At 36.7% G+C, this 144,179-nt stretch overlaps 2 protein-coding genes across 8 annotated transcripts; one reads left to right on the forward strand and one right to left on the reverse strand.

Moving 5' to 3' along the window:
- The first annotated feature begins 4,852 nt into the window (after window positions 1-4,852).
- On the forward strand, window positions 4,853-94,628 carry LOC116753517 (canalicular multispecific organic anion transporter 1-like). Of its 7 annotated transcripts, XM_032631353.1 has the most exons (28): window positions 4,853-5,072; window positions 10,161-10,222; window positions 19,255-19,402; window positions 20,134-20,276; window positions 25,551-25,728; window positions 31,395-31,649; window positions 32,909-32,974; window positions 36,192-36,329; window positions 37,935-38,081; window positions 39,842-39,926; window positions 40,021-40,087; window positions 40,477-40,603; window positions 46,194-46,370; window positions 49,737-49,904; window positions 51,061-51,223; window positions 63,769-63,844; window positions 70,736-70,796; window positions 71,249-71,468; window positions 77,315-77,469; window positions 79,337-79,492; window positions 82,652-82,851; window positions 83,818-83,944; window positions 85,605-85,706; window positions 87,962-88,105; window positions 90,655-90,813; window positions 92,107-92,273; window positions 93,258-93,452; window positions 93,794-94,628. In XM_032631353.1, the coding sequence occupies exons 1-28, from the start codon at window positions 5,001-5,003 to the stop codon at window positions 93,930-93,932; spliced, it is 3,897 nt and encodes a 1,298-aa protein (XP_032487244.1). In that variant the 5' UTR covers window positions 4,853-5,000; the 3' UTR covers window positions 93,933-94,628. The 7 variants fall into 7 exon arrangements, with proteins under 7 accessions (XP_032487244.1, XP_032487243.1, XP_032487245.1 ...); XM_032631352.1 differs by lacking the exon at window positions 93,794-94,628 and having other exon boundaries at window positions 93,258-93,776; XM_032631354.1 differs by lacking the exons at window positions 36,192-36,329; window positions 93,794-94,628 and having other exon boundaries at window positions 93,258-93,776.
- A 7,007-nt stretch (window positions 94,629-101,635) lies between these two features.
- On the reverse strand, window positions 101,636-112,207 carry HSPA13 (heat shock protein family A (Hsp70) member 13). Its single transcript, XM_032631258.1, has 5 exons — window positions 112,132-112,207; window positions 110,220-110,560; window positions 107,594-107,807; window positions 105,686-105,853; window positions 101,636-104,742 (listed from the first exon to the last, which is right to left on the reverse strand). The coding sequence occupies exons 1-5, from the start codon at window positions 112,154-112,156 to the stop codon at window positions 104,075-104,077; spliced, it is 1,416 nt and encodes a 471-aa protein (XP_032487149.1). The 5' UTR covers window positions 112,157-112,207; the 3' UTR covers window positions 101,636-104,074.
- Between the last annotated feature and the right edge of the window lie 31,972 nt (window positions 112,208-144,179).

Below are 144,179 nucleotides of genomic sequence, written 5' to 3' on the forward strand. Positions count from 1 at the left end.
CAGTACCTATCCCATAATAGATAATCAATGAATAACTGATGAATGACTCAATGACTATTCACCTAAACTATGGAAAATTCAGAAAAGTATTCCTAATTCACAGGCATCGCCCTGCCTTTGAAAGACAGGGTTTACACAGGGAGAAAATGTATTTCTCCTCGAACCCTCCTCTATGGTAACAACCCCACGCCTTTTGACACCATCCTCCCTAGCTGTGTTAATATGAATGTACGTATAAACCACCACAGCTCTTGAGTTTTGAGTGCACTGTTTCCCTTCCTTCTGACTACCTTGATGGTAAAACTGCTTCTGGTCAACTCTTGGCTTAACAGCCATATGACTCTTTACAAGTTATTTGTTTTCTCAAAAATGCATGGGTTTGGTTTTGTAGACTTCATTAGATATTGAATGTAAATATCTTAGTATATACTTGACATGTAATAAATTCACTATACATATTAGCTATTATTAAGTTTTTAAAGTACTCCCGGGCTCGGTTCTAGCATCCTACACGAGTTTGAGCAAAAATATTCAAATCTATTTGAAATGCGTTATGTACAGAATGTCCGGAAAGAATCCCATACAGATATGTGGGAGAAGGCTCAATAAATGTTCATTTAAGTACAGTAAATGTGGACTTTATCCCATATTTACCTCCTTACAAATCAAATAATGCTTCAGATGATGATGGGGAAGGAAGGTGGAGAAATAAAGAATACAGTCCTGCTGCAGGTATAGCAACACCTAGTCATGGGAAGATTATATTTTTCAAGTAATTTACATCTTAAAATGTATGAAAAAACAAACACAAAGAAGAATTCAGGCTTCCGTCCGTAGTATTCCTTTACCTGAAATAGTTTGCCTCCAGCTATTTTTATGGCTCCCTACAGTGTATTTATCATGTCATAACCTGTGAGCCTTCACCAAACTAGTCTGGAAGGAGGTGCCTGTCTTGGTTCATTATTCTCTGATATTGCATCCTGTTCATTTTCTTCATTGAACTGTACATTTTGTAGTTAGTTATTTATTTATTTTTGGTGTACTTGTTTCTTCTTGGTCTCTCCCACTAATGCATAATTTGATGAGGACAGGAATGATTCATTACATTTCTAGCACCTTCCAGAATGCCTAGCACACAGAGGTACTAAATTAATGCCTGTGAAATATATTAGTTAAGTAAAGAACAGCATTCAGCAAAATGAAGTGGAGATCCGAAGAAATTTTTTGGAAAATATTTGGAAATTCCTTTCTTTGCCAAGTCATGTGGATACAACTTTAGGATCGTAACAAAAATAATCACAAATAAACTGTGTTACTCTTTGTTAGTGTAAAAATGAGCAGACTTTGCATCTTCTCTCTTATGTTTGCAAATCAGTAGCTACTTGGGGCAAAATGAAAGGGTATCAGATGGGTAAAGTGGAAAAAAGAAACAAAAAGAATCCTGGATTCAAGGAAATCGGATGTTTTTCCTCAGTTTTCCTTATGACTGTAATGTTGGGAAAGTCATCAAACTTTCTCCTGACTTGGTCACCTCCTCTGTGATGTGGTGGATTTGGAATATATCCTGAGAACCCTGTTATCTTTGTTTTTAATTTTTAGCATTTATGAAAACATGTAATGGGTTTATTATCTTTAAATAATTAATAAAAAATTTTACACTTAAAATTTTAATTTCTAACATAGATATCAGTAGAGCTGCTCCACACACACAAAAGTTACTTGGGTAGTCAATAACTTTCAAGAATGTAAAGAAGTCCTGAGTCCAAAAATTGAGAACGCTTGATCTAAGAAAAATGTAATATCAGTCCTGAAGAGAGTCCTTACAGCACTAACCATGAGGGAAAACAGTTGGAGTTAGCCTACATATTGTTCACTAAGTGACTAGCTAAGTAATAATCATCATAATAATTTATGCAATATTTACCATGTGCCCTTGCTGTTCTAAATGCTTTACTTATTACATGAATAAATCACGCAGTGCTTACAACAAACCTATGAGGAAGGCAGTACTATTCCATTTTATAAATGGGAAAGTGAGCCCTGAGGTGTTAATGATTTGCTGGTAAATGGTGGTGCCAGACTTGCATCTGCAGTCTTACCTTGGAGCCTGTGTGCTCAATCACATTCTGAGTTCCTGGAAATTGCAGTATTTGCATAGAACAAAACATCACGCAGCAGTCGGGAACAATGTGTGAGTAGCCTCACATGGGTAGATGCTCTACAAATAACGTTAAGTGAAAAAATATGCGGGGAGGGAGGGAGGTGTATTGCAATAACTTTGTAGGAAAATACCATTTGTATATATATTTGAAACAGGTGAAACAGCACCATAGAATTTTTAAATATAAAGAAGTGTCTCAATAAATGTGTAGAAGTTGAATTGAAAAGATACTTATGTGTTACTCCAGATAAGTTGATTTATGGTGGGGAAAATGGATAGGAAGGTGGGGAAATATAAATAAAACAAAATAAAATAAAAATGGTCCTTAACAAAACGATGATAGTATGCCAAGAACCGAAGAGTTGTGAATTCAATTTTAATACCAAGGTTAACAAGGACAAAGAAAATAACGTCTATTCCATCCCTCACCTCCCATGAAGATACAACCTGCAATCACCTTGAAGAAAAGAATTGTCCCCTTTCTGCCACGGTGACAACCATATGCCCAGGTAACAATAGGGAACAGCCAGCTCTTTCTTTCAGCTTTACTTTTAATCAGTCTCAGGGATTCTGACCCTGATCTATGAGGCTCTCCTCAACAAGAAAGGGTGAGGTACAGTGCCTGCAGAACGTGTAAAGTAGAGCAGAATCCCTGGAAAGGTAAGAACCCTACTAAGGAATCTTTCCAGCGACCTAAAAAATTGAATATTGTGACATAAAATACGTTCCACTCCTTACCTGTCTATGATTTTTGTTTTTGTTTTTTTTTTTGCTGCAAAAGGAAATATTTATTTCACAATTCAGCTAGCATGAGAATTCAGTGAATCAGAATGCTAATTTTGTGATAAGGTTTGTTTATCCCAGGGTCATTTTATTTAATATCTTCTGTTCCTTAGACAAATCTGAATACTTCACTGAGTTTTCCTTAACTAAGCACTGAAGCAATAAAAACTGTAATTTCTTTCTTAAAAACAAACAAACACCCCAAAACTCATGCCCTCCTTTTCATTAGCATAGTCTTATCTTGTATCTCCTTTTGCGGAAGCTTGAGATTAAAATGTAATTTTGTGGGGCTGCCAGAGATGTTTCCCTCAATCCCTTTGGGTAGGGGCTCCAGCACTCCAGCTCCAACACATCTATAGGCCTTTCTAACTTCATCTATTCCATTACCTTAGGGATTCCTCTTTCCCCACCAATCAAGGAGCTGGGTCTCTTTAAAGAGCTGAGTATTCATGAAAATCTGTCTGTTTCCAGTTGCTAGAACCGCCCTTTCCTGAGGGGATTAATTCCAACCGGAGGAAGGTAGACATATGTTGAGTTTGGAGCCTGAGCTATTTCTAGGCCTTTTCTTCTTCCTGGCTTCCCCCTCAGATTCAGGTTCAAGTTCCTTCTTTCCTTATAGCTGAAAAAAGCAGGAACTATCTCTATAACACCTTGCCTTTTCCATGAAGAATCCACAGAGTGAATAGTTTAAAAGTGCAGATGGAGAAAGGGCCCCTCAGGCTGAGGCTGCTGAGTAAAAGATGTCCCCAAATTGGTATGTGATTTTGTGAAAAGTTCTGGAAGACATGAAACGAAATTTCTAAGTCCTGAACTTCGACCTCAATTCTTCACAGACACATTTATTTTAAAGTGAAATCTACAACTTCCTCTTTGCATGGGGCCAGACAAATACCCTCTGAAGGGAGGAAGAAAGCCAAATAAATGTTCTAAATATTCCCCAGGACTTTAATTCCATGAGGTATCCTTTGGTCTAATCCTCATGCAGACATTTTTGGTACCTCAGTTTGATCCATTCTGTGGGCACGCTAAAACTCCCGGTAAGTAACATCTTTTGAACGCCTTTCTCAAGGATGCTGGCCTTTTCTTTTCCTATATACTCAATTCTTTCCATTTACCTCTAACATTAATTTCAAGAAGCAGACAGAACGTTCCTTGGTCCTGAAACATAATACAAACACAGTACCCATCCTTGTAAAATTATCACATGGCCTTATCCTCATTATACAGAATTCTTAAAATTACTCCCTCTTCTGTTATTTCACCTTCTTACTGAACTGAAACAAACTATTTCATTAGACCATTAGACACATCTCATGGAAAGTGATTTGTTGCATACATCAATACTTATTTATACAAGGTTCATGTCCCATCAATATTTATTAAAAGTCAAAATGCTATTCTTCTTAATTTTCATATCCCCATTTATGTCATGTATTTCATTTAGTTCTTTGCTAATCCTATACTACAAAGTTTTCCCATTTATTACATAGCTTTATGATTAATTTGAAAAGTAAAATTTAGATTCCTTATACTGTTATTATTTTGTAATACTAAGGGAAGCATTTCATTAGTTTCTAATTTTAAAGCCCCTGCAGTTTAGTTCACTCTGTAAAATTCTACTGAAACCTGTTGTCCTTAACAATTTTCTGTAGGGGACAGCTGTTAACACTGTTTGCAAACACCTAAATGTCATCCCAAGGAAGAAAGAGCTTTCTGCTTCTATTATAAAGGGACACATTTTCTAACAGAGCAACCCTGGAAATTGAGAAGTGAGAATTACCGAGTCAAGTGCAAATTCCCCCAAAGGCAGAGATCTTTGGCCTCTGCAGAAGGTCCCACTTCTTCCCGCTCCGCCCCGCCCTTTCCTCCCTCCGTTCCCCGCCGCCGCCCAGGGCGCTCGCTGGAAGGGCTGGTGGAGGGTAGGGCGACAGCTGACTCCCGGGCCGAGTGCTCGCGTCCTCCCACCTTCCAAGCGCCGAATTGACCATCCCCAGCCAAGAGAGGTGACAGCCGCGGACCTCTATCCGCTTCCCGTCGCCGGGAGCCCGCGCGGACCATGTTTTCCAGCTTGGGGAGGTGGAGCGCCAGCGGCTCCTACCAGCGGCTCCCCCGAGGCCCCGAGGCGCAGGTAAAGATTCCCGGTGGAGGTTCGGGAGGCGGGACGGTTTTCTGGCCAATCTGGCGGCGAGGGGAAGCGGGGAGAGCTGATTGTCCAGACCCTGAAACGCGAACTGGTGTCTTAGATCCCTGTTTTTGTCGTAATCACACAGGGACAGCACAGACTAAGACGCGCACGCACACACACAGACACACACACAGTCGGGAGAGCTGAGATCAGACCCCAGGATGGTGTGAAACTTCAGCCAGCGCGATCTCAGTCAAGGTGGCTGCTGGAGGAGAGAAAGCAGCATCTTTGAAGGTCTAAGTGACTCCACTGTTTGCAAACAGAAGCAAACATTTGAGAAAGGAATGAATGGACCTGACTTCGGCTGAAGGAGTAGAGGTTGGGATGGGACTCTAAAACCAGTGATAGAGCCCGTTAAAACCACAGGAGAGATCTGGGATAAATAAATTCTGTGTGTCAACTGACATGGTGTTGGGACACTGAGGCCTGGGGCAAATCCAAAAACTGCAGACATTTGACTGTGCCTTGCTACCCCCCCCCCCCGGCCCCCATAACACTTGCTCCTTTCACAATAGAAGTCATGTGCTAAGGCGGTAGTACAGGGAAATGAAACCTGCAGTTGTGTATCAGGAGCAATTTCCCTAATAAAAATTCTCTTTGTTTTACTTCTCATCACCTCACAAGACCGGGTCTTAGAACTAGCCCTTAACACATGTAGTTCTGTAGTACTAAAAAGGAAAAAAAAAAGATTTCAGACTTCAGAGGACCTTGTTCTAATCCTGGCTTTTGTTATTGACTCCAAGTGTCAAATGAATATGATAGCTATTCTTCTGATTACATATGAAACTATAAATTTCTTTAAAAGTAAAGCAAATTATATTTAAATCTATAAAATATAGGCGTTGAATAAGTCCCTTAAAAATGTGCAAGCGCTCCACCAGGACAATATACCTATTTTATTTTAGACGTAGAAGGCTTAATCAGGCACACTGGTTTAACATCATTAGTCTAACCACAGAGGTGGCCAAAGGCAGTGAATTACAAATAGGTGGGGTGGGAAATTATAAAACTCAGACAATTCCCTCACCCCAAATTCTAGTGGATTCTTCCTCTAAGATTCCAACAATGTTTATTTCCTTGACTATTACTCAACCTCAATAGCTTTATGGACCAAGAATCCATTTGGGCAAGATTGAAAATACTCATTTTCTATTTGTTACTTCTATGATGCCAAGTTAAAAAAAAATTGATGGCTTCAAAGCATGTTGAAAACCTTGTATGATTACATTTCATTGCTGAGACTTTATATTTTTGACATAATAGATCTCAGGTAGAAATCCCAACCTGACCTGTAAGCCAAGAACTTGACCTTCTGATTGAATTTCTAGGGCTGACATAGTGACCCATGAATAGAAAACCTCTAAAAATTTTTATTGGCAGTGATTAACATTCATTCATTCATATATTCATTCATCTAGAACATGTTATGAGCTGGGCCCTGGAAATATAAATGTAGATCAAACATAGCTTCTGTCCTCCGGAGAAACTACGTCTAGCAGGAGAGAAGTACCTGTAGGCAAATGATTGGATAGTCAGGTAAGAGTGAGGGTAAATTCAGAGAGGGCAGATGTGAAGAGCCTTTAAACGATGTTAACACAGAGCAAGAATCTGAGCATTGGAGGTTGGGATGGAGGAGAGGAATCACCAAAGGCAATAAATCCTACCGAGGATTGGACCACAAGTAAGATGTAGCCAGGAGACGTGAAGTACAAGGAAGTGGACAAGAAGAAAGGTGTTTCTAAGCAGCAGCAAACAGCAACAGTGTGTAACAGGTAGAGCTGAGGGTATAGAATTATGACTGGAAAATAGAATGAATTTACTGGATCCAATCCAGTGTCTTATACTTCTCAGTTGGAGGACTTTGGGCAAGTATTTTTAAACTCTAGGCCTTAGTTTCCTCTTCTATAAAATGGGGATGACAAAAATAGTCCCACCACAAAGACATGTTATATTTAATAATATACTTAGTATAGAATCTGGCGCAGAATAAGTGATTAAGAAACATAAGTTCCTTTTGCTTTCTAGATGTTTTCCCTTCTTCGTGAGCCTGTACAGACACTTTCCCATAACTCCTTCACGATTCCCAGGACCCTCCTTTAATACCCACAAGGAAAGCACCGGAAGTTAGGGATTATGAGGTATTGTTAACTGTAGCAATCACACCACATCCTCAGGAGGCTGCATCTCAAGGTTGAACCCAAAGAAGATTGAGAGCAACACACTTCACTAAATCCTGGACCCAAGCTCTGCTGTGGGCTAAACTTTCTGCTCCTCCATCATAATTCAGAAATAACAGGACCACCATTCAAATGAAAATTGCCCATAAGTCATTAATATTAAGGTGTGTTTATGGGATGCCTACTATATGCCCAGTGGTAGATAAGTACAAAAGTAATAAAATAGCTTAGAAAACAAAGGCCTGTAGTGGGCCTGGGGAGATGAAAAAAATGAGAAATCATTTGGTGTCAGTTACATCTGCAGAGGAAGTGCTGTCAGAGAGAGAACAGGTGAGTTAGAAGGATTGCAAAATGGCCAATGGAGAAGATGGGAGTAAATTAGAACATTGGAAGATACTGTCAGAATTGTCATATCCTGGTTTTTAACATAGATGTTGCTTTGCAGCAATATATCAATAAGAAACTCAGTGAGACCCATGTTATGAATTCAGTAATCATTTATTGAGAAGTCATTTATACATTCTTGGTGCTTGGTAAGGCTTAATTACATTTACCAGATATTTTACCTGCCTGCCATTTCTTCTGGGACATAAATATGCTTGGAATTCACTGTAATAAATTCAGCATAAGATGCCTGACCCACATTTAAGGAGGCTATTTACCAGAGGACTCAAAGAGCCTCGTATAAGATGCTTTGACATGGAAAATGGACCTAGAGCAAATATTAAGTCAAATACACAGTTCTTGACCTGCTAAAGTAACCTTATCTAGTAGCTTTGCAAGACTTTGGCCCTGAAAATGACAACCTTTTTTATTTAGCTAATGATTCTCTGGACCAGCTAGATCATGTCCTTGTTTGGGTTACCTTGGCTGATCTCTGCTGAGCTCTCTCAGCATGTGCTATCGTCTGGAGAGTTGGCTGGTGGCTGGATAATGTAGGACCTATTTCCTCATATGTCTGGCAGTTTTCAAGCTGTTGGCCAGGATGACCAGATGAGAACCTTGGTTCTCCTCCATGTGGTCTCTCATCCTCCAGGAGGTTAGCTGGGTCTCAGTCATGCGGTTCACTCAGGGTTCCAAGCATAGCAAGCCTCTTGAAGCTTAGAGTTGGAGTTCCCTTAATGTCACTCCTGTTGCATTCTCATAATCAAAACAAGAAGCAATGCCAGCCCAGATTCAAGGAGTGGGAAATAGAGTCTGTCTCTTGATGGGAAAAGCTGCAAAGAATTTGTAGCCGTTTGTAGTCAGACACAGAAATGTATGTATTTTTGATGAGAATACAATCTTCACATTGGTGGCCAGTTATCAAATTGGCAACTCCCTGTAAAATAAAATGTGGCTTCCAGGTTAATCAGAGAGTTTTCAGAACATTTTCCCCACTGATATATGCATTGATACTTATTTTCCAAATAATATGTTTGGTAACAAGAGTTATGACAATTTTATAGTTCACGTTTGTGTGGTTATTTGGAGCCACCATGTGATAAATGTTTTACGTTTGTCACAGCATTTACTTCTTGAAACAATCATATAAGGATAGATACCAATTTGCTAAATTAGAGTTTACCCTTGAACAACACAGAGGTTAAGGGTGCCAAGCCTCATCAAATTTGAAAATTCACATGTAACTTATAGTCGGCTTTCCATATATGCTGTTCCTCCACATCCAAAGTTCCTCATCCACAGATTCAAACAACCCTTGATTGTGTAGTACTTACTATTGAAAGCAATCCAAATGTTCAAATCCATGCAGTTCAAACTCATGTTGTTCAAGGGTCAACTCTGTGTGTGTGTGTGTATACACACACACATATATATTTCTTCAAAGATTTAGAGTATAGCGTTTGCTATAACTAAGAGAACAGATTTGGAGTGAGTATTATGTTTTCTCCTCTATAGTCGGGACATCTTACTGTACAGGATGAAACACTGTTTCACTTATTACTTCTAGAATCAGAATTTTTTAAAATGTGGTAAACACTTTTTCAATATGAAATCAGAACTAGATTAGAGAGGATCAATGCAAAAATTGTTAAATATGGGACAATTTCTAAGAATGAAATTTAATATTGTGATTAGTTTAACTTTTTAAAAGACACAGATTGATGCTGACCTTAAAAATGTAAAATTATGACTTTTGAGAACTTCCCTTTTAAACCCCTCCTCTTTTGGTTGAACTCACCAGGTCAATGGGAAGAATTTTATGGAAATATTATAACCTCCCCAAATAATATGCAATAGTGATAAATATATAATTGTGTGTATGTTTATACATTTATACAAATTATGTAATTAAACACATACAGAAGTTAGTAAACCAAATGCCTGTTATAGTCTATTATTTTTCTATTTTTCAGAAGAAAGCCAAAACTGTTTTTAATTTAGCAATTAAAATGTTTTAAATTTAGCTTATACATATATGTAAGCTAAATTATGTGTGTATATATGTATTCATATACATAAGCATATGCATACATATATACACAGTCATATAAATTCAAGGAGCTATGTGTATATATATATGTGTGTGTGTGTATATATTTATAGAGAGAGAGAGGAAGTAATGGGAATTTTAGAAATAATTTTCCTTTTCTACATGGTTTCTTGCTATGTAAGCAGTTGTAATGTTGGGAGAAATCTTAAAATTTTTCTAGTGCAACCACTGTCCAAGAATATCTTAATTGTATTCCTTAAAGATTATGATATCAACGTAGCTGAAACATAAATGATTTCATGTCTACTCTTCCACTTGCTGACAAAGATATTTCAAATGTAAAATAAAGACATTTTCTTCATACAATAGCTGTTTTATATATATATTTTTTGTTTTGTTTTGTTTTGTTTTGTATTTTAGAAATACAGTCCAGAGAAAAGTGCTTCATTCTTCAGTAAGATGACCTATTCCTGGTTTAGCAGGTAGGAATTTTACTAATTTATCTGTAGTATACCACACTGAGGAAGATTCCGAGCGAAATGACACCTACATGTTATTCCTTTAATCTAAGCATGAATATTTTTACAAAATAACTTTGTAAAGCTTTTCTTCTCATATTATTTATTACAAAAAAAACCACATATAGTAACATACAAAATAGTTCCACAGATAAGACTACTAATACTCCTGTAATAAGGCTGCCCCTTTATAGGATTTGTATCCCTGTTAGCACTAGGGAAGGGCAAAAAAAAAAAGTGTATATATATATATATATATATATATATATATATATATATATATATATATATCTCCATCAAATATGTTACCCACTTTATACATTTTATTTCATTTAATTCTCCCCTATGTCCTATGGGATAGGCTTTAACAGATGAGAAAATCTGAGGCTCAGGAAGAGGAATTAACTTGTCCATTGATACCCATGTAGGAGCACACTGACCTGATGTTAGAAGTCAGTTTTTTTGAGTTCATGTTTCACACTTTTGTTTGTTCGTTTCATTATTCTACTCTTTACTGGAAATGCTCTCTTATATACTTATGTATACTACTATTAAAACACACAATCATTTTTGTAAGACATATAATGTGATTCTTCTCATAGAGTAATTCATCTATAATGTGTGATGAAGGCTTTAACACAAGAATTACATCATATTAAATGAGAAGAGTTGATTTTTTTCTAATTTTATAAATTCAGAAGCTTTCTTTAGAAATGTATTTATTTTCCCCACAGAAATTTTATGATAATATGAAACTAAGTTTATCATCTTAATGCTTCTTTTTTTTTTTTTTTTTTTTGCGGTACGCAGGCCTCTCACTGTTGCGGCCTCTCCTGCCTCAGAGCACAGGCTCCGGACGCGCAGGCCCAGCGGCCATGGCCCACGGGCCCAGCCACTCCGCGGCATGCGGGATCCTCCCGGACCGAGGCACGAACCCGCGTCCCCTGCATCGGCAGGCGGACTCCCAACCACTGTGCCACCAGGGAAGCCCCATCTTAATGCTTCTTGATCTTTAGTTGGTAGAAACAAAATTGCCCAATTTGATCTACAAATATGTTCTCAAGAGTAGCCGAATAGTGTAAAAGAAAAGTTTGGTTGTATACTAGATGCCCTACATTATGCTGACTTTTAAAAATGCAGACATAAATGACCTAGATCCTGTCTTCCAGGAATTCATAGTAGAATTAGAAAGATTAAGAAGTACAGTATCAATTACCCCAAAAAAGCAAAAGGTAGTATAAACATGATGGAGAAACAATTTTCAGGAGTGTCATCTAACCAAGTTTGCACAGTTTGGGAATGTTTCACAAGTGATTAATGGTTTAACCCAACATTTAAAAGGTGTAGGGGTGAGCCACGTGGCATTCCAAGTTGAGCAGATACCATATGCAAACCACAGAGGCAGAGGAGAACTGACCCTTCCACATTGCAGAGTGTTGGTGTGGCAAGCCATCAAGCTGGAAGGACAGATCAGAAAGAGTTCTCTAGGACATCCTGAAGATAGTGGGAAGCCAGGGAAGGATTTTAAATAGAGAGTGACATACTATTTGCACTTCAGAAAAATCACCTTTGCAATTCTGTGGATATGATATGTAGGAGATGAAAATGGAGACGGAGAGCGAGGTTAAAGGGCTCTTTGGGTATCCTGATAGATTTATGGTTACCATCTGAACTGCGGTAATGATAATGATGAAGAGGAAGGAACAGATTCAAGAGCTATTTAAGAGAGAGAGTTGGTTGGTTGAGGAAATTGAGGAACTGGGAAAAGTGTTGCATAAATCTCAATTTCTGGCTCAGCTAACTGAGAGGATTAGGTCTTGTAAAAAATTTTGTGAATTCGGTTTGGGGAAGTTTCGATTTCCGGTGCCTGACTCATTCCCATAAAAAATATCTACGGAAAAGTAGCTCTCAGACCTATGGATGTGAATTTGAGGGTCACTGACCCTAGATCAGTAGTTGAAGCCATGAGCATGATTGAGATCATCCAGAAGGAGAGCCTATTGATGAACAAACAGTACATTGGGAATTCTCAGTATTTAAACAGTGAGAGGAGGGGGAATCTACAAAGGAAGCTAAGTACTCAGAATATGAGAGACAAACCAAAGAAAGCATGTGATTGCAAGCTAGGGAAACTGTCAAAAAAAGGAGAAATACAAAGTGACCAATAGGGCTAAATACTGAAAAGGAGTAAATTGAAATAAGAGCTGAGTATATTCTCCATTGTAAAGATGATTGGTGATTTTTATGAAAGCTGTTGAAGTAGAGAACTGGTATACTTGATGAGCAAATAATTGGGCAGAAGAGGTTCAATTATGATAAGAATTCCAAGTTATACAAATCTAGGAATCACTTAGAGGATGGCAAAAATTTTACACCAATATGCTACGTTAAGTTATGCACTAGAAAAAAATAAAGATTAAATGTAAATATGGGCTATTTACAGTTAACGATTTTGATTTTTCAAATTTGTGTATGTGTAGATATGTCTTCCAAACCTGAGTTCTGTCTCATCCATGAGTTGAGAGAAAGAGTGATGTCTGCACTGGCTTTAAAAATTTCAGACTGTCATTTTTTTGGTGGGGGGAGCGCGGATTTTTCTTTCCATTTTATTTTCATGCTTTGCCTTTTAAAAAAAAAATCACTGAGGGGCTTCCCTGGTGGCGCAGTGGTTGACAGTCCGCCTGCCGATGCAGGGGACACGGGTTCGTGCCCCGGTCCGGGAAGACCCCACATGCCGCGGAATGGCTGGGCCCGTGAGCCATGGCCGCTGAGCCTGCGCATCCGGAGCCTGTGCTCTGCAAACGGGAGAGGCCACAACAGTGAGAGGCCCGCGTAACACACACACACACACACACACACACACAAATCCCTGACATTGCCCTTGTCAGATTGCATACACAATTTTGTATCCTGCTTTTCAAATATACCATTATAATAAGTTTTTTCTTTCTTTTTTAAATTAATTTTTATTAGAGTATAGTTGCTTTGCAATGTTGTGTTAGTTTCTAATGTATAGCAAAGTGAATCAGCTATACGTTTACATATATCCCCTCTTTTTTGGATTTCCTTCCCATTTAGGTCACCACAGAGCACTGAGTAGAGTTCCCTGTGCTATACAGTTGGTTCTCATTAGTTACCTGTTTTATACATAGTTATCAGAGTGTCATTTTTAAGTCACAGACTATCACAGAATGTGAAAGACGCAAATAATTTTAAGTAAATGTACTTTAAAACTTTTATATCAAGTTATAAAAACTATATGCATTTATATTAAACATTACAAACACCATTTTAGGAGGCCTAAAGGAAAAAGCTGAAATTAAATGTAATAAGCAAGATAAAACATAGCAAATTTTAAAATATGGCAACGCAATAGCTTGAAGTCCATATCTTAGATCAAATAGGCAATAATTTTTGAATATCGCATTTATTTTCTGTTTAAATTTAACATCTCAGCACTAGATAGGAGATATTTTCATGGCATGCCATTATCTGAAACTATCATTGGCGTTAATGTAATGTGGTTTCTTATCTGGTGATCAAACAATTGCAGCTGAAACATAGCTATTGTTCAAGAGAATGTCTCTTTGAAGACAGTGGTTAATTGTGTTCTCAGATTTGTTCTTTGAGTTACAGAATGAAGTCAGAAATTATTTCCTAGGCCAAATTCAAGCTCCCATAATTATATGAATAGTTCAATTAAAATGTACTCAGGGCTTCCCTGGTGGTGCAGTGGTTGAGAGTCCGTCTGCCAATGCAGAGGACACGGGTTCGTGCCCGGGTCTGGGAAGATCCCACATGCCGCGGAGCGGCTGGGCCCGTGAGCCATGGCCGCTGAGCCTGCGCGTCCGGAGCCTGTGCTCTGCAACGGGAGAGGCCACAACAGTGAGAGGCCCGCGTACCGCAAAAACAAAAACAAAAACAAAAACAAAACAAAAAAAAATGTACTCAGATGATACAAACAATTAGCAAATTATATGCTTATGAGCCTTAATCCCTAAGGCAGTAGCTGTCTAGATCATGTTGATGATCAAGTAATTATGAAGGCTTTATTAGCAAATATAATCTGTCATCAGTGTATAATAATCATGGTCATAGAATAATCCCCCTGACATACATGGAAAAATCTAGTTAAAGTTCTTATAGGTCACAGTTGAATAATAATTTTAACCAGGGATACACTATTCAATCTGTCCTACCTTTTGCTCACATATTAATAAAACTTGTACATTTCCTAACTTTGTCCTATCCTACGATTTTTGTACAGACTGTCTTGCCTTTTCCCATTACACAATCACCCCTTTCCAGAAATGTTTAGAAATGTAATTAGCGGGCTTCCCTGATGGCACAGTGGTTGAGAGTCCGCCTGCCGATGCAGGGGACAGGGGTTCGAGCCGCAAATTTGAATTAAACCTTTTAATTCAATGATTTATTTATTTCAAAATTTTAACTTCAAAATATATTAAGAAAATGATTATTATCATTTGGATATGCAGAAATATTTACCTTAGCTGATAGAATGAAAATCCTAAGAAGCATTAGGTTGAATTCTTTTAGGCTGAGAATATTTATTACTGAAAGCCCACTATATGCCAAGTAATGTGCAAGGCACTGGAATAATTTATTACTTTCAATTCTCAATAAAGAATATAAGAAAGTTATTACCGCTCGCCCTATTTTTACCAAGTATGATAAGATACCAAGAGGATCTTGGCCAATAAAATGTAGAATCCAGACCCACATGACTACAAAACTGATGATGATGTTCTTTTCAGTTCTCTAATAAGATGTCTCATTCCTAGAAGAGCCACTTAAAGAGTGCATAGTTCAAGAATGGGGGGGAGAAGAATTTTAAACCAATAACTGTGTAGACAAATGGAATTAAACCTTGGGGTAGGGTGCTTCTTCAAATATAGTATTAGTTTGAGCCATATGAAATAGTCATTTTTGTAGGTAAAAAGTTGAATAAGGGCAATTTCATATACTTTTAAATATAGCTTTGATATCAAAGTTAGTGTTAAGAAGATGTAATGCAGTATTTTAATACACGTGAAAATAATAAATAGTTCTAACTGGTCTAGAGGGCTTTTATTCTAGGAAAAAATATCAAGAAAATTAAAATAAGAAAATATTATAGTAGTTAAAAGAGTTCAGGATCTAGTGACAAAGTGCTTATGCTAAATCTCAACTCCACCACTTTCTAATTGTGTAAGCTTGGGCAAGTTAACTTATTTCTCTGGACTTATTTGGGTGTAAGAATTTTATCTACCTCCTAAGGGTTTTGGGGTTTTTTTTGAAAATTAAATGAGATAACACAACATTTAGGGCAGATAAAACTCTTTCTGGAATATAGAAAACATTCAGTAACATGTTAGCAATCACTTCAGTACTAACAGTCGTATCTCCTCTCCTTATAGTTGCAGTTTTGTGTTTACAAACAAAATCACATCATAGGACATAGTATTAAGTAAACAAAAAGGGCAAAACTGAGCCAATGTTTATGAAAGGCTATTCTATACACAGCAACAACTTGGGGATAATTGGAGATTAAAATAAGACACGGTCCTCAGTGGTGTGCAGTGTGATTGATCTCAGTGAGATTAAGCAAAGTTGAGAAGGCAGAAACAGGGCAGATCTCTTTCTAGTTCCTTCCAGTTCTCCTAGTTCCCACTTTTCTAGCTGTCATTTTCCAAGCAAGTAGACCATCTGTGGAATACAGAAAGCAGGACTTCTGGCTACATTACAAGCCACATTTCTCTAAATCTTTTAATGAAAATTAATAGTAGTTTGGTAGTTTGTATGGTGGCTGCTATTGGGTTAATGGGGCCAAGGTAACTGTTGTGAACGCAGTAAAGGCTGACTGGCTTCTCTTGATGAATGCTGACTAGGTAACCAGGTTATTTACAGATCAACCAGATTTTGCACGTGCTCAAGTTATCATAGCTGATCAAAGATAGCAACATTTTCTCTCTTGAGGGCAGCACAAAGAGAAAAATAAAACTGAATAGGGGGCTTCCCTGGTGGCGCAGTGGTTGAGAGGTCCGCCTGCCGATGTAGGGGACGCGGGTTCGTGCCCTGGTCTAGGAAGATCCCACGTGCGGTGGAGCGGCTGGGCCCGTGAGCCATGGCCGCTGAGCCTGCGCGTCCGGAGCCTGTGCTCCGCAAAGGGAGAGACCACAACAGTGAGAGGCCCGCGAACCCAAAAAAAAAAAAAAATGTAATTAGCAATAATGAAAATGATGATGCTACTGTATTATCTATACTTTCCAAGTATTCAATTATTACTCATCTACAAAATTTACTTTTCATCTCATCCTCCTACCCAACTGCCACTGGTTTACTACCTTTAACATCAGTTGGATGAGATACTTATGCACACTTGTTAATGTTAAATACGCTCAAAATTCTCTCTAATGTAACAAAATTGAATGCAGAGTAGAAATATTACACTTAATGACACTGTCTGCCTTTGGTTAAGTTAGCACTGGTGTATATCACATTTACAAACCTGTGGCCAGTCCCTAGAGTTCCTGCTGTTTAACCACCTGTAAAAATGGGAAATTAATATTGCTCTGCATGCTGTAGACAGTTGTGAGTATCAGAGTAGTTTAAGTGAATGTCCTTTGAAAAGAAATGTCAATCTAAAAAACACAAGGTGAATGTAAGTACCTTTATTATTGCTTTAGGACTAAAGTCCACAAGTTTGTGGGACCTCGTGCATGCTCCGTTTCACTCATTGGGAGGGTCGACTATTGGTCCTAGTTGCTTCCCCAAAGCTACTTCATCAATTGATTTAAAGAAACACCACTTCCTCTTTTCCTAGATGCTTATGTGTAAAAGTTAGACCAGAAGAGGGCAAAAGAGGTGGAAGAAGCACACACATAGCAAAAGGAAAGTCACAGCCGAACCCAAATACACCACAATCAATTCAGCTTAAGTGTCACTTTTAGATGCTGCATTATTTGGAGACACAGCATGAAAGCCAGGGGTCACTTATCCCCGTGAACCAAAACCGCTGAGTTTTGCATGGTTCTAACTCAAAATGCTGAAGCAGTAAATGTTATTAAAAATGCTTTTGTGAAAATCAATGCAATATTATTTTGAAAATGAATATTTTGTGGAACAGGATAGAAGGACTTAATATGACATAAAAGTAGTTTATTGCTTAATACGTTTTTAAAAGTGCACTGAAGGAAATTGTCCAGCATATTGAACCAACAGAGGCATGATTATGGAAGGTCCTTTCTTAGTACATTTAAGCCTTTTTGTTAATTATGAATTGTAATATGATATTACACAGTGTAATAAAAGTAAAATTGAATCCAGTGGAGACTGGTTGCCACAGGGTTTAAATCCATCCGACGGTCAGGCAATTCAGATTGTTCAGTAACAATGACAATGAAAGCAGTTCCAATTTGGAGTAGTGTAATACTTTGTTATGGTCTCTTGGACTAATATACTTTGTAATGGAAAAAACTGAAGCTATAGAGTCAGAAGGCCTGGGTTTAAATGGTAGTTTAATTTCTTATTGAATGAGTCATGTCATCAAGCTCAGAACTGAGTATATCTGAACTATATGACTTAGCAGTGTGTTTGGCTTCAGGTAACAGAATAGTCAAATAATAATAGCTTAAATAGATATGTATTTATTTTCTTACGTTATTGGGTAGTTCACCAGCAGGGAATAGGCTGGTGAACTACCTCAGAAATGTTATCAAGGACCCAGGCTTTTTCTATCTTTCCACCCTCCATTTCTAGTATTTGGCTTTTCACCCATGGCGGCAAAGATGGCTTCTCCATCTCAGACCATTATGTCTTCAGTACAGGGAGGAAGGAGGAAGGTGCAGGAAAAGGAAGGCAAGCATTTTCTCCTTTTGAAGTTTTGTGTCTTTTTTTTTTTGGGGGGGCCGTGCGGCCCAGCTTGCGGGACCTCAGTTCCCCCACCAGGGATTGAACCCCGGTCACGGCAGTGAGAGTGTGGACTCCTAACCACTAGGCCACCAGGGAACTCCCTGTTTTGTGTTTTCTTTTGAAAAAGAAAGTTCTCCTCAGTAGACTTTTGTTTAGATTTCCTTAGCCATAACTGAGTTATATTATTTAATGCTAAGCAAAAAAGTAATGAGATTACCAGGACTGATTTAGGCCAATCATAGATCGTAACTCTGTGGCTGGAATAAGGACTTACTCTGAGTTCAAGAGATTTTCAAATGAATAAATATCAAATTCCAGTTAGTAGGAAGAGATGAGGCAGAAGGGATGGGTGTAAGGTAAATATAAATCATTGTCTGCCACAATAACGTTCATGGTATAACTAGACCATGCACCTTTGTTTGCCTGGGGAAATCTCAGTTTAGACCCATTGTTTTTGCATAATGACTCACCATGTACTCTGGGGCAAGCTTTTTGAATGGAGGAATGTGGAAGTACTAAGAGGCTGGCAGTATCTTGCCGTACTTCTTAAGGCATCAGCTCCAAAATGGCTCTGTGACATTGACTCATATGCTGTGGATCAAAGTAAGTCATACGGCCAAGGCCTAAGTTTGTGGGGCAGATACAGCTACTCCACTTGGACATTCTGTAAAGTCAAGTGTCAAAGGGTATATATAGTCCCAGCAGAGGATGGATCCATTTCTCTTCTGATACAAGCCTAAAAATATGGGTTTTGGCGTGAATACCTTACTGTGAAAGTTAGCTATTTAAATTTCAGGAAGGGAGGTAGGGTAGGTGAGTGTCTCCAGTATGAGATGAGTAAATGAAGTTAGTGTTTCACTGAATAATTGGATATCTAAACAGCCCTATTAAAAGCTACAAAGGATTATTATACATTATTGAACTCCAGGATAGAGCTGTATGATTTTTCAAACACACTCTCTAGTCATTCCAACCTGCTCAATAAAATAATTTATAAATCAAGAAGTCAAACTAATGTGTGCAAAATTAGTTTTAACTTCATTATTGGTTTTGCTGAATTGTTTACCTTGCTCTTTCATTTTTAGAATAATTATTTTAGGCTATAAAAAACCTTTGGAAAGAGAGGATCTTTTCGAACTAAATGAAAGTGATTCCTCCTATATTGTGTGTCCCATCTTTGAAAAACAATGGAGGAAGGAAGTTCTAAAGAATCAAGAGAGGCAAAAAGTAAAGGTAATTAATTATTAAATTGTTAGTACTTAATGAAAAAACTAATAAAGCTTGTTCAAAATATGAGGTATCAATATAGAAAATACCTTAAATATGTGAAATAACAAGCCATTTCTATAAGTATAATTGGTTGTTATTGCAGCTAATTTCTGTCATCAAATTATTAAGCATCTCTTCCCTGCAAAGCTCAGGAGCAAATGTGTTGATATGTGTATAATTTTTGGCATCTCACCAATATCTTTCCTCACCTATCATGGCAAAGATGGTCTGCATATCTCAGAGAATCATGTCTGTTGGTCAAAGTAAATCATATAGTGGCCAAGGCCAAAGCTTGTGGGGCAGGGACAGGTTCTCCACATGTAGCATGATACACACACACACACACACACACACACACACACACATATGAATATATATATAGTCTTTAGACTTCTCAAAAAGAAAATATAATTTGAAGATAAAAACTGTATTATTTAAACAGTTTCAAAACTCACAAAAGTGATCAAATAAAATATTTTTCCACTTATGCCACGTGGTATAAATAATGCCATGTGGTTTGGAGACATACCATACCAATGATATGGGCCATATTTTCAAGTTTAGCGGAATTTATTTTTTTGTTGTTGCTTTACTGTCTTTGGAGTACAATACTAATTTTATGGTTAGTTTATACATATTTTATATATTAGTTCTGTTCCCTTTTCACATTGTTTTTATTTTCTTTAATTATGTAGTCATCTTTTCATAAAGAGGCACATACCAGGAAACCATCTCTGCTCCGTGCATTGTGGAACACCTTTAAGTTTGTCCTGATTCAAGTTGCTTTATTCAAAGTGTTTGCTGATGTTCTGTCCTTCACTAGCCCACTCATAATGAAGTAAGTTGAAGCCTTGTTTTTTCTTCTTCCCACAGGAAAATGATAAGCAAATCATTCACTAAAAAAGAGTGAGATAGGTCCCAATTACAAATTTTATTTAGAATACAGGCAGTCTATTACGTTTGCCTGTGATATGAATGTGAATTACGATACTATAGTGAGTAATTACTGAAACTTACCATGTACTAAGCACTGTTCTAAAAATCTTTATACTAATTATCTTATTTAATCTTTACAACAATCCTATGATGTAGGAAGTAGTATTGTACCCACTATCACAATGCAGAAACAAAGAATTTCTAGTACTTTGCCTAAGACCATACAGCTAGAAAATGCCAGAGTTACAATTCAAATCTAGGAAATCTGGCTTGAGTATATGTTTAGAAAATGAAAGGACACATACCTCTACTATTTTTCTTAGCTGTGGACTTTTGGGAATTGAAGTTTATCAGCCAAGGTAATAATATATAAATATATATGTATGTGTATATATTTATGTGTACACAGAGAGAGAAAAAAATTAAAGAATTTCTATAATATTTCTATAGTATCTATATGCAAGGATTCACGGGCAGACGTTAAAATTGAGTCCTTGACTATAGGCTACCTTTTTCAAGGGGACATTTCCTTATCTCTGCCTGTCATATGAAGGAAACACAAGGAAACATTTTTTTATGAACTAATAATTATATTTTTTGTTTTGAATAAGTTTTCAAGTTGGAGTTTTTAAGAACAATTTAATTCATGAAAATAGAATTAATCCTGAGTTGCCTGGATCCCAAATAATATTCAGGCACATATTTATCCAATATTTATTAAGCACCTACTACATGCCAAACTGTTCTAAGTAGACCATGAGGATAGAGCAAAAATCAAAAAGTCCCTGCTCCGATGACACTTAGAAGGGAGAGATAAATAATAAACAAATGAATAAATATAAATTGTATTAAGAAATAATCAGTGCTAAGGAAAGCAAAGTGCAGCAAGGCAATAGGGTAGGGAATACCAGTCTGGGGAACTGGAAGTTGTTTTTTTCTGTGAGGTGATTAGGGAGGACATTTGTTATAAGGTGAAATTTGAACAAAGTTCTGAAGGAAGTTAGGGAGGAAGCCGAGACCATATCTATTGCATGGCTAAAGCCATGAGGCAGCAGCATGCTTGGTGTCTTTGAGGACCCTTAGAAGGCAAGTGAGACTGGAGCAGGGAAGCTGAGAGCTCAGAAAAGGAAAGTGATAAGACTGAGGTCAGAAAGATTTGGGGGCTGGAAAAGATTTTGAAGGGCCTTATGGAACGTGATATATTAGAGGGGAAACCTTTGAAGGATTTTGAGCGTAGAATGATCTGATTAGACTTCAGTTTTACAGGAATCACTCTAGCTGCTGCACAGAGAATAAAGTAGAGCAAGAGTGGAAGAAGGAACAGCTAAGATAATCCAGGCAAAAGTCAATGATGGCTTCAACTAGGTTGTAGCAATGAAGGTGATAAGTGGTCAGCTTCTGGCTTTATTTTAAAGGTAGAGTCAACATAATGCACTGATAGATTGAACGTAGGTTGAGAGAGGAAGAAAGGAGTCAAGGATGGCTTCCGAGTTTCTGTTAAATCACAAGGTAAATGAGTTAGCATTTATGGAAGGTATGGAAGGCTCAGGAAAGAGTCAAGTAGGGAGTGGAATTTGCTAAATTTGAAATATGTATGAGCCATTCTGCAGAAAAGAATTAAAATAGCAGACCTGACTGCTGTCCTTTGGAAGGCCTGTTTATAGGGCTGGCCTTTGGCTGGCAGTTGGAACTTGAATTTCAGGAGGTCTCCCACCACCTTAACTGATAGGAGTGGTTCAGTATCTCCAGACTGTTTATACAGTCAACATGGTCCGTGCTGAATACCTGCTTTCCTTCCGAGAGTCTGGAATGTGGGCGTGTGTTAGGAAGAGGGTGCCCTGGATGCTGAGTCTTTAAAGGGCTTCCCTGGTGGACAACATTTCACATATTTGCCACAACTAGCTGCTGGGAGAATTAAGAGAGTTCTCTGTGACTCTACTGAGAGAGGACTTTTTGAAGCTTGTACCTGTTTTCCCCTAGACTTCACCCCATTCACCTTTTCTCTTTGTTAATTTTGTTTTGCATCCTTTCACCATAATAATTAATAGTCGTGGATGTGACTATATGTTGAGTCCTAAAAGTTGTTCTAATGAATCATTTAACGAGGGAGTGGTCTTGGGGATCCCTGACAGACATTTAGGTAAAAAGTTTGAATGAGCAATCGTCTACATAAGTTTGGAGTTAGGAAAGATACAGGCTAGAGTGATAAATGTGGGAACTGTTCCAAATTAGACTAGGTATATCAAGCTATTGTTCTGGATGAGCTCACCTTAGTTACAGTGAAGGGAAGTAAAGATGTCCACACAAAAAATCACAAGCTTTTTCAGTGTGTGGAGGTGGTGAAGACAGGGAAATCCATCAGGAGTGGCTGGAACAGAGAGAGGAGAACCGAAAGAGAATGGTGTTAAGGAATCCAAGGGCAGAAGCTGTTTTATTGCTGTCAGAAAACTGTTTCTGTTGTTTTTACCCCAGAGTCTCTATTTGGTTCCCTTGTCTATAGACATATAAGCCAAATGTCTCCTGGATTAACTGTCCCCTCCTCCCACAGACAAGATAACAGATGTCTCATTCCCCCTGCCTCTGCCCCTCACCTCTGAATATTCCAGTTATTTTTAAGTAGTTACCACTGAGTAATTACCATTCACCTATGACCAGAAGTCCGTCTATCAGAGATGCATTGGCCAGCATCTTCTCTCCTGCCCTGTTCTGGTGATCTATTGCTGCAAAATTAGCCACTTCAAAACTAAGTGGTATAAAACAACCATGATTTTATTACGTGCATGATTTTGTGGACCAGGGCTTCAGAGAGAGATTGTTTTTCTCTGCTCCACAATGACTGGGGAATTCACTGAGTAGCTTGAAGTGTTGAGATAGTTGTAGCAGCTCCAATAGAGACATACGTCTGGGAACTTGGACCTAGCTGTTGGCTGAGTGATACCTTGATTCTTTTCTGCATCTGCTGGTACCAGAATGTGAAGATGGCTTCTAAACTTATATGCCTGATGCCTGGGCTAGGATGGCTGGAAATGGTCATCTCTCTTTCCCTCCTTTTCTCTCTCTCCACAGCTTCTCTGAATGGTTAGCTTAAGCACTGAGGTCTCTGGTTAGTTGATCTTCTTACATAGCAGCTGGATGTTCCCAGAGTAAACATTCCAAGAAGTTTAGGCAAGTCGTTTTACGACCTAGACTTGGAAATCCCAGGATGTCACTTGGGCCATATTATTTTAGTCAAGCAATTCCTTAATTCAGCTCAGATCCAAAGGGAGGGGAATTAGGTTCAAATTCAAAATGAGAGGAGTAGCAAGTGATCCCCAGCCATTCTTAGCCATGTTCTGATTTCCATTTGCCAATGACTGACTACTGCTCAAGAAACTCATTAGAGAATCTCACTGTGGTCACTCTTTCCGGAAATAGTTATAGACGATAGCAGTTCAGTGTCTGTATTGTTCCCAAATGTGCCGTCTGTGGGGTACTAAAGAATTATTAAGTCCTTGGCTGTGGGGTAGAGAATTGTCTCCCTAATTTTGTCACACACTTTTTATAACATACTAGCTTGATCACACCTGCAAAACAGAAATTTCAACATTGCATTGAAATGAGTCAGTTGACATGTCTTTCTCCCTGAGTAGACTATACGTTCCTCCAGGAACTTATTCAATTTTTGTGTCCTTAGCTCCCAGCACAGAGCCTGGCACATAGAACGAAATACAATTCCTGAATGGATTACTGAGTAAATGGACTTATCCAAAGCTATGCTTTTCCAAGAAGCACTCATTCTAGAGTATCTGAATAAGCTTACAATTCCCACACTGGGGAAGAATTGAGTCATCAGAATTTTATGAATTTCTATGATCATGTCTCATGTATAATAAATATATCAAAATTATACTTTCATTAATTTACTAGTAGAAGAAATTTGTTTCTTGTTGATCATGGTGCTTACTCTTTTTTCCCATTTATTGGGATTTTATTCTAATGTCAGTCAAACCAAAAAATGAGTATTTATATCTGATATCATGAATATAGATTTACGGTCTTTACTATGCCTTGATCACATATTATTTACAGTATTTCCTGGAAATATTTTTAGTAGTTCCATCTTAATATAGTACCTGGTGATAGTCATTTAGTTGTTTGATTTTATGAAACAGGAAACAGTCTAATTGATAGATGTATCTACAGTAAGAAGAATAGTGCTTCTCGTTCAGGAAATTTAATTCTGAGACCAAGAAGTTATTTAGTAAGTTGCTTTTGTAAAAATAATTTGAGGTCCCAATGGATGGCATCTGATAGACATCAACTAAAAATACAGAACCTGCTGTTGTATAATGTTTATGTGGGTTGTGGTCACTTCAAATAGTGATTTTCAGTGACTAGAGGTTTATAGTAGGATTTTTAGAGGCACTGGTATTATATTTGATTCTAAGGTACAATTTTAATAAAGATAATTTCTGAAGTATTTGGTTTATAAAGCAATTCGGGCAACATGAATTGCATTTAAGTATATATCTATTAACGGTCCAAGCTGTTAATGAAGTAGATCGAAGCTTAGATAATTAGAACCATCCCCATTGTCTAGGTGTACCCAGCATTGACCTTAATCACGATGACCATGTTGTTACCAAACTTAAGAGGAAACAAGTAAAGGTAGAGGAGAGGGAAATTGGATATGCATAAAAGTAATAAAAGGTGAGCTATAATTCAGGTCTTTAGAGAAACAGTGTCTTTTTGCCATGCTAAGAGATTGTCTACTTAAGTTCTAATTGTCATGTTTCCCTATATTTAACAAAATGTATGATTTCAGCAAAAAAAAAAAAAAAAGAACTTTTAAATGTCTCTGTGTCTCAATTTTCATGATGAAGTTAGGCCAGAACATTTAATTATTTGATGAGATTGCCATATGAAAACTAGAAAATATCCTTCTACCCACAAGCCTGCGATAATAATTGTTGATTCTATTTATTATATATGCTTGAGTAAAAATAAAGGGGGAAAGGATGCCAAATTGGGCAAGTAAAAGAAGAACAGGCAAGAGTATGTGTGTGTGTGTGTGTGTGTGTGTGTGTGTGTGTGTGTGTGTGTGTAACATTTTGACAGCACTTAATTCACATAAGCATTTTATTACTTCAGATGTTTAACATTTCTTCCCTTTTCTCAATTTGCATATGACATTCAGGCAAATGATCATTTTCTGTGAACACCGCCCAGATTTTGGCTGGAGTGGCTATGGTTATGCTTTGGCACTTTTTGTCATAGTCTTCTTGCAAACCCTGATCCTTCAGCAGTACCAACGTTTTAACATGCTCACTTCAGCAAAAATTAAGACAGCTGTAATTGGACTGATCTACAAGAAGGTAAAAGATTAAAGAAATTCTCAATTTCTAAATGAACCGTATCCTTATGTGCTTTCAAATAAGGGATCTGGAAAAATAGAAGTGTATATTAAAAAGTTCTAGTGTGTCCTTTGAATATACATTTATTCTGCTATGAAAGAACTTTGACTCATCAATATTGGTTGCATTAATTTCTTTATAGGGTCCTCTTTCTATAGTCCCTGAAACTTCTAGTCAACTCTAATCCATGAAATTAAGTGATATTCTGTGTCCACTGTTACATCACTTAACTCCTCCTCAGAAAGTGAGTGGAATTGAATGTTTTATGGTTGTCTATATTTATGTATCAATAAAATTTCTTTCCATGATCATGTTCCATCTACAGAGTACCTTTTACTTCCTCTGCTCACTCTGTCTTTTCATGCAACAAAGCCATCCTTCTCTCTACAGTCGTTACCTATTTCTCTTTGAGTCTAAGCCCTCTCTCACCCACCCCAAAACCTAGCTGATCCTTATACCTAGCATGACCCTAAAGTTTAATTTGTCCTTTCTTGAAAATACAATTTTAAATACCACCTCTTTACCATTCAGAGCCTTTTATTTACATGATAGTTATAAACAAAGAGTTTCCTCCCTCTCATAGTTATCACTGAGTTATTAAATCAACAGGTGTATTTTGCCTTCTTAGTCTGTACTCCTCTATAAATTGTGGGCTCTTCAGATTTGGAATAGAAACTTTTTAACCTGTTGTACCTTTATCATATAAGAGAGTGGCTTTTACACATTTTTATAAAAGTTGGAAGACTGAGTAAGTGAATAAATGAGCCATTGCCTTCAAGAAATTGGGGAGAACTATTAACATACATAATAAATGTGTGGAACTTAATGCAGATATTATAAGAGATCAGATAAGCAGGAAATCTACAATGTGTGTAGGCAGTTGAGGAAGGTTTCACGTAGAAAGGAGACTTGAAATAGTCTTTCGGAAAGCTGTAGGGTTTGTGTAAGTGGAAGGAAATATAATTTGGGTTGACGTGGGCATGAAGTGTTCCAGACCATTTGGCCATATTAGGCCAAAATGGAGGCATAGAGTGATTTTAGAGACTCTGGAATGACCCAAGCTCAATTGAGCCAGGAAATACTGAACTTGAAGTAGAGCTAGCTCTGTATAACGTAGCCCAGATACAGGGTCAGGGAGGCTGCCCCAGTTGTAATTTTAATGGCTGTAAATTCTGCGAATTTACAGAATCCAAATATGGAGAAAAGATTGATCAAAGAGTCTAGGAATCAGTTTAAATGCTAACATTTGTTTTCGATATATGGTCTATATGGAACAGGACTTCATTCATTGATTAAAGCATTGAAGTTTAGGTATAGGATTTGGGTGCATTTACAAGCATAAAAGAGTAGATTGCGGTAGGAATTGGAGCAAACTGTCCGAAATTAAAAGGAAAATCAAGTGCTATGGGTGAGTCCATTATAAGAGCAAAAAGACCCTGGAGATAATGTAAGAGGGAACAGAGTCTACAGGAGTGAGACTGTATGGGTCCTTAGAGAATGTTTAATAACAAAGGGCACTCAAGGATCAAAGGAATACAGCAATCAAGCTGGTTCAGTGGATCCTGCAGTAGGGATTAAGATTTAATTCTAACTCCATCAGACAAAAGCGGAAGTTATTAGTAGTGACCTGTAGTGCTAGGATGCTCTGGGACAGCCCATGCAGGTGGCACAAATATAAGGCAGTCTTTCTTCTGAGTCTGTTATCCTATATCCGCTTTCCAGAGGGACTAACTGGGGTTGCTAAATTTCCCTTCTCCTATACAGATTTTAGGATTCTGATTTTTGTCATATTTAGATAACTTCAAGATCCTAAATGGCTCTCATAGTGGCACCAGATGACCCATGTTCATCTGACATTGGCCCTCCTTCATCAGGGATTTGTCGTTACACTGGGTTAAAGCTGGTCTCACACCTTTTTCTTGGTGAGGAAGGGAGGTGTTTGAAAGCTCTTGTTCTGTATCCATCCACATGACTGCTGCTACTTTGGAGTAAAGTTCAGGGAACATCATTTTTTAAGGTTTGTGGGGAAGAACACAGGCCTCCTTCCACTTGATCACTGCACGAGTCTTTGGGTCTTAAAACTCAGGTTTTGTTACCCCTTAGCTCTCCGTTGCAAGCTCCATGGGAATTCTTTCTTTTTTTTTTTTTTTTTTTTTTTTTGCGGTACGCGGGCCTCTCACTGTTGTGGCTTCTCCCGTTGCGGAGCACAGGCTCCGGACGCGCAGGCTCAGTGGTCATGGCTCACGGGCCCAGCCGCTCCGCGGCACGTGGGATCTTCCCGGACCGGGGCGCAAACCCGTGTCCCCTGCATCGGCAGGTGGACTCTCCACCACTGCGCCACCAGGGAAGCCCTCCATGGGAATTCTTGAGGACTAAGAAAAAAGACATGGTTCAAAAGCAGCATCAGTTAGTCCTGGGCTTAATGTGGGCAGTCTGAGGGCATTCTTCCATCAAATACCATCCAATAGGAGTTTCTGTGATTTTTAAAGTATTCTATATCCACATTGCCCAGTATCGTAGCCACTAGTCATATGGCTGTTAAACCCTTGAAACTGAAATGTGGCTAGTAAGGGTAAGGAAGTAGATTTTTAATTTCAATTAAATTTAAGTTTAATAACCGTGTCTAGACTGTCTACATTTGTGGCTTAAAGGTTTATTCTTTCCTTAATTGTGGGAAGTATATAATATAAAGAAAACTGATAAAATTCTGTTTCCATTCTTTAAAATAGATATGCTTAAGTGCGGTCAGAAGGAGGAGAGAGAAAGAAAATCCTGGCATACTTTTTTTGCATCCAAAGGAACTGAAGAAAAATGAATTCTCATAGATTTATGAGGATCCACCTTTACGAACACCATGACTCATTAGAAGTATGGCAACCGCTGTTTGAGAATCACTGGGATAGAAGTGTTTAGGGCCCAGCAAGTTCTAAATTATATGATGTCTATGACTTATAGCTAGGATGGTCAGGAAAAATAGTTCAGGAAATAAAGATATGAACCAGGGCCGTGGCAATGAGTCCAGAAAGGAACAAATACACGAGGGAGAATGTGAAATTGTAAAACAAGTTTCATCATCATAAGATGAAATGAACCATTAGTGAATTGAGCTCAGTGATAAAAAGATATTTCCAGTCCATGAAAAGGGTTTTTGAGGTTGGAAGCCATATCTGGTTTATCTGGGTCTTCTTAGAGCATAATTCAATCGATGAAATGAATGAAGTTTCAAAAAGTGATGAGTCACAGTTGTGTTACAGATCCTCCTGAGTGGGTCCCCAACAAGGGTCCTTCTGTCCAGTGTCCTTCGAGCCAACCAAGTTTGGGTTAGGAGCAAAGGAAAGCTTTATTCTTTGATCAGATAACGGAGAGATGGGAGCTCGCTCTAGAGCAGGGGTCCACAATCCGCCCCCACCCCGGACCCCCAGTCCGTGGAAGAATTTTCTTCCAGGAAACCAGTCCTTGGGGACCGCTGCTCTACAGCACAGGGCTCTCCCGGCAGGCTGGCGGGGAGGGGAGGGGGCGGGGTTCTTGCTGGGTGGTTGCAGCTGTGCTGCTCAGGTTCCCGATCAAGGTGCCAGGCCCAACATCTCTGCTCGCGGTCTGCTGCTGCCATCTTGGATCAAGTGTCATGCGTGGCTACTGCACCCCGACACCGAGCATCGGTGTAGGCTCAGCCGTTTCCGTTCTCAGGAGGAACTCTGGTCTGAAGGACTGGGTGCAAGGCCTCTGCACACTGTCCCCTGGGAGCAAGTGAGACTAGACTAAACACCCAGGGAAAGGGAAAAAAAAAAAGGTTAGACTTTATTGTATTACCCAGTCCCCTTAGAATTGTTTTGTTTTGTGTTTTTTAACATCTTTATTGGGGTATAATTGCTTTACAATGGTGTGTTAGTTTCTCCTTTATAACAAAGTGAATCAGTTATACATATACATATGTTCCCATGTCTCTTCCCTCTTGCGTCTCCCTCCCTCCCACTAGAATTGTTAATGGGTTTTTGCCGGTGACAGTTGTGCTTTGTGTGTTTTCCAAAGGGAGGGTATTTATTTGGTTCCTTGGATAATTTGATGATTTTGAATTACTCAGTCTTTTAGTATTTTCATAAATACTAAGTGTGGTTTATCTTTTCCTTCTAGAAAAGTGGGAGAAAAGAGTTTATATTTGTTTATAGTAGTAAGTTGGGGGTGGGTGCTATTAGAGATCAATGGATCTCTCTTAAAAAATGCTATAGTCTTAATGAAATGAGATTAACTGTTCTTGGATTTCCATTGTTTTACTTGGCCACTTTAAATGGTCAGTAACTTATTAAGGGAGTTTACAAAGCTACATTTGGAGGAGGCGTGGATAGAAGCCTAACTATTGTTGTGATTAGTATTTTTTCCTTTTTTCCTCTTATGGGAGCAGTACTTATTCTGTTTTATCATCAGCACCACTGTGCCCCTTAGAAGTCAGTAGCAGAAATGTAAAGGATTCAACGCTGCAGTAGCCATAGGGCTTAGGGGGATCCTGACACTTTGTGAAACTCCCAGGTCTGTGCATCTCCTCCAGCAGCCCCATGACCTCCCACACGCACTGAGCCCCCTCGGCTTTAAGCTAGGGAATGTTAGAAGTGTTCCACTGAAGGCCCTGCCTACTTTTTTTCCAGATGGGCTTTTCCTCTGGCTTTGTATTAGTCATTTATTGAATAAATAGATCTTGAGTGCCTCCTGTATACCATTTACTTTTGTTAGATCCAGCTCTCAATCCTGTCTCTCTTTAAATCAATGTGATGGAAATTCTTTAGAACTTTTGTCATATGAATGGACTTTTGCCTCTTTTCCAGTTTAAATATAAACTTACACTATTTTTACAGTTATTTATGCTTTTCACTGGGAATTTTAAATGAGTGGGAAATTAAATAAATGAATTTCTAATATCAACCTTAGTAAGAAGATACCAGTAATTAACCTTAAGGATATTGAATTCAATATAATATTAAATAAGATACACAGAGGGAAAGTGAGAATTAGGCTTTGGAAGAAAAGAAAAGATGTATTTCCAACTTGTCCATGAAGCCTTTTCAATAATCTTATCTCTCTAAATCCCCATGGCCCTTCTTACCTATTGTTATAATCAGCCTGTGTGTAGGACGTTTGTGTAGGAGGGGAGTGGACTGCACAATTAGATTATAATCTCTTTAAGAATTAGGACTGTATCATTGAAAAATTAGCATTCATTAGATATTCATTGATTCACTTGTGTACTTTGTATTGATAAAAGTTAGATGGTTTAGCATTATACGCCAGTAAATAGAGAGGAAGCTCAGTGCTAGAAATCTAGAATTGATGTCTTTTGCAGTTTTTCAATTCCACAAATTGTAAAGGGTTCTTGGTGAACGTATTTGCTTGGGCATCCAACTGTTACTCTCTACCAATACATAGTAAATTTTAAAACTATTAATTTGATCAATAATTGTTTTTTCTTCATCTAAAAACATAGCTCTTGATATTATATGATCCGATGCATAAGTAATCATGCATATTTGTCTAAATATATTACAAATTTTTATTTTTAGTTAAAAGTTACCATTGTTTGACTGTAAAGATCCCTCATGATCTACAGAACTCTGAGTATTTTGCTTCTCTTTTTCCAGGCCCTGCTTTTATCTAATGTTTCTAGAAAAAAGTTTTCCACTGGGGAAATTATTAACTTGATGTCAGCAGATGCCCAGCAGCTCATGGACTTGACCGCAAACATCAATCTCCTTTGGTCAGGTCCTTTTCAAATCCTGATGGCCATATCATTCCTTTGGCAAGAGCTGGGTCCAGCAGTGTTAGCAGGGGTAGCAGTCCTTGTGTTTGTTATCCCAATGAATACTTTAGTTGCAAATAGAATGAAAAAGCTGAAGGTAAGAATATGATTGCCTCAAGTTACATGTGTCCAATAGTACTTATTACTTTAATACATTTAGGTGCTGAAAATTTATGCCTTTTATATTTTTCTGAAGTTTTCAAATAATTACCAAAAAGATTAGGCTTTAAAGATGAGAAATAGAAAATAACATATGATTATAAAATAATTACGAATTACTAAACACACTAGTATTTAGAATAACAGGTTTTTCAGTGAATTCTTTTAAACTAATTTTTAAAAAATATTCTGGATTTTAAATGATTGTAAGTCAAATTTTTAGGAATGGACTTACTTTTTTTTTTTTTTTTTTTTTTTGAGGTACACGGGCCTCTCACTGTTGTGGCCTCTCCCATTGCGGAGCACAGGCTCCGGACGCGCAGGCTCAGCGGCCATGGCTCACGGGCCCAGCCGCTCCGCGGCATGTGGGATCTTCCCAAACCGGGGCACAAACCCGTGTCCCCTGCATTGGCAGGCGGACTCCCAACCACTGCGCCACCAGGGAAGCCCTGGACTTACATTTTTAGGACCTTAATCTAGAGCCCTAAGACATCCAAAGAGACTCCAATATTATATACAAATATTCCAAACAGAAAATATGCTTTAATCATACAAACAATATTAAGGATATTAACTTGTAAATGTGTACTTTGTTAGATATACAAATACTTATTATTATATATAAAATAATTGTGGCAGTATTATTGGAGGAAACCCTTAAGAAGCAATACCTAAACAATAATAAGTATAAAATAATATAAATATTAAGCATTTGAATAAATGTATAATACTTATATAATGTTTGCAAAAAAACCAGTATTTGAAAATATACATTTAATCACTCTAATTTCCAAAGTACTAATAACACTCAAGATAGTACACTTAAAATATAGAAACCTTTATTTATATATATATATAATTGATAGAGTTTGGGGAATTTTATCCCATTTTAATAGAATATGGATATTATTTTATCATTCCATTCTAAATAGCTATTATATTTTCTACTCTTTTGGAAAATGTACACCTTGTTTTTATCCTACTGCTGGCTACTCTCAAGTTTATAATGTCTATTTATAACTATTTTCTAACATTATCAACAGAATAATATTGCATGAACATTATAAGATGGTTTTATATAAAATATTATACAAAATAGAGGAAATACATTGTATTTTTAAAAATAGCTATGGTCATGTCAATTAAAGTATTAGCAACTCTCGTCAAATATACTTTCATTTTCTTTCCCTTACCTAGAAAAGCCAAACGAAGAACAAAGACAAACAGATAAAACTGCTCAATGAAATCTTACATGGAATTAAGGTAATATAAAAAGAGCATACCTTTAATTTAACTATTTAGAATATAGCAATGAGTTAAACAATAAATGAATTTTTTAGCATTCTCAATATCAAAGTAATGATATAAGTATAATTTTTGAGGGAGTATTTTAGATTTCAGATATATAGGAATTCTTATTGTTGAAATAACATTTAAATAAAGCCAAATAAAATGCAGGCTTTTTTTTTTTTTGATTCTCAACCAACAACTAAACACAAATATCCCAAAAGATACAAAATATTACTTGTTTCAAGGGTAGAAGTGATGGGATGAAGCAGGGCAGAGTGACAATATCATTGTCATCAGTGTGAAGGCAGATTTATACAGACAGGGTAAGTGATGAGAAGGCAGATTTATACGGGGTTCTTTTACTCAGAATAGAAATGATCATTCAAATGCTATTCTATGAAAGGTGTGTTACAGATTATTTGTTTCCTAGAAAAGCTACCCCCACTCCACACCACTAACATTTTCTCTGTGATAAAATGAGTGAAACCTTTTGAACTTTTGAATAGAGATCTTCCTGAATTTACAATGGAGCTATATCCTGATAAACCCATCATAAGCTGAAAATATCCTTAAGTCAAAAATGCATTTAATACACCTGACATACTGAATATCATAGCTTAGCCTGGCCTAAATATGCTCAGATCACTTACATTAGACCACAGTTGGGCAAAATCATCTAACACAGAGCCTATTTTATAATAAGGTGTTGAAAAGTTCATTAATTTATTGAATACTGTACTGAAAGTGAAAAACAGAATGGTAGTATGGGTACAGAATGGTTGCAAGTGTATTGGTTGTTTACTGTTTGGACTGTGTGGCTGCCCAGCATCACGACAGAGTAGTATACCACATATTACCAACCCGGGAAAAGATCAAAATCCAAAATTGGAGGTGCAGTTTCCATTGAATGAGCATTGCTTTTGCACCATCCTAGAGCTGAAAAATCCTAAATTGAATCATTGTAAATGGAGACCTGTATATAATTTCAAATCCTATTGCACTTGGATTATAGCTTACCAGATTTTTCTAAAGCACAAAATTTGCAGAGTTCACATGGAATTTCCTTCTAACATTTATTTTATTTATTTATTTATTTATTTATTTATTTATGTATTTATTTTGTGGTACGCGGGCCTCTCACCGTTGTGGCCTCTCCCGTTGCGGAGCACAGACTCCACAGGCTCCAGACACGCAGGCTCAGCAGCCATGGCTCACAGGCCCAGCCGCTCCGCGGCATGTGGGATCTTCCCAGACCGGGGCACGAACCCGTGTCCTCTGCATCGGCAGGCGGACTCTCAACCACTGCGTCACCAGGGAAGCCCTCCTTCTAACATTTAAAAATGCATAGGACATTCCCTCTGTCTGGTGCATCTATCATTATATACACAGAATAAACCCATTATATGTACCCATTGATTCACCTTAGAATCAATAAATGATGTACTGTATTGTGCTGTGTAGAATTTTTACAAAAATATAAATTACTGAAGTGAAAGACATTGTTAGATTGAAGATACCTTGAAAGGAGGCTATTATCCATTTAATCATCTGAACTTTAGAATGGCAGTAAGTAACTCTGAAATTTAACTCAGATTATTCAATAAGGTCACACATCCCCAAAGTATATGATCCAGATGCAACTTGCACCTCTTGGTGGGTTAATTGAGAGCTCCTGCATCCATTAGAAAGTAGAGTGATATATGTTCATAGATTTTAAGTATTGATATTCATAAAAGGAAATTTGTATTATCAGTAGGACTAGGACAGTGTAGATAAAATAAAAGAAAATTTCCTCAAGATCTAAGCAAAGTTCAAGATTTAAAATAGCGGTCCCAGTAGTAAATACACTAGAATATTGGTAGAGGTCCAAGTGGCAATCAATTAGTATAGTTTAAAGGTGTGAGCAGTTTGCATCCTTGGAGTCTGAAAACAGGTGTCATAGAGCCTCTATTTGATAATGATAATATATTAGCATTTATTGAACATTTTCTATGTGTCATGTACTGTGCCTATCACTTTATATCTGTTTCCTCATATAATTCTTATAAACCTCAAGAAAAAGATTTCTCATCTTCATTTTACAAATAAGGAAGCAAAGTATCTGAGCAGGTAAGGGTCATGTCTAAGTTCACAGAGCTGGTGAGAGATTATTAGGGATCTCCAGAGCACCAGGACTAATAGGACAGATAGACATATAGATAGATAGATAGATAGATAGATAGATAGATAGATAGATAGATAGATAGATAAAGATTTATTTTAAGGAATTGGCTTATGATTATGGGGGCTGGCAAGTGTGAAATCTGTTGAGAAGCCTGGAAATTCCAGCAGGAGTTGATGTTGCCATCTTGAGCCTGGAGGCAGAATTCCTTCCTTCTCAGGGAGCCTCAATTTTTTCTCTTAAGGTCTTCAACTGATTGGATGAGGCCAACCCATTTAATGGAGGGTAATCTGCTTTATTTAAAGTCTGATGACTTAAATGTTAATCAGATCTAAAAATTACCTTCACAGCAACATCTAGACTGGTGTTTAATCAAAGAACTGGGCAACATAACGTAGCCAAATTAACACATAAAATTAATCATCACAAAGAGATAGAGCTGGAATTTGAATGTAGGTCTTTCTCACTCTAAAACATATGTGGTGAGTCATTGTATGATTCTGCTTCTGCATGTTTTCCGTCTCAGAAAATAGTTTACAATCTAGAACACCAGTAACCTTTCAGAAAATGGCTTGAAGTCCCAAGACATCAGTTTTCAAGAAATTGGGAGACCAAGGAGAGAAGCTTAGATATTCAGAAATGGGAAGAGAACAGAACTGAGAATTGGACCAGCAGGAAAATTGACAGGATTAAACTAGATAGAAACTGCTATGGAGCTCATGCCAGGAACCGGGATGTTGCCAAAATCTGGCTCAAGAATAAGCTACTGGTGGGTAAGGGAGACATAAGCCTGGGGAAATGGTGATTTCCTCCCCCGACCCACCCCAAAAAAACACAATTCAAGGAAGTGTTTTGACTCTGTTGAAAACAGGAGAAATTTTCTTTACTTTATAGGTAACATCTGTTTTTTTACCTACACAATTACGTGAGTGTGTGTATGTGTTATAGTGTGTGTATTTGTACGTGTGCATGCTTTTATTCCTTCTATGATATTGATTGTCAAATAGTCATTGTCTGACTTCTTCACAGATCCTTAAACTTTATGCATGGGAACCCTCCTATAAAAAGAAGATTATTGAAATTCGAGAACAGGAATTGGAAGTTCAAAAATCAGCTGGGTATCTTGCTGTATTTTCTATGCTGACTTTAACTTGCATTCCATTCTTTGTGAGTGTGTGTATTATTTCTTGTTTTGATTTTCAAATTTGATTTGCGGATTCACCTTCAAATTACCTGGAATTAAGGTGTCCAAAGTGAAATCTTCTTTATCTGAATTTAAATTTAAAAAATATGCGGTCATTAACCTATGGAGATAAGAGAATGAAAGTTTTAAAGAAGGGGAAAATTTTTTTGACGCATTCTCATTGGTCTGTATTTTTTATATATAATAAGATTTTACATCTTTGTAAATTTCTTATAGATTGAACATATGCCATCCTCATTCTTAAAAAATATAACCTGTACTTCAGAGTTCCATCTCAGCTCTAAAATTTTTTGATTTTCATGATTAATCCCTTTTAAGCAAGACCCAAAGTCACACTACATAGAGTTGGGAAGGGAAGTTATCTAAACATTTATTGAGTGTTTCTACTGTTTACCAGACAAGTTATATGCGTTGCTTTATTTCATTCTTGAAATAATAAGGCATTACTTTTCTCATTGCACAAAAGGAAATGGAAATATTGATAGTTTGGAAACATCCTCAAAGTTATAGAATTAGTATTTGTAGGTGAATTGATATGAACTGAGGTCATTCTCCTTCTGTCACTTCATACAAATATTGGTAATCTCATGCTATTTAAAGAGTATAAATTGGGCTTCCCTGGTGGCCCAGTGGTTGAGAGTCCGCCTGCCGATGCAGGGGACATGGGTTCGTGCCCCAGCCCAGGAAGATCCCACATGCCGCGGAGCAGCTGGGCCCCTGAGCCTGCGCTCTGCAACGGGAGAGGCCACAACAGTGAGAGGCCCGCATACCACAAAAAAAAAAAAAAAAAAAAAGTATAAATTGCCTTGAAATATGAAGCAGCAGCTGAAAGCTAAAGGATAAGAAAACTACATATACCTGAAGCATCAATTTTAACCAAAGTTACCACTCTCAGTGGTGATGGGGTCAGGGAACATTCTATATGTCTCCCCTGTTGTTAATTTAAAATATTATTATTTTTTATTCAAACAGACATATGGGTATTATGAAAGTAAAAACAATATTTACATTTGGAATACTTTAGTAGAAATGTCCAAGAAACATTTGTTTAAGACAGTCCTATGTACATGATAAGTAGTCAATACATTCTCACTCATAAATGAACTTTTCTGCCTTTTCTAAATGAAACTTATGCTAGTAAATATAAATCTTATCAGTCGTGATCTCTTTATGCCTTCCTCAGTTAATACTAAGGCACAGAGAAAGTATAATTATTGAATATGAGATAGAAGGTATGCACACGTTACTGGAAAAAATTTACATAAAACTTCTCCACTTTGAAAAAAGATGAACTACTATATGTTTTAAATGGGAATAATTACTCTAGTGAAAATACGATATGTCAAAGAAGGGAGCTAGACCATATTTTCATAGGATGTCATTATCTAGGATACACAATTGTATGATCTGTACTAAACATTGATTTCATAACTTTCTGCAGTAGTACTGCATAGTACTGAATTTTGGTAAACAGCAACAATAAATGTTCTTAAAATTTTCTTTCCTAATTTTGAGTCTCTAACTCATAATTGAATAACTGAAGATAATAACATATCTCTATTTTTAAGGTGTCCCTGGCAACATTTGGCATCTATTTCTTACTGGACGAAGGCAACATTTTAACAGCCACTAAAGTGTTCACATCTATGTCTTTGTTTAATATTTTGAGGCTTCCTCTGTTTGATTTACCAATGGTGATCTCAGCTGTGGTCCAGGTACATCCAAAGTATCCTTAAACTGAGAATCATTTCTCTACTGAAATCTATGGTTTTGCATATTTCATTTCTTTGTCTTTTTTTTAAATTTCACTTTTTGTAGTTGCTTTATACTGCTTTCAAAATTAACCTCCCTGATTTAATGAGCAATAGAGAACATTATAGAATGGAAGGAATCGTGTCTTCTTTGCCTGTGCTTCTCTTCTATAAAAATGACTTTTACACGTCTTTTCAATAGAAAGTCAATTGACTTTCTTTTCAAGTCAATTGAAAATGACTTTTCAATATGTGATACTGTTTTCTTTGCTAAGTGTTAGTTTCTTTTATTTAGCTTTTTAAAATTTGGTGTTTGACACTATGCCATTAGAGGGTTCATTTTCTGTTTTCAGCTGAAAAACTTTTAACTAGGTGCTTTGCACAGAGCTGGATCTGAATTTTCCCAGGGTTCAGCAGCATTTCATCTATACTGAATGAATAAACCAGGGAGAAAAGTGCATTGGTAATATCAGTCTGCCAACAAACCTTGTATGAGGTATCTGGTTCAGCCTGCTTTTATTGTAATCTCCAATTGCTAGAGGCTCTTTAGATGCTATAATGAGTAGAAGGTGGCTAAAACCACAAGGAATCCAAAGAACTGAGTTCCTTCATCCCTTTGCCCTGAGATTTTCTCAGTTAAATTTTTTTGATATCAGGTTTGGGCATTCCACCATCAAATCCTTTTCAAGTCTGGGTTCATAAACAAAGTGAATCTTTGCTTATTGGAACCGGCTCTTTGATCTAAGAACTTTGCGTTTTAATTTTTAAATTATTTAAATGAAGAGTAACATACTTCTATAGTAAATACCAATTAAGCTATTTTTGTTACATAATACCATTTTTATGTTATTTTACTAATAATGACCAACAGAGGGCATAGAAGTACTATTGTTGTGATGCTTTTAACACTTGTTTCACAGCACACTTCTCTTAAAGAAAATGTCATTCTTAGCGTAACAGTTTAGTTTTGCTTTTGAAATTAGAATCTAGCTAAAGATCTGGTATGGCAAAGTGTTTTCCAACTCCTAGTGGTATGCTACTACTGTCACTAAACAAATAAGGAGAACAATTGTCAAAAAAAAAAAAAAAAGAAAGAAAAGGAAAGAGAAGAAAAAGAAAAAGAACCAGCTCTGCATACTGATATGACACACTTGGTAAACAAAACCACAGCCCAATTACATCTTATCCATTAACAATAGACATTTCCTAGCATAAAGTGAATAAAAATATACTAGAGGTTTCATGCAAGTCAGTTTCAGGGGGAAAAATGATTCTATTTATCATAATTGTAGCTAAACATTTTACAGGTATTTTACTATAACTAAATGTTACTATTGCCAAAACAATCATTTTATTTATGCTCAGAAGCAGAATTCATTCAATTGTCCTGAAGTTGCTTTTAAAAACTAATTTTTGTATAATTATTAATTAATCAGTTATTATGACTTTACTAGAATGTTAAGGAGGAATTTTGGCTTCTTCTTTTCGTGCTTTCCTGCATATATGATATTTGTTTTGATCTTTGATCCTTGAAACTGTTCTTTTTCTTTATGGATGGACTTATTTATAAACATTAAAACAATGCAAACTATGCTTGCTGAATATTTCTATCAATATCTTCAATTTGCATCAAAAAATTTTAATCATACTGTAATTAACAATATACTTTTCAGTTTAACTTGTGCTTGAAACCCAAAAAATTTCATTTGCATTTATTTTGATAGACAAGAATATCATTGGTTCGTTTGGAAGACTTTCTCAATACTGAGGACTTTCATCCTCGAAGTATAGAAACAAAGTACATAGGAGGTCAGCAGTTCCTCTTTGTATTCAATATTTATTTGACTTCTAGGCTGAAGACAATTGATTCGAAGATACATTTGTATTTAATTTTTCTTCCTAGATCATGCCATTGGTTTTACAAATGCTTCCTTTTCCTGGGATAAAACAGGGATTCCAATATTAAAAGAGTAAGTCATGGTTTGGGGAAAATTAAAAACAAAAAAATTTTAGCATTGAATTCTATAATGTTCCATGTTTTTATTTTTTAGAGTTTTTAAGCAGAAGGTAAATCTATTGGAATTTACAAGATTTTTTTAAAACCTTTCACTGCACATTTCATTTTTATGGTTGTTTTACTCTCTTTTTTCCCTGTTCATTTCTTCTATTTCCTCTGCAGCATTTGCTGTTGCATTTTGGAAGTTTGGGTGTTTGTAGAATAATGTAGAACAGTGTGAATAGCAGCAATTTCAGGGATGATACCCAGTGCAGTGATACAGTGACTTGTCTAGGAATATACATTAAAAACAATTATAACATGAACTTCTTATGTCATCTCTCTCATTTTCTTGTCATGCAGCTTAAACATAAAGATTCCAGAAGGAGCTTTAGTGGCTGTTATAGGGCAAGTTGGGTCTGGAAAATCATCTCTGCTTTCTGCTGTTCTAGGGGAAATGGAGAAACTTAAAGGAGTAGTCCAAAGAAAGGTAAAGTCAACAATGCATTCTTTTCACATCTCCTAGTGTAATAGGCTACAGCCAGCATATCGTTAGTGTCAATAAGAATTTATCAAATTGAATTGAAGATGCAAGTATTTAATGAGCATTTCTAGTTTGTAACAATCATTTAAATTTCCACAGAAATTGATTAACTGTGGATGGCTTAGTAAGAGCATTGTGTCCTCCAAATACTTCAGCAAATCATTTAGGAATGCTTATGGTAATTGTTTGATGATATTAACTAAATTGCAACCAATTATAGAGAAATGAATGTGATTTATAATGTAGTTTGATTAGGTTTCTAATTATCATTCACTGCAATGTTTCCTAAGTAATTATGGCCGTTCCATTTCTAAGAAATCTTGTAGTTGCTCATGAGAAGGACCTTTGACCTAGAAAAACCTCAGGAAAATAATAATATTAATCGCTTACATTTAAATTTAAGCCTTTGGACTAAGGAGAGGTCTGCTCCACTCCCAGCCATTTGTTTTATTCTTAAAGATCAGTAGGAATAAGAATTCAAGAAGTTCTTCATCAGCTTTTTCTTCTCTGAAATACTAGACTATCTAATGAGTTTTTCCTTAGACCTAACTAACTGTTAGGTAAAATACTACCTATTCGCTCCTCTCACATCTGACAAGATGGAGAAGCTCTATAGATCTGAAACCAGTGTCTTCACAGTTTTGCTCTCGAGGAAAAAGCAACTCCAAATCTTTTTATTTTTTTGTTCATAATATATCTTTCCTCATGTCTTTATATCTTTCCTGACTCCAGTTCTTTAGTGATTATTTATTTCTCTCTCAGCGTTGCTATTTCTTAGTTTGGAATCAAGTATGAGTTTTAGGACTTTTTCTGATAAGGTTACACTTAATGAATACCACTATTTAACTTTAAGTACACGATCTTTGTGTCCTTATGTGCTTCCTAATGATTACAACCAGCCATTTGTCTATCGATCAAGATGACTATACCTTTTCCTAGGCCAGTAAGTATCCTTTAAAAATATAATGCTTGTCATGTTGATTTTATTATCGTTCAGTTTCTTTGGTTAATTTCACAAAGCAATTATTGAGCACATACTATGTGCCTAGCACTTAGTACCAGGGAAATAAACATGAATAGGATATGCTACGCTTCTTACAGAGTTCATAGTCTAGTGAGGGAGCTACTAAGATCAATTACAACAAGTATTTAAATTAGATTTTTTAACTGAAACGGTATAAAAACAACAAATTCTGCTTTAAAAAGAAAAACAATCAGAAAGTAGGTAGCCTTTTATTTAATCTTGAAAAATAATTAGGAGTGTATCAGTATAAAAACAATATCAATTCTAGGTTTCACCTGATGCATAAATGATAATAATAAGCTTGAAAGGTTAAGCAGTAGATTGAATAAGATAATGTGCAAAGACCTAGACTAGTTCTTGGCATAGAGTCAGCTGGCTCCCTATGAATTTTTATGGTTTTATTATCTTCATTATGATTGTTGAGGTACTCATGGTAAGATTTAAAGATTATTTCTGATACCTTTGAGAATTCGTAATTAAGAAAGTGTTCATGGTGATAATAGAAACCATAACATTGCTATTACTAATCGTAAAGCAGAGAGGACACACTTTGTTTATGTTAAGCTAGGGTTGTCAAAGAGAAACAATAAATATATATATATTTTTCAGAGATATATAACGTGTTTTAATTCTCTTGGAAGAATTTCTCTTTAATGGCTTGTTTTTCTTTCTTTTTTTTTTTAAAGATTTGATGAAAGTTCATAATAATGCAACTGACAATGAAATTTAGTTATTTCTGAGATATACATTTTAAAGTAATAACTAGAATTATGACTTATAACATTATACCAGAACATATAAGATTTTTAGAAATTTCATGTAATGTCTGCAACATTTATATTAACGTATTTCCATACAAATAACCCAAAGAAAGTTTAGTATTAGTTGTTTGTTTGTTTGTTTGTTTGGTTTTTTATACTGCAGGTTCTTATTAGTCATCAATTTTATACACATCAGTGTATACATGTCAATCCCAATCGCCCAATTCAGCACACCACCATCCCCACCCCACCGCGGTTTTCGCCCCTTGGTGTCCACACGTTTCTTGTCTACATCTGTGTCTCAACTTCTGCCCTGCAAACTGGTTCATCTGTACCATTTTTCTAGGTTCCACATGCATACGTTAATATACGATATTTGTTTTAAAGGGAAACAATATTATCTGTCTGTATAATTGGCCACATTGTTCTTTAGGAAGCTTGTTGGTCTGGATCAGTGGAGGATTTGAGGTACCACACTCTGAATTATTTCTGAAAACATTTTTAATCCTAAATATATGTGTCATCCTTATTATATCTAATTTAGTAGTAATATCATAATGATGGCATGGCCAACTTAACGTTTAGTATTTATAAGGTGATCTTGTTTACATCTTTCTGTTTCTCAAGGTTTCACATGAGCGCTTTTTTGAGGCATATCATTCCAACGTTCAAATTCTAAGATCCCCTATTCTCAGTTTCTAAGGCTTACATCAGACGTCATTCATGCAGAGTATCCAATATTCAATGTTCTTTGATAAAACATCAGAGATTTAGAGTCCATTTTTGAATTAGCAAAACTTCTATCGTAGTTTTATTATTAAGTATGAAATGAAACAAAAACATTTTCATTTGTATGTGAGACGCAAATGATAATTATAATGATGATAAAAGGAAAAATTTACATCTCTGTGAAAATTGATTAACTTTTTTTCAGCTGCTGTCATACCAGAACATCAAGTCCACACCTCTCAATGTAGTATTTAGTTCCGGTTTTATATTATATACCACTTTTCCCTGTTCTACAATCTTTTCTCCTGTGTTCTTCACCCTCTGTTCCCCTTATCTTGACTAATGTATATCAAGTATTCAGAACTTCTATCACCCGAGGACAGATTTAATATGCTATTCTAATCAAAAGTTATTCACGTGTTTGTTGGCAGTCTGTATATCTTCTTTGGAGAAATGTCTATTTAGGTCTTCTGCCCATTTTTGGATTGGGTTGTTTGTTTTTTTGTTACTGAGCTGCATGAGCTGCTTGTAAATTTTGGAGATTAATCCTTTGTCAGTTGCTTCATTTGCTGATATTTTCTCCCATTCTGAGGGTTGCCAACAAACACATGAAAGAATGCTCAACATCATTAATCATTAGAGAAATGCAAATCAAAACTACAATGAGATATCATCTCACACCAGTCAGAATGGCCATCATCAAAAAATCTAGAAACAATAAATGCTGGAGAGGGTGTGGAGAAAAGGGAACACTCTTGCACTGCTGGTGGGAATGTGAATTGGTTCAGCCACTATGGAGAACAGTATGGAGGTTCCTTAATAAACTACAAATAGAACTACCATATGACCCAGCAATCCCACTACTGGGCATATACCCTGAGAAAACCAAAATTCAAAAAGAGTCATGTACCAAATTGTTCATCGCAGCTCTATTTACAATAGCCCGGAGATGGAAACAACCTAAGTGCCCATCATCAGATGAATGGATAAAGAAGATGTGGCACATATATACAATGGAATATTACTCAGCCATAAAAAGAAACGAAATTGAACTATTTGTAATGAGGTGGATAGACCTAGAGTCTGTCATACAGAGTGAAGTAAGTCAGAAAGAAAAAGACAAATACCGTATGCTAACACATATATATGGAATTTAAGAAAAAAAAAATGTCATGAAGAACCTGGGGTAAGACAGGAATAAAGACGCAGACCTACTGGAGAACGGACTTGAGGTTATGGGGAGGGGGAAGGGTGAGCTGTGACAGGGCGAGAGAGAGTCATGGACATATACACACTAACAAACGTAGTAAGGTAGATAGCTAGTGGGAAGCAGCCACATGGCACAGGGATATTGGCTCGGTGCTTTGTGACCGCCTGGAGGGATGGGATAGGGAGGGTGGGAGGGAGGGAGAGGCAAGAGGGAAGAGATATGGGAACATATGTATATGTATAACTGATTCACTTTGTTATAAAGCAGAAACTAACACACCATTGTAAAGCAATTATACCCCAATAAAGATGTTAAAAAAAAACAAGATTAAACACTGAAAAGAAATTCAGCCTTTAAAAAAAAAAAAGTTATTCACTAAATGAGGCAATTCAAGAGCAATTACTTTTGTTTTCAAGATCAAGTCAGATCAGAACTATACTGTTTTGGCTCAAAAGCCATTCTATGTCTTGCATGCTCAACAAGGAGGAATTAAAAGTTAATCTTTGACCTTCAAAGTAGTTGGTAGAAATCAAAAGACTGGTAGTTACACACAGGTCTACGTCAGAAAGTACTTTAAATGTGTGGTATTGTTACAGAGTGCATAATATTCAAAGTACTCAAATCAGTGTTTGGATAGAGTCCATGGGACAGATTGAAATGTGAGTCTCTAGTTCAAATACTGGGAATCCTTTGGAAGACAAGGGCTAGTTCAAAGGATATTTTATGGAGCAGAGTCATATTCAAGAATAATGTCAAGACATAAAATTATCAAAAAATGAATTTAAGAGCAGAGAGTATGTGGAAGAGAGAGATGTGCTGCCCAGACCCCCCCCCCCCCCTTCTAGGAAGGGCTTGCCACCCAGCCTTGGGAGTACATATAGCACATCAGCGCCTTCATGCTGGCCTCCTGGGGTCCCACTCTGAAAGGCCAGGCCAGTTCAGCCTAACAGAGAACAACTGATGGGTGATGCACCTCCATAGCTCTCTGGAGGGTTGACCAAATCTTCGTCGGATCTGAATTGCTGTGTGACTTCCTGCTCTACCCAATCCTCCTTCTTCCTTTTCTTTCCTAAGAATTGATCCCAAATAAACAACTTGCACCCCAAATTCAATATTATGGGCTGAATTGTATTCCCCCCAAATTCATATGTTGAAGTCCTAACCCACAGTACCTGAGAATGTGACTGTATTTGGAGATAAGGTCTTTAAGGAGATAATAAGTTAAAATAAGGTCAGTAGGGTGGGCCCTAATCCAGTATGGCTGACATCTCTATGAGAAGAAGAAATTAGGACACACACACAAAGGGAAGGCCATGTGAAGACTCAGGAGAAGAAAGCCATCTACAAGCTAAGGAGATAGGCCTCAGGAGAAGCCAACCCTGCCAACACCTGATCTCACACTTGTGAGAAAAGAAATTTCTATTGTTTAAGCAACCCAAGAAATTTCTGTTGTTTAAGCAACCCAGTTCATGGTACCTTGTTAGGGTAGGTAGAGCTGACTAATAAACTCAGTGTCTGCTTCCAGAAAATCCCACCAGACAGGTAACTTTGATAGAAGCTAGAATGAAAGTAAATAAAAGGCACCAAGTAACTCATTTGAAGGGGCCTCTAATAAAAATACATAAGATTAAAACAGGATATAAGATGAAAATGTAAATAGAATATCTTTACATTGAAGAAATCATCTAAATATTTTTAAATTCAATTTAAAGAAAGCAAAACCATGGACTAGATACGTTCCTTTAATGTGGTGCATGCAAGTTCTCCTTTTCCCTTGTTAAGGAGTATTTATTTTATTTCTTTCTTTTGTAGGGCTCTGTGGCTTATGTTTCCCAGCAGGCTTGGATTCAGAATTGCATTTTGCAAGAAAACATTCTTTTTGGCTCTGTCATGCAGAAGCAGCTTTATGAGCGAGTTTTGGAAGCCTGTGCGCTCCTTCCCGATCTGGAGCAGTTACCAAATGGAGATCAAACTGAGATTGGAGAAAGAGTAAGGATAATATATTTTATCTTATGCAGGAATAACATTCCATTCAGCTGCGCTAATAGAATATTTATAGCCTTTTTACTGAGGTCTTGAAGAGCTATACAACTATAATTTAAAAAAGTCATTGTAGAATTCCTATGAAAGAGATGGCCATATTAAGGACGAATAATTATTTATTATTGACTATTTTGAAAATAGATTGAAAATCAGCAGGAAATTCTGTTGTTAGTGTCCAAATGGGGGAATGAAAGCCCACCAAGTGGATCATCAACGCTTTGCCTTAGTTGCTGGCATAATGCTGTTCACTATCTAATGAGGGAATAATAGTTTTGTTTCTTCCTGAAGCTCTTGTGCACAAAGTCAAGCCTAGGACAGTGGCAACAGAGCCCCAGTCTCCAGTGGTGGCGCACCAAGGCCAGGTTCCAACGAGGCTCTGAGATGATGCTGTCATGAATGTACCTGTTCCATATTTACACATTCCTGCTTAAGAGGAACTTGTTTCCCAGGCGTCGTATTCTTTGCTCTATTTTATTTTCATCGCATTAATGAATAGTCATTATGCTGCCCAGTGTTTTGGAGTTAAAAACAAAACAAAACAAGATATCATGAGCCAAAGTATGAAGCCCAAGAGATGATCCCAAACCCATGACTAAAATCTCCACTAATTAAACATGAATACAAAAGCAGCCTCTGCCTACGATTCATGTGTACTATGAAGATAAGTAAATAATCCTTAGTGCTTTGAATTTCTGAGAAGAGAGTTAGCATAACATTGTTAGGCATTTTTACCCTGGCTTCAAGTTATTTAATTGTCTTGTTATATAAATTGAAAATTATAGAACAAAACTATAGAAAGGGGAAATATTTAAAATCGAGGGTGTACATTTTGCTGTACATCTGAAATTAACACAACATTGTAAATCAACTATATTTCAATAAAATTTTAAAAAATAAAATCTAGGATGAGGCAAATTTTACCTTTAACTAGACTTACTTTGGTTTCATTCATAGCCTGTTACTTTGCAGATGTATTTTCTCGAAGTGTTAAATTGATTTAATTTTTTTGCAACCTCTGTGTTTTTTCTGGCATCTTCACTATCCCTTGGTGAAATGGCACCATAGCTAGAATTATGCAGAAATGTGACTTCTTTTTCAAACTTGTTAATACGTATGGAACATTATGCTGATAAAGCCAATCTCTAATAAAATGAAATAGCTAAGTATGTAACTAAAAAGTTGAAGTGGGAAAAATTCAAAATGTGAAGTATAGATTTAATATAGTCATTAAATGTTATTGCCACTTATAATTTCTGCTTTTTATATTTTTAAATTAAATTTCTCCCAATCTGATGATGTACTTTAAAATAAACATATAATTGAATATTTCAAAAAGAAATCTGTTTACAGCTGTTTATGAGACGACCAAGATAATGAATGTAGAATTTTCCTCACTTTTATTCATCTTTTTCTTTGGCATTCTTCCACTGAACACAAATAGTTATTAATCTATTATATGCCCTTATTCTGCAATGGGGTATATAAGGGTGAACAAAAGAGCTATCAATCACCCAGTCTTCAAGGAACCGCAATCAACTGGATCTCTGCCAATGATATTATCAATTGTCTTTACCAATATTTATTTGGACACTGTGTGCTGGGAATGCAAGGATAAACTAGGCACGAGCTCATAGGAGAGTGAGACACTGACATGGGTATTGTCATTTCTAGCAATGGGTGAGTAAACAGGACACTGCAAGACAAGAAGGGAGGGAATGAATCACTTTACTTGGAACTCTGGGTAGAAGATTGATTTCAAAGAGGACTTAGAGTATCTTTTGAGTTGAAAAGGGAGGATATGGGCACCCAAGCATATCTGCCCAGATATGAAAAGGCAGGCTAGTCTGCTTGTAGGTCACAGTCACTTGAGAAGGCAGCATTGGGTGAGTGGTTGAAAGATGAGTTAATACCAGAATATAAGTATCTTAGGTTTCTACTAAGGAATTTGCTGATGCTCATGGATGATGGGAAGAGAGAGATATGGGCGTACAAGATTTTTAAGCAAGATGATAACATAATTACAAGATTCGTGATGACAAGTCAGAGGATGGATTGGAGAGAGGAGTGATTGGGTGATAATAGCTAATGTTGATTGTGTCTGTATTTGGTATTGGCTTTGTCCTAAATATATATATACATTTTTTTTTTTTTTTTTTTTTTTTTTGCGGTACGCGGGCCTCTCACTGTTGCGGCCTCTCTGGTTGCGGAGCACAGGCTCCGGACGCGCAGGCTCAGCGGCCATGGCTCATGGGCCCAGCCGCTCTTAGGCATGTGGGATCCTCCCGGACCAGGGCACGAACCCGCGTCCCCTGCATCGGCAGGCGGACTCTCAACCACTGCGCCACCAGGGAAGCCCTGTCCTAAATATTTTACACTCAGTAAATGCTCATGACAAGCCCATGAGTTGGGGGCTGTTATAATCACACCACACACACACACACACACACACACACACAAACACACACACACACACACATATACGTTTCATATTACTTTGTATATTATTTTTTCACTCCTGGCTCCCCTGCTAAAATGTGACCTCCTCATGACAGAGGCTCGGTTTCATTTATCTCTAAATCCCAAGTACTAGCACAGCACCCAGAGTATAGGAGATATTTGTTGAATAGTAGGAGGACGAGAAAGGCAAAGAAGCAATGACATTTTACAATTATAGGGCACTGGCTGATTTCTGTGCTGCATGGAGAGCTTTTAAACCAGATCTGTAAACACTAAACATAAAATAAATCAAGTAAATTGGGCCTGGCCCCATAATTCTCCATACATGGCTGTACACGTCGACTTTAATTCTCACAGAGTGATGTATATTCCTTATTCTTGCTTCTTAGAGCTGTACTTTTGCCAACAAGACTTGTACTAATCTTTCTACAGAAGAAAATAGGACATGTTGATTGCTGCTTTGGTAATTTAGTTATTATTCTCAGTCTCCTATGTGTCAATTTAAAAATGATCACCAGTGTCAGTACACGGCTGGCAGCCAAAAGTTTTCTTTAGTGTTCCACAGGCACAACTTTTCAGAGTTAGGGAACCGGAAAAATTCTTTTCTCCATAACTGTTAGTATCTACTTTTGAAAGCACGCAATTAAGAGAAAGCAGATATATCTGTTAACGTGCACAAATTAGTGGTACTAGGAAATAGAGGCTTTTGGAATTTTACGATAAAGAAAGGTTAGAGTGTTAACCATGAATTATTACCTATCCCTGCTACAGAAGAGAATTTGGACGTAACTCTATGTGCTTTGAGATTTACACGTTTTTCCTCTGGTTTTGTTTTTTCTCCTGCTTCATTTTCAGGGTGTGAATATAAGTGGAGGTCAGAGGCATCGAGTCAGTCTGGCCAGAGCTGTCTATAGTGGGGCCGACATCTACCTCCTGGATGATCCCTTGTCTGCAGTTGATGTTCATGTTGGAAAGCAACTTTTTGAAAAAGTGATTGGGTCCTCCGGCATGTTGAAAAACAAGGTAGCCATAACATCACTTATGCTTTAGTGAGGGAAGGAGAGGATAATCTATGTAGCATTGTGCCCCAAATTCTAATATTTTATTTGTTGTAGCAGAGTAGTTAAATTTCACATAAAGAATGAGATGTTATATTGCTCTTTTACAGACTCACTTTAATGAATGTTTTAAAATTTTTTACAAGTTTACTCTGACCACAACTTATGTGATTATTACCTCATTGACTAATACCATATTCGAAGGTGGTTTACATGCCAAAATGAGTTGTTTTTAGCTTAGGTGACTCTTTTTGAAAAGTGGTATTTTGGTGCATAGCACTTTTATAAAAAATACTATTACTTTATTATTTATTACTTAAAATGTGGTATTATTAATCTAGCATTCATAACAATTCAATTGTTTTGTGAAGGAACCAAGAAGAAAGGAATTAATATTTACCAAGTGCATACTATGTTTGACGCTAAATTAGTTCATTTAGTTCTTATAGCAAGTCTCTGAGATAGGCATTATCGTTGTTCTTGTTTTATACATGAAGAAACTCAGGGCTTATAATGACTTGTTGTAGCTTGCTTAATTTAAGAGCCACAGAGATTTTTAAAAGCCTGTCTGACCACAAAACCATACTCATCGATTCACAATATGTGTTTACAGATTTATTAATATAGAGAATTCTGGAAAATTTAAATAAATGTATAAATATTTAAAGAATAGACAAATATCTTTATTTATTGAAATGAAACCAAGATAAATCTTCTCATTCAATTTTATGTATATGTGTACAATAATATGGAAAGATTTAAAAATAAAGACTTGAATCAAACATGTTTTTGTAATGCTACAGGACCTTAGAAAAAGGAAGCAAGAGTGACAGTTATAAGATTGTTTTTAATTTGCTGTAAATTTGATTCATTTTTAATGAATGAAGAATACCTGAACTAATGGGTTAAAAACATTTGCTGACTTTTTTCTTTTTTCTTTTTTGTCTAGCAGTGTATCATCATTCATTGTGAAATATATTTATATACGCTGCCTTAAACTGGCACCTACCAAGAATTAAACTCTAAAATAGTAAAGACAAAAAATAATGATTGCAGCTCTCTTTAAAATGGCTTACTTTTGCCATCTTTTGTAACCCAGGGAATAAAATACTCTTTTGTAGACTCGAATTTTAGTGACACACAACTTCACACTTCTACCCCTGATGGATCTTATTGTTGTAATGGAAAGTGGCAGAGTAGCACAAATGGGAACATACCAGGAACTTCTGTCTAAAACCAAAAATCTCACGAATTTGCTTCAGGCCTTCAGTGAACAAGAAAAAGGTGAGGACACAGTGAAAAATAAACCTAAGATACAGGGTGCTTACCCATTTTGAAAGCCCATTAATTGCCTGATTTCTTACTATGCATTTTTCTTCATTCATGCTACTTAAGTCAGGAACTGGGTGTCTTCCTTTCTCTAGAAAAGAAACAAATACGTTGGGACACATCAGCTAAAAATCAACCTTGTTTATGATTTTTAAGCAAAATGTTATGCCCCAGGGTCAGTTTGTTCATTTATGAAATAAGAGATTAGGTGATTTATAAGCTCTGTTGCAGGTTTAGAATATAATGGGTCTAAACATTCTACTTTCTTTGAAATCCATGCCAAATAAATAATAAATATTTAAAACATACTATGGCATGTTGTGGGAGAGAAACAAAAGAAAAGAAAATCTGAAGAATGACAAAGGAGAATGATGCTTGTCTAACTTTTACAAAATAGCAACTGAGTTTATTTAGTACTAATTTTTGTTACTATAGTCCTAATATTTTAAATTAAGATTCATAGATATTTGTGTAAATGAAGTGGTTTGATCTTTGTCTAATTAGGACATAAAGATGTTTGAAATCTAGTATTAGTTTAATATTGCAGAGATCAGTCATTTTCCAGCTCTGAAAGTTGGATGTACCATTATCTTTTTCCAGCTGTAGATGTTTTCTCATGTGTACCACCATCATGATCCTTGTTCTATACCTTTCCAGAACACCACTGAGAAATGGCCGTAAAACCAAGTGAACTATTTCATAATTGCAGGCTAAAAGAAGACATATAGAGTTATTCTTAGGATTTCCTACATGAACTGGTATCTGTTCATTCACTTCACACTTTACCTGGATATAAAAGTCAGAAAGATATGAAAGCAGTTTATAACAAGATCAGTACAATTTAGTATTTTAATGCCATGAAATCAAAAAGCAGAGCCATTTTGCTGAAGTGTTTCTCTAAGCTAACACACATTAGGTATGCACTACTTTTTTTTTATTCCTTGTTTATGCCCCTTTCTCAAATTTAAATATTCTATATGTAGATACATTCAGAAAAACCTGATCCATTGTCAGGTGGCTGTGATCATTCTTAATAAAAGAAGACCTTGTCTTTTCTTAATGGCTAGCAGTTTTGGAAATGAGTCCTTGCCTATTTGGTCAGGCTGAGTAATAATTTATATTTAGTGTGTAGGAAAGATATATCTATGAGTGTCTCTGAGGGCTGCAATGAGGATGTGGTCTGTCATTTTCTCTATCCCCAGCACTTAGGCAGCCTCGTGTTAGGCAAATAACAGGTACTCAGTAGCTGTTTGTTAGATGAATGTGCCTCCATTTTTTCTACCAAAAGTATGTCTCCTCAGAGTGAATGGGGTGATTTGTAATACTACGAGCCAGGATATATTTTTTGCTACTTATTTTAAAGGCAACATGAAATATAAGTTGTATTACTTTGGAAAATATAGCTCTGAAAGCAGGCAGTGTGTAAGTTTTAAGTTCAATATTTAATCTACCATAAAATATGGAACACAATTTTGAAAGTTGTGGCATTTGCTCTTGTTTAAGTCTCCAGTTTTGGAAACAAATATCATACCTCCCTCCATTGATATATCTTATGTACACCAGTCCTCTGTGGTAACAAGTGGAAAACATTCTTGAAGTTGAGCTGACATTAATAGATGTTACTATCTCAGCAACAGAAATAGAACAGATTTAGGAAAATGTAAATTGAGCTTTCTTCTAGTTACTTCAGTATTGTGTCTTTTCTGTTAAAATTCAGAAAGGTGGTGAGTAGAGATCATTTTTGTACTAGAAATAGAATATGTTTTTTACAAGGAATATTTCTGGGATTTTTGATTTATTTGGATGGTGAGTAAAAAATATATAAAGTCTTGTAAAAAGCGGGCATAAAATTACTCATGTTAATACTAGATAGATAGATATTTGTAAAAGGTCAGCCATATATATTGTAATTTTATTAGTGACCACACAGAGCAGAACAAAAATAGATCAACTGATATACAATTGATATAAAACATCCCCCAGACAACAACTTCAAACCTGGTTACATTTAGTCACATTCCTACAGTATTGCCCTTAGACCTGGGCCAATTTGACCCAGTCCTGTACTAGGTCTCCGCTCTGCCTTCCCTGGCTGGCTCTCTGGCCAAGGCCTGGGGATTGTGCCCATTGGGGGTCCTCTTCCCATCCCGCCATTCCTTGACCACTCCAAGTACTTGGAGTCCCAGAGTTCTCTGCCCATATGACATAAATTTGCTCCAAGGACCTGGGCTCTCATTCTTTAGTTCTACCCTCTTAAGGGTCGACTGCTCTACTGGCATTCACTACTCCTTGGATGAAGGATGTTTTTTTTTCTGGGAGGAGGGTTGGCAGTCTGGACATGTAGCTGAGGCAGTCACAGACATGGTGAGGGGTGGAGCTGGGGTGGGAGAAAACCCAGCAAGCACCTTGACCCCATCACCTGGGACTACCGCATTCCCCAGAGGAACTCGCAGGGCTCCAGACACTCTCACCTGGATTTTGCCTTCCAGGTGGTCGGGAAGGTGTATGTGTTAGGGTAAGCGATAGAACTTATTTACCAGTCTGCTAGTTCCATCTATAACTATCAAATACTTAGAAGTATGGTATGCGGGCCTTCATTTATACTCTTGCCCCAGTTACCACAAATGTTAGGCGCAGGCTTGTCCCTGTGGGGAATTTCTTTCTCTTCTTTGCATAAGTAGTGAATAAAAATCAACTTATATCTGAGGACATTTTTACTGGAATTTAGAAGAAAGAGGGCTACGTGGACAGAGTGTGATTTGAGAAGTGTGATCCCCACTTCTAAATTCAATCTATCATTTATTTTTTACAATTTATCCTTTTTGGCCTTGAGTCTGTTCAGGAATTACATTAAAAAGCACACAATATTTCCACGTAAAACTGTTTTTTTTTTTTTTTTTAATTTTTTTTAAAACATCTTTATTGGGGTATAATTGCTTTACAATGGTGTGTTAGTTTCTGCTTTATAACAAAGTGAATCAGCTATACATATACATATGTTCCCATATGTCTTCCCTCTTGCGTCTCCCTCCCTCCCACTCTCCCCATCCCACCCTTCCAGGCTGTCACAAAGCACCGAGCTAATATCCCTGTGCCTTGCGGCTGCTTCCCCCCAGCTATCTACCTTACTACGTTTGTTAGTGTGTATATGTCCGTGACTCTCTCTCGCCCTGTCAAAACTCACCCCTCCCCCTCCCCATACCCTCAAGTCCGTTCTCCAGTAGGTCTGCGTCTTTATTCCTATCTTACCCCTAGGTTCTTCATGACATTTTTTTCCCTTAAATTCCATATATATGTGTTAGCATACGGTATTTGTCTTTTTCTTTCTGACTTACTTCACTCTGTATGACAGACTCTAGGTCTATCCATCTCATTACAAATAGCTCAATTTCATTTCTTTTTAAGGCTGAGTAATATTCCATTGTGTATATGTGCCACATCTTCTTTATCCATTCATCCGATGATGGGCGCTTAGGTTGTTTCCATGTCCTGGCTATTGTAAATAGAGCTGCAATGAACATTTTGGTACATGACTCTTTTTGAATTTTGGTTTTCTCAGGGTATATGCCAAGTAGTGGGATTGCTGGGTCATATGGTAATTCTATTTGTAGTTTTTTAAGGAACCTCCATACTGTTCTCCACAGTGGCTGAACCAATTCACATTCCCACCAGCAGTGCAAGAGTGTCCCCTTTTCTCCACACCCTCTCCAGCATTTATTGTTTCTAGATTTTTTGATGATGGCCATTCTGACTGGTGTGAGATGATATCTCATTGTAGTTTTGATTTGCATTTCTCTAATGAATAATGATGTTGAGCATTCTTTCATGTGTTTGTTGGCATTCTGTATATCTTCTTTGGAGAAATGTCTATTTAGGTCTTCTGCCCATTTTTGGATGGGGTTGTTTGTTTTTTTGTTATTGAGCTGCATGAGCTGCTTGTAAATTTTGGAGATTAATCCTTTGTCAGTTGCTTCATTTGTAAATGTTTTCTCCCATTCTGAGGGTTGTCTTTTGGTCTTGGTTATGGTTTCCTTTGCTGTGCAAAAGCTTTGAAGTTTCATTAGGTCCCATTTGTTTATTTTTGTTTTTATTTCCATTACTCTAGGAGGTGGGTCAGAAAGGATCTTGCTGTGATTTATGTCATAGAGTGTTCTTCCTATGTTTTCTTCTAAGAGTTTGATAGTTTCTGGCCTTACATTTAGGTCTTTAATCCATTTTGAGCTTATTTTTGTGTATGGTGTTAGGGAGTGATCTAATCTCATACTTTTACATGTACCTGTCCAGTTTTCCCAGCACCATTTATTGAAGAGGCTGTCCTTTCTCCACTGTACATTCCTGCCTCCTTTATCAAAGATAAGGTGTCCATATGTGCGTGGGTTTATCTCTGGGCTTTCTATCCTGTTCCACTGATCTATCTTTCTGTTTTTGTGCCAGTACCATACTGTCTTGATTACTGTTGCTTTGTAATATAGTCTGAAGTCAGGGAGCCTTATTCCTCCAGCTCCTTTTTTCGTTCTCAAGATTGCTTTGGCTGTTCGGGGTCTTTTGTGTTTCCATACAAATTGCGAAATTTTTTGTTCTAGTTCTGTGAAAAATGCCAGTGGTAGTTTGATAGGGATTGCATTGAATCTGTAGATTGCTTTGGGTAGTAGAGTCATTTTCACAATGTTGATTCTTCCCATCCAAGAACATGGTATATCTCTCCATCTATTTGTATCATCTTTAATTTCTTTCATCAGTGTCTTATAATTTTCTGCATACAGGTCTTTCGTATCCTTAGGTAGGTTTATTCCTAGATATTTTATTCTTTTTGTTGCAGTGGTAAATGGGAGTGTTTTCTTGATTTCACTTTCAGATTTTTCATCATTAGTATATAGGAATGCCAGAGATTTCTGTGCATTAATTTTGTATCCTGCTACTTTACCAAATTCATTGATTAGCTCTAGTAGTTTTCTGGTAGCATCTTTAGGATTCTCTATGTATAGTATCATGTCATCTGCAAACAGTGACAGCTTTACTTCTTCTTTTCCGATTTGGATTCCTTTTATTTCCTTTTCTTCTCTGATTGCTGTGGCTAAAACTTCCAAAACTATGTTGAATAAGAGTGGTGAGAGTGGGCAACCTTGTCTTGTTCCTGATCTTAGTGGAAATGCTTTCAGTTTTTCACCATTGAGGATGATGTTTGCTGTGGGCTTGTCATATATGGCTTTTATTATGTTTAGGAAAGTTCCCTCTATGCCTACTTTCTGGAGGGTTTTTATCATAAATGGGTGTTGAATTTTGTCGAAAGCTTTCTCTGCATCTATTGAGATGATCATATGGTTTTTCTCCTTCAATTTGTTAATATGGTTTATCACATTGATAGATTTGCGTATATTGAAGAATCCTTGCATTCCTGGAATAAACCCCACTTGATCATGGTGTATGATCCTTTTAATGTGCTGTTGGATTCTGTTTGCTAGTATTTTGTTGAGGATTTTTGCATCTATGTTCATCAGTGATATTGGCCTGTAGTTTTCTTTCTTTGTGACATCCTTGTCTGGTTTTGGTATCAAGGTGATGGTGGCTTCGTAGAAGGAATTTGGGAGTGTTCCTCCCTCTGCTATATTTTGGAAGAGTTTGAGAAGGATAGGTGTTAGCTCTTCTCTAAACGTTTGATAGAATTCACCTGTGAAGCCATCTGGTCCTGGGCTTTTGTTTGTTGGAAGGTTTTTAATCACAGTTTCAATTTCAGTGCTTGTGATTGGTCTGTTCATATTTTCTATTTCTTCCTGATTCAGTCTTGGCAGGTTGTGCATTTCTAAGAATTTGTCCATTTCTTCCAGATTGTCCATTTTATTGGCATAGAGTTGCTTGTAGTAATCTCTCATGATTTTTTTTATTTCTGCAGTGTCAGTTGTTACTTCTCCTTTTTCATTTCTAATTCTATTGATTTGAGTCTTCTCCCTTTTTTTCTTGATGAGTCTGGCTAGTGGTTTATCTATTTTGTTTATCTTCTCAAAGAACCAGCTTTTAGTTTTATTGATCTTTGCTATTGTTTCCTTCATTTCTTTTTCATTTATTTCTGATCTGATTTTTATGATTTCTTTCCTTCTGCTAACTTTGGGGTTTTTTTGTTCTTCTTTCTCTAATTGCTTGAGGTGCAAGGTTAGGTTGTTTATTCGAGATGTTTCCTGCTTCTTAAGGTGGGCTTGTATTGCTATAAACTTCCCCCTTAGAACTGCTTTTGCTGCATCCCATAGGTTTTGGGTCGTTGTGTCTCCATTGTCATTTGTTTCTAGGTATTTTTTTATTTCCTCTTTGATTTCTTCAGTGATCACTTCATTATTAAGTAGTGTATTGTTTAGCCTCCATGTGTTTGTATTTTTTACAGATCTTTTCCTGTAATTGATATCTAGTCTCATGGCGTTGTGGTCGGAAAAGATACTTGATACAATTTCAGTTTTCTTAAATTTACCAAGGCTTGATTTGTGACCCAAGATATGATCTATCCTGGAGAATGTTCCATGAGCACTTGAGAAAAATGTGTATTCTGTTGTTTTTGGATGGAGTGTCCTATAAATATCAATTAAGTCCATCTTGTTTAATGTATCATTTAAAGCTTGTGTTTCCTTATTTATTTTCATTTTGGATGATCTGTCCATGGGTGAAAGTGGGGTGTTAAAGTCCCCTACTATGAATGTGTTACTGTTGATCTCCCCTTTTATGGTTGTTAGTATTTGCCTTATGTATTGAGGTGCTCCTATGTTGGGTGCATAAATATTTACAATTGTTATATCTTCTTCTTGGATCGATCCCTTGATCATTATGTAGTGTCCTTCTTTGTCCCTTTTAATAGTCCTTATTTTAAAGTCTATTTTGTCTGATATGAGAATTGCTACTCCAGCTTTCTTTTGGTTTCCATTTGCATGGAATATCTTTTTCCATCCCCTTACTTTCAGTCTGTATGTGTCTCTAGTTCTGAAGTGGGTCTCTTGTAGACAGCATATATAAGGGTCTTGTTTTTGTATCCATTCAGCCAATCTGTGTCTTTTGGTGGGAGCATTTAGTCCATTTACATTTAAGGTAATTATCGATATGTATGTTCCTATTTCCATTTTATATATTGTTTTGGGTTCGCTACTATAGGTCATTTCCTTCTCTTGTGTTTCGTGTCTAGAGAAGTTCCTTTAGCATTTGTTGTAAAGCTGGTTTGGTGGTGCTGAACTCTCTCAGCTTTTGCTTGTCTGTAAAGGTTTTAATTTCTCCATCAAATGTGAATGAGATCCTTGCTGGGTAGAGTAGTCTTGGTTGCAGGCTATTCTCCTTCATCACTTTCAGTATGTCCTGCCACTCCCTTCTGGCTTGTAGGGTTTCTGCTGAGAGATCAGCTGTTAACCTTATGGGGATTCCCTTGTGTGTTATTTGTTGTTTTTCCCTTGCTGCTTTTAATATGCTTTCTTTGTATTTAATTTTTGACAGTTTGATTAATATGTGTCTTGGCGTGTTTCTCCTTGTATTTATCCTGTATGGGACCCTCTGTGCTTCCTGGACTTGATTAACTATTTCCTTTCCCATATTAGGGAAGTTTTCAACTATAATCTCTTCAAATATTTTCTCAGTCCCTTTCTTTCTTTCTTCTTCTTCTGGAACCCCTATAATTCGAATGTTGGTGCGTTTCATGTTGTCCCAGAGGTCTCTGAGACTGTCCTCAGTTCTTTTCATTCTTTTTTCTTTATTCTGCTCTGCAGTAGTTATTTCCACTACTTTATCCTCCAGGTCACTTATCCGTTCTTCTGCCTCAGTTATTCTGCTATTGATCCTATCTAGAGTGATTTTAATTTCATTTATTGCATTGTTCATCGTTGCTTGTTTCATCTTTAGTTCTTGTAGGTCCTTGTTAACTGTTTCTTGCATTTTGTCCATTCTACTTCCAAGATTTCGGATCATCCTTACTATCATTATTCTGAATTCTTTTTCAGGTAGATTGCCTATTTCCTCTTCATTTGTTAGGTCTGGTGGGTTTTTATCTTGCTCCTTCATCTGCTGTGTGTTTTTCTGTCTTCTCATTTTGCTTATCTTACTGTGTTTGGGGTCTCCTTTTTGCAGGCTGCACGTTCATAGTTCCCGTTGTTTTTGATGTCTGTCTCCAGTGGCTAAGGTTGTTTCAGTGGGTTGTGTAGGCTTCCTGGTGGAGGGGACTAGTGCCTGTGTTGTGCTGGATGAGGCTGGATCTTGTCTCTCTAGTGGGCAGGTTCACGTCTGGTGGTGTGTTTTGGGGTGTCTGTGGCCTTATTCTGATTTTAGGCAGCCTCTCTGCTAATGGGTGGGGTTGTGTTCCTGTTTTGCTAGTTGTTTGGCATAGGTTGTCCAGCACTGTGGCTTGCTGGTCGTTGAGTGAAGCTGGGTGCTGGTGTTAAGATGGAGGTCTCTGGGATATTTCCACCGTTTAATATTATGTGGAGCTGGGAGGTCTCTTGTTGACCAGTGTCCTGAAGTTGGCTCTCCTACCTCAGAGGCAGAGCCCTGACTCCTGGCTGGAGCACCAAGAGCCTTTCATCCACACAGCTCAGAATAAAAGGGAGAAAAAGTAGGGCGAATTAGTAGAAGTATGAGTAAAGAAAGAAGGAAAGGAGGAAAGGAAGGAAGGAAGAAAGAAGCAAAGAAGGAAAGAAAGGAGGGAGGGAGGGAGGGAGGGAGGAAGGAAGGAAGGAGGGAAAGAAGGAAAAAAGACAGAAAGAAAGATGATACAGTAAAAATAAAATAAAGTATAATATAGTTATTGAATTAAAAAATATTTAGAAAAAAAAGAAAAGGGACGGATAGAACCTTAGGACAAATGTTGGAAGCAAAGCTATACAGAGAAAATCTTACACAGAAGCATACACATACACCTTCACAAAAAGAGGTAAAGGGGGAAAAATCATAAATCCTGCTCCCTGAGACCACCTCCTCAATTTGGGGTGATTCGTTGTCTAAAGGAGGGAAGGAAGGAAGGAAAGAAAGAAAGAACGAAGGTAAAGTATAATAAAGTTATTACAATTAAACTTAATTATTAAGAAAAAGAATTTTTTAAAAAAAGTCATGGACGGATAGAGCCCTAGGACAAATGGTGGAAGCAAGAGTATACAGATAAGATCTCACACAGAAGCATACACGTACACATTCACAAAAAGAGGAAAAGGGAAAAAAATCATAGATCTCGCTCCTAAATTCCACCTCTTCAATTTGGGATCATTCCTTGTCTATTCAGGTATTCCACAGATGCAGGGTATATCAAGTTGATTGTGGAGCTTTAATCCGCTGCTTCTGTAGCTGCTGGGAGAGATTTCCCTTTCTCTTCTTTGTTCTCACAGCTCACAGGAGCTCAGCTTTGGATTTGGCCCTGCCTCTGCGTGTAGGTCGCTGGAGGGCGTCTGTTTTTTCGCTCAGACAGGACGGGGTTAAAGGAGCCGCTGATTCGGGGCCTCCGGCTCACTCAGGCCGGGGGTTGGGGGATGGGGGTAGGAGGGGCACTACGTGCGGGGCGGGCCTGCGGCTGCAGAGGCAGCGTGACGCTGCGGCAGAGGCCGGCGTGACGTTGCACCAGCCTGAGTCCCGCCGTGCGCTGTCCCGGGGAAGTTGTCCCTGGATCCCGGGAACCTGGCAGTGGCGGGCTGCACAGGCTCCGCGGAAGAGGGGTGTGGAGAGTGACCTGTGCTCGCACACAGGCCCCTTGGTGGCGGCAGCAGCAGCCTTAGCGTCTCCCGCCCGTCTCTGGGGTCCGCGGTTTTAGCCGCGGCTCGCGCCCGTCTCTGGGGTTTGCGCTTTCAGCCGCGGCTCGCGCCCGTCTCTGGGGTTCGCGCTTTTAGCCGCGGCTCGCGCCCGTCTCTGGAGTTCCTTTAAGCAGCGCTCTTAAACCCCTCTCCTCGCGCACCAGGAAACAAAGAGGGAAGAAAAAGTCTCTTGCCTCTTCGGCCGGTGCAGGCTTTTCCCCGAACTCCCTCCCGGCTAGTCGTGGTGCACTAACCCCTTCAGGCTATGTTCAAGCCGCCAACCCCAGTCCTCTCCCTGAGCTCCGTCCAAAACCAAAACCCGAGCCTCAGCTCGCAGCCCCGCCCGCCCCGGCGGGTGAGCAGACAAGCCACTCGGGCTGGTGAGTGCCGGTCAGCACCGATCGTCTGTGCAGGAATCTCCCCGCTTTGCCCTCCGCACCCGTCGCTGTGCACTACTCCGCGGTCCCGAAACTCCCCCCTCTGCCTCCCGCAGTCTCCGCCCGCGGAGGGGCTTCCTAGTGTGTGGAAACTTTTCCTCCTTCACAGCTCCCTCCCACTGGTGCAGGTGCCGTCCTTATTCTTTTGTCTCTGTTTTTTCTTTTGCCCTACCCAGTTACGTGGGGAGTTTCTTGCCTTTTGGGAGGTCTGAGGTCTTCTGCCAGCCTTCAGTAGGAGTTCTGTAGGAGTTGTTCCACGTGTGGATGTATTTCTGGTGTATCCGTGGGGAGGAAGGCGATCTCCGCGTCTTACTCTTCCGCCATCTTCAAGGTCCCCCCGTAAAACTTTTTATTAACTTAATGTGACGTGAAAGTGGGAGTAAAAGTCAGCAAAACATAGTGGAAAAAACATGGGACCAATTTCAGAGCCCTGGGTTCTGGTTCTAGCACTGAATAATTATACGAATCTTTGTAAAGATGACCTCTTTTCATTCTTCCCATTTATGAAAAATGGGACTTGAACTAGATCTGTTTGTCCTGGTGTCTGATATGGAAATGAACAGTGTACATTTTTATCATTCCCTTGCCCCCAAAACTGCATATGACCCAGACACTTTTTCTTTTCCTGTAATTCTCACCCTCACTACCACAGTTGATGACAGATAAGTAGAGTTTACAGTATAATTTGGTTTGGATACATCAGATCTTTAAAACTCCATCTAGCTCTGAAAAATATATAAGTCTCACCTTATGGGAATATTATATAAGAGGTGAGAATCAGAGGAGAGAAAAGAGTTTATGGAAAAAGATATGACTAAAGATAAATTTACATATTTATAGGTTTAGTCTAGGATAATTCTTACCCATACTAATAATACTGATGGTAGCTAAGATGCCTTAGGTATTAATTCTGTCAATATAGTCACAAGTGTTTTACTTAATTCTCCCCAAAACCCCCTGAGGCTACATGGTCCTAATTTTAGAAAGAGGATCTGCATCTTGCCCAAGTTAAGACAGTGTAAGTTGCAGAATTTGAATCCATCACTTCCTCTGTTTCATGCCTGAGGCCAATCAAACCCTTAAACATTATATCAAACCTGTAGGAACAAGTACATTGACTTAGTGTGAAAGACAGGAAGGAGTGTAGGGCTCAGCTCACGCTTGCTCTCTCCATCTCTCTGTCTTTCTCTTTTTCTCTCTCTCTCCCTCTCTGTCTCTTTGACAAATTTGGGTTTCAGGCAAATCACTTATCCTATCTGAGTTTTATTTTTCCCTTCAAAATAGGGGTAAACTTACCTGTTCTCTTTATATTATCAGCTCATTTTGGCACTCAAATTGTATAATGTATGTGAACATGTTCTATAAATATATAAATTCAAACATTATTATTATCAGCTATAAAGATGAAAATGTGCCTTAGGCAGGAGAGGATGAAACATCCCCAAATTGAATTTTAATTCTGTGAGACATGGGATCCCACGTTTCTTAGAGATAGTTGATGTAAATCAGAGGCTTCCTTTAAGGACCAGATGTTTACTTCTAGAAATAAGAAAACATAGAGTTCATATAAGAGACCTTAGAAATCTCCAAGTCCACTTCCTTCTTTTTAAAGATAAGAAGTCTGAAATTCAAGGAGGTTAAGTATTACACTGTGGGAAAAGACAAAAATCTGCCTAGCTCTGAGATGTTTCCCATCGAAGTCACTAACAGTAACTTGAACATCAGTCTTGTAGTTCTAGATGTGTGACTTTGATTAATGCTACCTGCTTTACTTCTCTGCTTTTTATCTGTAAAATAAGGATAATCATAGCATCTTCCTCACAGGAGTAGTTTTGAAACATAAGAGTTAAAATAGGTAAAGTATTTAGAACATTGCCTGCCACGTAGGAAGCTATTATTAGTGACAATAGTAAGAACATGACAGAGATTCGGGGATTACCATTGCATGCTCTTAATACTTTTCACAATAACATTTGTCTATAAGACTTGATGATATTGCTTTTTTTTTTCAAAGACTGGAGTCATGTTCCTCTTGGGCAAATACTTAAACCTTCTGTGGAAGATCCAAAACAAGTTAGCACTCCTCTCTAATGTCTACGAAAGAACTTCTCCGTAGGCTTTTTCATTATGGAATCTTAGTTTTATCAAGACATTACAAAACATTTTAGGTGAATAAGAAATAATGGGGAAAATGAAAGGCTCCCAGTACACCTGTGGATCCAGAACACAAAAAATTCTCTAACTTGTATAATCTTTCATCATATTTCTCTCTATTTTGTGCATTGTTTGCTTTTATAGATATAAAAGCACTCACCGTCTTCTTCCGCAGCTCATGCTTTAAACCGAGTCAGTGTAATCAACTCCAGAACTGTACTGAAAGAACAAATCCTGGAGCAAAATGATAGGTGAGTATTAGGGTAATACCAGGCTCATAGGGATTATGGACTAATTAATTACATTTTTTAGCATTTAAAATGCATGCTATAAAAATGATCTGTACATTATGACGGATACAAAATGTACTTAGTGGTTTCCAAATTTTATACTATGAGTTACATGGTTGTACCTAAGTTTTTAAGTGAGATGTATGTGACTTCATTTGGGACACATAGTAACTCTCAGTAATTTGTAGCCAAATTCTACTAGAAGAAATCTACTCGGATTTCTGTGTGAGCTAAAGATATACCCCAAATGAATCTGTTTAGAAAAATAAGAGGAAGGAAGGGAAGGAGGGAGGAAAAGAATGATAAGGGAAAGGAAGAGAGAAATAAAAATAATAAAACTTTGACCCTGACTAGATTGTTATATTATACTTCTTTTTCATTTTTGTAAGTAACTAAAATGAACAGTGATTGAAGCAAATTAACCTAATCAGTTATTTGCCCTAATACTCCAACAGTTGCAAAGAGGAGACAAAAAAAAAAAAAAAAAGGAATAATAGCAAAAAGTGGTTTAAAAAGTAAGTGGCTAGAATTATAGGGAGCTGCCACTGGTCAAAGTTGCTAAAATGGAGAATTGGAATGGATTAGAGAGAAGCAAATACTTCAGGATCAAATAGCTCAGAATTTTGTAGTTTTGACCTTGAGTGAATGAATGGACCTTGAATTTATTATTTTTTCTTTGAAAGGATTGGATATTCCTGGGGTTGTGTGATGATGTGGATGTTGCAGCTTGGAGCTTTGTGTACATACCAGGTTTAGCTGACTGAATAGGTAAATTAAATTATTCCTCTGGATCATAAAGACTTTGGACTGCTTTTCTTCTTTATTGTCTTGGTGTTGTCATCCAGTCTCATGACTTTAATTACCTTTACTCCAAGTTTATATCCCCAGCCCAACCTGTCCTCTGAACCCCAGAGTTGGACCCTCCTCTTTGATGTCTCATCTTCTTAGCGAATGGCAACACTCTTCTTCCAGTTGCTTAGATAAAATATCTTGCAATCACCCTTGACCTCTCTCTTACTCCATATCCAATCCATCCTCAGATCCCATTGGCTCTATCTTCAAAATATATCCAAGAATCCAGAATTCAAACACTCATCACTTTCACAGCTTCCCTTTGTCCAAATCACTATCATTTCTCCCCTGAATTATTGTAATTGTCTTCTCTCTTTTTTTTTTTTTTTTCTGCGGTACGCAGGCCTCTCACTGTTGTGGCCTCTCCCGTTGCGGAGCACAGGCTCCGGACCCACAGGCTCAGCGGCCGTGGCTCACGGGCCCAGCTGCTCCGTGGCACGTGGGATCTTCCCGGACCGGGGCACGAACCCGTGTCCCCTGCATCGGCAGGCGGACTCTCAACCACGGCGCCACCAGGGAAGCCCTATAATTGTCTTCTTACAGGTCTTCCCGCCACCAGCCTTGCCCTGTACAGTCTTTGCAGCATAACATCCAGAGTGGTTTGTTTTACAAATATGAGTCAGATCATGTCATTCTTCTGCCCCAAATCTCCAAAGGATTCACATCTCAGAGTAAAATCCCGAGTCCTTACAATGACCTATAAAGCCTTGGAGGACCTAGACCTGTTTACCTTTCTCAGAACCTCCTAAAGCTCATCTCACTATTCTACTGCAGCAAGACTGACTCTGCTATTCCTGGAAGACTAGGCATGCGCCTCCCCTGGTGTCTTTGCACTTTCCGATCCCACCGCTTAGGGCATATTTCTCCCAGATATCCATATGACTTGCTTGCCCATCTTCTGCAGGTCTTCTGCTCAAATGTCACCTCATCAATGAAGACTTAGTTAGCCACCCTATTTTATACCACAATACTTCTTACCCCTTCCATGCTTTTTCCCCCATAATTTTTACTAATTATCAGCGTACTGGAAAATATACTTAGTTACTTTTATTTTGTCTTTCTCTTACCTCTAGGTTATAAGCTTTATAAGAGCAGGAATTTTTGTCTTTTTGTTCACTCTTCTATTGCCATCTACATAACACATTTCAACTAAACACTGAATAGCAATGTGTTCAGTAAGTACTTTGAATGGATGAATAAATAACTAGAGACTGAAAACACACTCAAGGAACTTTTAATCCATCATTTATTTTATTTTATTTTTCTTACCATTATAACAATAAGTTTCATTTAAATGAGTGTCAGTTTTTAAGGATATCTAAGAAAAGCAAAAAAACACTGAAACAGACTTTGAAATTTCTGGGCTGTGGGATCTTCAAATCTCTAAATTATAAAGAGAGTTTTCACCTGTGTATAGTCTCACCATACACTCAATAAGTAGCTTGCTTTAAGGCTTAAATCTTAAAAATCAATAAGTATTGTTATAAACATAATCATACCCTTTCCTCTGTAATAAATCATTTTTTCTATTTATAAGTCACGGTTAGTCATATCCAAATTGAACCTCTTAAAGTTTTTGTGAACCACTTTTACAAAATTTCTCCTTGAAAAGAGAACCCCAATCCCTATAAACGTTTGTTTACAGAACTGGTTTCTAAACATTTCTCAAGTTCTGGCGGCTCAAACAGAAGCCAGCATGCTGAAACTTACTTCTTCAGTAGAGTACATCAAAAGGATCACCTCAATTCTACTATGGCACATTCATGTCAACAGAACCCAGCATCAAACTTACTTTTTAATGACTGTGATAAAGATGTTATTGGAGGTCCATGAATCCCCGCATACCAATCTTTTCTTGTTTTTAGGCATGGCAATTATATCACTTTTATTTTTTGTTTGAGAGGTCAGAGACCTATTTTCATTTCTCCAAAACATGTGCATCTTTGCCTACTTCCATGTATTTCCTAGTTTATTATTTTCTATACTATTCCTAGTCTAGCTTTCATCATTTTTTATCTGCTTTACTATTTGGTAAGATAACATTACATGGGGAAAATTTTCCTGACTTTCAACCTAATTTTTTTTAACCATACCCAATTATTTCCAATTTATGCAGAATTAAGATAGACTAGAGATTGGAAGATACAAACAGACAAGAACTTCACAATGGAGACTCTCTACAGTGGGATGTACTGAGATAGGACAATGAATCTTCCTCATGGAAGGGTTCACAGGGAAGCTAACTACCCATCAAGAGGGAGGTGGAAAGGAGGTTGGACCGAATAATGACTGAGAGTCCCTCCCTTTGAAATTTAAGAGTTAGAATTACATTATGATGTTAGTTTTGTTTTCAAATGGGGACTAAAATAAGTTGAACTGTTTCAATATTTTGTTTTTCATTTTTTGGTTTAAATTTATATGGTATGTATTATTTTATTTCCTTAAATATTTATTACTATCTTCCCTGACCAAAATAAACTGGAAATGCTATTTTAGTATCTAGACTGCCCCCTTTTGGCTTTCATGTCAGACTCTATTAATCACTTTAATCCTCCCATACATACTCTATACTTTGCAACTGTATGCTCAGTTCAGGGATAACGGTTTCAGTATGTTAATTTTATATATTTTATACAAAAATATGCAGACCGGTATTATGCCGACTTTTCCAAGGGTTTCTGAAGGACAGAGCAAAACTCATTTTTAAAACTTCTCTACCAGCATAAAAAAATTTGCTCTTTTAAAATTCAAATAAAACCTGCTATTCACAACAAAGTGCCCAGGACCAAATGCAGAACTTTTGTGGAAAAAGGATAATTAACATTGTAGTTTGGAAAAACAGTACCCTCCTGTGTAGTGGCCAGTAAATTATTGGTCTTTCTTAGTTATGTCTAATTAGGATGCTTTAATTCCCTTTTAACAGTTGGGTTCATAGCATTTTATATCCAGCTACATTAAGAATTAATTTTTTGGCTTGACACCAATGCTAAATTTGCTTATCCAAACAGAAGCCATGCCAAGGGCTTGAAGGATGATGACAGTAATTAACCCAAATCATATACCAGGAGCTATTCCAATGAACGTGTCTGTTAAATAGTGTATCTTTTCCTGATGGTAAAGCTGATCCTACAAAGGGCATGCATGTACTGCAACCTCCCACAGAATGTTTCTTGACACTAATGCCAGAGACGGAAAGGGAAGAACTACTGGGCTGATCAAATAGCCATTTCTTATTCTGATAAACAAAATGGGAAATGTGGAGAAATGGGAGCATGTACCTCAGTTTAGAATTTCTAGAGGTCAGTTTGATATTAGATATATCAAATGACTTAGAATGTAGCATATCTCATGCTCCTATGTCCCTACAAGGGACCATGAGAGATGTGTAAAGAGAATTATCATTACAGCAATAATTAAAGCAGGAAAAATCTGCAACCAGTATACATTTTGATTTTGTTAAATAAATCTTAATATAGTAAAATGATAAAATAGTATGTTGCCATTTGACAGAATATAATGCTGTAATAGAATAATATTTGCGGTCCATTATATACTGAGTTACAAAGACCATGGGTAAAATTTTTTAAAAATTAAGACTTGTTATAGAGCAACATTTGAATTATGATACCACACATATAGAGAAAAGACTATAGCAATCCTCACCAGCATGTTAGCACCAAATATCTCTGGAATATAGCATTATGAGTATTTTGCTTCTGCTTGTCTTCGTCTGTTTTCTCTCTTCTCTCTCCTCTGTTGTCTTTGCTCCTCTTCGTGCCATTCTGTATTTTCCAAACATTTCTTCAGTAACACAGTTCCAGAGGAATTGACAGCTACTTGGTGATTGGTTGGAAATGTGTCAATGTTGAGACAGAGGAAGCGTCGTGGCCAGAGAAAGCTTTTGAGGAGGTAGGAAATAACTGGTTTCGTGTAGGGCATGTTTGAGATAATCAAGCAGAGATGAAGTAGGTGGCAAGTAGGTTTTTTACCGTATGGATCTGGAGCTCAAGGAAGAGGTATGGACTTGAGAAATCCATGTGAGAGTCACCCACAAAGACGAAGGTTGTTGAAACTGGGAATGGATGAGAGTGCTCAGAAAAGAGTGTGGAGCATAGAAAGGAAATAATGACTAGAACTGGGCCTCAGGAAATACAAACGTTAAAGGAAGACAGAAACTAATGGAGGCCCAGAGAGGTGGGAGAAAACACAAATGTGTGATGGTAGGAAAGTAAGAGGAAATGTCTCTTCAACAAGGGAACGGTCAATGATGTTAAATGCCATGGAGAGTTTAAGTGAAATAATTTTTAAAGTATCCCATGAATACAGCAATAAGTATTGTACTTACTTTATCAAGGCCCCGTTGATGGAAACCGTTTCAGCCAGGTGCCAGAAAGTTCGAGGAGAAAAAGGTGGTTTGGCAGAAAAATGTTTGGCTACAGAAAGAAGGCAAGAAGTAGGGTAGTAACTGAACATAGAGTTGAGGGTGGAATCATTTTTGTGGTGATGGTATTAATTATAAGATGAGAAAAATGTGGAGTTCTCTGTGGGCTGAAGGGAAGAAGTCGCTAGAAAGGAAGAAGATGAAGATTAGAAAAGAGAGGAAACAATTCGGGGTCTCCTAGATTTGCCTTAAGCTAAGAATCCCTTGCATCATTTGTTTAAAAGACAGATTTCTAGAGGGGAAATCTTATAATCTGCATTTTTAAAAAACACTGTCAAGTGTGTCATCGACAGGAAAGTGTGGAAACGCTATATTTAATAAATGTATTTTGAGAAAATGGGGCTCATAAGGTTATCCTTAGATCTGAGGAGAAAACTACCTTTGTTTTTTACAGGAGAGAATTAGAAAAGGCTGGGTGGAGGTGCAGATAAAAGCAGAAGTGTGGTGACTGACTTCCCTATCTGCTTTGACTTTCTCCATCAAGTAGGACATGGGGGCCCCTTCTGAGGGAGATGCAAGAATTTCTAGGCACTATAAAAACCCAGGTGGAAGGAAGGTATTAATTTATGGTGGAGCCAGTTTGCTGGGCTCTATGATCTTTTGAAGCAGCACTCCACAGATGGGCAGCAAGTGTGACAAAGCTAACTTGTCAGTTTTAACATTGAAATTTAATTGAAAGAAAGCTATTAAAGTTCAGAATGTCACCACAGTTTGGATGACATGGTAATCATGGAGTACAGGTTGGATAATAAAAGGAATCGAGACAGGGCCTAGGTTTGCCTGGGGCTGAGAGTTTCCCGGATGTGGGACAGTCAGTGCTAAAACCAGGAATATCCCAGGTAAACCAGGATCGTTAATCATTTTAGGGGGCAAGGATGATAGAAAGTTACATTTGGGAACTGGGGGTCTAGGTAGAATAAAAACCAAATACAGTGAGAGTAACTGAATGTACAATTTAGAAATAGAAAAGCTTATGTTATGGCCAGGGACTGTCAAGTTTTCAAAGGTGGATTAGTTCCAGGTGATAAGATTCATGGTTTGCGGTCATGAAAGTTGATGGCCAATGTAGAATGCAGAGGCAGGACTCTGGAAGTATGAAGGTCATGAAGGTGAAAAGAGATTGAGTTTAATACATTTGTCCTTGTCAGCTGTGACGTCACCCAGAATGGTGGCAGAACGAAGTGGGACGAATTAGCCCGATGCTAGTCTTCTGATAGGACAGGAGGCGAGTAGATGCGGAGGCACAGATTATGGTACAGCCAGATGGCATTGTCTTACACAATCTAGGGATTTGGTTCAAGTTTGAAGGATAATTATCTAGAAGAAGCAGTGAAAAAAATCATACAATATGCCCTGGCCCTAAAATATATGGGGTAAAAAAGAATAAACGATCTCCCTTCCAGCAGATTAAAGGAACATTGTTGTTATCACGGCAAGTCAGGTCTCTGTTAATGAAGTAGAAGCGTGTGCAACAAAGTGGTTGAGAATGTTTAACTTTTAAAAAAATGTTTAGTTGATCTAAAAACCTAAAAACAATGTACATCGTCTTGCTTTATCAGGCCCTTATTGGATCAAGGAAAACAGTTCTCAGTGAGAAAGGAGAAGGTCCCTGTTGGTGGGGTAAGCACCAGAATAACTAGTGTTATTTGTTACTAACCACTCAAATATAAATGTTATTAATAAATACCATATGTTTTTCATTGAATTTGAGGAAGGTTGCTATATGATAGTTTGAAGAAATTGAATTAAATGGAACAGTTGGACATTATAGTGGTGTTTAATTAGGATTACATGTTATTTAGCTATGTATATTCTGGTTTGCTAATAATAGTAACTAACATTATTTCAACTTTTATTTTTAAGTGCTCGGGACTGTGCAGGCACTTCGCTTGTACTTATAAGGTGGCTACTAGCATTACTCCAATTTATAGATGAGTAATCTGAGGATTAGAGTAGTTAGTAACTTAGACCAAGATCATAAAGCTTAGGATATGTCAGAGCAGGGTTTAAATCTAGCTTGTGTGACTTTTAAGTACAGTAACTTATTTTTTTAAAAACAATTTTGCTTTTAGGTGAAGTTCTCAATCATTCTGAAGTACCTCCAAGCCTTCGGCTGGCTCTGGGTATGGCTGAATGTGGCCACTTACCTGGGGCAGAATTTGGTGGGAATTGGACAGAATCTATGGCTTAGTGCCTGGGCAAAAGAAGCAAAGCACATGAACGATTTCACAGAATGGAAGCGAATAAGAAGCAATAAACTTAACATCTATGGATTATTGGGATTAATGCAAGGTTAAACAAAAAGTCTAGCTGCTTTTCTTTTCTCTTTCTAACCTAATTGATTCAGATGCAAACGTAGGGCATTGTTTTACTTTTTAAAAATCTATGTCATAATATTCAAATACTTTGGGATAATTCAAATGCCTATGTTTTAAATTCACCATATTTGCAAGAGTAAACAAAAACTTATATGTGTCAACTACATGGCCCACACTGAATATTATCAATTTGTCTCATTTAATCTTGACAATAAGTATTTAGAAAGGTGTCATTATCCCCATTTTACAGCTGAGGAAACTGAGTCTCATATGTTAAGTCAGTCAGGACTCAGTCTTGAATACGTGGCCGTCCACTGTATATGTGAGGCTTGTGACTGATGGGAAGATCAGTAAGTGAGTCTTAAAAACGGCATTGTAAGTAAAGCTTAAAACTACATCGCAAGCAATATTCGTGTAAAAGTAGTAAAAGAAAACACTGTGAGGATTTAGAGCAGGGGAAAGCCATATTTGGTTGAGAGATTAAGGTAATTTCCAAGGCATAGTTGGCATTTGAGGTGACACTAAAAAGATGGATGGAATTTTGTTAGGGATCACAGAGGACAAAAGCTGATAGATGCAAAGAAAGATGTGAATAAAGACGGATGGGGAAGGTGAAGGGGATATAGGCATAGGTGAGGATGCCAGTCTGAGTAGTCTTTAAGTTATTGATAGGGCAGTAGGGGAACTAGAGGTGGAAAGGTAGTTTGGAGATGATAGTTGGAAAGGCAAGTAGAAAACTTTGAGAATTGGGGGAAAAAAGAAGTGACAGAATTTGGAGTTATTTTTCAGAATAAGAATACATTTTCAGTGATGAAAAAAGATGGATTTTTATTGGTGGGACTAAAGTCAGAGACCAGGGGGAAGTTGGGGTTGGTAGGGAAAAAATAATCAAGGATCTTCAGGAGTCTAGATGGGAGATAATCTAGTACAAAAGGATCTCTTATCTGATGCATCTCATTGTCACCCAAAGCATCTAGACTAGTGCTAACCAATGGGTAGGGAATGGAATAAGATTTGAATAAAGTATGAATGGAGGAAGGGTCAGAGAGCTGCAGTGGGACTGGAGAAAAGGGATGGATAGGAAAGACACTGTGGTGAAAACATATGTAAGAATTGCTGATTTGTGGGTAGGAAGAGAACATCACTCATGATTTTGAAGTTTGGGTAATTGAGAGAACAATGGAGACAAAAATAAAGAAACCAAGGACGAGGGAAGTCAGTTGGTAGAGCAGAGAAATGATTAATTCAATTTGGAGCACGTTTAATGGAAAGTGTGGATACATATTTTTCTGCTGTTTTTTTTTTCTCCCCAGTAGCAGAATAGATACACGTTGTCCTTCAAAGAAGTTAGGTGATTTGAAAGAGTAAGAAGAAAGACACTCAAAAGTATAGTACTCAAAAGTGTAGAACAATTAAAGGGAAGATCTTTTTAATTAATTAATTAACTTTTGGCTGCGTTTGGTCTTCATTGCTGCGCGCAGGCTTTCTCTAATTGCGGCGAGCAGGGGCTACTCTTTGTTGCGGTGCGTGGGCTCCTCATTGCGGTGGCTTCTCTTATCGTGGGGCACGGCCTTTAGGCACGAGGGCTTCGGTAGCTGTGGCTCACGGGCTCAGCAGTCGTGGCTCTAGAGCGCAGGCTCAGTAGTTGCGGCACACGGGCTCAGCCGCTCCGCGGCATGTGGGATCCTCCCGGACCAGGGCTCGAATCCGTGTCCCCTGCGTTGGCAGGCAGATTTTTAACCACTGAACCACCAGGGAAGCCCAAGGGAAGATTTTTTAAATAGACAGTTTTTTATGTGTTTATAAGAAGAAAGGAAGACAAAGAGAAGGAGAGTGATAAATTCAAATAAGAAATAACAAAGCCATCTACGTGGAAGTCTTGCTATCTAGGGATATGCATAGGGAAAACAGAGACGCATGCTTTTGGTAACAGAAAATGAAGATAACATTTAAAAATTTGTGATTTAGGGCCTTGCTTCTGTTTTCTGCTCTCCTATCTTATTTTTATTGCGTGACCATAGTACTTCTTATAAGTATCTCCATCAGAAAGTAAGCAAATATTGTGAGACAAATTTATGTTTGTTTTGTCATTCTGTTAACAACATTCATTGAGGAAAGAGTTGTTATGTTAACAACTAAAATGAGATACCAGGACTTAGAATGCGTCTGGTTTTGAGTCAGTGAATCAAGTTTTTTGGCTTGTGGTTTGCAGCTCGAGGAAAAAGTAGGTATTGACATCTAGAATGCTGAGCAGCAAAAGAAATGTCCCATATACATCTCTATATCTATGTCTGTCACACATATATAGGAGGGTTAAACTCTTACCAATCCAGTGAGCTCATGTTACAGTTTTAAGGGAGACTCAGTATCCTTCAGAGAATATTTTAAGTGAGCAAATACTGTTTTTCCTATACTAGACAAGGTATGCAAGTTTAGTGTTCAAAATTTTCCTTGTGTAAGGTCTTACTTTTAATTAACTATCAGTAGGTATAGAAAGTATTTTGTAGTAAAGGTAACAGATTATGCAGAGTTTAATCAAAAAGATTTTTTCCTGATTGGATTTTTGTTTTTTACATTTAAAAACATTTAACTTTTTGACTTATTATTAAATACAATTATAAATTATTTCTTAAGAAATGAAAGTATATAATTTCTGACTTTTTTAGTAGTCCGCAGCTGTGTCCTATGGAACCTGGTTCAATCAAGAGCAGGCTGTATTCACTGATATCATCAAAGCTCACGTTATTTTTTGAGCTTTAAAACATAAATAGCACTTTCACATGTTAATGCCAGAGGCTATGAATAATATAGAAGGCTGACATTCAAAGAAAACTGGAGTACTGAAGCAGAAAACACTGCATCTATATTTTATAACAATAATAAAGATCTTACCTTATCTTCTGAAAAAGAAATAGCCCTGAACATTTTATTCCTGGTTCCCGGCTATTTCCTTTAGAATCTCTAGGGCACTCTGAACATCCTTAATCTATTGTGTTTTATGCCCCCTTGTTAGGAGCTTCCTTTTCCAACCCAATGTGTAAAATATAGGCGCCTTATTTTCAAAGTGCAATGTTTAAGGAGTACACCAGTCTAAGATGAGTGAGTAGATCATTTACTTTACTTACCTCACAAAAATTCCACTGAAATGACAGTGAATAAATATAAAAGTAAAGGGTTCAGGGGATTTCAGAGTGATAAATGTCTACATAAGCGATTATACTGATAATCAAGGGTAGAAGAACCTGCAACCAGGAACAGATACTAGATGAAACTGTAAAAGAATAGGGAGCAGTTCAGTCTAGCTGTGGAGGAACGCAGGTACAGAGAGTAAGATTGAGTAGCGTTGAAATAATCAAAGTGATTCACTAGAACATTGTTCTCCTGTTACCAACTGGCACAGCAGTAGTACAGTGAAAACTAGGAAGCTGATGTTTAAAAAGGAAATTAGGGTTACTAGTGTGTGTGACCTACATAGAAGAAAGCCTCCTTATGTGGCTTTTGGAGAAGTTCCAGTCTATGTCTACATCACCATATGAGACTTCCAGTGTCACACCCACTTAAGTGGAATTTCCATTCAGAGGAGACTGGGGAAAATTAATGTGTACACAGGCAGAAGAAAGCCACACCAGGTACCTCTTAATTCACCATGTTTTTTTTTTAATTTTTTTTTTATCACCATGTCTTTATCTTGCACGTTTTAACTAGTAATGATGGATGGTCATGCATTTTAATCAAGTGAGCAGTACAGATAAGAGCCAACAAATAGAGCAGTGGAGCCCGGAAGTAAAATAGTCATATTTGATATGTAAGAGAAGCTTAAAATTAGTATCTTCAGATATTCAAAAGCAGAGGCAAAGCAAGAGCAGAATGTGCTTAAATAAGTTCAATCTAAGAACAAGAAAGTTCTTAAAAAATTTAAAGAATTTAAAAAGATTGTACAAGTGTGAGAAGATAAGTCGGTAGAAATTGTCCCAGATGTACAACATCAAAAACATAGATGGCAAATGATAAATAAGGAAAAATTAGAGGAATAATCCAAGATGTCCAACATCCATACAATAAGACACAGTAAATGCAGATGGAAATTATCAAATGCATAATATTTAACGACATTTTCTGTAACTGAAGAATACTAAAGCCTGTTCCCACAAAAATTTCCAGTTTAGAGCAGAAATACAGAGGGTTCCAAGAGAGTAGTTTATGTTGCTGGATGAGGGGGTGAAATAGGATGAAAGAAGTAATAGACTATCTGCTGAGTTTAAACATATTCCAAAGAGATTCGCTGACTATCGAATTGTTTGGGGATAGATTAGTGCTTGTTGCATAGAAAAATAGTGGTACAGGCATTATACATTTAGTGAACATAATGAATATTATGTTTAGCAGTAATGTAAACACAATATTTGAGAACAAAAGGGCAACAACCTATTTTTGGAAGGACTAGAAGCAAGTATGGGGAGTGAGGTAGGAAAATAATAGAAAGTATTTAAGAGTAAGAAATTATTAAAGAGCAGTGTGTGATGTTATTTAAAATATAAAGGAACTAGCTAAAAGAATTTGAGGTTGGAACAAGAATCCTGTTGGCAACACACTTTTACTAACAATTTTGTATAGTAGAGATCAGCGGTGCAATTATGTATCCCAGAAGACTCAAGAGCAAATGGCTTAAATAACATGGAAATTTATTGATGCCTCAAATGGAAAAGTCCAAGCACAAGTTTTTAAACACACTTGATCCAGGGGCTCAAACAAAGTGTCCACCATGCTTTCTCAGTTCTGCTCGTTTTCCTCTTTTCCTGAGCCATTCTCAGGCTTCACATGGTGATGAAAATGTTCTCTTTCAAAGAACCTCTTTCCATAGAAATCCATGAAATTACTCTCCTTGAAACAATTTGAGTCACATATCCACCCTTGAACCAATCATTGTAACCAAGCATTTCTTCCTCCACCCCTACAAGTTCCCTAGTTGGGGGATTCTTTGTCCTTTCATTTCTTCTTACACACCTGGATAGTTCTTTTCTGAGCTTGTCTCTTTCTTGTTATATTTTTGTCAAACACAGCTACCAATAGTCAATAGATGCTATTAACTGTGTTTTAACCTGTTCCACTGAAGCTACATGTTTATTATATTTTCTAACTTTTTAGTTTTTTCAAGAACCTTCTCACCAACCAAACCGTAATAGCTTGACAGACCAAAAATAGGTTATTCATGACTCATACCACTTGTCCACTGTAGGTCAGGAAAGGGACTCTTCTGATTCTAGGGCCCAAGATGAAGAAGCAATCCAACCACTATTTTAAATGTTGGCAGGCACTGTGCAAAGGGAATAGGAGCTTTAGCAAGTCTGACACCTGGAAGTATCATGTGAAATATCTCAACTTACCGTTCAGAGCTATTCATTCGATTCCATCAATCACAAGGAGGTCAGAAAGTGCAATTCTACCATGGACCTAGAAGCTAGGAGAACTGAAATTATTTGTCTAGCAGCATCAGTCACTACCACATTGTCTTTCAGGACATCATAAAGTTAATAGGTTGCCAAAATTCTGTCAACCCGGTGGATCTGTTATCTTTAGAGCATTTCTCTAGAACCTATGCTCGTGAATAAGGAGAGCACTGCTCTTACAGTGCACCAGAGTGTCCGTATTTATCTTCCATGCACCATATGCATTTATACTTAGTTTGGTCCACAGTGATACATTTTTAAGTTTGATATTTGAGTTTTCCATTAAAAATAAATGCTATTACAAGCAATCTTTTGAGAGTTAAAATTCAGAATTTAAGCTGTTAACGTGTCATTGATAACCATTTGTGTTTAGGTCTCTTTGTTTGCTCGGGAGCTTATGTACTCACCAGAGGATCCTTGGCTGCCTCTCGAACTTTGCATGCTCAGCTGTTGGATAATGTGCTGCATCTCCCACTCCAGTTCTTTGAAACCAATCCCATAGGCCAGATTGTCAATCGGTTCACCAAGGTAAGTAAGCCATACCTTATTAAATAGCATACGTATAAATGATCCACATTTAGTACCTTATTATCTCATTTGTAAAAAATATCATTCTAAAAAGATGGGGTTACGTTTAGGGTAGATTTCATTGTTATTTTATTTCTAATTCTTGGGACATTTATAATTGATGTATAGCAGAGTCACATCTTACACACATACTTAAAATAACCCTTAAAAATTGCTGAAAGAATCCAAGAAGTACATGTGCTCTGGTGTCTACAACTCCAATTCTTATACACATTTAGTTTGAGAATCAGTGGTTCAGGCTGAGGAGGGGGAGAAATGTAAGTCTGTATCGACATATCCAGATTTTAAGCATTCTGCCTTTAAAAGAACTATCGACTCGTTAATGGCAAATGGGGGATGGGTAGTGGTTCCCAGAGTGTCTCTGCTAACCTATAGGGTTTTGCCCATTGTGTTTACTACGAAGTACTTGTAACTGTACTGTCCAATAAAATGTAATGCAAGCCACAGAGGTAATTTAAAATTTTCTAGTAGCCACAATATAAAAGTAAAAAGAAACAGTTGAAGTAATTATTTATAATAATATATTTTAACAGAAAATATCTGAAACATTACTTTAAAGTATAATCAATGTAAAATTATTGATTGAATATTTTATTTTTCTCCTACAAAGTCTTCAAAATCTGGTTTGTGTAATAGACTTCTGTTAGATCTCAGTTTGCAGCAGCCATGTGGCTTCTGTATTAGTGCATAGCCATGACCTTAAAATATGGCAATATATTTTTGTGTATATGAAAAACATTTGGTGTGGTATGGGGGAAAATGAGGATAAAACATCAAAGTATAAATGAGAATACCTAGCATAATCAATTTTTGTTGGAGTATTAAATCTTGCTTAATCATACCAGTGTCACACTGTTCTTTGAAAGTTTATAGAAGAACTTGATCACCAGTGTTCTTTGTCTCCCAGTGGACATATCACTATGACCCTCCTAAACAACTCGCATTATTATACAGTAACATGACAAACGATTGGGTCTTGAACAGATGAGAATATGAAAAGGTGTATTTTTAAAGACAGGCAGGAAGTTACGTATGAATATGATGCTCTTACACTATTTGGTATGTGAGATAATCAGGGAAGTCCCAAAGCAAGGCTGAGAAGAAAGAAAATTCTATCTCCATTCTTTATCAGTTTTGTCCTGAACTGAATACTCCATCCCTTCAAGGTTGAGTGCCTTCCTATTCCCTGGGATCTCTAGGGTCGTACCTTATACCACAAACATAGCTTTAAGTTACATGTGAACTGATGCATGACCTTCCCATGTCCATTTCTCAGTCCCATTGTCCACCTCTATCTTTCGGTTTTTAATTTTGTAAGTGAACATTATTTTGTTTTCCTGTTTCTTCTGATATTGGCAGGATCCAGCTATCCAAGAAGGTCACTGGACATGTTCTCAGTGGATAAGAATGGCCCAGGAGTGTTTTACAGTTTTTAGGGAGTGAATAATGGCAGACCAATGTCCCTGAATACCCAACTACCGGGGTTTGGACTCTTTTTTTTTTTTTAACAGAGTCTGATTTCAGTCATATAAATTAAGTGCCATGTAGTTGTCATTGGGAAGTACAAATTGCTTGCTCATAGACATATTGGTACTAGAACACCCTCTTAATTGTTACAGCTGAAAAATACATGGGGGTGGGCTGGGGAGGGCAGAGATCATATATTGAATAGTTAGATATTTAATAATCAGATTGTCACATCTGGGTAAATGTTTTTATTTTTACAATGAATGATATATGTCTTCTTCCCCTCATTTTAAACCAATGAAAAGTTAAAAATAAAGTGACTCGATATCAAATTTTTCAGGACATGTTTATAATTGATATGCGTTTCCATTACTACTTACGGACCTGGCTGAATTGTACACTGGATGTTATTGGAACGGTTTTGGTCATTGTGGGAGCTTTACCACTCTTCATTCTGGGGATTATTCCTTTGGTTTTCCTCTATTTCACTATACAAGTAAGTACACGGATTTTTATGTGTATTAATAACTTATAAGTTCACAGTCAAATATAGTTTCAGACCCACTTAGATTGCCTGTTAGTTAAGGTTCTCTAAGGAGCAGACATCAAGAAAGGATTAGATGTACTAGAGAATTGCTGGGGGAAATGCCTGTAAAAGATAAAGGAGAGGACGCAAGACAAGGCTGGGTGAGCCCTTCGACAGTGAGGTAGGTCTGCTCCCTTCAAGGGAGAAGGAAGAGGATTGGATAGGAAGAGTCTTGGACTGCAGAACGGTTCCATAAGAGGTTTGGTTGAATGAATGGGAAGTCCACAACCAACACTGCCCAGTGGATGCTCACACGTGACCCCTGAATGGGCTTGTTTTAGCACCCCTGCCATGCTCAGTCTTTGTCTGGGAGTCATCTGTGGGAAAAATGGCCTTCATTCTACTATAGTAGTGGATTTGGAGGGGCAGCGGCTGGGCTGTCAGTCAGCTATGGGCCCTGCAACAGGAGAACTGAGTTGTGCATTTTCATGGCCACCATAAAACCTAGGTGTTGTTTACATTTTAGCAGAAAGTTAATTTGCCTGAAGATCCAAGAGAGAAGCACATATTGCCTTTTGCCCTGTTATCCCTGCTGTCAACAAACTATTGCTGGAAGAACAACAGATCTCTCATGATATGTATATATCCTTATATTCCAATTAAAATGTGGTCAACCGGGGGCTTCCCTGGTGGCGCAATGGTTGAGAGTCCGCCTGCCGATGCAGGGGGCACGGGCTCGTGCCCCGGTCCGGGAAGATCCCACATGCCGCGGAGCAGCTGGACCCATGAGCCATGGCCACTGAGCCTGTAAAATGTGGTCAACCAGTTTGAATTCCAAAATTATGTCACTGTGAGGTTGTAGTGTAAAAACAAAATTTCTTAACACATATTTAAATTAAATATAAAAGTTTTTTGAGGTTCTTTATACAAAAGGATGCAGTTCTTGTAGTTTAATGTTTTCTCAACCTAAGTTTTCAAATTCATATTGGAGTTTAATTTTTCCAACCAGGATGTTAATCATTTGCTCATTTCTGCACCTGTACTATCATTATTCCTCCTACTTCCTATGTTGTCCCTCTTCTCTCTGCCTGTCTGGATCTTACTTACCCTTCATGCCTAGGTTATATTCTACTTTCTGTGAGAAACATTCTCTACCAAAGTAGGGCAAAGAGATATGACTCATGTAGGTATTATGGATTTATTATGCTGCTAGTATTATAGGCTGTTTTTTTTTTTTTTGTTCTTGTTGTCATTTTATTTATTTATTTATTTATTTATTCATTTATTTATTTACTAGACCAAAAATTGTCTCCTCAATGTGATTGTAAGTCCTCTGGGGCAGACAATATGTCTTATAGTTAGAAAAAAAAAAAAAGTCAAGAAATTGAGGAATGGTGTTGAGGATCAATTGTGTCTGCTTAAAAAAACAAAAACAACAAAATATATCACAAGTGATAGTCTTGTGGTTGGTGCACTATAACAGGGTGTCTGGGAGTGGAAAAGAGTCTAGAAACCATGTCTTGTTAGGCGGAACTTTATAGGGTGAGCCCTGAATGAAGATTCAGGAACTTCAGATTACTTTCCTGACTCCTGTGTTTGGTATATCACTTTCTTTTCCAGGCTTCATTTCTTTTCCCTGTAAAATAAGAGGTTTGCTTTAGGTCAGTACTACTCAAAGTGTGGTCCCTGGACCCATGGGCCTATAGAATCAGAATATCTTTTTTAAAAAATCACATTTTACAACCAAACTATACACAATTTTTATTTGCTAATCATACCCTGATAGATCAGAGGGAAATAAAGAATTTCTCACAGAAGTCTGTGTTTTTAAAATCCTTCTGGTAATTTTTACTAAAGTATGAGAAGCACTGATCTAAATCAAATGTTCTTAAGCTCAGTGCTCTGGTCAGTTTCATGGAAGGACCCCAGGGCTTCTATAATTCATTGAACTTTAATGAAACTACCTTTGAGACAATCTCTTAAGTCCTCTTGCAGGCTCAGAATGCCGTAATCGTTTGTATTCTCTAGAGCACTTAGCATAGAGCAGAGCTTGTAAACTGTAAGCTGACAGGCCACATGTAGCGTCAGGTATGTTTTAGCGTAGCTTGCTTAATGTTTTTACCAAAATGGAGACATTTTTAAAATTAGGAATTTTACATAAAATTCCAGATCTGAAGATTTTCATGAAAATAATTGCAAGATGTAGCAAACTCTTTATTTTCATTTCCAGTTTGTAGCAATTACGTGGAGCTGATGAAGGATCCACCCATCCCAGCTGTCCTCAGCCCAAGTCAGAGGGGAAGTAGTCAATTATAATTGTGGCCACATTGGTTTTTTTGGCAGAAAAAAATAAAGAAATTTTTTTCCATAACTATATTAAGGTACAAAAATATTATTGTTTGTACATTTGGTTGGCTTCCTTCATTTAATGAGTTAACCACCTGGCCACACTTCCAACATGTAACATAGAGCTTTTTCCACAGTAGGTACTCAATAATGGGTGTTTGAGAGCGTTATCAAAGTGAAATTTTGCCCAATTATGTTCTAGTTGTGCTATCCAGAATTTGGGCTTTTTACTGTTACAAAGGTGCATTCGTTTCCTGGGGCTCCTGTAACAAACTTGGTGGCTTAAAACAACAGAAAGTTTATTCTCTCACAGTTCTGGAGGCCAAAAGTCCAAAATCCAGGAGTAGGCAGGGTTGGCTTCTTCCGGAAGCTCTGAGGGAGCCATCTGTTGCATGCTTCTCTCCTAGCTTCCGGTGGCTGTCAGAGACCCCTGGCATTTTCCTTGACTCCTAGGTCCATCACTCCAGTCTCATCTTCACATGGCTTTCTCCCTGTGTCTGTGTCTTCTCCTTTTCTACTTTTTATAATGACGCTCAGATTGTATTTAGGGCCCACCCGAAATCCAGGATGATCTCATCTCAAGAACCTTAATGACATCTGCAAAGATCCTATTTCCAAATAAGGTCACATTCACAGGTACTGGAGGTTAGAACTTGAACTTAACTTTTGGGGGCTGCTCTTTAGTTACACAAGTATCCACTACACAAGTATCTTGCCATTTTCAAACTATTGAAGCAATTGTGCCTACATCTTCCCAACCGCCTCTTTCTGTTTTCCTGTTAGAGATACTACGTGGCAAGCTCTCGGCAGATTCGGCGGCTGGCAGGAGCATCTCGCTCTCCTGTCCTTTCCCACTTTAGCGAGACTCTCCTTGGGGTGTCCACTATCAGGGCATTTGGACATGAACAGAGGTTCATCCAGCAAAACAAAGATGTGGTGAATGAGAATTTGGTCTGTTTCTACAACAATGTGATTTCGAACAGGTAAGTCATATTCACATACCCAGTTCAGGACTAGTCTCTTCTTGGATATTTTATTCACTAACTTCTAAACAAAAAGTGTTTTTTTGTTTTGTTTTGTTTTTTGCGGTACGCGGGCCTCTCACTGTTGTGGCCTCTCCCGTTGCGGAGCACAGGCTCCGGACGCGCAGGCTCAGCGGCCATGGCTCACGGGCCCAGCCGCTCTGCGGCATGTGGGATCTTCCCGGACCGGGGCACGAACCCGTATCTCTTGCATCGGCAGGCGGACTCTCAACCACTGCGCCACCAGGGAAGCCCCAGAAAGTGTTTTTAGTGATATTTCATCAAAAATATTAAAGCCTTAAATATTTCTAGTATTTAATATACACTTAAGTTAAAGTGTGTCTATTTATGTCCATATGAATCGTACATGCTACTTTACGTGAAAATAAGGTCCCACGTTTTTTGAAGGTTATACAGGATGCTATTAGAATTAGTAAAGATGTGACTCTTTGTTGTATTTTATATTTGTAGAACGGATTTTCTTTGCAAACAATAATCTATAATATTTTGAATTTGAAGCTATACATTTCACATAGAGGAGAAGAAAAACATTAAATAGTTGGGAACATGTTAACTTTTAGTGACTAATTTTATCATATAAAAAACGTGTATGTAATCAGAAAGGTAAGTGATTTTCCAATGGGATTTTAAGATAAATGCATCATTTCAGCTGATGTTCTTTTGTTTTGATTTTTAATTCTGATTAATTTTTAAAGCAAAGTTCTGCAAAAGTAAAGTGTATTTTTATGCAGAGAAATCCTTTACTCTATCATCACTGCAAAACTCCTGTTTGATTGAGTTCTAAGTAAGTGTGAAAAAAGAGAATGCAGCTATTGATGTTTACTTCTTCAGTTTTCAGAGGAGAGTTCATACTAAGTGCACCAAAACTTTTGCATCTCAGTCCAGGAATATTTTCCATTATTACAGGTGGCTGTCTGTTAGACTTGAATTTCTTGGCAATTTAATGGTGTTCTTCGCTTCACTGCTTGCTGTGCAGGCTGGCAATTCTATGGATTCAGCAATAGTTGGTTTGTCCATATCCTATGCCTTAAATGTAAGTAATAGTGATTTTGTGGTATATGATATGTTTATAATCCAATTAATTAAGCTCTCTTCTCCTTTTCCTGTCTGAATTATAGATTGTATTAACTAAGTAATGAGAGACAAATCTGGATTACCCTGGAGGCTCATTTCTTTCTTTTGCTACTAGCAAGAGAGCTAGCTCAGTATTTCTAAGTTAGCTCACAGAGAAATCAGGCTGATACCCAAGGCTCAGTGCTAGAGGATCCAGGAAACTCCTGCTGTTGAATCATTACCCAGAAGTTTCCTGTTCTCCTATCCTTATAGAGTTATAAAGTATAACAGGGATAGGGCCCCTCTCTACCGTGGCCTGTCCATCTGGTTTGCCCAAACTAAGCAGGGAGATAATGCAAGCTCTGGGGAGAATATATGCTCTGCTTGTAATTCTTTCCCTAATAAGCCCTATTTTATATGATACTGCAAAGTGCTAGTGGTATGCTGTGTGCAAGTCCCCTTAGTAAAATAGAAAATATATCAAACTGCTCAATATAATTCCATATTATTTAAAAGATGGGTCTACGTGATTTGCGTACATGCCCTTAGTCCCTTATCTAAAAGCCTCAAGTCAGTTGCATTTCAGAATTCAGAACTTAGGCTTCTAGAAAGGAAATATAATACATTTAACATATATATATATATATATATATATATATATATATATACACACACACAAATAAATATATCCATATATATGTATGTATGTATGTATGTATATATGCAGGGCCTGGGGCAGAACTCTGTAATCAAACTCTTTGTTCTGCAGTGAAATATGTGAATGTACATCCTAAGTGGGTTAAATCAACACTTTAAGGAGACCCACATCAGTTCAGTCAGGTTGGCCATCAAATGGTTTAGCACCAAACTCAAGAAAAATCTGAATCGTGAGAGTTTTGTGACTTTCAGAACTAGATTTGAAGTTACAACCTTGGGGAAATTATATGTAGGGATAATTTGCGTGAGAAGAAAGTAGAGTTTGGGGGTAAAAAAGGAGACAGGAGTAGTCAGAAAATTCCTTCTAATGGAAGCTGGTAAAGAATGCCAAAGGTAACATTGTGTACAAATTTTTTCCTCACTTAGGATGTACATTTCTTAAGGTATAGCCCATCAGTCTTGGTATTCATCATCTCTTACACCAAGTATGGTCTCCTTTAATATATGTTGAACTCTATTCATTCCATCTTCTGACAGATAACCATTGTTTATGATATTAATGAATTTAACAAACTTAAAGAAGCACATATGGGGCTTCCCTGGTGGCGCAGTGGTTGGGAGTCCGCCTGCCGATGCAGGGGACGCGGGTTCGTGCCCCGGTCCGGGAGGATCCCGCATGCCGCGGAGCGGCTGGGCCCGTGAGCCATGGCCGCTGAGCCTGCGCGTCCGGAGCCTGTGCTCCGCAACGGGAGAGGCCACAGCGGTGAGAGGCCCGCGTAACGCATAAAAAAAAAAAAAAAAAAAAAAAAAAAAAGAAGCACATATGTGTGTCTAAGAATAAATATGCTTACTTCTAAAGTTGTTAAATAATTCTAACAAATAAAATATATGAAAATTCTGAAAAATGAAGCTTTATAAAGTATTACTAATAGTATATAAAAGACTGATACTCATTCATTAAGCTCTTGGTTTTTCACCTCCAGATTACTCAATCTCTCAATTTTTGGGTAAGGAAAGCATGTGAAATTGAAACCAATGCAGTTTCCATTGAAAGAGTTTGTGAATATGAAAATATGGATAAAGAGGTAAGCACTTCTAAATAACTAATAAATGGATGCAGAATTAAGATATTGTAATACACCTTGAACTGACATCTTAAAAATCAATTTTGAACAAAACCTGCATTTCCAAATTTATGCTGTAATATTTTGCATTTCGACGAAATTAAAATTCAATCTATTGTAAAATACACCGTTATTTTATATAATCACTAAAGTAGAAAAAAAGCACTGTAAATTAAGACTGTTCATAAATTATAAGATACCCCATTTCAGTATTGTTATAAAAATGAAATATGAGCACCTGTTTTTAAGGGGCACAGTGATCTGTCCCCTACCAATGTAAAGTAAAATATGCAACCTGTGATTATAACTTTGTAAAGATTTTACATTGAGAAAAGTGTCTTAATGCAGTCACCTCACAATTATTTACAGTCTGATTGTCCAATTTCAAAATTAACTACGCCTTTACTGCTTATACCTTCTGTCCCATTTACTCATCATTAGCATGTCTGTGGATGGGAAGGAGAAGGAGAAAAAATCAGTCTGCTTTGTTCCCTTTAATTAACTATAATTTGGGAGAGAGAAGAATTAGACTATAGACAGAGTATAATGTTAGCATTATCTACATATTTTACTAATCTAGGGTACTTCTGTCTCCCAGTTCCATGAATTAACAGGGCAGATGATAAAGGGTATATGTGGAATTTCTGTATCTTCTTCAATCCATTTATAAAGGTATCTAAATCTTCGTGAAACTTTCCTCTTTTGCTCGCTCATAACTCTGAGGAAGGAGTGTTCCTCCTCCAAATAAAAACCTACAAATTTCCAGATGTATTTTGGAAACATATCTTTTCTCAGACCTTATTCCATTAACCACCTTCTCTAATTCCTAATTTCAGCCCCCCAACCCCTTTACTCCTTTCAGCCTATAAATATACTAAAATATTTTCTGCATACTCCAACTCCTAACTAAATTTTGAATCTTCCTCCAGATTCTTCCCTGGGTCTTACCTTCCTTTTTCATACACACTTCACGAAATATTAGTCTACCTTCACGATCACAATCACAGTTACCAATATCTAGTTTGTTCAGCTTATTGCCATGTAATGACTAATATAAAAATTGTATCATTTTCTATATTTTCTAAATCGTTTGCTATTAATATGTTTTTTTTTTCATTTTGAAAAAAGGACAGTAAAATGTGTGTGTGCACACACAAGCACACACACATTTAAAAAAAATCATCTTTATGTAATTTGATGCAAGTTGTAACAGACACCATTGCAAAAACTCTTGATGTGGAAAGAAGTAAATGTGTCCAAATGACCCCTATTTACTCCTCTATAGCCCCGTTTCTCTGCTCCTCTTTACAGCAGAATTCTTGGGAATAGTTCCTGTACTTGCTCTCTCTAATTCCTCTTTTCTCATTCTTTTCTGGACCATCTTTCACACAGGCTTTAAATCCTACCACTTCACTGAGCCTGCCCTAGTCAAGATCACCAATGGTAGCCTCTCAGTCTTCACTTTACCTGGCCTATCATTTGACACTTGTGATCGCTCCCTTTCATGAAAACACTTCACCTCACTGGCGGGGCACCCCTGTCTTCTGCGTGTTCTTCTACCTCCTGCTTTTCCTCCAGTGTTCCAGAGCCAGGCCTCAGTCTCAGGTCCTCAGCATATGTAGTTAGTCTCCTTTACCTGGAAAGGGTTTCCTCTGATATCCACATGATTTGTTTCCTGACCATGTCCAGTTAAGCCTTTTCTAACCTCCCTGTTTAAAATTACACCAACCTTGCCCATTTCCTGATTTCCAAAGTTTTATCATCAACTAACATTCTGCATAGGCTATATGGTGCTTTTTGTCTCTCCTCACCAGCATGCATGCTCCGTAAGGGCAAGAATTATTTGTTTTTCTCATTGCTAAATCACCAACAACCAAAGCATTAACTGGCACAGTAAACACTCAGTATTTGGGAAATGAATAAATGACAAGCTGTCCTCCTCTCAGCTAAAAATTTCAGGTTACCTTCAGCTCCTTTATAAGGTTTTAGATTTTTCTTAATAATTTAATAGAAGATGGGAAGCCTCTTTTATGTGTAAAAATTTATTTCTAAGATTTTGGTATTTTTTAAAAGTGTTTTCAGAAAACTCATAATGTTTACAAACGTCTTTCATCACTTTTGTTTTATCACTTTTTTTATATGCATGAGAATTATTTTTATTGGGAGGAGATATTTTTATTATAATTATAGTTTAAAAAATATTTCTTTGTTTTAAGGCACCCTGGATAATGTCTAAAAGGCCTCCGTCACAATGGCCCAATAAAGGGATAGTGGAATTTGTTAATTATCAGGCTCGATACCGAGATGATCTTGGTTTAGCATTACAAGATATCACTTTCCAGAGTCATGGGGAAGAGAAGGTACCATATATATTTCATAAGTCTCACTTTACCTTTCATCTGAATATAGTTATTGTTAAGGCCAAAGTATACTGTGATATTGAATATAAGATGGTCATTTGTTCAAATTTCATATAAAAGTAATAACGACATGGTTGGTTTGTACAGAATAAGCTTTTCCTCTATCAACAAAAATATATATTTTAAGCTGTTCATAATCTATTGTGAAACATGACTTTACTATTTTTTAGCTTTATTGAGGTAAAATTAACAAATAAAAATTGTATTTTTTAGGGTGTACAGTGTGATAGTTTGATATACATATATTGTGAAATGATTCTCATAACCTTAAGAACACTTAAGATCTACTCTCTTAGCAAATTTCAGTATTACTAATTATAGTCACCATGCTGTGCATTAGATACCTAGAATTTATTTGCCTTATAACTGAAAGTTTGTACCCTTTGACAAACATCTTCCCATTTTCCCCACCCTTCAATCCCTGGTAACCTTTTGTTTGACGTTTTGACGTTTTTAGATTCCACATTTAAGTGAGATCATACAATATTTTTCTCTGTCTGGCTTCTTTTACTTAGCATAATGTCCTCAAGTTCACCATGTTACCAGAAATCACAGGATTTTCTTCATTTTTATGCAGGATTATATGTATGTTTCTATACATATTTTTTTTCTTTATCCATTCACGCATGGCATACACTTAGGTTGGTTCCATATCTTGGCTACTGTGAATAATGTTGCAATGAACTTGGGAGTGCAGATTCCCCTTCATCATACTAATTTCATTTCCTTTGGCTATATACCCAGTATTAGTATACTTTATTTTTACACCCTCTAGTAAGTGAAGTATAACAATAAGACAGTAAGATAATATATAGTTACCTATACAGTAAATACATCAGAGAGAATATTTGTATAGTCAGTGACATCATGTTTTCCAAGACCATTAGTGAAATGGGAAAATGCTTGAGATGTAATTTAGTTGATAAAAACTATATACGAAACTATTGATAGTATATCATTTTTGTGTTTTAAACAAGCAAACATATACACATTAGCAAGGATCCTAGAACAGTTACAAAGCATAAACACTGATTCTCTCTAGGTGATGGGATTTTAGATGATTTTTGCTTCTATATTTTTCCCACATTTTTCAAAATGTTTTATGAAAACATATTATTATCCTGCCTAATCAGATTGATATTTTTCAAATCAGTAAAACTAAAAAATCATTTTAATTAACAGCAATGTTCCATTTTCCCTTTTTCAGAAACCTGCCTTTGGTATCTCCAAACACCTCCTTTTCTAACCCTCTAAACCAGGTCCACTGCAGTGACATCAAGGACAAAAATATTTTTGGAACAAATGAAATCATTGTGGAATTTTAATTCTTCTAATGAATTCAACATACTCCTGGTTTTTCTGATGTATAATAATATGTCACATTTAAGATTTAAGATCTTTAATTAGGGCAAACCAGCCACCATAATCTTCTCTCTGCCCAATGTTCTACTAACACCAAGACACAAATCAGCACCCAAAAGAGGTTGCTTTAGTTCTCATGGCCAAAGGAACACACGCAATCACTGGATGTTTATGACAAGCTGATTATTTTGTCCAAGAGTCCAAAACACTCCGACATTATCTGTGACCGCCCTTAGTGGTTTTGTTGCAGTAGTTGTTTTGATACACCAAGGAAATTTGCAGGCATTCCTTTAGATTTTTTAGCCTATCTAAGCAAAGGGTTCCAGTCCCCTGTTTGTTTGCTCGTTTGTTTTGGGGGAGGGATGGTAAAGAAGCCTCATTTTGAAAGTCTCAGGAAAACAACCCCATTATCAGTCTCTCTTTAAACCACACCCTTAATGGCTAGTTTAGGGATGGTTCAGGGATGATCTACTCTTCCTGGGGCTGCTAATGTGCTCTAGTTAGGTGGTAAGTAAATTACTCAAAACTGGAGGGAAGGGACTTCCCTGGTGGCACAGTGGTTAGGAATCCGCCTGCCAATGCAGGGGACACGAATTCGAGCCCTGGTCTGGGAAGATGCCACATGCCGCGGAGCAACTAAGCTCGTGCGCCACAACTACAGAGCCTGCACTTTAGAGCCTGCAAGCCACAGCTACTGAACCTGCGTGCCACAACTACTGAAACATGTGCGCCTAGAGCACATGCTCTTCAACAAGAGAAGCCACCACAATGAGAAACCCGTGCACCGCAAGGAAGGGTAGACCCCGCTCGCCGCAATTAGAGAAAGCCTGCGCGCAGCAACGAAGATGCAATGCAGCCAATAAATAAATAAATAAATAAAAATTAAAAAACAAAACAAAACTGGAGGAAACACACATATTAGCCCAAGCCTTTCCAGTGAGTAAGGAGTGTCTGGATAAAGACTCATCCTTGCATGTCACGTTAAGTCTTCCATGACAGTCAATGTTTTTCTGGTTGGCAAAATTAGATTCTACTGACCCGACACGTAATGTATTTGTTGTCAGTACCAAGGTCCCCTTCCCTTACAAAAAGTACAATGTAAACTGTTTATGATAATTTCATTATAGATTGGAATTGTGGGACGAACTGGAGCAGGCAAATCAACACTATCAAATTGCCTATTTAGAATTGTAGAAGGATCAGGAGGCAAAATTATTATTGATGGAATTGACATATCTACAATTGGGCTTCATGACCTTCGTGGCAAACTTAATATTATTCCACAGGTAAAGACTGTTTTGTCATTAGTCTTTCTTAACTCCCTCTAGGGAAACTTCATCTTTTGTTCTATTTTATTTTGTTTTTGTTTTAATTTTTTTTTTAATATATTCCTTTCAAGCATACACATTCATTTTGGGGAGCCAAATTATTTTAAATGTATTATGAAAAATAACTATGTAATTAAATCCTATTAAACACTATAAATCTGAAGTGTTCTCCCTAAGTGCATTTATCTATTTGAAAAACTGCTATGTTGCTTTGCAAGTTTCCTTCATAATAGTAAATACAAATAAAATTCAAATGTAGAGATCAGGCTGAAACACATTGGTATTTTTTGGAAGAAAAAAACAATTACTGAGGCTTTTGCTTAGTTGGTAATTCGAATGTAGGATTTTGATTCTTTTGACTTGAGGTTTAGAAATATTGAAAAAATGAAAAGAACAATAATGCAGTTAGATCTTTTTTCAAGTCCTTTGATTTTTTCATCTGTGGCATCAGAGGAACTTGATCATTAACAAGTATGCAAATTGGCTCAATAATATGCCTCTGCAGTCAAAGATGACTTTATTCAGTTGTGTTTGAGAGATTTAAGCTGAGCATTTATGCAATATCTTTATATTATTCTTTAAAAATATCTTAAAATACTATCATCTCTTTGTCATACTGTTTAAACACATACTTACATTCATGAATTTACTTCAAAACAAATTTGAGTAAAATCTGAAATTCTGACAGGGATAAAATTGACTGGAGAAAAGAAACAGTCATTCCCCTTTTATAAATCAAAACAGGTGTAGTAAAATACAGTTTCACTAGACATGTCAGTGTATTGGAAAGAGCGTGGACTCGTCGTCTTTGAATTCTACTTGAGCACTTACCTTCTGTGTGTCCTTGGATGAGAGCTTTTTAAAACCTCCAGTTCACTGTCTGTCAAATGAGGATATTTACTTCTATCTTTCTGGATTGGTGGGCTGTTAGATAATATTATATACATAGTATAGATTACATTTATTCAGTTCTTTTCTGTATTATATTATATCCCTGACTAAAGGGCAGCTACCATCATCATTATTATCGTGGTTGTGATCGAGACATTATTAAAAAGAGGACGAGAAAGAATCAGGAAGCTTATAATGATTTAATCTAACTTGCAACTTATTCTGATTTTCTTCTGCTTTTGGGTTCAATATAAAATGAATTTGATAACTATTTAGTTTTGATCATTTTGTTTTTTCCTTATTTAATGTACGCATGCCTCATGTGACAGTAAGATTACTGGTGACTATTTTTTTCTCTAGGACCCTGTTTTATTTTCTGGAACCCTTCAAATGAACCTGGACCCCCTAGACAAGTATTCTGATGGCGAGCTATGGGAGGTGCTGGAACTATGTCACTTAAAAGAGTTTGTGCTGTCCCTTCCCAAGAAGCTGCTGCATGAAATTTCAGAGGGTGGTGAAAACCTCAGGTAAGCTGCTAAGAACAGAGCTTGGTCAGGTTATTCATTCAGGGCTTTTTAGAAACGAGTTGGCCTCAAAAGGAAGTCACTCCTGAGCTACCACGGATTTTGTCTGGCCTGTTCAAAGCACACCATTGCTGATTTCTCCTAGGGAAGACAGACAAGGAATAAATAAAATGATAGCCACTGGCTGGGAAACTGCTGGTGAAGGGAAACAAAGGGAAAAAAGAGGAACAATGCAGTATGAAAAGTCACTATTTAATTGAATCTTCTTTTGCAAAGACTCCTACTCTAATAGCTTTCTTCCTAAAAAAAAAATTGTTGTAAGGGCTACTTTGATGTTTGATGTCTTAGGATGGTCCCTTTATGTGATCAGAGACCTAAGGGAAATCAGTTAGACCCTCTCTGCACTGGAGAGACACAGCCTGTATGACTCAGCCTCTTCTTTGTTTACTCTCTCCTCCCTCTCTCTGTTTCTGCCACCTCGGCCTCCTTGGTTCCTTGCTGTTTCGTGAAGATGCCAGGCGGGTTCCTGCCTGCCTCAGGAATTTTACATCTGCCAATCACTTTGCCAGGAACAAGTTCCCATTGGAAATCTTCAGGACTCACTTTCCACTTCCTTCAGGCCTTGAATTTAAAGGCGTCTTCTCAGAGAGGATTATTTTGGCATGCCCATCTAAAATGCCCACCCCGTACCCACATTTTACACCCTCCCTTTCTGTACGTTCGAATTCTTCTCATTACTATGCATTTTGCTCATTTATTTTTTGTCTCCCCATGACAGAGCCTTTTGTCTGTTTAATTCATTGTTGTATTCGCAGAACTTGGACCAGAGTCTGGCATATAGTAATCACTCAGTGAATATTTCTTAAAGAAAAGAATGAATGAATGTGTGGGTTAGGAAGAGAATAACAGTATAATTAGAATTTTAGAACAGGAAGTGTGTGACCGTAAAATCCATTGTGGAAATCATTTTACTATTTTTTATAACAGTGTTGGACAGAGACAGCTTGTCTGTCTTGCTCGTGCTTTGCTGAGAAAAACAAAAATTCTCATCTTGGATGAGGCAACAGCTTCCATCGATTTTGAGACTGATAACTTGGTGCAGACTGCAATCAGGAAGGAGTTTTCTGATTGTACCATCCTGATGATTGCTCACAGACTGCATTCTATCATTGATTCAGACAGGTATGCTTTATTTGTTTTCAGAAATAAACCAGTTTCTACAGAGATACCTACTGAACATATGAAACACATTAATTACTTGCCACTAATAAAGGATTTTATCTGTGCTGAGAGATACAAAATGTCCCCTAATAGTATGGAAGATATTTTCCAAAATAATTAGAGGAATTTGTTAATGCTTAAAGAATATTAGAAAACTTGATATATTTCCTGAGTTACATAGTACCTTTATTTTGTACTGACATAACTCATACAGTAATTTAAACTTTACGGTAGCAAGAACAAGAAGGGTGAACTGAAACACTGATTATAGGTTACCTGACTGGATTCTTTTCACATTGCAGGGTGCTTGTTCTAGACTCTGGAAGGATTACACAATTTGAAACACCACAGAATTTGATACACCAGAAAGGACTTTTCTTTGACATGCTAACAGAAGCAGGAATAACACAAGACTCAGGGACAAAAAGTAAATACTTTTAGTTTACTTTAGTTTGATTATACCAAATAAAAAAAATAGTATTTGAAAAAATAAAGACAGGGGAGAAATGCAAAACAGCGGGCCCCTAGCTACATGTTAACACAAACAAGAGATAAGCACCATAGCTCTAACCATAATGGGCTGTACCCAACCTTCTTTCTTCCATTCATTCCCTCCAGAATATCTGCCTTTTCCTCATTGCCCAAAGTGCTAAATGCCATTTATCCCTTAAGTCTCTGACTTTGTTCAGGAGTCATCTTCTGCACAAAGCATCTCTTGATTTTTCCCTTCGCTCCCCTGTCTGATCCACATGCCCTTTTTCTGTCCTCTGAGTAGCCCTATGTGCATACCTTTATCATGGCAGGGACCATACTCTATTTAAATCCTTTTAGTCTGCCTCTCCTTAAAGCTACTTGAAGGCAAGTGCCCAGTTTATTGTTTTTGTGTGTTAGGTTCCTAACATAGTACCTTTTAGATTGTTGATACTCCACAAACATTTGTAGAATGAATGATTAGGCATTTTAGAGTAATATTATACAGGCACCTGTAATAACTTTTGAGTTATTTTACAGTATATGAAATTATGGAGGGGCTTCCCTGGTGGCGCAGTGGTTGAGAGTCTGCCTGCCGATGCGGGGGACACGGGTTCATTTCATGCCCCGGTCTGGGAGGATCCCACATGCCGCGGAGTGGCTGGACCCGTGAGCCATGGCCAATGGGCCTGCGCGTCCGGAGCCTGTGTTCCGCAATGGGAGAGGCCGCGGCGGTGAGAGGCCCGTGTACCGCAAAAAAAAAAAAAAAAATTATGGAGGAATCACAGAAAAACATATTGAGTTATTCAGCTGCTTTTTGGAAAGAGTAATTATATGTTAACTGAATTTTATAAAATAAAATTTTGCTTTATTTAAAAATAATATTTTATAATATTTTTACTATTTACTTTGAGTAAAAAACCTATATTTTCTATGGAACGTCATTTTCTGGCTTGATTAACCTCAGTGAGTTATATATCAGATGGTATACATTCACAAGTAATTGTTGATTTGTAGTACTAATTATATTTTGAAGGGCTTTTTCATTTGGTAGTTTTATGTAATAGAAGCCACATTATTTCTCTGAATTGCCATTCAAATTTGTTTTCAAACTTCAATGGTATTTTCCTTTCAAGATGATTTTAATAAAATATTTTAACATGTTAAGACTCAACAGCCATTTCTTTTATCCTCTTTTCCTCCTTCCTGTGCAACAACTTTGTACAACCTTGCTTCATCCCCAAGGGTATTTATGAAAAGTTACCGTAAATTATAAAACCCTATATTATCTAAAGCTTCATTCCTTAAAGTGTAAGCTACTGAAAGTATTGTCCTGTCTTTACAATTCCTGTAGTACCTACCACTATGTTTTGTTCTCAGTAGGCATTGAATAAATATCTATTGAAATCCATTAAGAAAGGGAACTGGATATTTCATTAATATCAGTTAAAATTTACATTTTGGCCTCTTTACACATGTAGTAAATCAATCAGAGACACTGCATAATTTAGAAATCTAATGGGAAATCAACAGTCACCTGGATAAATTGTGGTATTTTCATACAGTGGAATCCTATACAGCTATGAGAATGAATGAACAAATGCTACAGGCAACAACACCGATGAATCTCACAAACATAATGTGGAGTGAAAGAAAACACAGGGGACTTCCCTGGTGGCACAGTGGATAAGACTCCATGCTCCCAGTGCCAGGGGCCTGGGTTCGGTTCCTGGTCAGGGAACTGGATCCCACATGCATGCTGCAACTAAGAGTTCACGTGCCACAACTAAGGAGCTGTGTGCAGCAACTAAGAGTTCACGTGCCACAACTAAGGAGCTGTGTGCTGCAACTAAGGAGACCACGAGCTGCAACAAAGAGGCTGCCTGACACAACTAAGACCCCATGCAACCAAATAAATACATTTTTTAAAATACTATAAAAAAGAGAAGTCAACCACAAAAGCATATTCTTATATGATTCCATAATTCTATTGATACAAAAGGTTTGTTGTTTTTTTAAAAAAAAAGAGGAGAAACTATACTCCTAGAAGTTGGGATATTGGCTACTCTTGGTGGTGATGGGTAATGATTGAAAGGGTGAACAAGGTGGGCTTCTGGGAAATGATTATGTTCTGTTTCTTGATCTGGGTCTGAGTATTGGTTCAATTTGTAAAAATCATCAATCTGTATACTTAGGATTTGTGAAAATGTAGATAGATAGTTATAGCTTTATATATACATAGATATCTCATGTATAATATAGTTAAATAAAGAGTAAAAAGAAAAAGTAAAATAAATTAGTCATTTAAAATGACTAAGCCAAAATTACTCAATATAATATTATTGTGTTTTAAAAAATCAATATTTCATTCTCATTTTTATTATGTACATCAAGTTTGTTCAATCACTGAAGTGCTCTTTGAAACAAAGTGCAGGATACTTAAAATGACTGGATTATAGAGAAGTAGTAAATTTGAATTAAACCTTTTAATTCAATGATTTATTTCAAAATTTTAACTTCAAAATATATTAAGAAAATGATGATTATCATTTGGATATGCAGAAATATTTACCTTAGCTGATAGAATGAAAATCCTAAGAAGCATTAGGTTGAATTCTTTTAGGCTGAGAATATTTATTACTGAAAGCCCACTATATGCCAAGTAATGTGCAAGGCACTGGAATAATTTATTACTTTCAATTCTCAATAAAGAATATAAGAAAGTTATTACCGCTCGCCCTATTTTTACCAAGTATGATAAGATACCAAGAGGATCTTGGCCAATAAAATGTAGAATCCAGACCCACATGACTACAAAACTGATGATGATGTTCTTTTCAGTTCTCTAATAAGATGTCTCATTCCTAGAAGAGCCACTTAAAGAGTGCATAGTTCAAGAATGGGGGGGAGAAGAATTCTAAACCAATAGCTGTGTAGACAAATGGAATTAAACCTTGGGGTAGGGTGATTCTTCAAATATAGTATTAGTTTGAGCCATATGAAATAGTCATTTTTGTAGGTAAAAAAATAGTTGAATAAAGGCAATTTCATATACTTTTAAATATAGCTTTGATATCAAAGTTAGTGTTAAGAAGATGCAATGCAGTATTTTAATACATGTGAAAATAATAAATAGTTCTAACTGGTCTAGAGGGCTTTTATTCTAGGAAAAAAAATCAAGAAAATTAAAATAAGAAAATATTACAGTAGTTAAAAGAGTTCAGGATCTAGTGACAAAGTGCTTATGCTAAATCTCAACTCCACCACTTTCTAATTGTGTAAACTTGGGCAAGTTAACTTATTTCTCTGGACTTATTTGGGTGTAAGAATTTTATCTACCTCCTAAGGGTTTTGGGGTTTTTTTTGAAAATTAAATGAGATAACACAACATTTAGGACAGATAAAACTCTTTCTGGAATATAGAAAACATTCAGTAACATGTTAGCAATCACTTCAGTACTAACAGTTGTATCTCCTCTCCTTATAGTTGCAGTTTTGTGTTTACAAACAAAATCACATCATAGGACATAGTATTAAGTAAACAAAAAGGGCAAAACTGAGCCAATGTTTATGAAAGGCTATTCTATACACAGCAACAACTTGGGGATAATTGGAGATTAAAATAAGTCCTCAGTGGTGTGCAGTGTGATTGATCTCAGTGAGATTAAGCAAAGTTGAGAAGGCAGAAACAGGGCAGATCTCTTTCTAGTTCCTTCCAGTTCTCCTAGTTCCCACTTTTCTAGCTGTCATTTTCCAAGCAAGTAGACCATCTGTGGAATACAGAAAGCAGGACTTCTGGCTACATTACAAGCCACATTTCTCTAAATCTTTTAATGAAAATTAATAGTAGTTTGGTAGTTTGTATGGTGGCTGCTATTGGGTTAATGGGGCCAAGGTAACTGTTGTGAACGCAGTAAAGGCTGACTGGCTTCTCTTGATGAATGCTGACTAGGTAACCAGGTTATTTACAGATCAACCAGATTTTGCACGTGCTCAAGTTATCATAGCTGATCAAAGATAGCAACATTTTCTCTCTTGAGGGCAGCACAAAGAGAAAAATAAAACTGAATAGGGAGCTTCCCTGGTGGCGCAGTGGTTGAGAGTCCGCCTGCCGATGCAGGGGACACAGATTCGTGCCCCGGTCCGGGAAGATCCCACGTGCCGCGGAGCGGCTGGGCCCGTGAGCCATGGCCGCTGAGCCTGCGCGTCCGGAGCCTGTGCTCCGCAACGGGAGAGGCCACAACAGTGAGAGGCCCGCGTACCTTATAAAAAAAAAATGAATAGTCATATGAGTAAAGTGTTAAAATATATCATAAACTGAAAAATGTTTGTGATAGTTGTGAAAAACATTTGTGAAAAATTTGAAAAATATTTTTCCAAAACACTTACAAGGAAAATGATACATGTGCATTTTTGTGTGTCAAGGGAAGAGATACAAGATTGATTTTTGAGTTCATGTTTATAAGACTCAGCTTATCATTAATATACTTGTGAATGATTATTGGTTTACTGCTATTTTTCAACTCTTGATAGACAGAAAATGTAATGTGGTTATCAGAGAATAAGACTAAATGAATGATTTAGAATACATGACAGTGGAGTACCACAGGAACTAGGCATAAATGTTAACCCAGCTTTAGTCAACACTAACTCTGTCTGAACATCTGCTTCTGGCTTTCTGTTCTGAGCATTTGTGCAACAATTTCCAGGTATTACAGAACAGCCTCTGCTTTCCCTGTATTGCTATAGCTATGACTTTACAGAGGTAATAGACAAGAATTAATGTTGGCCATGATGCGTAAGGTCTTGAAAACTGTTGTTTCATGTATTTTCTTCCACTTTTTAGTTGAATCAGTTCCTTTTTATTCCATCTTGGCCAGAAGCAGAAGTCCAACAAATGGCAATTTGACCAAATGTTTAACCACAAAGTAAGGGTCAAAAGTTTAAAAACACAAGGAAGGAAAGAAGAAAAACAAAGAAGTGTAAACAACTAAGGGGCTTGTTTTTCTTAGGTAGAAAGAAGTCCCAAGGTAAAAAGGACAAAGCTGGCCAGAGCAGTTACATAACATCACTGGCCACTTCTACCTTTAGCTCAACCATCTATTACATGTCCATTGATTGGTAGTTGCAAACCCATTGCTTTATCTCCAGCATCATGTCTGCATTTCAAGAAGGTAGAGCAGAATTATGTCACATACCCATCCCTAGCTGCAAAATAATTTTTAAAGTAGGGGATGTCACCACTCCAAAAAAACTGGGTTCTGAAAGTAAGAATGAATAGAAAAGATAATTGCAGTAGCATTTAGCAAGGTCTGCCACCACTACTTTTTGTCGCAAAGTATTTTTCGACTATGACAAAATATAGTTACTTGGGAGACAAAAGAAGGGTAATGGTTACAACTAATAAGATCCAATTTCCAGTTTCCGATACTATATAGGCTATGTTAAGCAATTTAAGGTGATTGGATGAACTCTTAACAGAATTGTGTTTGTGTATTTATGTATTTACATTGTGTACGTAGATATATATATATATATATATATATATATATATATATATACACACACACACACACACATATATATATAGCTATAGTTATAAAGTTGTGTTGTGCCATTTAAGACATTTCAGGTGGTCTTTCAGGTAAGCCAAAAAATAGTTAATTCAATGAGGTGTAAGACAGACTGTATTTGTTAGTTTTTTAACATCCAAAAAACTTAATGTGAGGCAAGCTATTAATTCTTCCCAAAACTAAATAAATGCTTTACCACAGCAAATTAATTTTCTTTTATATTTCTGCAGAATTCTGCAGAAGTTTTTGACTCATAGTTTCAGGGTCTTGAGGATATTAGGGAAAATAACCTATTTTCTTGTGGCATTTTCTTATAATCCCTCATAAAATTAGCAAGTCACTGAACTTTGTTCTTTCTCCTTCTATCATCTCCATTCATAATACTTAGCACTTTCTTGCCAGGCACTCACAAAATCCCAAAGAATTAGGTACTATTATCTTCATTTCGTATCTAAAAAAATCTGTAAATTCAAATTTGCTTCTCAGAAATGTGAAGAAGTAAATAGCACTGTCTAAACCTGTAACATGATCTGGTAAACAAGAGGTCTTTCATGGATACTATCCAGTTTAGTACTGAACAAAAATGGTGCTATAGGATTGCATTATGGGATGGATAAGATAGCACAGCATTGGGGCTGAACATGGACTAGATTTGAATAACTCTGCTACGTATTAGTTGTATAATCCTGGGAAAATTACCTAACACATCTGTGCCTTAATTTCCCTATCTGAAAATGGGGTAAGAGGAACTACCCCTAAGTTTGTTAGAACAAAATTAATTAGTATTGTTAAAACATTTAGAACACTCCTGTACATAGTAAGCACTATTATCTATTGCTGAATAAGAAATAAATAAAAATTTAGTAAGCTTAAAACAACCAAAAAATGTATTATCTCAGTTTCTGTGAATCGTGACTCTGGAACTGCTTAGCTCAGTGATTCGGGCTTAGGGTCTCTCATAAGATTACATTCAAATTTGAAGTATGGCTACATCATTTGAAGCCTTGAATACCAGATCGAAGCATTGGAAGTCACATAAGAAGCTGCCTCCCTCAATAGGGCACTGTGTATTTGTTAGTCAAGTGAAATAAATGTGGATGTATCACTATTATTTCCTCATATATTTTGAATCTCCCAGCAGCAGTAGTTAAAATAACTATGAAGGAATCACAGGAACTAGTGATTGGAGAGTCAAATCTACTGTTTTTATTTAAGGGCTCATTTGACAAGACATTTATCAAATGAACTTAAAAAAATTGTATTGAGTTTCTTGCCCAAAGAATAAACTTTATTAGAGAATTATAAAGTATTAATCACCAACCAAAGGATTACAGTAGTCTATTATGCAGGATTATTAACTATCTAGATTAGTTTTGTCTCTGTTATAGTCGGAAGCCATGAATTGGTATTCAGAATTTTGAGTATACTGTTCATGATACAGGAAATGTCTCTTCTAAATTAGTCAAAGAAGAGACATTTCCTGTATCATGAACAGTATACTCAAAATTCTGAATACCAATTCATGGCTTTCGACTATAACAGAGCCAAAACTAATCTAGAAAAACAAATATCATATATCACTTATATGTGGAATCCAGAAAAATGATACAGATGAACGTATCTGCAAAGCAGAAATAAGAGACACAGAAGTAGAGAACAAACATATGGACACCAAGGCGGGAAGGAGCGGTGGATGAACTGGGAAATTGGGATTGACACATATACACTACTATGTATAAAACAGATAACTAATGAGAACCTACTGTACAGCACAGGGAACTCTACTTAATCCTCTGTGGTGACCTAAATGGGAAGGAAATCCAAGTAAGAGGGGATATATGTATATGTATAGTTGATTCACTTCGCTGTACAGCAGAAACTAACAAAACATTGTAAAGCAACTATACTCCAATAAAAATTAATTTAAAAAAAAGAAAAGTAAGCAATTCCAGGGACATTCAGGATGTAGGGAATTAGGTAATAGCTGCTGAGGTCACGTGCCGTGAGCATCAGATCAGCTCTATTCCCGTTTGCTTTCTTATTTACATACCTCAAATATGTACTCTGGGCATAGTCCAGAATAGAAAATAAAGGACACAATTTAAAAAACAAACTGCAAAGTGGTATTTATTTACATTAAAATGTGAAATACCTGTATACACACAAATCTAAGAGGCACAATCTGTTATGCACAGTAACTATGATCTTCAGAACATATTATGCACAACAGTACCTGCTGATACATAAGTGGTTCCAGTGAAAACAGTAAATACCAAAACATTCCTGACACAAAATAATTATTCATTCACATATTCTAATCATACAAGACAGTTAATATTTTAAAAGTTATGTACTTCAAAAAACACTAGCAAGATGTACAACCAAAATGTATTATGAAAAATGTCTTCAGATTATTATGCATAAATGATCCCTTTCAGAATGCATTTTTACCTTTTAAATAAACTACACTGATTTCAAGACTATTTATATATAGCCCCCTAATATGATTGAAGACATTTTTTAAAGGTATAACTATACTAGAGAATAGTTATGCTTTTCTAATATGCTAAACTAATGTCCCCCAATTCCAACACTGCCTATTTTTCAGAAACAATCAAATTATTTAAATTCCAACTTTAGAGTATGAGATTAGCTGCCCTGTTTTGCAAATTGTTTCCTCTAAGGACTGTTAACAGATTGTCCTGAACTATCTCATATACTGGAAAAATTCAAGTTTTAAAAAAAGTCTTAAAATGCTTTAGGTTAAAGCTGGTTACTATCTATGGAGATTTTGATAAATTGAACACTTTTCTCTTAAAGACCTTTGCAAAAAGGTATTTTTCAATTTTAAAATCTAGTAAAGATTTTTATAAAGTCCAAAAGAACACTTGAATATTTTCAGAACGCAGTGAAGGATTCCTCTTTGGCATTTCTCCATTTAGTTCTAAAATAAAACATGTCAACATTTTATATTTTTCTATTTACCTACTACAGACATTTTCTGTACACAAAAGTATTTGATTGAAATTGTTTTAACAGCAATTTCATTACTAAGAAACTTTTTTTTTTTTTAGGATCAGATTTTTACTATGAGAAGCAGAAATGTTTTGATGTTGCTGAAATGAGCTTGCTTATTTCTCTTTTTCAGTGGTTGGAACTTCAACATCCTTTCAAATTCAACAATGGATAAAGCAGACATATTTTATATTAGCAAAACTGCTGACCAGAGTTTAATTTTTGAATATCGATAGGAAGTAGCCTCTATTAAGGAAAAAGAAAATCTTCAAATAATAGGGGCATCACATAAATAAAACTACTATATTTTCTTTCTTGGTTCCTGCATCTTTTCTAAAAGGAAACAAACCAAAACTACTACAAATACGGATTTGTGGACATTTTTTTCATATTGTCTTCCATATTAGATTTCCACATTATTTCCAGTATTCACAAACTTTTTGCTCTCATCACACACTAACCTTAAGGCTAAAAACAGTCCAAGTCTGATTAGTTTTAAATGATGGTAGGAAACAATAACAAAAATGAGTACAATTTTCCTCATTCAAAACTAAATATGGGTAAAAATCTCAGTAAAACTGAATCAGATGCAAGCTAAATTCTCCAGGGCTTACTGAAAATAAACAATGAAACAAAAACATAAAATAAATACTGTACCTAATTACTGCTGTTTATCAATGTCTACAAAGGTCTTAAATAACAAAACAAATTTATAGTAATGACGGCTTTATTGTGACATTAACACATTTTTAAAATGTAATTAATAATTCTCTATTGTTTTCAAACCATGCAGAATCATGGAAATCCAAGCAGAGAATGACACATAGCAGATGAAGGAACTAAAATATAAATTGGTAATGAGACATTTGAATAAATCTGTAGCTATTTTAGAAAGAGAATAAATTGATCCAATAAATATATTTTGAAAGTCTGGAGAATGCAGGTTATAGGAATAGGACACAAGATGGGATACTGAGTTCGTGAAAGTAATTTTGTTATATATGGCAGTTACTGAATATTATATATGCAGCTTATATTAATAACACTGCTATCTCCCAGCCACTGTAAGTACCTGACATCAACACTGTCCTTCAAGTATAGTTCAAATTTAAGAGTTACATGTGATAACCAAGTAAATAAATTACCAGCTCCTGCTAATACAATTTAGTAAGAACTGGGAATCCTATAATTGGCACTAGGCAACGTTTATAGAAGACAGTTTTAAGTGCACATGGATATCTACTTCCAGAATGCAGAAAATAGTCACCTATGCTCCCATAAGAGTTTTACCTCAATTCTTTCACTTTAGAAGTATTTGTTGAAATGGGATCTCTCCAAAATCAAGGATCAATCTGGCCACATTCAATTCTAAAACAAAATGTTCTGTAAAATTTCATATATATAAATGTTACCTTTTAGGTAAATGTGTGAGATATTTTAGAGACTTGATTTAGTGGACAGAGGTGGTCTGATAAATAGGAAGAGATCATCAGACAAGATCTCAAATGACCATCCCTCCATAATTCAGTTGAAGTTGGTCTTTTGTAAATGCTTATTGGGAATTTCTAACGCACTGACTTGGAGAGGCCAAGAGCCTCCATCAATCCCTGCTTGGATTGCCACTCCTGTCACCACTGCCAAGTCAGGGTCTACAGACGTGTTGGGATCCTTTCCAAAGAACTCTTGAATGACTTGGCGGATTCGAGGAATTCGAGTTGAGCCCCCAACCAAAACCACCTCATCAATCTCAGTTTTTTCCAGGTGGCCTTCTTCTAACACTTGCTGAATGGGTACTAGTATTTTCTGGAAAAGATCTTCATTAAGGGTGTCAAAGAGCTTCCGTGATATTTCTGTTTCAAATAAAACCTGACTTTCTCCATTTTTCTTTTCAGGAAGGCTAGCTCCAAACATGCTGTTCACATGGGGGCTGTCTGCTGGGGAAAGTTCGTCCTTTGGCAATTCAGTGTCACTACTCTGAGGTTCCTTCCCGTCCTTTTTCTCCACCGTTAGTAATACCGACATCTGGGCAGTCTGATGAAGAGTCAGGTTTAATTTGACCATTTCTACAGCTTGTCTTAATCTGTGGATTTCCTCTTTCCTAGAGGGTAGGAAGCCATATGTTTGATAGATCTGTTTATATAAGTACTGAAGCAATCTTTGATTGAAGTCTTGTCCTCCAAGTTTATTGTTTCCTAAGTTAAAAATTAAAAAAAATTATATTATATTTATGAATATATGTGTATGTGTGTACATATATACGTGTGTCTGTGTAGTATGTATGTATAAATGATATTCTGGGAATAATAAGTCCTTATTTAATGTATTAAGATTTTATTCATACAAAGACTGATTAAAAAGATTTTAATTCAAATGTGTATTATTAAAATACAGTGCACATCCGGGTTTAAATGATGTAATAGGAGGTATCTCAATGATATCAAATACTTTTGCAGAAAGAAATTGAGAACACTGACCGGCTTTTAAGTAGCAATTTAAAAACACTAAATGTCATTATTTTCAACAGAAGGAAGTCCTTCGTTTAATTAAAAAGTACCAGTAAGCATTTTCTTTTTTAAAAAATCCTTTTGTTTAAATGATTAAGGGCTGAAAAGTAGAAAAAATAATTTAATTAGGAAAAGAATAATGCAATATAAATGCCCGCCACTGAACTTGGTTCTAAATGGAGTCCAGTTAGGCCACCTGTAACTTAAGCTCCACAGGCTTAATTCCTGAAACTAAATTAACCTTAAAAAAAAAAAATTTTAGAATGCAAAATACTATTATTAGATTTCCTAAAGATATCTATTTTGTGAAACAGATTATTAAATGAAATAAACTGATCGTCCTTCATTTTAAAATAACTTCTTTCCTTCTGTTCTCTTTACCATGGAGGTGAAAACTACTGGCTCAGTTAGCTACAAATGGCAGTATATTTATTTGACTTACAGGATGTCCAGTTATTTTTTGAGACTTAACTTTTTGCTATAAATACAGTAAGTGGTGGCATAAGATTACATGTACAGAAGATTACCAAAATGAACGCAAAGAATACGGAAAAATTTTTAAATGAACACTTTACACGTTAGATATGTTAGCGTGCCTCAATCTCTTTAACGCTCCCTCTATTTTTCTTACCAGACATCGCTCGGGTTAAAAACATTCCTCCTTGTTTATTCAGCAATGACACATCTAGAGTTCCTCCGCCCAAATCTATCACCAAGACGTGAAAGACATCAGCTTTGTGGAGACCATAGGCCATAGCTGCTGCTGTGGGTTCATTTATTACTCTTAAGATCTTCAGTCCTATAAAATTGGTTGGAGGGAAGAACAATCATGAGAGGACACTATTAAGAAATTTCTTCTCATTTAATCTTACAACACATTAGTATCTTCTCTGATGTGAACTCCACTGAGTACACAGTCACAAACCCAATAAAAATAATGACATGGGATGGGTAAATATACGTTCTTCTAAATGGGTGTCATTAAAATTATTCTAAGAGAAGATTATAGTATAAAGAAATAAAGGCCCAGATTCACGGAATACATCATTCTATTATTTATTAATACTTAATTTTTAAAAATCTCTCAGCCTCTTCTAATTTTCCTATTTTACTTGGGAATATATGAGCAAATAAACTTTAGTCATTATGCACTGTTAACAAACTGCTATAGAAATGAGGTAAGCTTAGTGTGCTCTTCTTTGAAAAATGAATTTTTGATAAAAAGAACACATGAATAAACAGAGAAGAAATGATAATAAAATGAAAAATCCAGATGATAGGCTCCAATAGCTACAATGACACTTTAAAAAAGTACTTAAGATGCAAGACCCTTGAATGCAAATCTGAAATATACAGCAAAATCTGACTTCAAGGTAAAGTTAAACAGTAAATGTGCAAGCAAAAGATCAGATTTCCTTGAGCAAAACTCCTGCTTTAAACTAACTGCCACACATAACGAGCGGCCGTGAAAGTAGTATGGCTTTATGTATCACGAGCCATAGAAACTAGTCAAACTCTGAAGAATTTATTCAAAGACCATAATACCTTCCCCTTAGCTCTCTGACTTCATCACTCACTCTGCTCTGGCCACGCTGGCCAACTTCCTATCTTCTTATGTACCAGCAAATTCTCATTTTATGGCTGCTACACTGGCACTCTCTCTCCTACAACACAGTTCCTCCATATATCTGCTTGGTTCACAACCTTGCTTCCTTCAAATCTGCTTAAATGTCACTTTCTCAATGAGGTCTACCTGACCGCTCTCTTTAAAACCTGCAAATCCCCCTATTCTCTGATCACCCACCCTTCCCCTTATCCTGTCTTTTTTTTCTATGGCAAGTTACTTTCTGACATACATTGTAGCAAGGCTCTCAACCAGAGGTCATTTTGTTCCTCTGGGGACATTTGGCATTATCTGGAGACATAAAATTATCACTACTTGGTGGGGAGAGTGCCACTACCTTCGAGTGTGTACAGGCTAGGGGTGCTTCAAAATACCCTACAATACACAGGACAGTTCCCCACAGCAAAGAATAATCCAGCCCCAAATGTTAATAATGCTAAGTAAGAAATGCCATAATATACTTATCTTCAAGGCTGATTTTCTGTTCCCTCCAATAGAATACAAGCTCCATGAGAAAACGGATTTATCTGTTTTGTTTACCTAGGCACTTAATACTTGCTGAATGGTGTTGAATGAATTTTCTCCCACCTCAGATTTTTAAAAAACGTTATATTATATTCATCTTAACATTAAAAGAATTTTAGAAGAAAAAATTCCTCATTGCTAACGTGTGTCCATGTTCTTTCTTAGCCCTTCTCATATGCCTGATGGGCTGCTGTCATAATATACACATTTTACATTGTACCATGGGGCTTTCTAAATTGTTTGTAAACCTATATAAAAATCCATCTGATTTATCTACCATATAGTTTGTCTAGGTGCCTCGTTAGGTGGTTTGCAAAATGATACACATTACTACAGATTTTCAGCCTAACAAAATTTTGAGCAAAATGTAACTCAGGCAAGTGATATTACCTGCAAGGTTAGCAGCTTGAATTGTCGAATTTCTCTGTTTTAGATCAAATTCTGCTGGTACAGAAATAACAGCATTGGCAACTGGCATTCCAAGATATTCCTCTGCCATTTCCTTTAATTTCAACAACAGTCTAGAGCCAACATATTCTGGGGAAACGGTGATGGTCTCATTACTTGTCACAGAAAACTCAACCATTCCATTTTTGTTTAAAACCTGTGAATAAGATTTGCAAAGATAAAAAAATATATATATAAAACTGTGTGTGTATATATCTACATATACATACGTACACATACGCTAACACCCATACATATGGAATGTATTCAATCAAAACTTACCTTTAAAGGGTCATAAAATTCATTTGTTATCTAGCAAGTGCATTTACTAAGATTAGAGGTTATTAAAAGTCATACTTTAAAAGCTATAAAATGAATCCACTCCACAGTTCTCAATAAGAGCAGAAAAATAAAATTCATTACTAAGCATATAATTGAAACATAGAAGATTCTCCATATATATCTGTTAAATGAAAGAAAAGATGAATGATAAAATAGAAGGAATAACAGTGGCTAAGTCATGTTTGCGACTCAAGATCTTCTTTTTTAAAAAATTAATTTATTTCCAAAAGTAATAGATAATTGAAAGAATGTTCTGGTACATATTAACAAGAATAATTTTAGTACTTCGATATGTTCTTATCTAAGAATCAATATCACTCACATTCTTGTTTCCATGGAAACATGTATTAGCATCTTTTTCCTGCTAATGTAGTTGTACATTTGTACATTTAAAAAATTAGACTAATTCTAAAACATACTAGTTTCACCAATAGTTTGTATTAACATCAATAGTAAAAGAGAATTAGTCTGTTCTAAGAAATTATAAGAAGTTTACCCCAATCATTCAAGACTACATAATTAGTTTTCAATTAAGAAAATCTGACCTTCCAAAAAGTATTTTACCTGCCTGGGGAAAACAAAAACAAGCTATGAATACTTAAAATAAGGTCCTTAAAATAAGACCCAAATATACCAGTACCTTCAGAGTGATCATGAAACAGAAACAACAAAAAAATATGATCACTTAGAAACTTAAAACAAACAAAAAAAACCTGTAAAATAACTCTTGGATCAATAAGTAATGTACCCAAAGCTGTAATTTAGAGGAAACTGTATAGCTTTATATGATTTTATCATTACATAAGAAAAATTACAAATTAGTAAAGGGTCTAAAGAAAGAAGCTAAAAGAGAACAAAGGAGTAAACCTAAGAAATGCCTGGAGAGATTGTTTTTTTGCTCCTTTGAAAATGAATAAAAATTTGAGAATTTTTATGATGCGTTAATCAATAAGCAGCACTGATACCACTATTTTAAAATCTATTTATTAAGAATCTCACTTCATAATTAACCAAAAGGGTGGGGGGAACCCTACATGGAATAAACATTTAAATGTTTAAAAGAAAAAAAAACCCAGCAAAACCTAAACCTACAAATACTTATATAAAAGCATTAGAAAAAAAATACAAGTGGATAGGATGGGAAAGGCCACTGTAAGCATGGTAAGAGTCCAAAAACATTTTTAAAAAATTATTAAGAGATGATTTTGCCACATAAAAATTTAAGTCTTGACAGTTCAAAAATAAAATTATATGTCAGTTTTATTAAAAAAAAGGAAAAAATACTGAAAACACATCACAAAGGTATTTTATAGTCATTAAGGGAACGATAAACACCCCAAAAGAAAACAGGACAAAGGGTAAGAAGTGGATCACTAAAGAAAATGAAAATGCCAATAAACACATTTTTAAAAGTCTGACCTCAACAGAAATCACAGCAATGCAAATTAATACAAGATACCATTTTTTATTTATCTATTGGCAAAGACTGAAAAACAATAACTAGTGAAGGTATAAGCAGTCTAAAAAATAGGTAAGGGCACATAAACTTTTCGGTGCACAATTTGGCAATACAAATCAAAACACTTAAAAACATGCAATCATTTGACCTATCAATTCCAGTTCTTGAATTCAAATTTAGGAAATTATCAGAGAAGTGTAAAAACATACATGTACAAGGATATTCACTGAAGCTCCAACAGTGGAAAACCAGGGAAAAAATAAAACTTACGCTGACAGAGACTGGACAATTAATTGGCGGAACAGTCGTTTCACACAACCATGAAAGATAATGATGTGAGCCCACTGATTAACTGTCCATGATATATTGATGAGTTTCAAACAAGTCATTACACAGCATGCCTAGTATGATCTCTTTTTATGTATATAAATATGTATACACACAAACACAGGAAGAGTATCTATTTATCCATCCACCCATCTACAGGTACATGGGGCTTCATTAGCCTCCGGTTACAATGAAAGAGCTGTGCAGACATTCTGAGGATAGCAGAGTGAGGAGATGGTAATGTCCTAAGTCCTCAGTAATACTGCGGGACCACTGAATTAGCTAACCCTGGAGCTGCTGTGGGATTGCTTGTTATATGAGATAATATAACTTCCAGGCAAACTGAGTCTGTTGAAAGAGAATGTTTTGTAACTTGAAGCCAAAGCATTAATTGAAACAGTATGCTGAACTAAAGTTAAAATAGATTTTGGCTTCACTTACCTTAAATGGGTATCTGCCAATTTCAGCTTCTAGCTCTTCTGGGGTAAAAATCTTGCCTATGAATCTTTTAGCGTCATATATTGTGTTCTGAGGATTTGAGTCCGCCAGCTCTAAGCTTTCATACCCCACATAAACATCGTTGTCAGTAAAGGACACCATGCTGGGTAGGCTGACGTGCCCATTTTCATCTGGAATGACCTTTACTTTTCCTGTTCCAGGAAAAAACACCCCAACTGAACAGTAGGTAGTGCCAAGGTCAATTCCAATCACCTTAGGAGTAGGCAGTGGTAAATACTGTTGCGCGAAATAGCCAGCCAACAGGAGAGTCAGAACAGCTGATCCTGAAATACAGGCAAATTACAAGTTGCGTCTTACCAAACTTGTACAACGTGCAAAATTACAAAAGTAAAATCCCTTTACTATCACGCTTCCATACTAGACTAAAAATACTGTCCAAATATTTTCTTTTATAGTACTCACGATAACATTTCTCAAACATCAAGTTTTTCATAATGCAAACTGACTATAATACAATTAAAATGAAGTAACAACAAAAACAAACAAACAAAAAACCCCCTGTATGTTTGTGTGCTTCACTTATGGGTGAGTAAAGGAATAAAAAATAAAAACATTTCGATAATAATTGTGCTAATGCTGACAGGAGAAGTCATTCATCTGGAGCAAAAGCTAGAATATAATCCAATTCTTGATCAAATGATATTTAGATTTTATAGTTTTATAATTAGCTTCAGATAACATTGTTAAAAAGAAACTAGCATTAAAATTTCCACAGCAAAAGCTCTGTTATTGTAAGCGTGAAACTCTTCATACCCCCTCTCTTTTTTCCTTTCAAAAGGATGAAATGGATAAACTGGATTAAAATAATTTTGCAAATTGCTTAGATATTTTTAAACGGTCACTTCATAACAGAACATAGTTAACTTTTTCTGTATTAAATACGAGTTGAGGACATCTTGCAGAGGTGATATTTCGGAGAAGAATTAAAAGTGTGTAACCCTGATGATAACATAAATGGAAGCTCTTAGAAGTCAGGTTTTAGTCACGCTGTATCCCCTGCACCAATGGTTCCCAGCCAGTAGAAGACTGTTCAATAAATATTAATTGCTGAAAAAGCCAAATACGAACAAACGCCACGCAGAATGTAAACATAAGTGATGGAGAAAGAAGTCAATTCGTATTTACAGCTAACCTGTTATTTGGTTTCAGGAGGCTGTGCTATACACCTGTGTCCATCCACGTTACATACAACTCAAAACACCAATTTGTAGGAGTCGGCTTTACTAAATTATTAGGTCATCCTCATCAACACATAATGAAATGACATCAGGTGCCAATCCCACCTTCCTCTTGCCCCTACGTACACATTTTCGGAAGCATTTCATCACCTTCTCCTCCGGAGAGGGTAATTCCTACCCGGATTGGTGGAAAGAACACTGGACTATACATCAAAGAGGTATCTGGCTCTCTCAAAATCCAGCATCCCATGAGTCTACAGCTCGGGCTGCTGCTGCTGTTCCTCTCCCTTCCTCCACAAAGGGGTCTAGGGGTCTAGGAGATGCACATTCTGGCAGCCTCTCAAAGGCCCCAATTCAACCAACGATTCAAAAATCGACGTTGCGTAGGAAAGAACCCTTCCCGAGGCCCAACGTCCCTGGGACGTATGCAGAGGTCGCCGCCGGCCTTACCCGGGCCTACTGCGGTTCGGGCCTTCCTAGAGGCGACCCCCAACCCGGCGTCGCGAACAGCCCCAAACCGCCTCTAAGTCACCTTTCTGGCGCTGTATCCGCTGCGCCAGCGGGATCCAGCAGATGCAACAACGACCCCAACACCCCAGCCTCCCTCAACCGCTCAGGTGCCCGCAACAGCGCAAAGGACCCTCCTGATCACTGACCTAAGATCGTCATCTCTCCGGCCATCACAGTCCCGCCGAAGAAGCTTAGGATGACTGTACCAGACGTGAGGCACCGCCCCCACGCCGCCCGGCAGCCCCGCGCTCCTCTGGGAAATGTAGTCCTGTTGCTCTGACGCGGCCCGAGAAGCTACATCTCGGACCAGAGAAAGGACTTCCTTTACCGTGAGGATGCGGGCATGAGGGCCCCCATTCAACCGCTGCCAGGGGCGCCCGAGCCGCCCTCCCACGCAACGGACTACAGAGCCAATTAGGCTGGGGTGGAGGAGCGCTAACAAGAGGGACTGGAGTTTCTAAGCAAACCTGTAGCGCCTGCAGCCAACTTGAGGTAAAAACAGTGTTTTTAGCACCGCCTCGCCGCTTTGCCTTCTGGGAAGTGTAGTTCCGGCCTGACCCATTCGCCTGAGGGACAGTGAGCACTTTTAGGTTATTGCGTTTTAGGGTGATGTCCCTAACCAGGCCTAGGATCCAGCGTTTGTTATTTCGTTCTTTCTGCCTTTTAAAGCGTTCTCGTTTGCCTGGGATCTGGATTCCAGATTGCGGGGGGTGGGGGTGGGGGGGTTGTCCCAAACGTTCCCCCCGCCCCCGCCCCTCGCTCCAGCATCCCTAGAAGAGCCCCTGCCACTGTGCGGGCGTAGAGGGAGGCAGGGGCTGGCGACCCTGGAACTTGGATACGATCCTCACTCCTGTGCTTTCGTTTTGGAAAAAAGGAATTCGAGAAATCCTCAGTTAATGCGATTTATCCAAAGGAGCAGGGACACATTTTCCTCTATTGCTAACACTGAAGAGGGCCGTTGAAAAGAAAAACGTAAACGAAATACCTTAACTTTCTCTTGAATTAAGTTATAAGTGGCAGGAATTGTTTTCATGCACAAATCACTTAACATGCAATGGCCATTTAGGACACTTGTGAACTGTTTTTCTGGTTCTAGTCTTAAATAGACCCGAGTTTTCTCGCTTCTTGGTCCCTAGTGTACTTTATGTGTGCTCTCCACTTTCGTGTATATTTTAAATGTGTCATAATGTAAAGAATAAAAAGCATGTGTGCCTATAGTGAGTAGTGTTCACTACCATTTCCTTATGAAGAATGCATAATTCAAACACTCAGTTCCTGAATATTACTGGGTATAATGATCATGTTAACATTTATTGAGCACGGTGTTAGCCACTAGTAACAACCAGAAGGAGAGACAGAAGATAAACACATAAATGTAATTTATTATGGTGTGTAACATAATTGCAGTATGGCCATAGGGCAGAAACAGGATTGAACAAAGGCTGTATAATTTTATCTTGAAGAGACGACTTGGTGGAAGATAGTACGTCTAAGCAGTACTTTGAAGAGTAAAAGGGAGCCACGAGATGGGTTGATGGGATAATAAGAAGCAGTTGGCTGGAGGTGTTCTAGGAAGAGGAAACTGAATTACCAAGAGTGTGGAAGCAGAAGGCAATCTCATAGAAGGCTGCTGGATCATAAAGCGTGAGGTGGAAGTTTCAGAGATAGAACTAGAGGTGTAAACCAAATCAGGAGGATTAGTCATTTGTGTCAGGCGCTGGTCATTGCCATTCTCCTTGCCACCCACCCCTTCCTCCTTGCTAATAGGAACAAAAATTACTGGTAAGACTATCCCAGTTGTTTCTCAGGGGTATAGTAATGTTATTAAGAACAGAAAACACCAGAGTTGGGAAATAAGGATGAGGGCAGGGATATGGAAAGAAATGTGGATATACTGATTTCTTCATTTTTCCTAGCAGGGAGTTAATAGGTATTATGTAGAATGGCGAATTTCAGAAATAGAAACATAAGTAGATCATTTAAGTTTATGAAGGCAACTTCCTGAAGGACCAAAAACTGATAAAACTTATAGAAAAAGGAATAGGTTATTAAGAATAAGTGGGATAAAATTAAAATGTACATTTTTTTCAGTTTTTCACGGAGAAATGTCAGTATATATAATTTAAAGTTAAACTTTTAAAATTTATATAGCAAAATATATCAACAAAGGAAGCAGTAAAACCAAAAAATATATCAGATGACAGATTTAAGATCAATTTTTATTATATTTATAAATATAAATGGGCTAGACTAAAAACTGGCACATTGTCAGATTTTCTTTTTTTTTTTTATGCAGTTGTAGCTATTTATGAGAGAATTTTTGAGTGGATAACTAAATGAAGTTCATAGCTTGAAAATATCCAAGAGGGCAAGGTGGACCTACCCCTTATTTACAGAGAGAAAAATAAAAGGCCAAGAGAAGTCAAGAAAATTATGCTCTCAATTAGCATTCATTCTCTTAATAAATTAAACCTTACCTTCAATTTAGTGATTAGAGGTAGGTAATCTTTAAAAATAGTAAGCAGAGTGAAAATTGTCTAATTATATATCCCAGTAATTCACATTATTATTTCAGAAATGTGCCCCATTAGGAAACTCATTGCCAAATAATTAAAATCTTACAACATATCAATGTAATTCAGAGGACAAATTGCCCTTGTTGTTGTTTAAGAAAAATTCATTCAATGGAAAATTGATCCAGTTCTCTGCACATTCATTAAAAGAGTAAGTGTATTGAAATTACAATTTACTGTGCATTACATTTTTAGACTGTATGAAACACTATAATATTTGAACATAAAAAATTATTCCTTTGTTAAAATTATTCCATAACAGGACAAATCTCATTTAATGAACTGGAATATGTGTACTTTTTTTTCTTTTACTAGAGTGTTATGGCTTCATATATTTCTATCTTCTGGGGACTGAACATTTATTACATGAAGATTTTTCATGTAGAGGTATAGTAAGTAGTAAATTTGGTTTGTAACTAAAAAGCTGATGCCAGTGTTGTTTTTTCAAAGAATCTATTACACTTCAGAATCTTTGATAAATGTATTTGCTATTTAGTTTGAAAATATCTTTTATTTTGGATATTGCCTATACGTTTCCAATGAATTTAAATGGAAATATATATTACATATGTCCTCAATAAGTAACATATTGTCTTTTAAAAATATATTTCTGATCAAAGCAAAACATAATAAAAACTTAAAGGCATAAGAAGGCATTAATACTTCTTACATGATCAACAATATATATCCCAAACAATAAACCAGACAAAACTTAGAATTATTACCAGTAAAACTGAGAATGAAATAAGTATACCCGTTTACAACTATTATAGAGCATTGCTCTGGAGTTAACAGCCAGTGCAAGAGAATAAAATAGAAGTATAAATTTGGAGAAAGAATAAAGAGGAAAATGTATGATTCTTTTCTAATTATATAATTATTGTCTTAATTCAGACAACTGTAACAAAATGCCACAGACTGGGTAGCTCATAAACAACAGAAATTTACTTCTCACAGTTCTAGAGACTGTGAAGTCCAAGATCAAGGCACTGGCAGATTTGATGTCCAGGAAGAACCTGCTTTCTGGTTCATAGAAAGCTATCTTGTCTTTGTGTCTTCACAGAGTGGAAGGGACAAGGGAACTCTCTGGAGTCTCTTTGATAAGGGTACTAACCCCATTCAGGAGTGTTCCACTCTTAAGATCCAGTCACCTCCTAAGGTCCCACCTTATAACACCATCACACTGGGGATTAAGTTTTAATATATGTATGGTAGGGGCACAAACACAAACATTCAGTCTATAGCAATTATATACATGGCAAAATTAGCACACCAAAAATATCTGAGAAACAATAAGAATTGAATAAGGGGCTCCTTTAATAATATTGTGCACAAATAATTTTCCTATATGCAAACAATAACCAGTTAGAAAAATATGGCAGGAAAGATCCTGTTTAATGTAGAAACAAAAAGGTAAAACCCATGGAATTAAATTTAAAAATAAAAGGAGAAACTTTCAAACTCCCCTAAGACTAGAACAATATATTTAAGTAAATGAAAGATAAAACCTTCTTGGATAGGAAAACTCAATAAATTTATTATAGAAAATTTTAAACATACGTAAAATAAATTAATTACATGTACTTTATCCAGATTCAATAATTATCAACTAGTGACTAATCATGTTTCGTATCTATTTCCACCCATTCCCCATTCCATATTAGTTTGAAACTAGTAGAAAATAGATATATTTTTTATCTTTAAATATTTCAATAAATATATTTAAAAATTAATAATTTGCAAATACACACACATTGTCAAACCCAAATATTAAAAATAATTCTCTACTATTAAGAATCTAGTTATTACTCAAATTTCCAATTGCTTCATAAATATTATATCGTTTTCCAGTTTGGTCCATTGACTTAGAATTCAAATAAATTCTACAACTTGCAGTTTTAAAAAAATTGTCCTCCAAGGTTTTGTATAGTCTGAATTTTGCTGATTACATCTCTATGGTATAAACATGTTTGTTCCTTTTGTGTATCTAGTAAAGATTGTTAGTTGGATATGGTGGTTTGATCAAAGTTAGGCTCTTTTTTGTTTTGTTCTTGCAAGACTATTTTGTCTTTGGTCATGTGTTTTTCTATTGGAAGGCAAATAATACTTGGTTGTCTCCCTTTCCGTTGATGATTAATGCCCAAGCTCATTAATTTATTAAGCATTGCAAAACAATGATATTCTATTTTTCCTTCTTTGTTAGGTGGAATATATTTATAAGCAAGAACTTCTCTCATTTACTATTTGATTACCTAGTGGCATAGTTTATGTAAAAAGGCAAGATTAACCCTTGATTTGTTCTCTTTACTTTCTACTTTTAAAAATAATCAGTTAGCTTACTTGCATCCTCCAATGATGACCAGTTAATTTGTTGTTATTGTTGTTGTGTGGTGGTATATGTTCCAATCTATTTAAATTATTATCCTTTTAATACTTAGATTTTCTTAACTTTGGCCAGTGGCAGCCTCTTCAAAATTCACTGTTGAGTGCTTTTACCACAACCCTAGTAGGCTTTACTTATTTCCTTGCTACTTGCTCTGAAAAGATGCCTCAGGATCCCCTTATTCTTTTTTTTGCCTCATATTTATTATTAGCCATACCTCCAAGGATCCCTGCTTGGATTTGGTATTTAGAGACCATAATTTGTGAGATAGGGAGTTACTATTTTAAAGATGCAGTTCTCCTTATATTTTTAATTTCAATGAAATATCAAATACAATGCCAGAAGGATATTTTATAACTTGACAAAATGAAAATAAAACTCATTTGGAATATTTAGGAATAAGAATTTAATGACAAAGCCCTTTCACATGTTAAAATAAATGACAAAGCTACAAAAATCAAAACAACTTTATACTATAGAGGAAATAAAAAATAGACCAAAGAAGAAAGTGGCATTTCCTTTAAAATGAGGAGAAAGGGAGAGATGGGTTATCCAATAAGTTTTATTGGAACAATTGGTTATGTCGTTAACCATAGAGATATTTTACTTTAACATCAAAATAAATTCCAGATGGATGAAAGATTTAATTCAAAAAGTATAGGTGGTTTTATTCATTAACTTGGGATTTGAAGAGGTATTTCAAATTAAAACTTAAAACCCAGAAATTGTGAAGCAAAACTATACAAAAAAAGAGAAATTTCATTATGTAGAATTTTAAATTATTCATATATAAATATATATGAAGTCAAAAGACAAATGACAAACTGAGGAAATATTAAACATACATGAGGGGGGGACCTTGAAGATGGCGGAAGAGTAAGACGCGGAGATCGCCTTCCTCCCCACGGATACACCAGAAATACATCCACACGTGGAACAACTCCTACAGAACTCCTACTGAAGGCTGGCAGAAGACCTCAGACCTCCCAAAAGGCAAGAAACTCCCCACGTAACTGGGTAGGGCAAACGAAAAAACAGAGACAAAAGAATAAGGACGGCACCTGCACCAGTGGGAGGGAGCTGTGAAGGAGGAAAAGTTTCCACACACTAGGAAGCCCCTCCGCGGGCGGAGACTGCGGGAGGCAGAGGGGGGAGTTTCGGGACCGCGGAGTAGTGCACAGCGACGGGTGCGGAGGGCAAAGCGGGGAGATTCCTGCACAGACGATCGGTGCTGACCGGCACTCACCAGCCCGAGTGGCTTGTCTGCTCACCCGCCGGGGCGGGCGGGGCTGCGAGCTGAGGCTCGGGTTTTGGTTTTGGACGGAGCTCAGGGAGAGGACTGGGGTTGGCGGCTTGAACATAGCCTGAAGGGGTTGGTGCACCACGACTAGCCGGGAGGGAGTTCGGGGAAAAGCCTGCACCGGCCGAAGAGGCAAGGGACTTTTTCTTCCCGCTTTGTTTCCTGGTGCGCGAGGAGAGGGGTTTAAGAGCGCTGCTTAAAGGAACTCCAGAGACGGGCGCGAGCCGCGGCTAAAAGCGCGAACCCCAGAGACGGGCGCGAGCCGCGGCTGAGGGCGCGAGCCCCCGAGACGGGCGCGAGCCGCGGCTGAAAGCGCAAACCCCAGAGACGGGCGCGAGCCGCGGCTAAAACCGCGGACCCAAGAGCCGGGCGGGAGACGCTAAGGCTGCTGCTGCCGCCACCAAGGGGCCTGTGTGCGAGCACAGGTCACTCTCCACACCCCTCTTCCGCGGAGCCTGTGCAGCCCGCCACTGCCAGGTTCCCGGGATCCAGGGACAACTTCCCCGGGACAACGCACGGCGGGCCTCAGGCTGGCGCAACGTCACGCCGGCCTCTGCCGCAACGTCACGCTGCCTCTGCAGCCGCAGGCCCGCCCCGCACGCAGTGCCCCTCCTTCCCCCATCCCCCAACCCCCGGCCTGAGTGAGCTGGAGGCACCGAATCACAGGCTCCTTTAACCCCGTCCTGTCTGAGCGAAAAAACAGACGCCCTCCAGCGACCTACACGCAGAGGCAGGGCCAAATCCAAAGCTGAGCTCCTGTGAGCTGTGAGAACAAAGAAGAGAAAGGGAAATCTCTCCCAGCAGCTACAGAAGCAGCGGATTAAAGCTCCACAATCAACTTGATATACCCTGCATCTGTGGAATACCTGAATAGACAAGGAATGATCCCAAATTGAAGAGGTGGAATTTAGGAGCGAGATCTATGATTTTTTTCCCTTTTCCTCTTTTTGTGAATGTGTACGTGTATGCTTCTGTGTGAGATCTGGTCTGTATACTCTTGCTTCCACCATTTGTCCTAGGGCTCTATCCGTCCATGACTTTTTTTTAAAAAATTCTTTTTCTTAATAATTAAGTTTAATTGTAATAACTTTATTATACTTTACCTTCGTTCTTTCTTTCTTTCCTTCCTTCCTTCCCTCCTTTAGACAATGAATCACCCCAAATTGAGGAGGTGGTCTCACGGAGCAGGATTTATGATTTTTCCCCCTTTACCTCTTTTTGTGAAGGTGTATGTGTATGCTTCTGTGTAAGATTTTCTCTGTATAGCTTTGCTTCCAACATTTGTCCTAAGGTTCTATCCGTCCCTTTTTTTTTTTTCTAAATATTTTTTAATTCAATAACTATATTATACTTTATTTTATTTTTACTGTATCATCTTTCTTTCTGTCTTTTTTCCTTCTTTCCCTCCTTCCTTCCTTCCTCCCTCCCTCCCTCCCTCCCTCCTTTCTTTCCTTCTTTGCTTCTTTCTTCCTTTCCTCCTTTCCTTCCTTCTTTACTCATACTTCTACTAATTCTCCCTACTTTTTCTCCCTTTTATTCTGAGCTGTGTGGATGAAAGGCTCTTGGTGCTCCAGCCAGGAGTCAGGGCTCTGCCTCTGAGGTAGGAGAGCCAACTTCAGGACACTGGTCAACAAGAGACCTCCCAGCTCCACATAATATTAAACGGTGGAAATATCCCAGAGACCTCCATCTTAACACCAGCACCCAGCTTCACTCAACGACCAGCAAGCCACAGTGCTGGACAACCTATGCCAAACAACTAGCAAAACAGGAACACAACCCCACCCATTAGCAGAGAGGCTGCCTAAAATCAGAATAAGGCCACAGACACCCCAAAACACACCACCAGACGTGAACCTGCCCACTAGAGAGACAAGATCCAGCCTCATCCAGCACAACACAGGCACTAGTCCCCCCCACCAGGAAGCCTACACAACCCACTGAAACAACCTTAGCCACTGGAGACAGACATCAAAAACAACGGGAACTACGAACGTGCAGCCTGCAAAAAGGAGACCCCAAACACAGTAAGATAAGCAAAATGAGAAGACAGAAAAACACACAGCAGATGAAGGAGCAAGATAAAAACCCACCAGACCTAACAAATGAAGAGGAAATAGGCAATCTACCTGAAAAAGAATTCAGAATAATGATAGTAAGGATGATCCGAAATCTTGGAAGTAGAATGGACAAAATGCAAGAAACAGTTAACAAGGACCTACAAGAACTAAAGATGAAACAAGCAACGATGAACAATGCAATAAATGAAATTAAAATCACTCTAGATAGGATCAATAGCAGAATAACTGAGGCAGAAGAACGGATAAGTGACCTGGAGGATAAAGTAGTGGAAATAACTACTGCAGAGCAGAATAAAGAAAAAAGAATGAAAAGAACTGAGGACAGTCTCAGAGACCTCTGGGACAACATGAAACGCACCAACATTCGAATTATAGGGGTTCCAGAAGAAGAAGAAAGAAAGAAAGGGACTGAGAAAATATTTGAAGAGATTATAGTTGAAAACTTCCCTAATATGGGAAAGGAAATAGTTAATCAAGTCCAGGAAGCACAGAGGGTCCCATACAGGATAAATACAAGGAGAAACACGCCAAGACACATATTAATCAAACTGTCAAAAATTAAATACAAAGAAAGCATATTAAAAGCAGCAAGGGAAAAACAACAAATAACACACAAGGGAATCCCCATAAGGTTAACAGCTGATCTCTCAGCAGAAACCCTACAAGCCAGAAGGGAGTGGCAGGACATACTGAAAGTGATGAAGGAGAATAGCCTGCAACCAAGACTACTCTACCCAGCAAGGATCTCATTCACATTTGATGGAGAAATTAAAACCTTTACAGACAAGCAAAAGCTGAGAGAGTTCAGCACCACCAAACCAGCTTTACAACAAATGCTAAAGGAACTTCTCTAGACACGAAACACAAGAGAAGGAAATGACCTATAGTAGCGAACCCAAAACAATATATAAAATGGAAATAGGAACATACATATCGATAATTACCTTAAATGTAAATGGACTAAATGCTCCCACCAAAAGACACAGATTGGCTGAATGGATACAAAAACAAGACCCTTATATATGCTGTCTACAAGAGACCCACTTCAGAACTAGAGACACATACAGACTGAAAGTAAGGGGATGGAAAAAGATATTCCATGCAAATGGAAACCAAAAGAAAGCTGGAGTAGCAATTCTCATATCAGACAAAATAGACTTTAAAATAAGGACTATTAAAAGGGACAAAGAAGGACACTACATAATGATCAAGGGATCGATCCAAGAAGAAGATATAACAATTGTAAATATTTATGCACCCAACATAGGAGCACCTCAATACATAAGGCAAATACTAACAACCATAAAAGGGGAGATCAACAGTAACACATTCATAGTAGGGGACTTTAACACCCCACTTTCACCCATGGACAGATCATCCAAAATGAAAATAAATAAGGAAACACAAGCTTTAAATGATACATTAAACAAGATGGACTTAATTGATATTTATAGGACACTCCATCCAAAAACAACAGAATACACATTTTTCTCAAGTGCTCATGGAACATTCTCCAGGATAGATCATATCTTGGGTCACAAATCAAGCCTTGGTAAATTTAAGAAAACTGAAATTGTATCAAGTATCTTTTCCGACCACAACGCCATGAGACTAGATATCAATTACAGGAAAAGATCTGTAAAAAATACAAACACATGGAGGCTAAACAATACACTACTTAATAATGAAGTGATCACTGAAGAAATCAAAGAGGAAATAAAAAAATACCTAGAAACAAATGACAATGGAGACACAACGACCCAAAACCTATGGGATGCAGCAAAAGCAGTTCTAAGGGGGAAGTTTATAGCAATACAAGCCCACCTTAAGAAGCAGGAAACATCTCGAATAAACAGCCTAACCTTGCACCTCAAGCAATTAGAGAAAGAAGAACAAAAAAAACCCAAAGCTAGCAGAAGGAAAGAAATCATAAAAATCATATCAGAAATAAATGAAAAAGAAATGAAGGAAACAATAGCAAAGCTCAATAAAACTAAAAGCTGGTTCTTTGAGAAGATAAACAAAATAGATAAACCACTAGCCAGACTCATCAAGAAAAAAAGGGAGAAGACTCAAATCAATAGAATTAGAAATGAAAAAGGAGAAGTAACAACTGACACTGCAGAAATAAAAAAAATCATGAGAGATTACTACAAGCAACTCTATGCCAATAAAATGGACAATCTGGAAGAAATGGACAAATTCTTAGAAATGCACAACCTGCCAAGACTGAATCAGGAAGAAATAGAAAATATGAACAGACCAATCACAAGCACTGAAATTGAAACTGTGATTAAAAACCTTCCAACAAACAAAAGCCCAGGACCAGATGGCTTCACAGGTGAATTCTATCAAACGTTTAGAGAAGAGCTAACACCTATCCTTCTCAAACTCTTCCAAAATATAGCAGAGGGAGGAACACTCCCAAATTCCTTCTACGAAGCCACCATCACCTTGATACCAAAACCAGACAAGGATGTCACAAAGAAAGAAAACTACAGGCCAATATCACTGATGAACATAGATGCAAAAATCCTCAACAAAATACTAGCAAACAGAATCCAACAGCACATTAAAAGGATCATACACCATGATCAAGTGGGGTTTATTCCAGGAATGCAAGGATTCTTCAATATACGCAAATCTATCAATGTGATAAACCATATTAACAAATTGAAGGAGAAAAACCATATGATCATCTCAATAGATGCAGAGAAAGCTTTCGACAAAATTCAACACCCATTTATGATAAAAACCCTCCAGAAAGTAGGCATAGAGGGAACTTTCCTAAACATAATAAAAGCCATATATGACAAGCCCACAGCAAACATCATCCTCAATGGTGAAAAACTGAAAGCATTTCCACTAAGATCAGGAACAAGACAAGGTTGCCCACTCTCACCACTCTTATTCAACATAGTTTTGGAAGTTTTAGCCACAGCAATCAGAGAAGAAAAGGAAATAAAAGGAATCCAAATCGGAAAAGAAGAAGTAAAGCTGTCACTGTTTGCAGATGACATGATACTATACATAGAGAATCCTAAAGATGCTACCAGAAAACTACTAGAGCTAATCAATGAATTTGGTAAAGTAGCAGGATACAAAATTAATGCACAGAAATCTCTGGCATTCCTATATACTAATGATGAAAAATCTGAAAGTGAAATCAAGAAAACACTCCCATTTACCACTGCAACAAAAAGAATAAAATATCTAGGAATAAACCTACCTAAGGATACGAAAGACCTGTATGCAGAAAATTATAAGACACTGATGAAAGAAATTAAAGATGATACAAATAGATGGAGAGATATACCATGTTCTTGGATGGGAAGAATCAACATTGTGAAAATGACTCTACTACCCAAAGCAATCTACAGATTCAATGCAATCCCTATCAAACTACCACTGGCATTTTTCACAGAACTAGAACAAAAAATTTCGCAATTTGTATGGAAACACAAAAGACCCCGAATAGCCAAAGCAATCTTGAGAACGAAAAAAGGAGCTGGAGGAATAAGGCTCCCTGACTTCAGACTATATTACAAAGCAACAGTAATCAAGACAGTATGGTACTGGCACAAAAACAGAAAGATAGATCAGTGGAACAGGATAGAAAGCCCAGAGATAAACCCACGCACATATGGACACCTTATCTTTGATAAAGGAGGCAGGAATGTACAGTGGAGAAAGGACAGCCTCTTCAATAAATGGTGCTGGGAAAACTGGACAGGTACATGTAAAAGTATGAGATTAGATCACTCCCTAACACCATACACAAAAATAAGCTCAAAATGGATTAAAGACCTAAATGTAAGGCCAGAAACTATCAAACTCTTAGAAGAAAACATAGGAAGAACACTCTATGACATAAATCACAGCAAGATCCTTTCTGACCCACCTCCTAGAGTAATGGAAATAAAAACAAAAATAAACAAATGGGACCTAATGAAACTTCAAAGCTTTTGCACAGCAAAGGAAACCATAACCAAGACCAAAAGACAACCCTCAGAATGGGAGAAAACATTTGCAAATGAAGCAACTGACAAAGGATTAATCTCCAAAATTTACAAGCAGCTCATGCAGCTCAATAACAAAAAAACAAACAACCCCATCCAAAAATGGGCAGAAGACCTAAATAGACATTTCTCCAAAGAAGATATACAGAATGCCAACAAACACATGAAAGAATGCTCAACATCATTATTCATTAGAGAAATGCAAATCAAAACTACAATGAGATATCATCTCACACCAGTCAGAATGGCCATCATCAAAAAATCTAGAAACAATAAATGCTGGAGAGGGTGTGGAGAAAAGGGGACACTCTTGCACTGCTGGTGGGAATGTGAATTGGTTCAGCCACTGTGGAGAACAGTATGGAGGTTCCTTAAAAAACTACAAATAGAATTACCATATGACCCAGCAATCCCACTACTTGGCATATACCCTGAGAAAACCAAAATTCAAAAAGAGTCATGTACCAAAATGTTCATTGCAGCTCTATTTACAATAGCCAGGACATGGAAACAACCTAAGCGCCCATCACCGGATGAATGGATAAAGAAGATGTGGCACATATACACAATGGAATATTACTCAGCCTTAAAAAGAAATGAAATTGAGCTATTTGTAATGAGATGGATAGACCTAGAGTCTGTCATACAGAGTGAAGTAAGTCAGAAAGAAAAAGACAAATACCGTATGCTAACACATATATATGGAATTTAAGGGAAAAAAATGTCATGAAGAACCTAGGGGTAAGATAGGAATAAAGACGCAGACCTACTGGAGAACGGACTTGAGGGTATGGGGAGGGGGAGGGGTGAGTTTTGACAGGGCGAGAGAGAGTCACGGACATATACACACTAACAAACGTAGTAAGGTAGATAGCTGGGGGGAAGCAGCCGCAAGGCACAGGGATATTAGCTCGGTGCTTTGTGACAGCCTGGAAGGGTGGGATGGGGAGAGTGGGAGGGAGGGAGACGCAAGAGGGAAGACATATGGGAACATATGTATATGTATAGCTGATTCACTTTGTTATAAAGCAGAAACTAACACACCATTGTAAAGCAATTATACCCCAATAAAGATGTTTAAAAAAAAAAAAAAAAAAAAAAACATACATGAGATACAAGAGAGATTAACTTCCTTACTTTACAGAGAGCTCCTCTAAATATAAATATTTACAACCTAATTAACATATCATAAAAGTTATTAATAACCAATTAGTAGAAAGAAAATAAAAATGCAAGTGCAGAGTCCCCACCAGAGAATCAGTGTCTCCTTAAATTTTGCACTCTGGTTCTGGCCCTGTGACAAAGTAGACTCCAAAGCAAGAAGTATTATTAGATGTAAAAAGGAATATTTCATGATAATAAAGGATAACATCAATCTTAAATTTGCATATGCCTAAAAAAAGAGCTTTGAAATATATAAAGCTAAAATTGATATAGCTTTAAAAACACATACAGGAAAAACAGTAAAACCCAGAACCATAGATGGACATTTTAGCATACCACTCTCAGTAAAAGAACATGACATTATCATCATATGACATTTCTCTGTGTGTCTCAGTGTATCTTTAGATGGCCATTTTCTTATAAGGACATCAGTAATATCAGATTGAGAAACCACTCTACTGCATTGTGACCTCATTTTACCTAATTACATGCGCAACAATCCTAACTTTCAAATAAGGTCACACTCTGAGGTACTGAAGGTTAGGACTTCAGCATATCTTTTTTTGGGAGGGGGACACAATTCAACTTATAACAGACAGCAAAAAGTCATGTTACTCTTTTGATTTACATTTATTTAAATGTGATAAGAGTTTCTTTCCATTTACCACTCCTATCCTTGACCTATTGCTGTTATATTTTGTACAGAGTATGTTATTAACCCCACAAGGCATACTTATTATTACTTTTAAATCATAAATATGCATTTGATTTAACTTTAACTTTTATAGTGTTCATTTCTTTCATCTTTGACTATTTTCTTTCAACTTGAAAATATTCCATTCATGGGCTTCCCTGGTGGCGCAGTGGTTGAGAGTCCGCCTGCCGATGCAGGGGACACGGGTTTGTGCCCCGGTCCGGGAGGATGCTGCAGAGCGGCTGGGCCCGTGGGCCATGGCCGCTGGGCCTGTGCGTCCGGAGCCTGTGCTCCACAATGGGAGAGGCCACAACGGTGAGAGGCCTGCGTACCACAAAAAAAAAAAAAGAAAGAAAGAAAATATTCCTTTCATGTTTCTTATAGTGCTGGTTCACTGGTAACACATTCTTTCAGGTTTTTTAAGGAGGGGCTGAAAACATCTTTAATTCACCTTCATTTTTGAAGAATATTTTCATTGGATATAGGATTTAGTTGGCAGTTTTAATTTTTTCTTTCAATGCTTTAAAGATGTCATTCCATTACTTTTGTCTTTTATTATTTATTTTGGAAAGTCAGTCATAAATCTCATTCTTACTTTTGGAAGGTGATGTGTCTTTTTTTCTCTGCCTGATTAAAAATTTTCTTTTTCTCTATAATTTGAGCATTTTAACTGTGTTTTTCGATATACAGTTTATTTGTATTTATCCTTCTTGGGGTTGGCAGAGATTCTTGGATCTCTGGTTGATGCCTGCCATCAGGTTTGGAAAAATTAGCAACCATATCTTTTCAAATATTGTCTTCATCCCTTTTCTCTTCTTCTGAGATTCCAATTACACATATATTCATGTCCTGCATTATTTATTGTCCTATAGTCTAATATGCAGTTCTGTTTTTTCCAAGTTGTTTCTCTGTGTACTTCTGTTTGAATATTCTATTTTTATGCTCACTAATAATGTCTTTATTGTGTCAGTCTGCTATTTACTGTGTCTAGTCTGCTGTTAAACACATTCCATGAATTCTTAAACTCATATATGTATTTTTTTTCAGTTTTAGAATGTCTCATTTAATTTTTATGGTGATTCTAATTATATACTGAAAATCTTTTATTCTTTCCAATTTACTTTATTTACAATTATTCTTGTTATTTATTTTAAAGGTCTCATCTGTTTATTCCAATGACATGATGGAGGGTGGAGAATCTCCTTATATCGTCTTGTTTCTTTTTCTTTTTCTTTTCAGTTACATTCTCCTGCTTCTTCAGATATCTCATATTTATTTTAGCATGCCAAAAACCATAGAGAGAGAGGTTGATCTTATTTTCCCTCAGTCAGTATTTGCTCTTCTCTGTTACACACATAGACTGAGGGCAAATTACTTCTGTTCAATTGGAAATTTAGCGTGATGAGTGCTGAATTGTAGGTTAAGATAAATTTAGTACTTCTTGGGTTTCATATATTTCAAGTAGAGACATTTCTTTTGTTTTCACAGGCCCCTCCCTGTAGAAGGGCTTTGTCTCCTAAGCATTGCAAGAAAGCAAGAGTTTTTTGCACCACCCCAACACTCATATTCCATTTCCAGTGACTACGCAAAGCTCTGCTAGTTTCTCTTTCTCCTAGTAGAGTTCCTCTACTTAAGTCTTAACTAGATCTTCAAATCACAGATTTGACAAATGCTCCTAATGAAGCTAATCACTGCTAATCTCATCTTGCCTAAGAAGAGATATTCTCTGGTGTCTTTATAAATTTGACTTATGGATACATGCATTTTTCCCTTGTTTGTTAGCATGGTGGGGGGGGAGTTATAGCTTGCACCTATATTCTGCATTTTACTCAGCGGTTTAAATAGATATTTTAGCTTTTTTGTTAAGTCTAATTGATTAGTCATGGCTGGTATGAATACTGTGATGAAAAGGATTTTGACATCACGTTCAGACTCTTGGGGAATGAGGGCCATAATTAATTAACAATTTCTACCATGGGTTTGGATATGGGAGTGTGGCACATATGCTAGTCCTGTGTCTAACTGCACTATTACTGTGTGCTACAAACTTTGGTGGGTGGTAGATGTGCCCAAGACAAAGAAAGATAAAGATGGAAAGAGGCATGTACATTATAGACTATGAATGGAGACCCCATGGGAGAAGGGGCTTTGTTGTCTTGTTCTCCATTGTATTCCCAGTTTCTGAAACAGTGAGTGCTAAATACATTGGGGCTGCTTAAGATATATTAAGTGAATGAATAAGTAAGAGAAGTAAATATGGAGTGGATATAATTGGATGTAGGTGAGACCCTTTCCTAAATTTTGGGGACCCAGCTGCTTGCAGACTATGATCATGTCTGGCTCATCTTAGTATTTCCACAGCATGCCATACATGGTGATTAGATGCTTTTGAATGAGTGATTGAATGCATATTGGAGCAGGTCATCATATATATTTTTAGTGTTGCTAAAATAATTGGATTTATCTATTCATTACATGAACTTTTACTGATTGCCTATCTGTTGTCAAATTCTACATATACTGAGGACAACTTTTACTTAAAGTAATAACAATATGAAAATTTATACAAACAATAAGATAATATCTTAAATTTCTTTTTCACTAAATGCTACATAAACAGTGTATTCAACAACCTGTTAAAATAATTTTAGTCTTTTATCTTGTTTAATGAGCATTAGTGTCTTCTGCCACAAAGCTAGTCAAAGATTATACTACCTTGAACTTGAAGATCAAAACAAATGACTCTACTCATGAGAGATAAATCACTTCTTTCTGAAAAGCCATTTATTAATGATGAATTTGTATATAAATATGTATTATTTAAGTTCTCTTTAAGTTATAACAGTCTATGATTTGCTAAACAATTTATTTAAATGATGAATAAAACAAAATAATAATATTTATCATTTATTTAATTCTATAATAACTGCTTTATATGTATTATAAGCTGTATTTCTAAAAATGGATTTTGGGATAGGTTAATAATTTTTTACAGACAGGTAACTAAGATTTAGAGAGTTAGCTAAGGCAGAATTTGAAACCAGGTCTGTCTTATTAAAAGCAAACAAAGAAACTATCTTCTTGTCTTAGTCAGCTTGGGCTGCCATTACAGAATAGACTGGGTGGCTTAAACAACAGAAATTTATTTTCCCATAGTGGTTCTGGAGGCTGTAATATCCATGATCAAGATGCCAGCCAATTCAGTTCCTGATGAGAGTTCTCTTCCTGGCTTGCAGATGGTTGCCTTCTCACTGTATCCTCACATGGTTGAGAGAGAGAGAGAGAGAGAGAGAGAGAGAGAGATCTCTTTCTCTTCCCTTTAAGACCACAGTCCTTTCATATTAGGGCCCCATCCTTCTAACCTCGTTTAATCTTACTTCCTTCCTAAGTACCCTATCTCTAGATACAGTCACATTGGGGGTTAGGGCTTCAACATAAGATTTTAATGGGAGTTCTTCAACACTATAATAGGCAATTTTGTAATTAGTACTATTTATAATTTTTAAATAAGGATGAAATGATTTAATATCTTGAGCTTTTTTCAGTTATTTTATTCGTCTTCTGGGTGTAATTTGCTTTGTGACCTACAATTAATAACTCCATGAATAACTCTCTGTCAAATAGTAATATTTGTTGAATGAATTCTATCTCTTAAGAACAAGTTTATGGTCATGCAGATTTGTGTTCTTGTATGATTTTCAATTTTTTCTCTCCAAAGTATAAGTTATACATTATTTTTAATGCAAATGACACTCTTTAATTATTCTTCCTAGTAGCTCTAGAATTCAGGGAATGGTTATAAACCTAAACTATCTTTGGTTTCCTAAATTTAATTATGCCTTACAATATGGCACTTCAACAGTCTAATCCTCTTTGCCACCTTCATTGTTCCTCAGCCCATCAAAAGAGTATGTAGCCACAGCAAGATCATTATATTTTAGATATGGTTTTGGAGCACATGAATAAAACTGTCCCAATGGTTAAAAATTATTTTATATAGCTGGAACATTCCGTGGGGAGTTAATATGGATTCTAGAATATGGCAGCGTGTATCAATTTTCAGGTGGTTTTCTCTTTTTCAACAAAGAAAGCCTTAAGAAACATGGTCTTTTTCAAAGTATTTATTTGTTTTCCATAACAAAAAGTTTTGGCCTTAAATTTTTATCTGACATAAAGAAGAAGTTCAAGAGAAGTGCAAAATAAAATAGCTTTCTAGCCTTAACTACATACAGGCTGAAGATAGAGGAGAGAAGGGGAGGGATGTAAAATGTTCAGAATCTCTAGGTCCTATTCAAATGGTCTGACTTAAATATTTTAACAACAACCTATCTGAGATTTTAGTGATAAGTGTTGAAATATTTGGCTAATTTTTACCAGATTGTCTATACTAAGTATATCAAGATACTCTTTTGGTTGAGATTGGGATGAAATCTATAAACTTGAAACAGAATAGCATATGTTGCCTGGTAGAACAGGAATAACTCTGGGCCAGCTATTAGAAGAGAGTTCCAGGGCCAGCTCTGTGACACTGATTACATCTCTTCAACAGAGATGGCCTTGGAGATTCATTTTTCTTCTAAAATGTTGTAACTGATTTCTTTCCCTCCCTTTTCCCACCTTTCTTCCCTCCCTTCTTTCCTTCCTTCCTTCCATAAATATTTATTTTACACCTACCATTTCTTACAGTAAGGAACCAGAATGAAAGAATTTCTGAGCTCAAGGAGCTTATAACTTAGTTGGAGAAGCCCACATATTTAACAACTACTTGCTAAAATAGTCATACAATTTTAAGTGTGATAACTGCTTCAGAGAAAGATTTACCTTAATGGAGAGGGGACTTTTTGGATAATATTTTATGTCTTTATTTCCCAACGGTTATTTCCATGTATTAAAGGGAAGCATTCAGCCTTTTTTTTTTTTTTTTTACTGTAATGAAATAGAGATTTAATTGCTGATGGGCCAAAATTTCTATAAAGAAGATAATACTGATAATGCAGTCTACTTAGGACTCTTTTAGACTAACTTTAGGACTATTTTAAATATATTTTTAAACAAAATTAGCTGTACTTTCCTAAAATTTTTCTTTTGCAGTATTCTAGGAAATAGGTTTAAACTTATTTCAGTGCCATTTCAAATGTTGGCAATGAGTTGTTTTATTCATGAAGATGATGAGCTCAGAGGGTTAGGTGAAATATACTGTTGCTCTAGATTTCTCATTTTTTATGTGAAATTTTTTTCTGTAAATTTTAGGCCAGCTGAAAACATTTTCTTTATATAGCTTGTTGTAAAAAATTTAAACAATGCAGTAGTATGTAAAATTAGAAAACTTTTCCCCTTTGAAAAATCCAACTTTCCCATATGGTGTGTTTCCTTGAATTTTTTTTTTTCTGCAGACATACATAACATAACTATACATTTTTTTAAACAGAAATGTGCTCATATGAAAAATATTATTCTGTAATTTTGCATATTTTCCTTAATAATATATAGTAAATATCTTTCCACGTTGTTATGCAAAATTCTGTTCCAATCTAATAGCTATGTAATTCTCCACTACACTAATGTACTGTAATTTATTTAAGCAATCAGATATGTACTTGGGTACTATTGGACACTTGTGTTATATCTAGCTTTTTGCTCTTATAATTCTGCACTGAAATCTTTCTGCATCTGTCTTTCCTTCTTCTATAATTATTTCTGTGTATCACTTATTAGGAGTTAAAAACTTTAATTTTGAATAGGTATTTTGATAAGTATTGCTAATTTGTCCTCCAAAAATCTGTACAAATTTATACTCCTGTATATAAATGTGTATGTATAGCTGCCCCTCCCTTCCTTCTGGCCAGTGCTGCATATTATCAATACTTGCTAATTTCATAGGATTTGCTAATCTCATTACGGTAACTGTAATCTTACAGTTACTTTATTTTTGCATTTATATGTTTATTAGTGATGTTAAAAAATCTTTGTTAATGTTTATAGTTCATTTATATTTTATCTTGTTCATATCCTTCATTCATTAGTTGGTCATTTTTATTTATTATTTTGTGGATACTTCTTATTAATATTCATATCAAAATTCTCATTTATATGCTGTAGTAGTTTTTCCCAGTATGTTGTTTGTTTTTTATTCTGTTTATGCCATCTTTTGTCATGTTGAAGTTTTAAATTTTTATATAGTCAAGTGTTTTCTTTTATGGCTTCTAAGGTTGGTGTCATTCATTGAAAGAACTTCCCAAATTAAGATTTGAATAATGTTCCCACATTTTATTCTTATATATTTTTGTTTTATATTGAAATCTTAAAGTTAACAGAATTTTATTATAACATATGTTGTGAGATTGATTTCCAATTCTATTCCTAAATATACAGGCAATTGTTTAAATAATAGTTACCAAGTAGGCTGTTCTGTTCCTCACTGGTTTGAAATGACTCATTTATAATGTTCAAAACTTCCATATGCTCATGGGTCTTTGCTTGACTATTGTGTTTCATTAATCCAATTATTGGGGTCAGTAACATACTGTTTTAATCACTGAAGCTTTATCATAAATATTTGTATCTGATTGGATAAGTGTATATTCATTACTCACTTTTGACAATTTCTTACCCCTTTTCATTGACTTACTTTTCCATATGGATTGAAGAATCAACTTAGTTCTTTTTTCTCTAAAAAATTCTAATAGGATTTTGATTAAAACTTTAATCTTTTGTATTGGTTTGAGGAGAATTGACATCTTTCCAGCAATGAGATTTTCTATCTAGGAATAAGATGTATTTCCGTATTTAATGAGGACTTCTATGTCCAGTGGTACAGTTTTAATTTCCTCAAATAGGTTTTACACATTCCCTGTTAAGTTTATTCAAAGGTAATCTGTAGCCTTTGTTGGTATTATTATGCAATCTTTGTTAGAATTACACTGTCAATTAAAACTCTTAGACTACTGATTTTTTGATACATTTAATCAGTTTAATTCTCATTTGATTTATTTCTGATTTTCTAAGTAGCTATCATCTTTAAATAATGATAATTCATTACTGTTGTGGAGTGAGAAAATAGTGAAGGAGTTCCCTGCAAGTGTGGGGAAGCATTTTTCTTTTTATTTATACTGTATGGAGCAGTGCTGTATGGGGATACTATTCCACTTTTTCTTTGGCTTTGAGAACCGTGTTAGGAACCTGTTTAACTTTGTCCAAAATGGAGTCCTCACTGGTTGTAGGCTTCATTCATTAGAGAGACAAGCTAGTACCTCCAGAGTATTATAAAGGCATGTTTTGCTCCTAAATTTTTCCAATTACCCTGGGAGTTGCTTACTCCCAGGCCTGCTCTTGTTTCCAACCTCTGCTGATGGGTTTCTTCCTAGCACTGGTTCAGAAAGTTGGTGCAGCTTCGCTCTGGATACTACATTCTTTTCCTGTTGAATTTTTGACTTTTTTTCTTGCTTTTCATGCCCTTCTTATCTCAGTGCTTTATTTTTTATGAGTCTTGTATAATATTTGGTACACAAAATTATGTATATAATCTATGTGTAAATTGTGAAGCAAAATAATAAAATGTACACTGATGAATCCCCCTCCTACCTTAAGAACTTTACCCATGCCATTCCAAATACCACTGAATCTACCAATGTGTTTCTTTCCTATCTTTTCCTAGTCCTGCCTTCCTCTTAGAAATAAATTTTGTGTTACCCATTTCCTTTCTTTAAAAATTATCAATATGATGCATACCAAAACAGTACATTATTTAGTTTTAGTTTTGAGCTGTGTAAAACATTTGGCCACATGTTGGCATCAGTTAGGGTTTGCTCGAGGAATCAGAACCCATATGAGTGATATAGAATTAGGTATTTATCGTAGGAGTTAGAATTTAGGCAATTATAGAACCAAATACGCAGTCTCCATAGGTCTTTTTTTTGTTTGTTTGTTTTGTTCCCCTCAGTTTGAAGTCAGCTAGGACTGGGTCTGTAAGTGAAGCTGTACATGAGGTGGGAGAGACCAAGGACAAACTGGAAACATATTTGCCTCCCATGGCCTCCAGTCTTGATGAGGCAGATGACCTGCAGGATAAGATGACTCTCTTGACCCTGGAGCTGAACCACAGCCAGAATCAGAGAAGCTGAACAAGACCTGGAGGTATCTGGGGGGGAGCTGTTGGCCTGGCTGCTGTCCTTTGCCAAGATCAGTCACAATGTTTGTGAACTGCAACTGCACATGAATGATACTGATATTCTGGGAGTTAAAAATTTCACCTTCCAAATCTCAGATAAATTTCTCTTGTAGCAACCTAACTAAAAAGCACAGAGACAGGGGGACTCTAGGGCACATAGTTTCAAATTAGTTGAATCGACCTAATGAAAAATTATCCACTCTTTATAGATTTCTGTAACTTTTTTCTCTCAATATTTACTTTCTGAGCTATTTTTTGTAGTTATATATCCTTAATTTTATTGGTATATAATAGCTCATTATGTGAAGAAACCTCACAACTTATCCATTCTGCTGTTTTATGGACATTTCATTTGTTTCCAATTATAATTGTCGTTATGAAGAATGCTGCTGTAGACATTCTCCTGATGTAATTATAAAAGCATTTCCCAATGGTTTAGAAATAGGAGAATGTAGAATACATGAATATTTGGCTTTATAAAATAAATCCAAATTGTTTGTTAAAGTGGTTTTACCAAATTTATACTCATAGCCATGCCATACAGAGTTTTAATTGAACCACATGGTTGCCAACACTTGGCTTTGTCATACTGGTTAATATTTTCTACTCTGATAAAAGTAGAGTGATATCTCTTTGTGATATTTATTTGCATTTTCCTGATTGTTAATGAGATTGAGTTCTTTACATGTTTTTAACACTATATTTTGCAGTTTTTAGTACTAATATATGTTGCAAATATTTCTATGGCCTATCTTTAGCTTACCTTTATAATGTTTTTTAGTGACATAAACTTTAACTATATAATGTGGTCAATTTTATCAGTCTTTTATGATTAATACCGTTTATATCTTGTTTAAAAACACCTAACCTACTCTGAGGTCATTAATATATCCTCCTATACTCTGTTAGCTTTGAGATTGGGTCTTTAATCAAATTGGAATTGATTTGTGTGTGGTTTGTGGTAAGGATCCCATACTCTTTTTTTTTCAGATTTATAACTATTAGCTGAATATTATTTATTGAAGAGTCCATAATTTCTATGTTTTGCATGGCCATCTCTATTATACATCAGATTTCAATATTTATAGGTCTGTTTCTGAGCTATTTTATTTTACCAGTCAATTGATCTAATATCATTTTTATTATTATAGTTTTATAATAGATCATGCTATTTATCAGGGCAAATACCTTTGCTTTATTCATTTTCTTCAAGAGTGTGTTGGCTATTTTTCTTCCATTTGTTTTTTATACAAATATTAGAAAAAAAGTCTAGTTTCCATTTCTGTATTCAAGGAACTTAGAAGCCTCCATTCTGTCCTACAACAAGTAAAAAGCTGAACAGACTGAAAAATCAACTCTTCTAGGATCCATAGGAGAGATGGGTAAATGGTTGGAGAAAAATATACCATGCTAACACTAGTCAAAAGAAAGCAAGACTAGCTATATTAATTTCGTGCAGAGCAAACTTTAAAGTAAGGAACGTTAGGGATGCGCTCTTTAGAGGGCATTGCCTATTGATAAAGGAGTCAATCCTTGTAGAAGAAATAACAATGCTTAACATATATGTTCCTAACAACAGAGTGTCAAAATACATGAGGCAAAAACTGCCTTTATCAGAAATAGATCCAGTAGGTAGAAAAATCAGTAGAGACATAGTTGAACTCAATAATCCATCAATCCATTGGATATAACTGACATCTACAGACCATTTCATCAAAAAAATAGTAGATTACACATTCTTTGCAAGCACATATGGAACATTCATTGAGACAGACCACATTCTGGGATATTTGTTAACATGACTTAACAAATTTAAAAGGATAGAAATCATACAATATCTGCTCTCAGACCACAGTGGAAGTCATAATAATAGAAAGATGACTGGAAAATTCCAAAATATGTACAGAATCAAACAATGTACTTTTAAATAACACATGGATCAGAGAAGAAATCTCAAGAGAAATTTAAAATATTTTGAACTAGATGAAAATAAAAACACAATTTATCAAAATTTGTGAGATGCAACAAAAGTAGTGCTTTGAATGAAATTTATAGCACTGAACGCATACATTAGAAAGAAGAAAGATGGAAAATAAAAAGTCTAAGTTTTTACTGTAAGAAACTAGAAAAAGGTCAAATTAAATTCAAAGTATGCAAATAAAAGAAATAACAAGAATTAGAGCAGAAATCAATGAAATTGAAAACAAGAAATCAACAGTGAGAAAAAATGAAACCAAAAGCTGGCTCTTTGAAAATCAACAAAATCAATAAGCCTCTAGCCAGGCTAATTAAGAAAAAAAAGTGAAAGAGAGGATACAGATTACTAATATCAGAAATCAAAAGGAGACATTACTGTACTCCCAATGAACATTAAAAGGTTAATAAAGGAATACTATGAACAGTTCAATGCCCATAAATTTTATAACCTACATGAAATAGGCCAATTTATTGAAAGATACAATCTGCCAAAACTCACACAAGAAGAAATAGTCTGGACAGATGTATATTTATTGAAAAAATCGAATCAATAACTTTCCAAAACTGGAAACAACAGGCCCAGATGGGTTCACTGGTGAATTCTGTCAAACATTTAAGGAAGAAATTATGCCAGTTCTCTACAATCTCTTTCAGAGTATACAACAGAGGAAATACTTCTAACCCATTCTATGAGGCCAACATTACTGTAATACCAAAACCAGACAAAGACATTACAAGAAAAGAAAAATACAAACCAATATCTCTCATGAACATAGATGCAAAAATTCTCAGTAAAATATTAGCAAATCAAATCCATGGCCAACTGGGATTTATCCCAGGTATGCAAGGCTAATTCAACATTCAAAAATCAATTAGTGTAATTCATCACATCAACAGGCTAAAAGCAAAAACAAAAACACATGATCATATCAATAGATACAGAAAAAGCATTTGACAGAAGCCAAAAACCATTCATGATAAAAACTCTCAGTAAACTAAGAATGGAAGGAAACTTGCTCAACTTGATTTAAAAATATCTGTAAAAAACCTTTAGCTAACACCATACTTAATAGTGAGAAACTCGAATCTTTCCTACTAAGATCAAGTACAAGGCAAGGTTGTACCCTCTCATCACTCATTTTGACATTGTATTGGAAGTCTTAGCCAATAAGAAAAGAAAAAGAAAAGTTATACAGGTTGGGAAGGAAAAAACAAAACTCTCTTTCTTTGTGGTTGACATAATTGTCTATGTATAAAATCCAAAAGAGTTAACAATAACATCAAAAACTCCTAGAACTAATAAGTGATTCGCAAGTTTTCAGGATTCAAGGTTAATAGACAAAAGTCAATTACTTTTTTATACATCAGCAATGAACAAGTGGAATTTGAAATTTAAAACAATAACATTTGCCCTAGCACTCAGAATATGAAATTTTTAGGTATAAATCTAACAAAATGTGTACAAGATCTGTGTAAAGAAAGCTACAAAATCCTGATGAATGAAATCAAAGAACCAAATAAATAGATACTCTATACATGGCTAGGAAGACTCGATATTGTAAAGATATCAGTTCTTCCCAACTTGATCTATAGACTCAATGAAATCCCAATCAAACTCCCAGAAAGTTATTTTGTGAATATCAACAAACTGATTCTAAAGTTTAAATGGAGAGGTAAAAGACCCAGAATAGCCAAAACAATATATTAAAGGAGAAGAACAAGTTTGGTTAACTGACACTACCTGATTTCAAGACTTACTATAAAGCTGTAGTACTGAAGACAGTGTGATATTGGTAAAAGAATAGACAAATGGATTAATGGAACAGAATAGAGAGCTCAGAAATAGGTCCAAGTAAATACAATCAGCTGATCCTTGTCAAAGGAGCAAAGTCAATACAATGGAATAAAGGTGGTCTTTTCAGCAAATGGTGCTGGAACAACTAGACATCCACATGTGAAAAATTGAATATAGACACAGATTTGACATCTTTCACAAAATTAACTCCAAATGGATCATAGACCTAAGTGTAAAACACAAAACTGTAGAACTAGAAGATAACATGGAAGAAAACCTAGATGACCTTGGGTATGATGATGACTTTTTAGCTACAACACCAAAGACATGATCCATGAAAGAAGTAATTGTTAAGTTGGACTTCATTAAAATTAAAAACGGCTGTTCTGCAAAAGACAATGTCGGAGAAGACAAGCCAGGGACTAGGAGAAAATATTTGCAAAAGACATCTGATAAATGACTATTATCCAAAATATACAAAGACAGTAAAACTTAACAATAAGTAAACAAACAACCACATTAATAAATGGGCCAAAGGCCTTGACACCTGAACAAGAAGATATACAGATGCCAAATGTTCACGTGAAAAGATGCTTTACATCATGTGTCATCAGGGAAATGCACATTTAACAAGCATGAGATACCACTACACACTTATTAAAATGGCCCAGAACGCTGACAACACCAAATCCTGGTAAGGATGTGGATAACAGGAACTCAAATTAATTGCTAGTGGGAATGCAAAATGGTACAGTCATTTTGCACAATAGTTCTGCAGTTTCTTACAAAATTAAACATACCCATATGATTGAGCAGTCGTGCTCACTGATATTTACCTAAAGGAGGTGAAAACTTAGGTCCACACAGAAACCTGCATGTGATTGTTTATAGCAGCTTCCTCCATAATTAACAAAATTTGGAAGCAACCAAGATGTCCTTAGGTAGGTGACTGTATAAATAAACTGTGGTACAGCCAGACAATGGAATATTATTTAGTGCTAAAAAGAAAGGAGCTATCAGGCCATGAATAGACATGGAGGAACCTTAAATGCATATTACTAAGTGAAAGCAGCCAATCTGAAAAGGCTACATACTATATGGTTCCAACTATATGACATTCTAAAAAAGACAAAACTATGAAGATAGTAAAAGGATAGTAAAAAGATCAGTGGTTTCTAGGGGTTAGAGTGGCATCGAGTCGAGGGACGAAAAGGCAAAGAACAGAGGACTTTTAGGGCAGTGGAACTATTCCGTATGATACAATAATGATGTATACATGTCCTTATACATTTATCCAAACCTGTAGAATGTGCAAAACCGAGAGTGAACCCTAAGGTAAACTGTGGACTTTGGATGATTTTGATGTGTTAATGTAGGTCCATCAGTCGTAGCCACTCTCGTGCGAGATGTTGATAATGGAGGAGGCTATACATGTGCAGGGCAGGAGGTATATGGGAAATTTCTGTATCTTCCCCCCAGTTTTGCTATGAGCCCAAAACTGCTCTAAAAAACTTGTCTTTTTTTTTTTTTTTTTTTTTTAAAAAGCACTTGGGTGATCCACTTTGATCAGAACAGTGGCTCTGGGACCATTTTAGTCCTGTCCAAGGACCTTAGCTAAATCCACGAGTCTCAGATTCATTTTCTCTGTCTTGCTACTAGCAAGGATTTGGAGTGATGATTTTTGCATTTGCCCTTAGGGCATCTCTGCCTCCTGAGGATTCTTTTTTGGCTTTCCTTTTGAATTTCAGCAAGCTTTTTAAAATATATATATTTTAGTCACTTAGAGATTTTCCTTAAATTTTCAGCAGCATGCAATAAAAATAATTTCTTATTGAAGCTCTTTTCTTTTTTCCGTAGTGAGAGGACTCTAATGTGTCTAATATACAATTCTTCCAGAAGTGCAAGTCCTCCAGATTTCTTATGTTGCGACCTTAAAAACTCTGAGCTAAAAATGGCATAATTTAAATTGACTGATAACCCCCGGAAAGGCAATTTTTACTTGTGAGTCAGGGCCAGTGAAAGTGACCACACACCTTAACTTCTGCCATTAAAATCAATTGACCTGGACCCATATCCTGTTTCTCTATTGTACATTATTACCGAAGTTGGAAAGAACTGTGTACCTAGATAGCTGAGAACTCTTAACCACCTTTCTCTCTTATTTAAAAACTATAAACCAGAGATTATTTGCTCTCCAGATGGGGTTATATGAATCAATAATAGTGAAAAGCCATGCCAAAATGAGAAAGATAGTCAAGAAAATCTCAATATCAGTAGTTTAAGAACTTTAAAAAACAGTCCAGAATGTAGATATGCCTGGATAGTATCCCCAAAACTAAGAAGTCTCTGAAACAAAGAAACAAAACCAGAAGATCATTTTGTTAACCTCTTATTCAATATCAGGCTTCATTATGACTCTCAGATACTTCAAATTAATTTTAAAACTATGAATTGAAAGTCTGCCACTTGAGTTCTTAGCCAGACCTTGCTATCAATACTCATGCTTTCCACGATCATGGCAGTAGCAGTTCACTAACATTTTGTCATGCTATAATTTGGATGTAGTTTGAAGTGACCTTTAACTTTGACATTTAGTTCTATGGGGATGAAGTGGGAAAGGAGTCATTTCAATGTTTCAAGCAGTATCCTCACCAGAGAGACTGGGTAGAAGCATGCTGAGAGCACAAGCTTTGAAGCCAGACAGACCTGACTTCACATCCCAATACACAATCCGAGGGAAGTTCTAGACCCAGTTAGCCTCAGACAGCCCAGCTGGAAAAATGATCACAGTTCCTTCTTTGCAGGACTGTGGTGAAAATGAAGTGAAATAATATGTATATTATACTTGACAAATAATAGGCATTCAGTAACAGCATATACTGTATTCCCTATTATAATTATTATGTACTTACTAGTCTTGGACAAATCTACATTTTCCTAATGAGGATTAGATAATACGAGGAGAATGATAATTATTCTTTCCTCTTAAGCAATATTTATCCTTTAATCAAGGAGTGGAGCAAAGGAGGTAGAAGAGGGTGAGCATGGGGATCTCATTTACTAGGTTGGTCATCAATATGAATCACATTTATTGCTCAACTGTCTTCCTCATTTATTATTGGCATAGACATCAAGTAAATAATTTAATCATCATATAGAATGTATGAAGTTATATATGAATGCTTTCCCTGTAGCTGAAGCTCGAATCCAAATATTATTAGCAAAGTAACTCAAGCAGAGCCAATCTATTTTAGACCACTTATGGTGAAGGTTGCTGCCCAACTAATCTTCCCTAAACAGTGAATTTATCAAGTCACTCTCTTTGAATTTATCAAAACTCATCTTTCTTACGTCCTGATTCACCAAATCTAAACTTTCCGCCAAGCTTGAAAGCTTGAATCTCCCTATACTGGCCCCTCACTTTCAAACCCAGTATTCCTTGCTATTCCCTTACCCCACTCTCTGCTTTAGGGTGACCTACTCCCTGCCCACAAACAGATTCTGACCAGGCTTTGCTCCCTCCCCATTGCTCATGTTCTCTTTGCCTGATGCAACATCCACTAAGACTTCTGCCTTCTCAGATCCAGACCAGTATTCACATGCCCTTTCAGTACTTTTCCACTATGAGCATTTCCCAAACTAGTCTCTAAAAATCCCAAAACTTGTGCAGGAATTTTTACATGACTTAATTTACCTCATAATTTAATGCTGACTTTTGTTGACAATATTATTTCATGTGAAATGAAGTGGTCTATCCAATCAGAATATGGGGTCCTTGAAAATAGATTGTCTTATAGTCCTGCATCTCTTACAATCCTAAGTAGAGTATTGAACACAGAGGGTTGATACATGTTAACTGATGAACTATTTGATTATAATTAGCATTTTTATATTTGCCCACATTGTGACTTTAGCCATGGATAATATCTAACATACTGAGTTAATTTATGGTAAAGCAAATTAAGATTCTGCTTGCAATTCTTGGTTTTTGAAATATTTTTTAAATCTCAGGGTTCAAAGCATGAAATTTGAGGGTGCTAAAGAATATGCAAATTATATTTTGTTAATAGTATCTTAATTAACCTAAACTATTTAAGAAAAAGGGATATATTTCCACTGAGTCAAAGTGCTCTTGGGACAGGAGTCCCAATTTATCAGTCACAATCAGCTGATTAATGCTTATGTCTGATGACTTTTAGGTACTGCTGTAGTTGGTACATCTATCTTGAGAATGTTATAGCAGTGGGAGAAAATAAACCAGTTTCTTTTACTGCCTTATAATACTATAAGATAAACTTTTAATATTTTTACATAATCATGGCTTACATTCATTTTCTAAGACAGAATCCTAATTTAATGTCTTCGATATATTTGTTTTATACTTTTTTATCTTTTTCATTAACCACACTATTATTATATACTTTCAAAAAGCAAAACTAGTTAGTTTACTCGAGTTGTATGGTATACTATAACTTTTAGTAGGATATTATTATACATTACACAAAGCAGGCTTAATGTAATTAAAGGTGTCTTGCTAGCCCAGATTTTGTTCCCAGATTCGAAGAAAAATGCACTCCATTTATTTAATTATTATCTTTTTAATATGAATCCCTCACCGTGTTCATGCTGTGAAATTTTAATCGTTTAGAGATGATCTGGCGAACAAGTTACAGAGTGAAAGAACAAATGGTATTTTGAAGGTTTGAACAGTGAAACATATAGTGACCAGCAGGTGTCTCTGTTACACAATGTAGTTGAGATTCTGGAGGCTTTTCTAACATTGACCCTATTTTACATCTAACTAAATTCTCTTCAATTTTTACATTTAAATTTCCTCTCTTCTGCCACACCACTTAAAGAAATCCTTACTCCTTATATGGTTCATCATGGCTCTGCTTTTTATATTCCTTAAGATGCTGTATCCAAAATTCATTTTTTAGTGCCCAACTTCTGCGTTCTTTCTTTAAGTTTATCTTGTACCATTTTTTAGAATGAGGATTGGATTAAGATCTTTAGAAGCCCTCAAAACTAAAAAGATTGTAAAATCACATCTTCACATATGTAACGAAATCAAAATATAGTAAACTGTAAAGTAATGGTAAGGAAGTTTGACAAAGTTGCTCTTTTTATTTTTATTTATTTTAATAGTTTAACATCTTTATTGGAGTATAATTGCTTTACAGTGATGTGTTAGTTTCTGTTTTATAACAAAGTGAATCAGCTGTACATATATCCCCATATCTCTTCCTTCTTGCCTCTCCCTCCCTCCCACCCTCCCTATCCCACCCCTCTAGGTGGTCACAGAGCACCTAGCTGATCTCCCTGTGCTACCAGGCTGCTTCCCACTAGCTATCTATTTTACATTTGGTAGTGTATATATGTCCATGCCACTCTCTCACTTCGTCCCAGCTTGGCCTTCCCCCTCCCCATGTCCTCAAGTCCATTCTCTAGTAGGTCTGCATCTTTATTCCCATCCTGCCCCTAGGTTCTTCATAACCATTTTCTTTCTTTTTTTTTTTTTTTTTTAGATTCCATATATATGTGTTAGTATACAGTATTTATTTTTCTCTTTCTGACTTACTTCACTCTGTATGACAGACTCTAGGTCCATCCACCTCACTACAAATAACGCAATTTTGTTTCTGGCTCAGTAATATTCCATTGTATATATGTGCCACATCTTCTTTATCCATTCATCTGTTGATGGACACATAGGTTACATCCATGTCCTGGCTATTGTAAATGGAGCTACAATGAACATTGTGGTACATGACTTTTTTTGAATTATGGTTTTCTCAGAGTATATGCCCAGTAGTGGGGTTGGTGGGTCATATGGTAGTTCTATTTTTAGTTTTTTAAGGAACGTTCATACTGTTCTCCATAGTGGCTGTATCAATTTACATTCCCACCAACAGTGCAAGAGGGTTCCCTTTTCTCCACACCTTCTCCAGCATTTATAGTTTGTAGATTTTTTGATGATGGCCATTCTGACTGGTGTGAGGTGATACCTCATTGTAGTTTTGATTTGCATTTCTCTAATG

This window comes from Phocoena sinus, chromosome 4, assembly GCF_008692025.1.
Source record: "Phocoena sinus isolate mPhoSin1 chromosome 4, mPhoSin1.pri, whole genome shotgun sequence".
NCBI classification, from domain to species: domain Eukaryota; kingdom Metazoa; phylum Chordata; class Mammalia; order Artiodactyla; family Phocoenidae; genus Phocoena; species Phocoena sinus.

What these genes read in the sequence shown, in the direction of transcription:
- LOC116753517 (XM_032631352.1), top strand. Translation starts at nt 5,001, where the DNA reads ATGTTTTCCAGCTTGGGGAGGTGGAGCGCCAGCGGCTCCTACCAGCGG. An exon ending in AAATCTTACATGGAATTAAG is followed by an intron (nt 32,975 to 36,191) that starts GTAATATAAAAA and finishes ACTTCTTCACAG; the next exon opens with ATCCTTAAACTTTATGCATG. An exon ending in TCCTCTATTTCACTATACAA is followed by an intron (nt 79,493 to 82,651) that starts GTAAGTACACGG and finishes TTTTCCTGTTAG; the next exon opens with AGATACTACGTGGCAAGCTC.
- HSPA13 (XM_032631258.1), bottom strand. Translation starts at nt 112,156, where the DNA reads ATGGCCGGAGAGATGACGATCTTAG. An exon ending in TTGGCAGATACCCATTTAAG is followed by an intron (nt 107,808 to 110,219) that starts GTAAGTGAAGCC and finishes TCTTATTCACAG; the next exon opens with GTTTTAAACAAAAATGGAAT. An exon ending in TTTAACCCGAGCGATGTCTG is followed by an intron (nt 104,743 to 105,685) that starts GTAAGAAAAATA and finishes TTTTTAACTTAG; the next exon opens with GAAACAATAAACTTGGAGGA.